The sequence below is a fragment of the Schistocerca nitens genome, chromosome 9 (genome assembly GCF_023898315.1).
Source record: "Schistocerca nitens isolate TAMUIC-IGC-003100 chromosome 9, iqSchNite1.1, whole genome shotgun sequence".
Classification (NCBI taxonomy): domain Eukaryota; kingdom Metazoa; phylum Arthropoda; class Insecta; order Orthoptera; family Acrididae; genus Schistocerca; species Schistocerca nitens.
In genome coordinates this window covers 28,554,179-28,698,357 of record NC_064622.1, presented here as the reverse complement: position 1 = coordinate 28,698,357, position 144,179 = coordinate 28,554,179, and positions in this window count along the sequence as shown.

The following is a 144,179-nucleotide window of genomic DNA, read 5'->3' as shown; positions in this document are numbered from 1 at the left end:
AACATTTAACAGCCTCGTTTGCATTGGCCAGAGGAGCCCTTGGGAGTACTGCCAGACGCAAATCTAACAAGCGTCAATGAATCTCTGGGGCCAGAATAATTGCAGTCTATGAATACGCTTCTGGTGAGTCCTGTAACCATGTAAGCAAATCGATTACGAGCTTGGTGATTCAGAGAGAATATTCGCTAAACACATTTTATTCAGGTTAAAATTATAAAAAACGCAGAGAATTATTAATGGTTCTTGGCGGTATGGATGTGAATAGGAATCAGTAATACCCCTACTGATATCTGAATATATTTGTCATCGTTAATTCGTTTGTACGCTTTATCAAACAGCTTCTCTCTGATGATTAAATTTTGAAACGCGTAGTGCTTAACAGAGAATTGTCTGACTAAGACCTTTCCATATTTCAAAGCTGTCCTAGAAATATTTATCTTAACTAGTGAATTTACTTGAAAAATAATTAAAAACGTACTCCTAACATAACTCTGGCTAAGACGGACCAGAAAAAGATTGCATTAATGATCTGATTTACACTGTACTTCTTTCTCTGAATTTTTCGGTCAATATCATGGATATACACATAGATTCCGTCCATTCCTCAAGCTAGCCCATCTAATGGGCTCTCTGTTCGTCCTTGAGGATGAGGAGCGGAGGCTCCTACGAGTCCTGAAGAAGCCAGCATCACAGTCGCATCGTTGACAGTTCACACCAAGTATTAGGTTGGCACATAAGCTTAAGTAAAATGTGTACCTCTGCACTACAGCTAGCTACTCAAGGAACCACATCCCTAACACTCATTCATCTCATAACTGATAGCTGCATAATACGAATGGAAAAAGGATGTACATCGTAAAATAAATAAATAAATACAATCCCGTCCATCTCTTCGCCAGAGGCTCTCGGTATGTGAACGAAATAAAAAGATGACCAGTATGTCACTTAAAAATGTAAACCCAGAGTTACTTTGAGGGTATTTAATGAGGCAGAACAATCAGTTCCGTTTCTGGATCTTACTGTGAAAGCATCAAAAGTTAATTTAGCTCATTACTGCTTTTCGTTCTTTGGGAATACTATATCAGAGTAGGGGGTACAGGCTGATAAAGAAAGAATGCGTGCTATTAATAAGTTTCCTTCATCGGAAAATATTAAAGGCGTAGCTAACTTCATCGGAACGGCAATATCTTCAGGAAATTCATACCTAACTAACAGTTAGTGGCACCCCTTAACGAGCTGCGGAGAAAGGGGAGAAATTTCGTTGGTCGGATTTTCAAGTAGCTACTTTTGAAGGATTGAAACATACGTTGATGAATGCTCCTGTTTTCGCTGAGACTGATTATAAAAAATAGTTGGTACATCAGACCGACGTGTCCATGATCAGGGTGGCGGTCATCCTTTCGCAAGGAGCGAATGGTGGACATGGGCCAGTAGCATATCCTTCCACAGCATTCTCGGAATTATAAACATGTTGTTCAGCGTATGAATTAGAAGCACGAGTGGCATTATTCACTATAGGAAAATTCCGTTTTCATCTGTAGCACAAAAGTTTTACGTTGGAAACTGGCAACACGGCACTGATTTTGGTGTCCTTTCACCTAATGAAAACTTGAAGAATTGTCTGATGAGCAGTACGTTTGTCTGCTTTCACATTTTAAATCAAGCACGGAAATATTACTGCTGATAGTCTGAGTTGTAATTTCGAGGAAGAATTCAAGGAGAATTAGGAAGAAGGAAATATGTGAAAGGTAATGGGAGCTGAAAAAGAAATAAGACTGAATAATATATTGCTGAATTTATCAGGGCTCTTTAAGGATCTGGGTTCATGCCGGGATACGGATAATGAGTTAAGATCTCTTTTTTTTAAAAAAAAAAAAAGGAAAAACAGAAAATAAAGAAGATGTAAATGGGTAGCTACTAAAACCTGACAATTATGTTACTACACACAATCATGGATTGATAATAGAAAAAAACTAGTTCTGCCTGCAGAATTATTGGCACCTGAATTTATGTTCTGTCATGAGTCTTTCATTGATGGGTATTTAGGCATATACAGGACTAGGATGAAAGTTAGGAAGTATTCACATGAAAAGGAATGGATGTAGGTATCGAAAGGTTAGTGCGATAGTGACAGGTTGGTAAAATGAGTTAAGCACGTAATGGTAAGCCACAACGTTGGTTGGTATCGAATAGGGGAATGTCTGCAATGGATAGATTCTTTATACTGCAGGGCTTCCCAACGTGTGGTCTGCGGACCCCTTAGGGTTCCGCCGGCTCTTTCTAGGGGGTCCGCGGCCACCCTTCACCAAATCGTGTAAAATAATGAGTAAAATTATTGAATAACAATGTGAAAATCAAATTCATCACTATTTTTTTGTGTGGAAAAGATGTGTACTTTTACATCAGGTCGTATTACCAAGCAGCCTTTGCGGTTCCTAAGTGAGAACGCATCACAGTTTAGTGTCAGCGAATGTGGCTTCTCGATCGATTGTTTCGCAACAATACGGGGGTCGTTTGTGCGCCGGTTCACGGCGGTAGATGAACTGAAACCTTTTACGCATGCGCGGAGGGAGCTTTGGCGACCAATCACAGCACTCGCTGGCACGTATGCGGCCCCAGGCATCAACAAATGTTTAACTTGCTTTGTCAATGCACTATCTATTTCATATGTCGATTTTCGACCTTCAAGTTGTTCTCATTCATCTCTAAACCAAAGACTATTGACACTTTGGGGGGGGGGGGCGGGGAGGGGGGAAGGGGGGTGTCATTGGGAACAGACTAAGGGTCTGCCATGGATTTTCGACTGAAGAAGGGGTCCACCAGCTGAAAAGGTTGGGAAGCCCTGCCTTATAGGATTTTAGGATCATATTCCTAGATCAAAGGATGGAAATAAGTGTTTGCTAGTGGTAGTTGATGGATGTTCGTCTGGTTAATTCCTCCTCAGAGGGATAACGGCAGATGTTAGTGTGATGGCCTTTAGAAACGTTTTTCTGAGCTTTGGGTTCTCCAAATCTGTTGTAAGTGATAACACATCCGCAAGCCTCTGAAATAAATTTAAAAGATTTTGTTTTAGTCACGTTATTAGGCGTTTAAAAGTAACACTATGTTATTCACTACCTTTCTTTGTGGAAAGGGTAAATCCTAATCTCCAAGCGGCTTTGGTTCTGTACCACCATAAGCATCATATTAGATGGGTTCAAATGGTTCAAATGGCTCTGAGCACTATGGGACTTAACTTCTGAGGTCATCAGTCCCCTAGAACTTAGAACTACTTAAACCTAACTAACCTAAGGACATCACACACATCCATGCCCGAGGCAGGATTCGAACCTGCGACCGTAGCGGTCGCGCGGTTCCAGACTGTAGCGCCTAGAACCGCTCGGCAACTCCGGCCGGCTCATTAGATGGGATCAGACCATTCCATGGCTAAGTAATGTGTTAGATACAGCTAATAACGAGAGTCCTAGACTTCCGCCTCTAAGTTAATGATTACTTGCATAACTAACTCACCGTTGTGGGGGATGAATGATTTACTCTCTGAGAAGGATGATGCCGACACAATCAAGGAAGATAGGCATGATGCAAAGGCCAACATATTAGCTGCACATCGTAGAGAGACAAAAAGGTATTACTAGCGGGAGGTGGCGCGCGGGCGTAAAGACCGGAGACCACCATTCTATCGAAAATTTCTGAGCAATTAGCAACGAAGCTAACAAGGTTACAAGTAAAATATTGCCCAGATTACTGGGTCCGTGTTACGTTACTGAAATGTTTATTTATTTATCGTGTGATGAGAGACAAACATAGAGAGCTATTTACAACAAATACACTCCTGGAAATTGAAATAAGAACACCGTGAATTCATTGTCCCAGGAAGGGGAAACTTTATTGATACATTCCTGGGGTCAGATACATCACATGATCACACTGACAGAACCACAGGCACATAGACACAGGCAACAGAGCATGCACAATGTAGGCACTAGTACAGTGTATATCCACCTTTCGCAGCAATGCAGGCTGCTATTCTCCCATGGAGACGATCGTAGAGATGCTGGATGTAGTCCTGTGGAACGGCTTGCCATGCCATTTCCACCTGGCGCCTCAGTTGGACCAGCGTTCGTGCCGGACGTGCAGACCGCGTGAGACGACGCTTCATCCAGTCCCAAACATGCTCAATGGGGGACAGATCCGGAGATCTTGCTGGCCAGGGTAGTTGACTTACACCTTCTAGAGCACGTTGGGTGGCACGGGATACATGCGGACGTGCATTGTCCTGTTGGAACAGCAAGTTCCCTTGCCGGTCTAGGAATGGTAGAACGATGGGTTCGATGACGGTTTGGATGTACCGTGCACTATTCACTGTCCCCTCGACGATCACCAGTGGTGTACGGCCAGTGTAGGAGATCGCTCCCCACACCATGATGCCGGGTGTTGGCCCTGTGTGCCTCGGTCGTATGCAGTCCTGATTGTGGCGCTCACCTGCACGGCGCCAAACACGCATACGACCATCATTGGCACCAAGGCAGAAGCGACTCTCATCGCTGAAGACGACACGTCTCCATTCGTCCCTCCATTCACGCCTGTCGCGACACCACTGGAGGCGGGATGCACGATGTTGGGGCGTGAGCGGAAGACGGCCTAACGGTGTGCGGGACCGTAGCCCAGCTTCATGGAGACGGTTGCGAATGGTCCTCGCCGATACCCCAGGAGCAACAGTGTCCCTAATTTGCTGGGAAGTGGCGGTGCGGTCCCCTACGGCACTGCGTAGGATCCTACGGTCTTGGCGTGCATCCGTGCGTCGCTGCGGTCCGGTCCCAGGTCGACGGGCACGTGCACCTTCCGCCGACCACTGGCGACAACATCGATGTACTGTGGAGACCTCACGCCCCACGTGTTGAGCAATTCGGCGGTACGTCCACCCGGCCTCCCGCATGCCCACTATACGCCCTCGCTCAAAGTCCGTCAACTGCACATACGGTCGCGGCATGCTACCAGTGTTAAAGACTGCGATGGAGCTCCGTATGCCACGGCAAACTGGCTGACACTGACGGCGGCGGTGCACAAATGCTGCGCAGCTAGCGCCATTCGACGGCCAACACCGCGGTTCCTGGTGTGTCCGCTGTGCCGTGCGTGTGATCATTGCTTATACAGCCCTCTCGCAGTGTCCGGAGCAAGTATGGTGGGTCTGACACACCGGTGTCAATGTGTTCTTTTTTCCATTTCCAGGAGTGTATATACATTCGTATACAAGTACACATTCTTTAGTTCGTAATTGGTTCACAGCTGTAATTCTAGACTGGAAAACCAGTCAGAATATTCCGGTGACGACTTTGAAGTTCTTCAACTGTCTCTTTGAATACTCTGAGGGATCATTCAAATGTTGTGTGCTATACTGTTTGCTGTTCTTCACCGTAGCCACATTCAGAGGAGGACGTCCAACTCCAATGCTGCCACAGAGCTAAATGGCTCAAATGGTTCAAATGGCTCTGAGCACTATGGGACTTAACATCTATGGTCCTCAGTCCCCTAGAACTGAGAAGTACTTAAACCTAACTAACCTAAGGACATCACACAACACCCAGTCATCACGAGGCAGAGAAAATCCCTGACCTCGCCGGGAATCGAACCCGGGAACCTGGGCGCGGGAAGCGAGAACGCTACCGCACGACCACATAGCTCCATACCTGCACCAATCAGTTCTGATCCCATTCAGTTTGTACCAGTGCTGCTGCGATACATGAAAAACTGCTGATCGCTTCCAGGTTGATTTTATTAGTTACTGCTGCCTCTTGGAAGATTGCTGATGCCACAGGGCGTGCATCATGTACAGGTGCTCGATCGTGTTGAGAGACGCAGTCACCATCCCCGAATTGCTCTTCAAGTAGGAAACAAGAAGGTGCTTCAAACACCAGTGTAGGCCTATGCGATTTCAGTCTTTCTTCTCGGGTTATCAGCCGAGTGGTGGCGTCGTCTTGTCGCAACGTTTCAATGAGTTGAAGTTACTGCCCTGGAGGTTGAGTGCAGTGCGCATTATAGGTTTCTACACTTCAGTCATTGGGTTTCAGGTAGTGGAATTACTGAATGAATGAGTAATTCTTGATTGGAATTTTTTTTGTGTACACATTCTGCAATGACTCTGATCTTCGTATTGGCGGGTAAAATTGTTACTGAGTACCGGCAGCCAGTGTGTGTTTGTCGAATGAATACACTCTGCAGTGAGAAGCACTGCTCGATTAAGCTGCGTGTCATTTGTTTCAGTGTGAGCACTGTCTCGATAGTTGGATCACGATTATTCTGCGACTTAGTATGATTGAGTTATAGCTGATAATCTAAGGACTGTTGCAGTAGCACACTAGATGGTTCCTGTTAAATCCTTGATTACATTGTATCAATTTTCATTCCCATTCTTCTGCAAGTTATTCTTATCAGAAACTTGGGTGTATGAGTAGTTAAGCTCTTGCAGTCTACGGAATTCTATGAATGGTATTTTTTCGAAAGTCTGGTGGTATGTCTCCAGACACATACACTCTACACACCAACTTGAATAGCCGTTTTTCTGCCACGTCCCCCAGTGGTTTTAAAAATTCCGATGGAATTTTATCATTCCCTTCGGTCTTACTTGATCTTAAGTCCCCCAAAGCTCTCCTCAATTCTGAGTCTTGTTACCGTGAGACACCGTTATACCAAGAGGAAAGGCGCGTCGATCTTTGAGCATGAGATATGATGACCTTAAGCCATTGACAACACACAACGGTCACGGTAGCACCTGATTCCAGAATAGCTGCAGTAGTTAAGATCTACGAACTATCCCCTCTTGACCAGGTCCCCAAAACTTAACTCGTAACGAGATCCCTTCAAAGCAAATTGTCATGACGATCGTCTATAAAGGCTTCGTACAACGAGAAGAAATGTTACAGTCTATGGAATAATAACAGATACGACCAAACTGTCTTGTCTCTTCTGCTTTATTTAACATAACTTCGTTCACAGTTTCATTTCGCATTCACCACTCATTCACCGAAACCCTTTGATGAACAGTTTTGGTTGCTTGACACCAACAGTCAATGATAATGATACAGCTTTTCTCCTTTTTATAAATTGAAGCCCGCTCTCCGGGATGTAACAAAAAAACCGGTCTCAATACCGCGTCCCTCGTGAGATGCGAATAGACTTATCCCGGAATTTACCGCCCTGTAGGTGTACTCAATTTAGTGACCACACTTCACTGTCCGCTATTTTACGTAACTGAATGTCCATTTTTTAGTCTGATTATACACTGTAGCTATTTAAAATTCGCCCCTATATTTTTCACAACGCACAATTAGCACTTCGTTACTTGTTTTCTTTTTTTTCTTTTTTCTAAGAGTAAACGGAAAAAAAAGACGCCGTATCATCGGCTTAGTCGATATAAAGCAAAACACCTTAATATGCCCAATTTTACCTCTTCTTATAGGATCGGCCACCTTACTCATTAATTTATTACATATTATTTCCAATAACGCTAAACAGGTATCGCCGTTATATTTTAATTGTATTCAAAAGCATGTTACTACTATTATGACCGACCAAATCGTAACAAATCGCGCGGCGTGCGTTTTTAACGATAACTTTACCCTATTCAAGTTCCGTTACAGCTGTCTTGACTCGTAATGTTACACCGTCCCCCAGACTGTGATGTCTTGAAGAGGGTTCCAGACAGAACAGGCTTTTTTTTGTGTACTGTGACAGGAGAGGGTATTTGTTTCGTCGAATACACTCACTCTCAGATTCACTCAACAAGTCAGTACATACATTCTACAATATTTAAGTTGAGTTAATGGGCCTAGACAAAATGCCCTTAACTAAATTCCACATTTGTTTATAGGTTGTCTTAGGAACACTCCGCACTAATCACTTCATTTTCACACCACATTTTTTTTTTTTTCTTGGATGAAGCCCTCAGTTCTTCAACCGACTGTGCAAGGCAGGGATCACAGCCGGGTTCGACGATTGGCATCCTAGGCCAAAACCCTTATCAGGCCACTTGTTTAACCAGAGAGGATTTGGTCCTTTTTTTTCCTCTTAATTCCACTTTTAAATCATCCATCCACGCTGTTCGGTGAGAGGATAAATCGTATTTCAGCGTTGTCATTGTTGTTGATACCAAGAAGGTATCTCATGGAAATCGTCGGTACATTCTTTAATTTTCTTTGTAAGTTAGTATAAGTACGTATTTATCCATTGGTGCTTTTATTTAGTCCACTGAGTGTAGTCTTGGTATCATTCAGTGTTTCTTTAATCTATATTTTGCTCATTATTGATAATACTTCTTCAGGTCTATGTGAGGGAACAAGCCTTTAATTACATCAGTATCACAATCTGCCAGGAGGTAGCTCCCTTCATGAGGTATTTTCATTATTTTATATGGACCTGTATATAAATATTGCCATTTCTTATTCAGTCTTTTCCTGGTTGATGCTTTTGGGTGATTTCTCAATAAAATTTCTTCCCCTACATCATATGTGACTACTTTCTTCACATTTTTATCAAAACGGGTTTTTCTCAATTGTGCTTGATGCTTCAGGTTTTCGTAGACCTTCTTCACCGTATCTTCTTTCTTGGTAATCTTTCGTTCTATCGCAGGTAATTTCTTCATCCATTCTGGCACAATACTTTCACCAAATACTATTTGGTTAGGTGAATAACCTGTCGATAAGTGTGGTAAGTCATTATACACTTTCTCAAATTCATAAATCCAATCGATCCATTTATAATGTTTGTGGTGTCACCGCTAGACACCACACTTGCTAGGTGGTAACTTAAATCGGCCGCGGTCCTGTAGTACATGTCGGACCCGCGTGTCGCCACTGTGTATTCGCAAACGTAGCGCCACCACAGGGCAGGTCACAAGACACGGACTTGACCTCGCTCCAGTTGTACGGACGACATAGCTTGCGACTAGACCTACCAAGTATTCCTCTCATTTGCCGAGAGACAGATTAAATAGCCTTCAGCTAGTCCATCGCTACTACCTAGCAAGGCGCCATGTGTATCATTGCTAATTGCTTACTACTATGCAAGAGATGTATTTCAACAAGAAGAACATCATTAAAAGTTAAGTAGATGACAATCTCTCTTCTTTTCTTTATAGTTTTTCATCCAGTCTCCTGTTTCAGAATTTACGCCCGTCTGCGTTAGTTTCGCGTGCACCTAGCCACTCATTGTGTCGAGACCTTAGGGAATCAACACAACAATATTTTGGCGCCGAGGAGTGGTGCCGCGCCCACGTTGCAGTCTTTGTGTTCTATTTGCTCTAATTTGCTTGTGTCATGGCTTCGCCGCATTCTCCAGATTTACTGTCCGAATTTTTTCGCTTGCAGAATCAGCAGACGCAGGCGTTATTGGAAGCCCTTGGACAGCTCGTCCAGGGTCAACGTGCGCTGCAAACCGATGCGGCGGCAGCCGCTTCATCGCTACCGCAGCCACACAACGCTGTCGCACCGCCATTTAGGCCCTTCGAGGCCACAACCGAAAGCTGGACTGAGTGGGCCGATCAGTTCAACTTCCACCTCACTGCTTATGGAATTCAAGGTAAAGAGCGGCAGCCGTTTTTGCTTTCTTGTGTCGGTGTGTCTACCTACCGTGTGATAGTGAAATTGTTTCCCCGACGCGACGTCGCAACTCTGTCCTACGAAGAAATTTTGTCTGCTTTAGATGCCTATTTCAAAGAAACAGTAAATGTAGTTGCCAAACGGTATACGTTTTTTCGTACAAAACGTACGGCCGGTCAGACTAACAGGGAGTGGGTAGCAACTTTGCAAGGACTTACTAGAGACTGCGCGTTTGCCTGTGAATGTGGCCTCCCATATTCAGATACTATGGTGCGTGATGCAATTGCACAGAACGTTTCTGATGTTCGCATAAGGGAACAGATTTTGAAGCTAGTTAATCCCTCCCTGCAACAAGTGATAGACATATTGGACAGGCAAGACACACTTGACTTTGCTCAGGAATCATTTGAAACTTCGCCAGCAGTGTGTCACGTTAATCGGCCCGCCCGGCCCGCTGCACGGGACGCTAAGCGGCCCTCGCGCCCGACTTCGCTGCGGCCGCCTAGCTTGCAACCACGTGCGCCGCGTAAGCAAGCAAATGCAGTGAAATCTTGCCCGCGGTGTGCAACTCGACATTCGCGTGAAAATTGCCCGTCACGCCAAGCTATTTGCTTTTACTGTCAAAAGAAGGGACATGTTCAAAGTGTTTGCCAGAAGAAGCTTAGATCAGACAATCACACAAATTCCAGGCCCTTTGCTTCGCGCCGGAATCGAACCCAGGACGATCAGGCTCGTGGACCTTCACCCATGGACATCCATGTAGTACATGCCCACCCGTCCAGTGACACTTTAGCTAACAGTGACTGTGTTCGTCCCACCCAAAGTGTGCGTCGACGTCGCCGGAAATCCAGTAAAGTTGCAAGTGCTTCTGGACCTGTATCAGTTCAAATTGCACGAGACAGTCGCTCTTGTCGTCAACAAGACAATAAACTTTTTGTGGACTTAGACTTTGCAGGAAAAGTGATCCCATTCCAGCTCGATACCGGAGCTGCAGTTTCATTGCTCAATCACGACACGTACAAACAACTGGGCGCCCCGCCATTGCGTGCCGCAAATGTTACGTTAACTAGTTACTCAGGACAGCATATACCTGTGTTAGGACAGTGCAGCCTTATTGCAACATACAAGGGACAGACAAAACTTGTGTCATTTTATGTTCTTCGTTCCTCTAGTGCAGTGAACTTGTTTGGTTTAGATTTGTTTCAATTGTTTAATATGTCTATAGTAAATCAGGTCCTATCAGTGAATCAGACTGTGCCTTCCGCCAGTGTTTCTAGTCTTTGTGAAGACTTTGCAGACATTTTTGCACCGGGCCTTGGTTGCGCTAAGAACTATGAAGCGCATTTGGAACTGAAAGACAACGCGCAACCGAAATTTTTCAGAGCGCGCAATGTTCCCCACGCATTGCGTGATGAGGTCGCAAGAACATTAGCCGAATTAGAATCTCAAGGTGTCATTGAACGTGTGCAGGCTTCTCTCTGGGCCTCACCCTTAGTCATTTTGCCAAAACCTTCCGGAAAACTGAGACTTTGCGTGGACTTCAAGGCAACTGTGAATCCACAACTTGTGACTGCTACTTTTCCTTTGCCCCGCCCGGAAGATCTTTTTGACAAACTGTGCCCGGGAAAATATTTTTCAAAATTGGACCTAGCAGATGCGTACTTGCAAATACCTGTGGACGAAGAATCCCAGCGCGTCTTAGTGGTCAACACGCATCTTGGCTTGTATCGCTTCAAAAGACTGCCATTCGGGTGTGCATCCGCCCCTGCTTTATTTCAGCAATATTTACAAACTATTTGTGCGTCGGTCCCTACTGCTGCGAACTATCTGGACGATATTGTAATCTCAGGAAAGACAGAAGCAGAACATTTGCAAAATCTCCGAACATTATTTCAGGTATTGCGTCAGAATGGTCTTCGCTTGAGGAAGGACAAATGTGTGTTTTTTGCTCGTGACTTACCGTACCTGGGCCATGTCCTTAACGCCCAAGGTATACATCCGAGTCCAGAGCACCTTCGTGCCATTCAGGACTTGCCGTCACCGCAGAACTTAAAACAGCTACAGAGTGTGCTGGGTAAGGTAAATTATTATTCAAAGTTTGTGCGCAATGCTTCTTCCATTTCAGCTCCGCTTCATCGCTTACGCCGTAAAGGTGTTCCGTTCGTCTGGACGACGGAATGCGAACGCGCCTTTCGCCAGTTGAAATCGGCGTTACTTTCCAATACTTGCCTTACGCCATTCGATCCCCGAAAACCCCTTTTGTTGATGGTTGATGCATCGGATTTCGGGATCGGTGCGGTGCTTGCGCACAAAGATGGCTCGCATGATCGCCCTATTGCCTTTGCGTCCAAATTGCTCTCATCTGCGCAAAGAAATTCTTCACAAATAGAGAAGGAAGCTTTGGCTCTTGTGTTTGGTGTAACAAAGTTTCACGATTTCTTGTATGGTCGTCACTTTACCATCATCACGGACCACAAACCTTTGACATCGCTTTTTCATCCGAACAAGCCTGTACCTCCACGTACAGCGCAGAAATTCATTCGCTGGTCACTTTTTCTCTCGCAGTACCGCTACGATATCTTGTATCGGTCCACTGCTAAGCACGGCAACGCTGATGCGTTGTCCCGTTTGCCTGTTGCTGAGGATAACGCCTTCGATTCTTCCGAACTTGCTTGCATGTTCATTGATTCGGAAACCGATGACGTGGTCGCATCGTTTCCGATTGATTTTCGTCGTGTAGCTACAGCCCCAGCTGCTGACCCTGTCCTTGCTCCCGTTTTGCGTTTTGTTGCTACGCAATGGCCCTTGTCAAAGTCACGGATCGAGGATCCTTTGGTTCGCCGTTTTTTTGCTCACAAGGAGAGACTTTTTGTACGACGTGGTGTGTTGTTGTTGCGTTCCGATAATGATCAATCCAGAGTCGTGGTCCCACGTTAGTTACAGTCCTCTGTCTTACGGCTTCTTCACCAAGGACATTGGGGTATAGTGCGCACGAAACAACTTGCTCGTCAGCACTGTACTTGGTTCGGAATCGATGCTGCGATTACGCATATGTGCTCCTCTTGTGTGGCGTGTGCCGAACAACAATCCGCACCGCCGCGGAAATTCTTTGCATGGCCGAAAGCCACTTCCCCTTGGCAACGCTTGCACATCGATTTTGCTGGTCCGTTCTGGAATGCTCGATGGTTGGTTGTGGTCGATGCTTTCAGTAATTTTCCTTTTGTTGTCCGGATGTCTTCCACGACGTCTTCTGCCACAATCCAAGCCTTGTCTGCTATCTTTTGCATTGAGGGTCTTCCGCAGACTATTGTTTCCGACAATGGCCCACAATTCATGTCCGCAGAATTTCAGTCATTCTGCCAGGCCAATGGTATTCAACATCTGACATCCGCGCCGTTTTCGCCTCAGTCAAACGGTGCCGCTGAACGATTGGTCCGGACTTTCAAGTCACAGATGTTGAAGTTGAAAGAGTCGCATTCTCGGGAGGACGCTTTGTTGCTCTTTTTGTCTTCATATCGCTCTCAGCCTCGCGATGGTCGCTCGCCGGCTGAGTTGCTTCATGGTCGTTCTCATCGAACTTTGATGTCTTTGCTGCATCCGCCACATCAGGTTCCTGTGCTGCGGCAGTCTCCTGCTTTTGCTCCTGGCGACGTTGTCTATTATCGCAACTATCGCGGTTCACAGCGTTGGCTCGCAGGGCGCATTCTTCGCTGCCTCGGCCGCGCGATGTATTTGGTTTTGGGGGCCTCTGGTGAGGTGCGTCGGCATCTCAATCAGCTGCGCCTCTGTCGTCGCCTGGGTTCTGCCGCTCCCCGTCTGCTTTCAGCGACGGAGCCGTCAGGTCAGCGCCCTGGGGACCCATCTACTGGCTCGCCTCATCCCCAGGTGTTACCGACGATGCCTTCCATTTTGCCTCATGGCGTCGCGCCGCCGCAGCCGCCGCCGGCGCCGCCCGCAGCGGACGCTTCGCTGCAACCGCATGGCGCCTCCCTGGGTCACGCGCCGCCGCTCGCTTCCCGTGACCAGCCGTCCTCCGCCATGGACTTCTTGCCCGCTCCGGACCAGATGTCGTCTTCGCCCGTCGGGTGCTCCGACCACATGGAGGTCGACCCTTCTGTCTCATTACGTGCGCATACACCTCATGTTGACGTGCACCCTGGACTAGGTTTGCAGGCGTTTCCTAGCTCCCCTCGGACCGAATGGCCGGGTGCGGGTGGCACAGCCTCGCCTGTTGTTAGGCTCCCCACCTCATCGCATACGTCAACATGGGGTCCTCCCCACGGCGGGCGGAAGCCTTATCTCACGACCGTTCGCCGTTTTGCGGGGGAGGAATGTGGTGTCACCGCTAGACACCACACTTGCTAGGTGGTAACTTAAATCGGCCGCGGTCCTGTAGTACATGTCGGACCCGCGTGTCGCCACTGTGTATTCGCAAACGTAGCGCCACCACAGGGCAGGTCACAAGACACGGACTTGACCTCGCTCCAGTTGTACGGACGACATAGCTTGCGACTAGACCTACCAAGTATTCCTCTCATTTGCCGAGAGACAGATTAAATAGCCTTCAGCTAGTCCATCGCTACTACCTAGCAAGGCGCCATGTGTATCATTGCTAATTGCTTACTACTATGCAAGAGATGTATTTCAACAAGAAGAACATCATTAAAAGTTAAGTAGATGACAATCTCTCTTCTTTTCTTTATAGTTTTTCATCCAGTCTCCTGTTTCAGAATTTACGCCCGTCTGCGTTAGTTTCGCGTGCACCTAGCCACTCATTGTGTCGAGACCTTAGGGAATCAACACAACAATGTTGTTTGGGTATATACGTCCGTAAAAATCGGTTCAACTCTCGGAAGATTCTTTCAACCGGATTTCCACAAGGGTAAAATCTTGAGATGTAAATGTGCTGGATTCCTTGTTCTTTCATAGTGTCTCTCCATACTTTACTTGTATAATAAGCAGCATTGTCTGTCAAGATCATTATAGGTTTGCCAAGCTCAGTTATATAGTTGTTGATAAATTTGCGTAACATGGGTCGAACGTGGAGATTTTTCAAAGGATATAATTTCACATATTTTGAAAAGAGATCATAGAAAGCCAATACATATTTGAACCGTCCACGTGTCATGGGACATGGCCCACAGACATCACATGACACCAACATTAAAGGTTGTTGTGGGATGATAGGATGTAATTCTATCTTCCGACAATAGTTTATGGGTTTCGCCTTCTGACATATTTTGCACTTCTTAATAATATTTGTAGCTATACGTCCCAAATTTGGATGATAGCAGTATTGGGCTATTTTGGCTGTACATTTAGCGGAACCAAAATGACCCCAATTCAAGTGAGTGCACCATACTAGTGATTCTAAATATTTATTTGGAACACAAAGTTTCCAAACATCTTCTTCATCCTTCCTCCGATACAATATTCCGGATTTTAATTGATACTGTTCTTGAGAGTGACTTAGCGTTTTGCTTTCAACAGCATGTCTAATGGCTTTCCACAACTTATCATCTTCTTGCAGTTGTGGAAGACTTCGAGATAGCTGTGAAATCTGCCTCTCACAATATTGCCTTGATAAATTCATGACTTTAAAGTCAATAGTCCGTTCTTCACACTCGTTGTCATTCTTTCTTTTCGGTAGTCTTGAAAGAGCATCAGCTATGATGTTGTCTTTCCCTCTGATGTATTTGAGCGTAATATCATATTCTTGCAGTAGCAAGGCCCACCGGGTTAAACGTGAATGGAACATCCTTCCTGTTAAAATAAAAGATAAAGCTTTGTGGTCGCAGAATACAATGATCTTCTTTCCATATACAAAATAGCGAAACTTCCTAAGGGACCAGACCACGGCCAGTACTTCCAATTCAGTAGTACAATATGCACGTTCACAGCTAGAGAGTGTTCTGCTGGCAAACCCAATTATTTTGATGGTACTGATATCTTCTGGATTGTCCATCTGGAAAAGAGTGGCACCCAATCCTGTTTCAGAAGCATCCGCAGCAATATAAAAATCTTGATCAAGTCTCGGATGATGTAGCAGTGGAGCAGTAGTCAAAGCATTTCGGATGTTATCAAAAGCTTGCGTGCATTCGGAATTCCACTCCCACATGACATTTTTTCTTAACAGCCGTAACAAACAGTCTTGGCTTCCTAACTGATCGGGTAAAAATCGTCGAAAAAGTGAAACTAAGCCGATAAATGACTTTAATTCCGTTCTATTCTTTGGATAAGCACATCTGTTAATCGCATCCATCTTTTTAGGATTTGGTTTTATCCCTTCAGGAGTGATTATATGTCCAAGAAATTTCAATTGGTTATGAGCAAACTTGGATTTTCTCAAATTTACAGTAACTCCGTATTCCCAAAATTTCGCAAAAACTCTTCTTAATAAGTCCAAATGTTCCTCCCAAGTTTCAGAAGCAATTAGCAAATCATCCACATATAAAGTAACTTCATTCAAAAGGTCTCTGCCCAGTACGGTATCAATGCCGATATGAAAACACCACCGCTTATTTTCAACCCAAATGGCATGACAGTAAACTGGTAACTTCGGCCCAGAAAAACGAATGCAATTCTTTCGATATTCTAGTTTGCCAATATGAACTACGCATATCCAAAGAAGTTAAGAAGCGGGCACCATAAAACTTTTGTACTAACTCTTCTAGGTTCTCCGGTCGCGTTTGTACAGGTATAATGATCTTATTGATCTCTCTGGCATCCAACACCAATCTGATGTCACCATTGGGTTTAATTACCGCCACAAGAGGGTTACAATATTCAGAATCTGAGGGCTCAATAATACCCCATTCTAACATTTTATTGATTTCCTTTCTGACTACTTCTTTCTTTGTCCATGGGATAGAATAGGAAGTACGACAAAAGGGTTTATGTGCATACGTCTTTATATGGCATTCAAAGTCTTTTATTATACCCGGACGTTTACTAAAAATCGACTGATATGCTTCCAACAAGTAGTACAGTTCATCCCTTTGGATAACAGATAAATATTCTGATTCTAACACCTTTTCCTGCAATGATATTTTATCCATCATTTCTTCAGAACATTCAATAAGGCATATATCATACACATTTTCATCATCAATACTGACATATTTTACCATTAGATTCATACACAATTGATTTGGAATTACTCGGCCCTTTCTCAGGGTGGTTGTCAAAACATTACCATTGGAATTAAATATACATTCACCTTTCTCTAAATTAATGATTGCACCGGTCTCACATAAAAAATCCAAACCCCAGATACATGGTACTGTCATTTTAGGAACAACCAGGAATGTACTTTCAATTTGAGCCTCCTGTATTGTAACGTCAACACGTACCTGTTTCATAACTTTTTGCATTTTTGCGCTGAACGCGCCAGACACGGTACATCCTGTGATAGGAAAAGTGGGCATTTTTACCCCTCGGCTTATCTGTTTTAAACAGTCCAACGTCATGACACTAATAGTTGCTCCAGTATCAATTAATATTTCAACATCAACATTATTTATACTTGTTGGAATTATTGCCTGTAAAATTTGTCCGCATTTATTAGAAACTTCAGGTTTTTCTTCAATTAACTCATTCCTTATATCCTGATCATTATTGTACCTTATACTCTCACTTCAAATTGATGCCTGCCTTCCTTCTCCTTTCCAGTCATCCTAGGAAGGCATTTGGTGACTGGTATTAGTTTAATCTATCTCGCTGAGTCATCGGTGGGGGTTCATGAACTTCCACAATCCGTACAGTATGATCCGAGTTACGGTATTCACCCCGTCGCACATTGGAGGCTCCTTCGCCCATTGGTATAACTCCTTGTGCTGGATGAGGACTCGAGGCATTTGTTCCATCCTGCCGATGAACATTATGCTTCGAATTATCTTCCCAAGGTCGAATGCAGTTGGGTTCATCACTTGGGTACCTGTTACTCTTATTAATATCACTACTATGCACATTCGCGTCACCATATCGAGGTTTACCTCTAGCACAGTAAGTATCTCTTCTATATTTATTATAATCATTGTTTTTATTGCAACCATAGGATGAAGATTGTCCACGCTCCTGTGATGCGGGTTTGACCTGGTTTTCGGTATTATTATTATCATACGTTAAATTATTATTATAATTACTCGTATTACTATGAGTGTGAGTCGACATTTGATTACTACTCATTTGTCTTGCGTCTTCCATAATCATATCTATAGAGTCAATCACCGACAAGAATTGTTCTACATCGTGGTCAGGAACATTTATTAACTTTTCACGTATATTTATGGGCAACCTTCCCTTCAAAATTCTGATCACTTCCTTGTGAGAAATTGGATCACTCCAATAACGTGTCTTATTTATGTACTTTTCAAAATATTGCCTTAAAGTACTCCTTTTACTGTTAAAATAGGTTGGTAAACCTCTTTTCTTAATTTCTCTTGTTTACTCGACGACCAGTATTTAGCCAAAAAAAATTGTTCAAACTCAGCGCAAGTATGGCAACTTTCACTTACTTCGGCGGCCCATAATGCGGCTTCTCCGGTAATTTTGGATACTATAAATTGAAGTCGGTCGTGTTCTGACCAGCTACGTGGAAATATTCTTTTGAAATTATTGATAAAGATTTTCGGATGCAGGTTGTTCTTTTCAGTGGAGAATGTTGGGAATTGTCTACTTTTAAAAATGCTGTTCTCCACCTTTAAAGAAGACAAATATCCTCGCTGACCAAAAGAATCATCATCTTTACCAACCGAATCATCAACTTCCCAATGCAAATTTGCACCACAATTGTACTTCGTATTATCACATGTTCGGTTGTTTTTCGACCTATTCTCCGAACGTTCGTCCTCTGTCAACAAATTTTGTGATGACTTTCGTTCTAACTCCGCCAATTTATGATTGGTTTCCTTTTGCCATTTAGGTAACTCATCAACTATTTTGTCTTTTATTTTCTGAAATTCGCTAGTGAAGAGCTTAATTAATTCATCATTTCTACTTAGGTGATCATTGATATTTTCATTTGGCTGGGATCCAATAGTAGTCTTAACCTTGTCTACAATTTCATTTCCTTTTATTTCTATCCATTCAGATAGATCTTCGTCAAGTCTTTTAGTTTGATCTACTAAATACTTGTCAATCCCCTTACGAGCATCGGACTCAAACTCGACTATTTGTTTAGAAAGCTCTTCTATCCGTGCGCTAGCACTGAAACAGCTGCTTTCACACTTAACCATCCTATTGGACAGGCCATCATAACTCTTCGAAACTACCTCATATTTCTTTTCTACGTCATGAAGTTTTCCCATTAAATTATTATATTGCCTTTCTAAGGTGTTAGAAAACTCTACATCTAGTTCTCCAAATTTCGCATTTAATTGAGTCTCCCAGTCCGTCTTTAATTCTTTCTTAGTATTTTCTAGTTTATAATCAAAGGTGTTCAGCTTGCTTTCCAAAGAATCCATTTTAACTTCTAATGAACCAAATTTGGCCTCAAATTTTTCATTTAACTTTTGATTGTCCTCTTTTAATTGCTTATTATCTTTTTCTAGTGAACCAAATCTTCCATTCATTACACCCATTTGAGTATTTATTGATACCAGCATATCAAATATTTTTTGATTAATATTTCCATTTTGAGGATCAACTTGCTGATCTACTTCCGAAACCTCAAGATCTTTATGTTCTCCCTCGCTGCTTACCTTACTTATCATTGTATTTGAATCTCCTAACGGCTCTAAATCAATAACTGTATTATTATCTGTACAAGTCTCCTGTCCCACATTGAGCTCATGGGATGCATCATCCCTATCCTCTTCACTTTCTCTCTCTACTCATTACTCTACTCAACTGCACATTATCATGTATTCTTTTCGTTCGTTTTGACATGATTATTCACTACCAAGACATACACTTATTTTCACTATGTATTTATATATATTTATCTACCGAAATCACAAGTCTCAACTTCCTTTTTTTTATAATTATACAGTTATTTTAATCATACCTGGTAGTATCGCTCACTTTCAGCGATTATTGAAGAATACCTCTTTCATTGGACAGACTCACTGGCTGCTAAAATATTTTCCAACTCTAGGGTTCGTGAATCCGGATGACACTCGACTCGATGCAGCAATCCTCCTCGATCGAGCCGCACGTTGTGGCGCCACTTCTACCGTATATTCCTTCGCCGTCGGCGTTGTCGTTATTACCGTGAGACACCGTTATACCAAGAGGAAAGGCGCGTCGATCTTTGAGCATGAGATATGATGACCTTAAGCCATTGACAACACACAACGGTCACGGTAGCACCTGATTCCAGAATAGCTGCAGTAGTTAAGATCTATGAACTATCCCCTCTTGACCAGGTCCCCAAAACTTAACTCGTAACGAGATCCCTTCAAAGCAAATTGTCATGACGATCGTCTATAAAGGCTTCGTACAACGAGAAGAAATGTTACAGTCTATGGAATAATAACAGATACGACCAAACTGTCTTGTCTCTTCTGCTTTATTTAACATAACTTCGTTCACAGTTTCATTTCGCATTCACCACTCATTCACCGAAACCCTTTGATGAACAGTTTTGGTTGCTTGACACCAACAGTCAATGATAATGATACAGCTTTTCTCCTTTTTATAAATTGAAGCCCGCTCTCCGGGATGTAACAAAAAAACCGGTCTCAATACCGCGTCCCTCGTGAGATGCGAATAGACTTATCCCGGAATTTACCGCCCTGTAGGTGTACTCAATTTAGTGACCACACTTCACTGTCCGCTATTTTACGTAACTGAATGTCCATTTTTTAGTCTGATTATACACTGTAGCTATTTAAAATTCGCCCCTATATTTTTCACAACGCACAATTAGCACTTCGTTACTTGTTTTCTTTTTTTTCTTTTTTCTAAGAGTAAACGGAAAAAAAAGACGCCGTATCATCGGCTTAGTCGATATAAAGCAAAACACCTTAATATGCCCAATTTTACCTCTTCTTATAGGATCGGCCACCTTACTCATTAATTTATTACATATTATTTCCAATAACGCTAAACAGGTATCGCCGTTATATTTTAATTGTATTCAAAAGCATGTTACTACTATTATGACCGACCAAATCGTCACAAATCGCGCGGCGTGCGTTTTTAACGATAACTTTACGCTATTCAAGTTCCGTTACAGCTGTCTTGACTCGTAATGTTACACCGTCCCCCAGTGGTTTTAAAAATTCCGATGGAATTTTATCATTCCCTTCTGTCTTACTTGATCTTAAGTCCCCCAAAGCTCTCCTCAATTCTGAGTCTTGGTTCCAGCTGCCACTTTCCTGTGTTGGATTTTCTTTCTCAGAGATTTATCCACGGTCACACCTACACTATATGATCAAAAGTATCAGGACAACTGGCTGAAAATGACTTACAAGTTCGTGGCGACCTAATTCGGTAATGCTGGAATTCAGTATGGTGTTGGCCCGTCCTTAGCCTTCATGACATATACCGCTCTCGCAGGCATTCGTCCAGTCAGGAACTAGAAGGTGTCTTGGGGAATGGCAGCCCATTGTTCACAGAGTGCTTCACTGAGAAGAGGTATCAATGTCGATCGGTTAGAGCTCGCACGAAGTCGGCATTCCAAAATCTTCAAAAGGTGTTCTACAGGGTTCAGGTCAGGACTCTGTGCCGGCCAGTCCATTACAGAGATGTTATTGTCATCTAACTACTCGGCCACAGGCCGTGCATCATGAACAGGTGCTCGATCGTGTTGAGAGGCGCAGTCGCCATTCCTCAATTTGCTCTTCAACAGTAGGAAGCAAGAAGGTGCTTCAAACATCAGTGTAGGCCTATTCGATTTCAGTCTTTCTCAGCGTATTCCATTGATGAATTCTTCTCGTGTTATCAGCCGAGTGGTGGAGTCGTCTTGCCACAACGTTTCAATGAGTTTCGTACCCATCATCTTCTGGTGAAGTCGACTTTGCCAGAAGATGATGAGTACGAAACTCATTTAAATTTTGCACCAAGACGACGCCACCACTCGGCTGATAACCCGAGAAGAATTATCATCAGTGTAAGCATGTGCTGAGATAGTGCCACGCAAAACAACAAGGGCTGCAAGCCGCTCCATAAAAAACACCACCACACCATAACACCACCTCCTCCAAATTTTACTGTTGGCACTACACACACTGGTAGATGACGTTCACCATACCGACACCCTGCCATCGGATCGCCACATTGTGTGCCGTCATTCGCCACTCGATACAACGTTTTACACTGTTCATACGTCCAATTTTTACGCTCCTTACACCAAGCGAGTCGTCGTTTTGCACTTACCAGCGTGATGTGTGGCTTATGAGCAGCCGCTCGACCATAAAATCCAAGTTTTCTCATTAGATTACGAACGAATGAAGGCGTAAGAGGTTGAACGTGTCATACGGAATGAAATGCGTCTCACGCCACAAGACATCCTCGAGGGTGGGAACGCGACATGGTGGCCAGGCCTCGGGTTGTAACTCCTGCCCACTTTGCCCCCACGGTTCCCTTTGATTAGTAATTAAAACGGTCTCGGTAGAGGGTTCGAAACCCGCCAGCGGTTAAATTTTGATTCATTATATCAGCATTGGCGGCCAAAGACTTCCGATATAAGAAGTCACCCTTATTCTACCAACGACCTTGTAAAAGGGGGCGGAGGAGCGGACAAAGGTTCAGGGCACTCTCTTGTCCTTGGGGTGGGAAATTGACCCTAAAGGCGGAAGAATCAGCAATGATGAATGGCGTAAGGATGCAGAAGGCAATTGAAACCACTGCACTAAAGCGTATAACGTGTATCCAAAGGACATGTGGCCTGAAATTGAAAATGTGTCATGATGATCTCTCCATTGGACAAAGATTCCGGAATAGTTACCCATTCGGATCTCCGAGATGGGAATGCCAAGGGGGAGGTGCCCATGAGAAAAAGGTTAAACTACCAGCGGAAGGATAACGTTCTCCAAGTCGTGGCATGGAATGTCAGAAGCTTGTACGTTGTAGGGAAGCTAGTAAATCTCAAAAGGGAAATGCAAAGGCTCAATCTAGATATACAGTAGGGGTCAGTGAAGTGAAATGCAAAGAAGAGAAGGACTTTTGGTCAGATGAGTATAGGGCAATATCAAAAGCAGTAGAAAATGGTACAACGAGCGTAGCATTCGTTATGAATAGAACGGTAGGGTAGAGAGGGTGTTAACGTGAACAATTCGGTGATAGGATTTTTTTTATCAGAATGGACAGCAAACCAACACAGACAATGATAGTTCAGGTGTACATGCCGATTGCAAGCTGAAGATGAAGAGATAGAGAATGTATATGAGGATATTGAAAGGGTAATACAGTACCTAAAGGGAAATGAAAATCCAGTGTTAGAATCAGAATTTAGGAGAGCTTTGGGGGACTTAAGATCAAATAAGACAAAAGGGAATGATAAAATTCCATCGGAATTTTTAAAACCACTGGGGGAAGGGGCAGAAAAACGACTATTGAAGTTGGTGTGTAGAGTGTATGTGTCTGGAGACATACCACCAGACTTTCGAAAAAATACCATTCATAGAATTCCGTAGACTGCAAGAGCTTAGCTACTCATACACCCAAGTTTCTGATCAGAATAATTTGCAGAAGAATGGGAATGAAAATTGAGAATGTGTTAAATGACGATCAGTTTGGCTTCAGGAAAAGCAAAGGCACCAGAGAGGTAAATCTGACGTTGCAGTTGATAGTAGAAGAAAGACAAAGAAAAATCAAGAGACGTTCACAGCATTTCTAAACCTAGAAAAGGCGTTCGGCAATGTAAAATGGAGTAAAACGTTCGAAATTCTGAAAAAAAAACATGAAAGCTATAGGGAGAGACAGGTAACATACAACATGTACCAGAGGGCACGGTAAGAGGGGAAAACCAAGAACGAAGTACTGGGATTAAAGAGGGTGTAAGACAGAGTCTTTCCCCCTGCTGTTCAACCTGTACATTGAAGAAGCAATGATGGAAATAAAAGAAACGTTCGGGAGTGGAATTAAAATTCAAAGTGAAAAGATACCCATAGTACGATTCGTTGATGACGTTGCTATCCTGAGTGAAAGTGAAGAAGAATTACAAGATCTACTGATTGGAATGAACAATAGAATGAAAACAGAATACGGATTGAGAGTAAATCGAAGGAAGACGAATGTAATGAGAGTTAGCAGAAATGAGAACAGCGAGAAACTTAACATCATGATTGATGGTCACGAAGAAGATGAAGTTAAGGAATTCTGCTGCGTAGGCAGTAAAATAACCAATGACGGACGGAGAAAGGAGGACATGAAAAGCAGACTAGCCTTGTCAAAAAGGACATTCCTCACCAAGAGAAGTCTACTAGTATCAGACATAGGCCTTAATACGAGAAGGAAATTTATGAGAATGTACAATTGGAGTACACCATTGTATGGTAGTGAAACGTGGACTCCGGGAAAACCGCAACAGGAGACAATCGTAGCTTTGGAAACGTTGGGCTAAAGACGAATGTTGAAAATTAGATGGAGTTATAAGGTAACGAATGGGAAGGTTCTGCACAGAATCGGAGGGGAAAGGAATATGTGGAAAACACTGACAAAAGAAAGGGACGACGTGATAGGACATGTGTTAAGGTATCAGGGAATGACTTTCAAAGTACTAGAAGGAACTGTAGAGGGCAAAAACTGTAAAGGAAGACTGAGACTGAAGTACCTCCAGCAAATAATTGAGGACCTAGGTTGCAAGTGCTACTGTGAGATGAAGGCGATGGCACAGGAGAGGAATTCGTGGCCGGTTGCATTAAACTTGTCAAGAGACTGATGGCTAAAAAAAAAAACGATGTAACAAACTTCATAGTGCTCTAAAATGGGAGTTAAAAAAAGAAATCCTGCCGTCTTCTCGTTCAGCGTACAAAAATCTATAAATCTTAGTTATTTTTTCGATACGTAAAAGTTTCCTTGCTGAAAAGTTTTATCAGTGGATGTAACATACACTTCGCGGTTGGTTATTTAGGTGGGCGAACTTTCCAGATGTCTTCTTAGTATCTTATATTGTTTCGGATTCCCCATTACGAGTGACCACAAACCGTGTTCTGTTTACGCTAAGTACTCGTAAGATGGAATTGTCTGATTCCTGTAGTTTACAAACAGGAAAGCGATAATTTGAACTGATATGTATTGCACCACTTCAGCAAAAGTTCAGTAGTAGAAGTGAAATGTGTAATGCATCACGTAAGTGTTTCTGAAGGTGTTAAAGAGCAATAAATAAAACGTAAAATTAGCGGTTACACCTTGTGATAATCTAGTTTAATGGTATCCGGTATAGAAACAAACATTACTCCTCATCCCCTATGTTAGTTTCGTTGCAGCTATGTCGGTAGAAAGTTCACCTGTTCAGTCATTGTTACTTGAAAATATAGTCGCCAACAAGGTGAGGCAAGAGGGGCTGTTACCGCCTCCTGGACTATCAGTGCGGAATTTTTATTCATGACGGATTTCTCACGAATATCTAGCAGTGATTGTCTGCGACTGTAGTAAATCACAGATTTAGCATTTCCAAGTGCAGTGGGAAGTTCTATGACTTCAGCAGCACAGGTGCACTGCAGATCCAGTTCCTGGGACCACAAAAAAATTTTGAAAATAATTATTTTGGCGAAGGCGGCAGAGAATCAGGTCCGTCACATATCATGTGACACAATCAGTATCTCGAGTGCTCGTAGTATGCCAGTGATGCAAATGTCAGGGAACTGCTCCTTATATATTACAACGAATCGTGTGCTAAGCAAGGAGCGCAAATGGGCGGAGTATAGCTACACCCAGTACATCATTCCACGAGCCTCGAATACGGGTTCATAACATGTAGCGAGCGTGGTGGTCACTGGTTAGCACACTGGACTTGCTTTCGGGAGGATGACAGTTCAAATCCACGTCCGGTCATCCTGATTTAGGTTTTCGTTTTTTTCCCTAAATCGCTTCACGCACATGGTGGGAAGATTCCTTTGAAAGAGCATGGCCAACTTCCTTCCCCATCCTTCCCTAACCCGATGGGACTGATAATTTCACTGTTTGGTCCCCTCGCGCAAATCAACCAACCAACCAACCATAACATGCAACATCAGATATCAACCTCTCCACGCCATCGTAGACTGACGGAAAGTGCGAAGGTAAGGGAAAGTGGTAACAATTAAGACACCATATAGAGGCGAATTCATCTGGCAACTCTGAATAATGCGGACAGATGACTGCATAGTTGGCTACAATGACCTTAAGTGCAGCTAAAATACATCCCATTTCAATAGATGGACTCACGGTGTCTGTTCACCTGTCTGCATGTCTGATTCCGAGCTAATGACAATGTCGCTAATAACTGGATAACTTTGTTGTCGAATCGTAATATGATGCCTGCTCCCTATGTGAAGACTTCGCCTTGTGACTGTGACCAGCTGGCTGTAGTAGGACTTCATCCCTGCCAGTTACCAATGTTGTTTGGTCACTTTCGTGACTGATAAAAGATGTGTATGAGCCTGGACCTGCTCTTGGTGAAGAGTGTAAATGGTCCGCCTGGTCGTAGATATTTTGCTAATTGCTGTAATCGCACTATTTCACTCCCATTTACGGAGCTTGTTAGCACTTGATGTTAGGTTGGCGCCATTACAATGCATTGTAGTAATCGCTGCTGCTTGGTGGATCGCTGCTGTCTCTTGATGCTGATGCTGGCTCTAAATCTGGTTGTCTAGGGTTCAAAATATGAGGTCCAGTGTTTTTCCATGTGCTTTTGATGATAAAGAACGAGCGAAACCAACACATATGTAAACATCAAATATTTATTACTTTGGTGGCCATATTAATTCCACTGTCCACCAAAGACCATAACACAACACAAAGTAGTACTTCCTTTACATGTTCTTTGCATTGTTTTTCCATCCCAAACAATAACACAGAAACACACTTCACCAAAGTGACATTCCGACTCCTCTGACTGCCTCCGACTGCCTGTATTTATAACATTGTCAAAGAACTACTAAAAAGAGATACGGTTTATAAGTCACATGTACATCTGTTATCATAATTTGTGCAGAAAAGTTATTAATTTGCATCGAGTGACATAATTTAACATGTTATTAAAATGACAGACAGATTTGTTGACTTGACAGAATAATTCTTTGTTACAAAAAGGTCGTTTTTTAGAAGTTTGTCAATTGACTTCTCTAATTTGCATAAATAAGTAAGTAACATGAATTATTAAGAATTACTTTGGTTTTCGTCTAAAATAGGATTGATTACGTGAATACTGAGTGAAAACGCTCCTAGTGAACAAATAGGTTTCACTGGGTGATTTTTATTTAAGGAGATCCAAAATACCTAAGTTGGCCACTATTTTTCGTACTTCATATTAATTATTTAACATGAACTTAGTGTTTTTACATGATGACATTTGCTGTATCAGTGATCAAGTGATATTAACTTTTGTGTGGGTCAGTTGTTCAGTATAATTTAATGGGTTGACTGTTTATGGAGACATGTTGTGCAATCATTGTTAACATACACAATAACTTTTCTATAATCATAAATACTCGTTAAACTGGTTGAATTTGGAAGGGATCACATACTTCATTAAAGTAAAGCCTTTAATATGTTCCGTTACAAGAGCCATACCAAATGATGGCTAACCACAATCTTCAACCTGTTGGGCGAGACACCAGTCTTCAACCTGAGGTTGATCTCTCACCTGTGGTCGAGTGGGAGGTCACCCCAGGGTGTAGCAGGCGGCAAAAGAATTCCCAGGGGACTGCATGTAAGGCCTCCTCTGTTAGTCTTACAAACAGGTTCCAGGTGCTGTCTGTGACTGATACTGTCACAGAGCCATATGATATCACGTCATGTTTCAGAGGAAGCCTCTCAGCCTACAAGATCCAGACAATCACAGAGGGTGGGATTATTGATTATTGAGCTCCAACGTTAGGCTCGTTATGGGACCCCTTAGGGACATGGCTACCAAGAAGGGGAAAAAAGCCAGTGTGCATTCCATGTGCACACAGGGCGAAGTCATTCCAGACGTGGAACAGGTCCTTCTGGATCCCACGAAGAGCAAATAATGCATCCAACTGCAGGTGGTGACTCACGTCGGTACCAATGATGTGTCTCACTTAGGATCAAAAGAGATTCTCTCTGGTTTCGAGCGGCTAACGGTAAAGGCTTGTAACGTCTACGCTCGGGCGTACGTTAACTCTTTAAAGCCTGTACTATGGTAAGTTGACGGGCTTCACCTTATAAGAAAGAATTTTAGTAAATATGTTGACCGCGTGTACCTGAATGGAGGCAAAATCAGACTGTTACCCACTCAGTAACAACAATGATACGTCAAGCAAGTCTAAAATGCAACTACACGTTAGGACGGGCAAGAAACATACACAGCAGATGCTACCAATTGTTAATAATACGGTCGCCAGCCTAATTAGGCATTAAGTGAGTTTCTTCCTTGTACAAGTGGATGTACGTACAAGCATAACAACACGTAGTAATACTGCATTATATGGTAAATTTTAGGACCAGAAAAATCTACTGAACTAAGATTTCCCTTTTCTGTACTAATTTGGACAAGCTATAAATACACAACATTACACTACAATGATTACTACAAACTGCGTTTTGTCTATTGATCCGACTGAAATCGGGCATAGGTTACCCTAGAAATAGCGCTTTTGAAACACACATACGATGTCAATTTTAATAAGGGTAAAACACTGATAAATTTAAGTTTTATATTGACTTTAACTTTGCAGGTCAAATCAGTTCAGTACAACTTCAGAATTTAAATGAATAGAAAAGAAAAGAGTGGAGGGGGGACCCTGAAACTGGTATGATCCCTGTGTTGAAGCTATTAACTATTGGAAGCATTAAGCACTCAAGATTTACAATATATGAGTTACTACTCTTTTTGTCTTGTTATGTCCTCATTTAACTACCATTATTTTTGTCTCAAATTAATTAAGCTTCATTACTAAACGAATTCCAAAATTATCTTCCAACTTTGTCAGACCTTTGTTCTTTGCTTATATTTTCATTAACAATAAAGCTCCTTAAACATCTTTCTAGCATAGATAGGTCTGCAAGTAATTCTTATTAATATAAACTTTAAATCTTCATTTCGGGACACTCGGATTGCACAACATGTGGAAAGGACCCTGTCTAGGTTAGTGATGAGGATAATTAATTGATAGGACAATTCTGGTAAAAGTTAAGTTGTTATTGAACAGTCAGAAACAAAATTAACACTGGTCCACACGAATACAATTCTAAAGATTCAACCTGTTCGTGTCGATGCGGCTGTTGTCGGGCGGCGAGATGGCGAGGCGCACAGCACACATACAATCACAGCCATGGCTCTTGGTGTATCGGCACTTTGCTTCTTCTTAGCGTCGCAATCCTTTTCAATTTAGTGCCTATAGAATATAGCCATGCTGTATAGTCGTCTAAACGGCACATCCGAGGCTGAATGAAAACACGTTTTCCAGGAGAGCCTCCTCGATCCAGAGCGTGTTTCTCAGACCGATGCCCAACTCCGACTACTACTGCTGAGCCCGTTATGCCGTGCCGCGCCCGTGTGCATTTTCCCGCGCTCGCCTGCCATCCACCTTTTACCGCTCCCCTACAGACAGGGTATTCACCAAAGGTTTTGCATTCCACATATCCTAATACATTGCCTACGTATGGACCAGGCGCACAATTACAATTTTAAACATGTTACAATAGATTCAACACGTGTTACACTTCAATTCTGTTATAGCATTGCTTGAAATTTGACATAAATATTAATATTCACAACGAAAGTTGCTTACAGTTTCTTTAACATAATGTCACGAAAAGAAAAAGAAATGAAATTAAAACGTTCCTTATACTAATTTATCGAAAATCAGAAGAAAAAATTATTATATGTACAGTTGTTGTTGTTACAGGCTGCGAGTCTTGCTTGCGAGGTGAAAGCAGAGCTCAACTTCTACAGTATAGTCGACAGGACCGATTGCGGACCTCTGGTAAAGAGAAAAGTGGTGGGACTCAATCAGAAGCTCAGACGGCTCTGCGACCGTGTCAGCTGCATGTTACTTGACTTACGCCAAAGGATGGTTGGGTTTCAGGTTCCGCTGAATAGGTCAGGAGTCCACTATACGTTGGTATGTAGGAGGCGGCTACACGGGTAGCAGGGGCTGTGTGGCGTGCACTGGGCAGTTTTTTAGGTTAGAGGGTCTCGGGAAAACACAAAAAGTGATTCAGTTACAAAGCGTTCAATCCCAACACAGGAAGAACATACATAGAAGAACCATCGGTATAACAGTTGTCAATTGTCGTAGCTGTGTTGGGAAAGTACCAGAGCTCCAAGCGCTACTAGAAAGCACTTATGTTCAAATAGTTATAAGCACTGAAAGCTGGCTAAAGCCGGAGATGATCTCAGCAGAAATTTTTGCGAAGAACAATATGGTGTTCCGAAAGGATAGGCTTAACACGGGTGGCGGTGGCGTGTTCGTGGCTGTTAGAAGTAGTCTATCTTGTCGCGAAATTGAAGTAGATAGTTCCTGTGAGTGTGTTTGGACAGAGGTCATTCTTGGCAACCGGAATATAATAATTGGATCCTTTTTACGATCTCCTAATTCAGATGATACAATTGCTGAAAGGTCCGACTCATACAATTATAGTTGGTGGTGACTTTAATTTAACCTCGATATTTTGGCCAAAATACGTGTTTCATTCTGAAGGTACGCTTAAGATATCATGTGTAATTGCGCTAAACGCATTCTCTAATAACTATTCCGTGCAGTTACTTCTTGAGTCCACGCGAATAGAAAACATTTGTGAAAACACACTCGATCTCTTTACAACAAATACTCCTGAGTTAATAACGAGCAACAAAACGGATACATGTATTAGTGAACGCACAGTTGTTGTTGCGAGACTGATTATTGTAACCCCCAAATGCTCCAAAAATATACGAAAACTATACCTCTTCAAAACAGCATATAAAAATTCACTTGACGCCTTCCTGAGACAGTCTCCACTCCTTCCAAATTAACAGTATAAGTGTAGATCAGATGTTAATTTAATTCAAAGAAATAGTATCGGTAGCAATTAAGAGATTTATACCAAATAAATTAAAAACCGACGGAGCTGATCCTCCTTTGCACACGAAACGGGTCGGAACACTGTTGAAGAAACAACTAAACAATCATGCCAAATTTAAACAGACGCAAAATCCCCAAGATTAGTGATCCTTTACAGAAGCTCGAAATTTAGCGCAGACTTATATGCGAGATGCTTATAATAGTTTCGACAACGAAACTTTGTCTCGAAATAGAAAATCCAAAGTGATTCTGGTTCAAATGGCTCTGAGAACTATGGGACTCAACTGCTGTCGTCATAAGTCCCCTAGAACATAGAACTACTTAAACCTAACTAACCTAAGGACAGCACACAACATCCAGCCATCACGAGGCAGAGAAAATCCCTGACCCCGCCGGGAATCGAACCCGGGAACCCGGGCGTGGGAAGCGAGAACGCTACCGCACGACCACGAGATGCGGGCAAAGTGATTCTGGTTAAGTATGCTAGCGGCAAGACACAGTCAATGCCTTTTCTGCGTGATACTATCGAAGACAGTGCTGTCAAAGCAGAGTTACCAATCATAGCCTTCCGAAATTCCTTCACAAAAGAAGACGAAGAAAAAATTCCAAAATTATAATCAAGAATAGCTGCCAACATGAGTAACGTAAAAGTAAATATCCTCGGAATAGTGAAGCAACATAAATCACTTAATAAAAGCAAGTCTTTTGGTCGAGACTGTACCGATTAGGTTCCTTTCAGAGTATGCTGATGCAATAGCTCCATATTTAATCATATACAACCGTTCGCTTGACGAAAGTTCCGTACCCAAAGACTGGAAAGTTGCTCAGGTAACACCAAGAATCAAGAAAGGTAGTGGGAGTAATCCACTAAATTACGGGCACATATCATTAAGGTCGATATGCAGTAGCATTTTGGAGCATATACTGTATTCGAACATTATGAATTTAAAAAATGGTTCAAATGGCTCTAAGCAATATGGGACTTCATCAGGTTACCCTCCATTCAGAGGCTGTTTCACACAGCGACCGTTATTTTGATTGGTAAATAATAGATTTCAGCTACCAGTCTCCCTTTGGAATTAAAAACAAATTCCAAAGGGCGACTGATACCTGAAATCTATTATTTACAAATATGAGACTTAACATCTGAGGCCGTCAGTCCCCGAGACTTAGAACTACTTAAACCTAACTAACCCGAGGACATCACACACGTCCATGCTCGAGGCAGGATTGGAAACTGCAACTGTAGCAGCAGCGCGGTTCCGGACTACAGCGCCTAGAACCGCTCGTCCACAGCGCTCGGCTCATTATGAATTACCTCGAAGTAAATGGTCTATTGACACACAGTCATCATGGATTTAGAAAAGACTTTTCTTGTGAAACACAACTAGCTCTTTACTTGCATGAAGTATCGAGTCCCATTGACAACTGATTTCAGATTGATTTTGTACTTCTAGATTACCAGATGGCTTTTGACACTGTACCACACAAGCCTCTTGTAGTGAAGTTGCTTTCTTATGGAATATCGTCTCAGTAATGTGACTGAATTCGTGATTTGCTGTCAGAGACGTCACAGTTCGTAGTAGTTGACGGAAAGTCATCGAGTAAAACAGAAGTGATTTCTAACGTTCCCCATGGTAGTGTTATAGGCACTTTTGCTGTTGTTTATCTATTTAAACGATTTGGGTGACAATGTCAGCAGCCGTCTTAGGGTGTTTGCAGATGATGCTGTCGTTTATCGATTAATATAGTCATCAGAAGATCAAAACGAATTGGAAAACGATTTAGAAAAGATATCTGTATGGTACCAAAAATGTCAATTTACCCTAAATAACGATAAGTATGAGGTCATCCACATGAGTGCTAAAAGTAATCTGTTAAACTTCGATTACATGATAAATCAGTTGTCGTAATGCTGTAAATTCAACTAAATAACTAGGAACTGCAGTTACGAAGAAATTAAACAGGAAGGAAATGATAGAAAATTTTGAGGGGAAGGCTAACCAAAGACTGCGTTTTATTGACAGGTAATTTCAAAATTAACCAGATCTAATAAGGAGGCTGCCTACACTATGCTTCTCCGTCCTCTTTTAGAATGCTGCTGCGCGGTGTGGGACTCTTAACAGATAGGACTGACAGAGTACATCGAAGAAGTTCAAACAAGGGAAGCACATTTTGTATTATCGTGAATTAGGGGCCATGTTGTCACTGAAAAGGAGCAGAATTTGGGGTGGACATCATTAAAACAAAGGCTTTTTTCGTTGCGGCGGAATCTTCTCATCAAATTCCACCTCCGAATGCGAAAATATTCTGTTGAGACCGACCTACGTAGGGAGAAACTATCACCATGATAAAATAAGAGAAATCAAAGCTCGTACGGTAAGATATAGGTGTTCTCGTTCTTTCCGTGCTCTATACGAGACTGGGATAATATAGAATTGTGAGGGTAGTTCGATAAACTCTCTTTCATGCGCTTAAATGTGATTTGCATGGTATCCATGTAGTTGTAGATGTAGATAGACTGCCACACAACGCATACTTGGTATTTCTTTGTGGTTGGATGCTGGCTTGCGTGTCATTCATCCTGTAACTGTGTAATGCTATTTTAGTTTCAGTTTTTTACAGATTTCTGTAAGCCTTCTGCTGCGTGAGCGGCGGCGTCTGATTATGTCTGCGCTGTGTATCTCATTTCGCTGTTTAACGCAGTTGACTGGAGACGCGCATCGTGAGGTGACCCGTTTAATTATTGAGAACGAGGTCGTGAATCGGACGGTGATATCTTGGATGTGGTGTACCAGTGTTTCTCTTCTCTATGTGGCCGCGTGTGTCAGTGTTGTGCGTCGGCTAGCGAAGCGGCGCGGCGGGGGAAGGCCAGTGTCCCAGACTCGAACAAAAGACTCCCGCTTGCCAGTCTTCCGCTGTCAGATCTTCATCCCAGCTCACAGGTGACTGCTGATGTGAGGCCGTCTCCTTCCCGTCCTCACGAGTCACCCGGGTACGTAAAAATCAGACTTCAAGTACCTTTTAACTTCTGTCTTCTGGCGGCGAGGCTGCTGCTTGCTATTCCATTACAGCGGCGGACTTGGTGCTTCTGTGTACGATGTAGTCTCTTCCTGCACCGACTGAACTGAACTGGAACTGTACTGAACCGAAACTGAACTAAAACTAGCGTCGGGCCCACTGCGTCTCGCGTATTTATTTGCTTCTATTCACTGGAGGTGAACGACTTCATGGTCATTGCCTCCTCTGTCACATTGAAGAGCTTCTCAAAGAATCTTCTTAACATCGGTCATTGGCTCATGGAATGTAGGCGAGGGCCTTTGCTCGCATGTGACAACTGAGAAACACGTGAGCCGGTCGGGCGATGCCCCGACGGCTGAATCGACAGCGTCCGCTTATGTGGGGAGGGCGATGGCTTCTCCTGAACGTGTTGTGCTGACTTGCAAGCGCCGGCCGTTGCCACTGCTGCTCTGCCCGCTGTTTGCCAGTGTGTAACTCTTCTAAACTAAACCAAGTTTTTCTTTTACTTTCTAATTTCTACATCACATTGATTTCACTAATTTATTTACATATCTTAAATACCACTCAACACTGTAGATGTAGGCCACCACTGTGGCTGTACGCTGTAGGTGGTGAAGCTGATATGATTCCTGAGATTCTGCCTTCATGAAACCCATCATGCGTAACATGCTGTTGGCAGACGCATAAGTGCACATCCGTCTGTAAGATCACTTAGGCTGGTTACACGAATCGCTGGTGAGCCAAGGTAGTGTCGCGCCAGTAGACTTTTATTCCGGCTACCTGCCCACCGCTGTGGAGTACTGACCTGCACAACCCCGCGTGCTTTGTCCACATTCCTTGTCACATTCAAGTGTGCGGTTCAGCATGCTGTTTGATTGATTTGATATACTGTAAAATTAGAAATAATAAATATGTTTCGGAACAGCGTTGTTCAAATAACGCCTGTGGGCCTGTTACAGCTACTTCCAGCAGTTCCCACACCCGCTCTCCTACACCTGTATTTTCACCAACTCACCTGTTCAGGCCTTACGCCCACAGAGAACCGTGATCCTAGTGGTGGGCACTACGATACTAAATATCTTGTGTTATTTCGGTTGGCATGCTTCAAAGCCGTGTGCTGTAGACGACTTTCATGTCATGTATTCGCGTCGAGTTGCTAACGACTTTTCTGTCTCAAGGACCCTTTGGTTGATATTTACGACTGTCTGAGTAGCTTTATCATTGCTCTGTCCCTCTAGCTACTGATGTTGCTATCTTGCTTGGTGCTCACAAAATGTTTGTGTGTGTGTATTCCTAAGGGACCAATCTGCTGAGGTGATCGGTCCCTCAACTTACACACTACTGCCAGCAGGAGTGGAAGTGCGGTTCTAGGCACTACAGTCTGGAGCCGAGCGACCGCTACGGCCGCAGGTTCGAATCCTGCCTCGGGCATGGATGTGTGTGATGTCCTTAGGTTAGTTACGTTTAAGTAGTTCTAAGTTCTAGATGACTGATGACCTCAGAAGTTAACTCCCATAGTGCTCAGAGCCATTTGAACATTTTACACACTACTGAAACTAACTTAAACTAACTTAAGATAATCACTCAACAGAGGAAAGTCCACTGGACCTGACGAGATACCAATTCGATTCTACAAAGAGTATGCCAAAGAACTTGCCCCCCTTCTAACAGCCGTGTACCGCAAGTCTCTAGAGGAACAGAAGGTTCCAAATGATTGGAAAAGAGCACAGGAAGTCCCAGTCTTAAGAACGGTCGTCGAGCAGATGCGCAAAACTATAGTCCTATATCTCTGATGTCGATATGTTGTAGAATTTTAGAACATGTTTCTTGCTCGCGTATTATGTCGCTTCTGGAAACCCAGCATCTGCTCTGCAGGAATCAACATGGATTCCGGAAACAGCGATCGTGTGAGACCCAACTCGCTTTATTTGTTCATGAGACCCAGAAAATATTAGATACAGGCTCCCTGGTAGATGCTATTTTCCTTGACTTCCGGAAGGCGTTCGATACAGTTCCGCACTGTCGCCTGATAAACAAGGTAAGATCCTACGGAATATCAGACCAGTTGTGTGGCTGGATTGAAGAGTTTTTAGCAAACAGAACTCAGCATGTTGCTCTCAATGGAGAGACGTCTACAGACGTTAAAGTAACCTCTGGCGCACCACAAGGGAATGTTATGGGACCATTGCTTTTCACAATATATATAGATGACCTAGTAGATAGTTTCGGAAGTTCCATGCGGATTTTCGCGGATGATGCTGTAGTATACAGAGAAGTTGCAGCATTAGAAAATTGTAGCGAAATGCAGGAAGATCTGCAGTGGATAGGCACTTGGTGCAGGGAGTGGCAACTGTCCCTTAACATAGACAAATGTAATGTATTGCGAATACATAGAAAGAAGGATCCTTTATTGTATGATTATATGATAGCGGAACAAACACTGGTAGCAGTTACTTCTGTAAAATATCTGGGAGTATGCGTGCGGAACGATTTGAAGTGGAATGACCATATAAAATTAATTGTTCGTAAGGCGGGTACCAGGTTGAGATTCATTGGGAGGGTCCTTAGAAAATGTAGTCCATCAACAAAGGAGGTGGCTTACAAAACACTCGTTCGTCTTATAGTTGAGTATTGCTCATCAGTGTGGGATCCGTACCAGATCGGGTTGACGGAGTAAATCCAAAGAAGAGCGGCGCGTTTCGTCACAGGGTTATATGGTAAGCGTGATAGCGTTACGGAGATGTTTAGCAAACTCAAGTGGCAGACTCTGCAACAGAGGCGCTCTGCATCGCGGTGTAGCTTGCTGTCCAGGTTTCGAGAGGGTGCGTTTCTGGATGAGGTATCGAATATACTGCTTCCCCCTACTTATACCTCTTGGGGAGATCACGAATGTAAAATTAGAGAGATTCGAGTGCGCACGGAGGCTTTCCGGCAGTCGTTCTTCCCGCGAACCATACGCGACTGGAAGAGGAAAGGGAGGTAATGACAGTGGCACGTAAAGTGCCCTCCGCCACACACCGTTGGGTGGCTTGCGGAGTATAAATGTAGATGTAGATGTAAGAACAACAAACAAACGTATGCCCGAGGGAGGAATCGAAGGGTCCGTGCAATCCCTGACATGAGGCCCCTATTCGTGTGGCCACTGCGCGCGGCTTTGTGTTCCCATTTTAATTCGTTAGGCTAGCGCAGCCACCGTGAACAGCACTCCTCGCTTTCTGCAGTAAATGTACTATCTTTTGAAGTACATCAGTTTTGTCTTTATATATTTTGATGGGCATATTAAAGCTACAACGTCGAGGAAGTGGGTGACATGATTGCTGGCTGACGCTGCATTAGCAAAATTATATGTTCTGAGTAGTCACCTTTTCCTCTTCCGTCATAGTGTGCATAGAAATCACGTATCTCATTATCTTACCGCTCATTTTCTATTTTACATGCGTTTGTATAAAGGTGTGCTAATTTCTCCATGCCTTTAGAGGTATCTGTTTGTAAAGACACGTCGTCCATTGAAAAACACTTGTAGGTATTATTTATGATCCTTTGAATCTACATCCTTCACAATACAATAAAATAATTTCAGTCAAAAAATTTTGTTTCTTACATCGTTATTTCTCACACTGTTTGTCAATCCGCGCTTCTGCTCTCTTAAACCTTGTTCACGAAACAACCACGTTGTAGCAATATATTCAATCAGGACAGAACTTGCAGAAACAGGTTTTAAATTTAAATAAAGTTATCAGCTAATTAACGTGAGAGTGACCTGTATCTTCAAAATACGACCTCTGCTACGAAGAAGTCTTTGAGATTTTGCCGTTAAATGAGTCATATTCAGTTGGTTAGGTTAATCAGCATTGCACGCATCATTCGTACAGGTATGTGTAGTGAACTCTGGAGAATTCTTCTCTCTCTGCTGTCGGACGTGAAATGACGAGCAGATGACTCGTGAGATTGCTCCACGTTGGGAGCCAACACTTAATTTATATCAATAATTAAATGAAATCGGACACAAAGGGCACATAGTTAAGGAGTGCCAAAAAGTATAGTGAACTCGAGAAAGTAAACGAAATCACAAAAAAATGGTACAAAAGTGAGGAGTTCATTTATGAATGTAAAAGACGGTTTACATGATCAAAACATGAAAGAAATATATTTTCGTGCTGTTTATATAAACCAAAACAAAGTTGTAAATCTCAGGGCCGATTTGACTGCGCGTAGACACGACTAAGTAATGTAGGCGAAGGAGGAGGGAACGAATGGTCTCACCATTATTCATTATCGTTCGTCGTATACTGCTGACGCTAGCAGGCGCTGCGTCGGTACAGCACGTCTCCTCGGAGCTGTGCTGCACTGTGCGTGTCGAATGCGCTCGTGAGCCATCGTGGCGTTGCGTCGTGTCCCAGGTACGATCTCTGCGTTGTCTGCCCGTTGTCGGTTGCGTGGCCGAAGCTGTGCTGTCACGGCGTCGGTAGGCGGATGTTCACGCTGGGTGGAAGAGCGCCGATGTCCTCTCGCTTCGGCGGTGTTTCCACGACTCCCCCTTTCTCTCTTTCCTCCATCTCCCAGCTCATCTCCTCTTCGAAATACTCTTCCTTTCGGCTTTGTCACTTTCGGACGAAATTTTCGATGCAACCCAATCATAGCTCGCCGTTTCATCGCCACCCCTCTCTGTGCTGGGTGGAAATTTTCTATCTGGCGTGGTCTGGCTTGTGGCTCGTGAATCGGCATCTTTCTCACGATTTCACATTCTTAAGATGTTTTACTGCAGTCCGAGGCTGTTGGGGGAGCGGCTACACAACGATTCTTGATAACCGCTCTCTCTGCGTGAACCCTGGACAGACTCATGTTTTGGCTCCATCTCAAAATCTGTTGGCGTCCGTCATATACAAGGAATGTCCTCACAGTTGAGAAAAACATCTTCTTAAGAATGCTGGCCTTTTTCTCACGCATCCCTTGGCCAATTCCCCTTGCTTTTTGTATGCTCCTCCCTGTTCCTGTGCGTTGCTGGAATTGTCGGCACATCCCTGCTTTCTAAGGCAAATAAAGTGACTGCCGCCAGGGCAGAAGAACTCACATTCTTTCGCACGTACATTCTTGGCGTTCCGTCGTAATGGCTGCAGGTGTCCATCAGCTCTCGGCACGCTTCTCGTTGTCAGGCGGGACCTTCGCAATGTCTCCCTCCTAGAGCGAGGCGAAGGCGTCCTTGCAGAATGACTGCACGCGGGGGCTTGCCCCAGGGTGTCCGGCTAGGCCGATCGCAGCGAGTTCGTGAAAGTGACCGTGATCGGAAGTATTAAAAACGATTAACTTCTCATGGTTGGAAATCGCAGTCATACAATATTTCTTAACGGACATCATAGTCGCCGTTGACTGTATGAAATAGTGGTGGGCAGGAAATCGCGTATCTGTTAGAAATCACAGTGACTGAGAAGTCACAGATATCACAGTAGCAACTTCATAGAATCTAACTGCGATTCCAGTCACAGTTAGCAGTCGCAAGTAGTATTTCACATTCAAAGACGTGAGCCATCTATTGGTCGAATTTAGCACTGCTTTCTGCGATTTCAGTGACAAGTCGCAACTAAGAGTCGCAAGTAGCAACTAGAAAGCGAGGTTAACAGTGCCATCTGTGGGTCAAAGTTCGTACTACGCCCATCTCTGCGATACACTATTGAGTCCAACTGCGATTTCCGTGACAAGTCGCATCTAAGAGTCGCAAGTAGCAACTAAGAAGCTCAGTTAGCACTGCCATCTGTTGAGCAAAGTTCATACTACGCTATTCGCTACCGAGTCAAACTGCGATTTCTGTGACAAATCGCAACTAAGAGTCGCAAGTAGCAACTAAAAAGCGTAGTTAACATACTTTTCCTAGTGCCATATGTTGACCGACGGACGTACTTCGTAATGAGAGCCTTGTGCCTCACGAGATCGACGTGCTATGTGTGCATATGAAGGGCTTATTTCAATAGTGGTACAAGTCCATTTTTGTTCATTTTGAGATACAGAGTCGTAAAGTTAAATGAGCGCTGAAAAATCTGCAGTTGAGATACCAGAAATATTCAAGCATATGGCTTCTTGCTAGAGATGAACCTTTATTTATGTTTGCTTGGATCATTAATTTCAGAAGCATTATAGACAGAAAAGTGGAGGTAATGGACTTGTACCACTATTGAAATAAGCCTTTCATATTATATGACGATATGCACATTCAGCATCAGTTATGGTTGGTCAAATACTGCTGTGACTCTGAATGTATTATATTAATAAGAAGCAACATTGCCTTTTTCTCCTGAAAATATCAAGTAACGTAACAAATGTGTTTATTTCTGCTTCCAATATGACAGTCTTGGTTAATACTCCACATGCCTACAGGACTTTGCAATGTTAACACAGCAGAACTCAGACATCTGTATAAGTGTAGTGAAATGAAAACAGTCATATGAATGCCACACTTTTGTTCCGACACAGTTCAAGACTCGGGAGAAAAGTTTTACACCTGGTGTTCCACATGGCAACTTCACATACAAGAACTTTTTGCCGACACTACTACCACCTACATAAGTAAGCTTTTCCTGTGTTACTTTCAAGTAATGCACTTAAGCTATTCCCGATTTAACTGGAAGATATGTACTTCCCACTTTCGCATCAAAAGTCTCAAAATGCATATTGTAGACTTCGGGATATGTTACAGGTCAGTGTCACACCAAGATTGTGGAGAAAGGGGGGGGGGGGGGTGCGGTATGTCACTCTCCAGCAAGTGTTTACCAATAAGTAAGTGGCGGAAAATTACGGGTATTGGACGACTTAACATGTGGAAAATGAGATTTTTATTATTCACTCACTGTATTTAACATTTATTATGCCTTTAAAATCGCACAACAACTTCAATAAAACACAGTTTAATCATTCACACACTCATTTCACAATTATTACACTTTTTAACTGCAAATCCTCTAAGAGCTGTCTTGAATCTTCACGAATCTCTCTCAACAGCCTTGATGTGGATAGATACGTACAGCAACCAGTAATCAGAGTCAGAACTGCGTCTGCAAAAACACAAGAATTATTAAACAATTTTTGCTGTCACTAATTACTAGCAACATAATCGACAGAGTAGATTGCGAATATTTGCTATAATGAATGTCACATTTGCAAGAACGATCTCACAGAAGTAATTAAGTCCATTGAAACGCTTAGAAACTAACCTCTCGTCTGACGAAAACGGTCTAAAGACGCAGTGGCAATTTCTTCAGATCTGCTGACAATGATATTTTGAGTTATCACTTTACTGAGTGACTGAAATGTAGTTCAGGTACCTGTGAACATAATAATATGTTAGAATTCATTTTCTAAACACGAACTATTACGGTACTGTACGGCTACTTACATATTAATTACACTATTAATATTTTCACAGTTGTTTCTTTAATACAAAATTAAAGCCAACGGAAGAAAAAACGTAAAACATACTTGCCAATGACAGGTTTGTTGCGATGCAATTTTCTGTGTTGACAGATGTAACTTTTTCATATGGTGGTAAGTCGCAAAAATCGAGGGAGTCACAGAAATCGCAGAAGTAGCAGAAGTCACAGAAATCGCAGAAGTAGCAGAAATGGCAGAAGTCACAGAAGTAGCAGAAGTCGCAGGAATCGCGGAAGTAGCAGAAATCGCAGAAATAGCAGTGGCGGAGGGATACACGACCTATGTTCCTTAACTGCGACTCTTAACTGCGACAAATCGCAGTTAAGAATAACAGATACTGAAAAGTAGTATTCACTGAAATCACTGATATCGGAAAATCGCAGTTTAGCCCATCACTAGTATGAAATATTTCTTATTACGATTGCAATATCGGCCTTAGGGCCAGTTTCAAGTAACACTGCTAAAGTTACATTCTGTCACATTATAAGAGTATCAGACGTGAGTACATGTCGTCGTCAAAATGCAACCTTTTGACTGCGAGATTCCCACTCATCGGATCTTGTGGGGCGTGGCGAAGAAAAATGGCTCTGAGCACTATGGGACTTAACATCTGAGGTCATCAGTCCCCTAGGCTTAGAACTGCTTAAACCTAACGAACCTAAGGACTCGAACCTGCGACCGCAGCAGCAGCGCGGATCCCGACGGAAGAGCCTAGAACCACTCGGCTACAGGAGCCGGCTCGGACGTATTCCAACTGATAGGCTGCACTAGATTAGGTGAATATTTTACTTGCAGTTTATACCCAAGAAAGGAAACAGGAGTAATCTGCTGAACGACAGACTCTTATCACTAACGTCGATTTTCAGTATAATTTTGGAACATGTACCATGTTCGAATCTTACGAGTTACCTCCAAGAAAACGGTTTAATGACGAACACCCAAGACGATGGTTCAAATGGCTCTGAGCACTATGGGACTCAACTGCTGAGGTCATTAGTCCCCTAGAACTTAGAACTAGTTAAACCTAACTAACCTAAGGACATCACAAACATCCATGCCCGAGGCAGGATTCGAACCTGCGACCGTAGCGGTCTTGCGGTTCCAGACTGCAGCGCCTTTAACCGCACGGCCACTTCGGCCGGCCACCCAAGACGGATTTACAAAATATCTTTCTTGTGAAACACGAACAGCTCTTTATTCTCACGTACTAATAAACGCTTTGGACAGAGGGTTATCAGATTGTTTTAAGATATCCAGAAGGCCTTTGACAACGTTCCTTAGGTGCGACTTCCAACCGAACTGCCTGCCTATGGAGTATCGTCTCAGGCGTGTGACTGGATTCGCGACTTTCTGTCAGAAAGGTCTTAGTTCGTAATAACTGATGGAAAGTCGTTGAGTAGAACGGAAGTAATATCTGGATCTCCAAAAGGAATTGTTACAGGCCCTCTGCTCCTCCTTATAGGCATAAACGATTTAGGAGACAATCTCAGCAGCCCACCTGATAGTTTGGATTGATTTACCTTCTTGTGAAATCATCATCTAATCAAAACCAACTGCAAAATGATGTTGATGTGATATATCTGTATGATACGAAAAGTGACAATTGACTCGAAACAATTACAAGTGTGGAATGAAGCACATATTAAATCGAATCCGCTAAATCAAGGTCACAGCATAAAACATACAAATCTAAAGGCTGAAAATTCAACTAAATACTTGCGGATTACAATTAAGAACAACTTAAATTGGGACTATCTGAGAGAAAGAGAGAGAGAGAGAGAGAGAGAGAGAGAGAGAGAGAGAGTGAGAGTGTGTGTGTTTTCAACATGTTTCAGTTACTTTTGACGGTTTCCTCATGACCTTCACTACGAAGGCCGGCACTAGCAATGGAAACTCCCCAACGCACCCAATGGATAGCCCGTAAAAAATTGAATGCAGATCAAACACGAAAATAGGAAGAAAGAGTACTGAACTGTAAAAAAGGAAGAAAATAGAAACAGTGAACGGTCGAAGTGCAACAACGAGCTAATTTGAGGAGCCACGGCGTCGTGGTTATTTGATCGCAGAGTTTGACCACAAAGAGGACATAACTATAGAAGTATCAATCCTGCCTCAGTTTCGCATTTTTTCACAAAATTATGAACTGTTCGTCAGGTCATTGACGTGCCTGTTCTCTGTCTGTTGTCTTGGAAACTGTCTTACTATACACTTGGTATACAATATCAGTCATGTGCTAAGAATACCTTAAAGTCGCAAGTAAGTGTGATAAACAGTGAGAGCAGGCGAGATGCCTCAATGATCTCTCACAGAAATGAAAACAACACATAAATAGATGTGAACTACGCTTGAACAAAGAAAGTCAAGAGCCAAAACTTCAGAAACTGAACGCAAGAGTCATGACATGTGGTACTTGTGTAGTACAACTGCCGGCCGCGGTGGTCTAGCGGTTCTAGGCGCTTAGTCCGGAACCGCGCGACCGCTACGGTCGCAGGTTCGAATCCTGCCTAGGGCATGGATGTGTGTGATGTCCTTAGGTTAGTTAGGTTTAAGTAGTTCTAAGTTCTAGGGGACTTATGGCCACAGATGTTGAGTCCCATAGTGCTAGTTGTAGTACAACTAGGAAGTACGTACCTCTTGAGCCTTATCGCCTTGTAGTCATTAGATCCCACTGTGAGGACGATAAAATCGCACGTCTCGGATAACAACCTGCTAGTGGTTCGGACCCACTGTAAGCAGTAGGTCTGATGCGAAATAAACGCGATGTCGGATGTTGCTCGGAATCAGCTTTCATTATAGACTTCTTCCCTACACCTCGCTGTCGCAAACGGACGTTACGCCAGACTCAAATTTGAATACAGTTATCAGTTCTAAGCAAAGAAGGGAAGGCAGAAAGGTGGAAGGAGTATATACAGGGTTTATACAAGGGCGATGTACTTGAGAACAGTATTATGGAAATGGAAGAGGATGTAGATGAAGGCGAAATGGGAGATAAGATACTGCGTGAAGAGTTTGACAGAGCACTGAAAGACCTGAGTAGAAACAAGGCCCCGGGAATAGAGAACATTCCATTAGAACTACTGATGGCCTTGGGAGAGCCAGTCATGACAAAACTCTACCATCTGGTGAGCAAGATGTATGAGACAGGCGAAATACCCTCAGACATGAAGAAGAATATAATAATTCCAATCCCAAAGAAAGCAGGTGTTGACAGATGTGAAAATTACCGAACTATCAGTTTAATAAGTCACAGCTGCAAAATACTAACGCGGATTCTTTACAGACGAATGGAAAAACTGGTAGAAGCGGACCTCGGGGAAGATCAGTTTGGATTCCGTAGAAATGTTGGAACACGTGAGGCAATACTAACCTTACGACATATCTTAGAAGAAAGATTAAGTAAAGGCAAACTTACGTTTCTAGCATTTGTAGACTTAGAGAAAGCTTTTGACAATGTTAAATGGAATACTCTCTTTCAAATTGTGAAGGTGGCAGGGGTAAAATACAGGGAGCGAAAGGCTATTTACAATTTGTACAGAAACCAGATGGCAGTAATAAGAGTCGAAGGGCATGAATGGGAAGCAGTGGTTGGGAAAGGAATGAGACAGGGTTGTAGCCTGTCCCCGATGTTATTCAATCTGTATATTGAGCAAGCAGTAAAGGAAACAAAAGAAAAATTCGGAGTAGGTATTAAAATTCATGGAGAAGAAGTAAAAACTTTGAGGTTCGCCGATGACATTGTAATTCGGTCAGAGACAGCAAAGGACTTGGAAGAGCAGTTGAACGGAATGAACAGTGTCTTGAAAGGAGGGTATAAGATGAACATCAACAAAAGCAAAACAAGGATAATGGAATGTAGTCAAATTAAATCGGGTGATGCCGAGGGAATTAGATTAGGAAATGAGACACTTAAAGTAGTAAAGGAGTTTTGCTATTTAGGGAGAAAAATAACTGATGATGGTCGAAGTAGAGAGGATATAAAATGTAGACTCGCAATGGCAAGGAAATCGTTTCTGAAGAATAGAAATTTGTTAACATCGAGTATAGATTTAAGTGTCTGGAAGTCGTTTCTGAAAGTATTTGTATGGAGTGTAGCCATGTATGGAACTGAAACATGGACGATAACTAGTTTGGACAAGAAGAGAATAGAAGCTTTCGAAATGTGGTGCTACAGAAGAATGCTGAAGATAAGGTGGGTAGATCACGTAACTAATGAGGAGGTATTGAATAGGATTGGGGAGAAGAGAAGTTTGTGGCACAACTTGACTAGAAGAAGGGATCGGTTGGTAGGACATATTTTGAGGCATCAAGGGATCACAAATTTAGCATTGGAGAGCAGCGTGGAGGGTAAAAAGCGTAGAGGGAGACCAAGAGATGAATACACTAAGCAGATTCAGAAGGATGTAGGTTGCAGTAGGTACTGGGAGATGAAGAAGCTTGCACAGGATAGAGTAGCATGGAGAGCTGCATCAAACCAGTCTCAGGACTGAAGACCACAACGACAACAACTAACAGGTACATAGATGACCAGACGGGTAGTTCATAATTTTGTGGAAAAACGATAATGGGGCCTAAGCGAGGTTTGAGCACGGAGCTCTCGCTGTGTATTCAAACACCGTGACCACATAATCACAACGCCACCGTTCTCCAAGCTATCTCGATGTCGCAGATCGTCAGCTTGCACCGTTCTCTGTTCCTATTTTACTTCTTTTTTTCTCGTTTTTTATGCTTGATCTGTATTCAGCTTCTGATGGGCTATACACCGGACCATCTGACAATTAAATTTGACGTAGAGGCGATGGGGTGTTTCCCTTGTGAGTAACCTTTCGTTTCACTGTTTACAAACTGCAGAAACATGATGGCGGACAGATGAACAGTTGAATGTTACCTGGGAGGGAGTTTTGAATCTTTGTGGAGTGTATCTGTCGTTGTGTGTATGTATTTTATAGGAGACAGCAAAAAACACATTGATGATCCTGAAAATCCAGGGAAAGAAGAATTGTGTTTTGCTCAAGAGGGGCGGGGGGCCCTCTTCGAGAACAAATCTCTTTGTAAACAAACACAGACAGAAGAACTTCAACTTCTAGATGATTATTTCAAAATATTTTTCTGGCGCACACCAATATAGGTAGGAACGATCATCATAATGAAATAAGAGAAGTCTGAGTTGACACGGAAAGATTTAAGTGTCCGTTTTTCCCGCGAGCTATTCGAGAGCGGAACAATTGATAAACTGCTTGAAGGTGCTTCGACGCACTCTCTGCAAGGCATTTAATTGTTCGCAGTAGAGTAATCAAGTAGATGTACATCTGGATTTTACTCTCGTGAAATACTTCTTCGTTATTCCGTTGCCCTATGAGAAATTCGGTTCATTACAGCGTATTCATTCACAATAGTCAGGCCGCAATATTATTTTTTTGTGGTTCAAAATTGTTACAAAGGGGAATATTTGCAGCTCATTAAAACCTGAGTGATTATGCACTTATAGGTTAAAGTTTAAATGTAGTGAACAATTTGACACTTTTCTCAGAGAATTTTGCCGTTTCTTAGATGCGGCACTGTTTTGCAGTCGGTGTGGATGCGAATCGTTGTAGAACAGTCTCGAAATAGTGCCGCCAATCTGTCCTCTTACATGCCCGTAGATGCCTTATCGAGCGGCAGAAAAATACCAATTCAGCCGATTTGGCATGATCGCACACTAACATGTGAAGTTGGGGAGAGAAGTATTGCCATGATTTCTGACCTGGGGAAATAGATCCTACCGGTTAATTCAAGAAAGGCTGTGGAGATTTCCAATGTCCCTACCCTCTTCAATTCTGAGGTGTCGTACACGATATCTTCATGCTGTACCTTTTTTCGCAGACGCCAACGCGTCTGAGCCTTTTCTGGCGTGTGATATCATGTACGACAGACGTCACACTTGCTCCGTTCACTTGTCCGTTCTTCTGCAGAACACAACGAGATGTTAGTACTGATTGCAAAATCCGAATTCTGCAACTGAAAAGCATGTCTCGACGAAATACTCGTTAAGACAAAGACATATCTTTTTCTTATTACAAGGGTATTAACGTGCTTTAATAAGCTGTATATATATTACTCAGTTAATGGATAGCTATAAACTATTGTTGTAACGAATTTATAGGCTTCAAACTTTTGAGTATCATTATATGACATCTCGGGACTCATTGGCAACTTTTTGTACGTCAGTGGAAGGAGCGTCATATTTTTTTAGCTTGATCATCAGGTCGGACTGTCACATTGAGAAGGACAAGTCAAAATGACGATCAGAAACCTGCAAAGGTCTTAGCTTTATACGGTGTGAGAACCGCAAATTGTTCCTTTGGTTCACTTCTTACAGGAATCGCTTTACATTACAAAACATAAAATTAAATTAGGACAAGTTAACTTAGTACGAACCCATGCAGTAATACCAGGAAAACCAAAAATGCTCTGGAGAATTTTTCTATGGTAATTTTGCTTAAGTTTTTCGAATTTTTGAATTGCAGTAGTTGGAAGTTTTGTTACCAAGTGTGTGTTTTGACATACCTTGAAATCTATATCAAATATTAAGAATATGCATGATGTATATGACATTTTACTTTTTATTTATTCAACAGCAAGAAGAGGCGAAGTTGAGTGAATAATTTCCAGCGTAAGTCCTGAGGTATCATGTATGATAACACCTATAAAATGTTCACTGATGTTGCACAGAAATTATTTGAAGTAACTGGATTTTAACTTGCATTAATACAAAGCAGTTTACATAGTAGAAGCCCACTTGCAAATTAAATATATGCTCTGGAACAAAGAGGTTATATACGAGAAGTCGCTTTAACATTACAGAACCGATGCAAAAAATATATGTACCAAAACTTATAATTCAAAATCTTAAACATGGTTGTGAAACAGCAACTGTATAATTCAGAATAGATTGAAAAATCTGCCAACCAGTTACAAATAAAGGTTTATTATCCCCTGACCCTGGTTTTGGTATTCGTAAAAATATCTTCTTCAGAAGTATGTGCTGTTAAAAGGCCAACACATCTGAAGAAGATATTTTTACGAATACCAAACCATTGTCAAGGGATAATAAACCTTTATTTGGAAGGATAGACAGCATTGGTCGTATATTTTTGTTTATTATCGCAAAATCGATTTTCAGTCACTTAGTGACCATCTTCAGTGCTGTAATATATAACTTAAATTAGTAAGCACTGGTGTCAATAAGTCATAGAGTCTATGTGATCGCCGTAAGCTTATTGACACCAGTGCTTACTAATTTAAGTTATATATTACAGCACTGAAGATGGTCACTAAGTGACCGAAAATCGATTTTGCGATAATAAACAAAAATATACGACCAATGCTGTCTATCCTTCCAAGTATACCCATTATCTGGTCGTAGTGCACAGGACACTATGGAGTCGCCAATCAATAAAACCTTTATTTGTAACTGGTTGGCCGACTTTTCACTCTAATCCAAAACATATATTGTTTATTTGTATTGATGCCAGTAAACATAAAAAACAAAACAAAAATGATTGAGAGTAATACAATATATTCATTAACATTGGGGGCAATGTTTTGTAAGCAAACAAAGTGTTATGGGTAGTATCAAATTTGACTAACAGGTTTTAAAGTATATTACCTATTTCTGAACTCCGAAGAGTATTAATCTGGCATTTTGGTTTTTTTTCCAACATTTTTACAGTCGTTCTGACAGTTTTATATTTCAGATACTGGACTTTCAAGAGTGAGCCAATCATCGGCGGAACATTGTCCCCCTTTATTGCATAATTCATTGGACATCCTGGATGTAAACATATGTGGCTGCAATTGCAGATCGTTAAATAAAACATGTGATACCCTTATTCCCATTAACGGTATAAAAATATATAGTCGAAATTATCATCAATTGTTAGAGATACAAAAAGTTTTCAGAATATTCTGTAAAATTTAGTTCTTCTCGAGCAATACGGCTTCAGTTTCATCAAATTAGTTACACCAAAAATGGCAGTTTAGAGTCTTGTACACGCTTGGAAAATTTCCTGCAGACGCCCATACTCGAGAGTTTGGCGCCTATATGAGCGTGTGTGTGTGTGTGTTTGGCGATGTTGATGATACTGCCCTGACACGGGCAATGCGCTGTTTACAGTAGCCAAGTAGAACGCACAGGGCGTGCGGGCGCAGAGTGGCTCGCGAGCGGAGCTAATTACTGGAGGCCGCTGGGCGTGGTCTACCACGCCCAGATGAAGCCGGCGAGTGGCGATGTGCCGGTGTTAACGGCTATTTGGGCTTAGCGCCGCTAAAGCATCAAGTTGCGGGCCGGCCAAGTTGCGGGAGCGTCCCGTTAGCCGTGATTAGGGCCCGGCCGGGACGCGACCGAGCGCGCTGCGCGGATACGGCCGGGCTTAGAGCCACTGTGCGACGACGACAAAGGCCGCAGAGGAAGGCGGGCCGCACCGCCTTTGTCACGGAACCGTCTCAACAGACTCCCGTGGCGGTGCATCAGTCCTCGATAAGACTGAGCGGCAAATCCGTTTTGCTTGTCCAAGCAACGGGACAACAACTGTCTTATAGTTTAATTACGCTACTCGCCATTAAAATCGCTACACCACGAAGATGACGTGCTACATACACGAAATTTAACCGACAGGAAGAAGATGCTGTGATTTGCAAATGATTAGCTTTCCAGAGCATTCACACAAGGTTGGTGCCGGTGGCGACACCTACAACGTCCTGACGTGAGGAAAGTTTCCAGCCGATTTCTCATACAGAAATAGCAGTTGACCAGCGTTGCCTGGTGAAACGTTTTTGTGATGCCTCGCGTAAGGAAGAGAAATGCGTTCCATCACGTTTCTGACTTTGATAAAGGTCGGATTGTAGCCTATCGTGATTGCTGTTTATCTATCGTATCGCGACATTGATGCTCGCGTTGGTCGAGACCCAAAGACTGTTAGCAAAATATGGAATCGGTGGGTTCAGGAGGGTAATACGAAGCGCCGTGCTTGATCGAAACGTCCTCGTATCACTAGCAGTCGAGATGTCAGGAATCTTATCCGCATGGATATAACGGATCGTGCAGCCGTGTCTCGATCCCTGAGTCAATGGATGGGGACGTTTCCAAGACAACAACCATCTGCGCGAACAGATCGACGACGTTTGCAGCAGCATTCATTCGATCCCTGCGAAATCCAACATTTCAGCAGGATAATGCACGACCGCATGTTGCAGGTCCTGTACGGGCCTTTCTGGATACAGAAAACGTTCGACTGCTGCCCTGGCCAGCACATTCTCCAGATCTCTCACCAATTGAAAACGTCTGGTCAATGGTGGCTGAGCAACTGGCTCGTCACAATACACCAGTCACTACTCTTGATGAACTGTGGTATCGTGTTGAAGCTGCATGGGCGGCTGTACCTGTACACACCATCCAAGCTCTGTTTGACTCAATTCCCAGGCGTATCAAGACCGTTATTACGGCCAGAGGTGGTTGTTCTGGGTACTGATTTCTCAGGATCTATGCACCAAAATTGTGTGGAAATGTAATCACATTTCAGCTGTAGTATAATATATTTGTCCAACGAATACCAGTTTATCATCTGCATTTCTTCTTGGTGCTGCCATTTTAATGGTCAGTACTATATAACTTGAAAAACTGCAGCGCGTGTATTTTAGAATTTTAACTTTGATGGGAGATCATTGAAATCAGTGGTCCTTAAGCCAACTGTATTTGAGAGCTGTGTGGGCCATATTTTCATTGGGTGGTCCTATGGAGATGATAAAGGAGTTCTTACATCACGTTAACTCCAATCATAAAAGCATTTAATTTACTATTGAAAAAGAAATGGTTGTCAGAAATTTGTGGACTTTCTGTTTGGACAGAACAACAGACACTCTATCTAGGATTCAGTTCTTCGTAGGCTCATGCATTATAATCGCCCGTCGCAGACGACGAGTGTGGTTAAAACGTCTGCATACAGAGTTTAGTGTCTTGCTGCCCAATCACATTAATGCGATGGCCATCAAAAGACCGAACAGACACAGTTTGCGGTTGGGTACCCATGCGAGACGTGTAGGAAGAGAGTCAGCGAGGTTCTGGAAGGTACCGACAGAAGTGTGGAACCGTGCCAGCTCCAGTCACGTGTCCAGCTGGGCTAAGTTTCAGGGCTGAGGATCCATGACGCGATCAGTCCGATTGACATGGTCCTTAATTTTCCCGATTAGGTTTCAGTACGGGGACGTTGGTGGCCAGGGGAGTACGGAAAACTCATTCTGGTTCTCTTCCAACCACTCATGTGCAATACGACCTGTGTCACACTTTCCATTCTCCTTGCGAGGTAAGCAAAATGTATCTAGGGATGGACACACTGTAGTAGGACACTTGTGTTGACCCATTTTGCTTTCCTGAATGAGAAAATCACCCAGAGAATGCCACTAAAATATTCCCTCAGACCGTAACACCCCCTCCTCCGGGCTGGACCCTTCCCCGAGGCCGGTCCTTGTGGCCGAGTGGTTCTAGGCGCTTCAGTCCTGAACGGCGCTGCTGCTACCGTCACAGGTTCGAATCCTGCCTCGGGCATGGGTGTGTGTGATGTCGTTAGGTTTAATTAGTTATAAGTCTATGGGACTGATGACCTCAGATGTTAAGTCCCATAGTGCTTAGAGCCATTTGAACCATTTAGCCTTCCCCGAGTATTGTCGCAGGGAGTAATGCTTTCAGACGTTTGACGCTGTACATGTCAACGTTCATCTGTCACCTGAGATGGTCACCGGTCACCATCCAGTGGTCATCCATTTGCGATACTGTGGTGCAAATTGTAACCTTCGACGCAGATGAACAGCTGTCAGCGTAGATGCATGACCCACGCAACTGCTGCGGAGGTCCATATGCGGCGACGTCCGCTGAAAGGGCGTTCAGGGGACTGTGTTGGTAGGCCCTTGGTTCGTCTGGGCGCAATCATATACACAGCCTCGTTCACCACTCTCATCTAAGACCCACGGTGCAACACAGTTGTCTCGGCGCCTGTTATGGATAGCGCCGTTTTGCCTTGGGTGGTATATTTAACTACGGTGGCATGCAAACAGTGCAGACACTTAGCCGTTTTCGAAATACTTCCATCCCTGGCCCTTAGGTCAATGATCGTATCCTTTTGGGCTTCGACAAACCTCTCCGTTTCCGCTCGACATCAACAACTGCAGTTTCCCCCGTCGTGCTGACTCGCTTTGTGCTCCCGGCACTTCTACTGCTGCCACCCATCGTCCGTCAATGGTTACTGCTCTTTGATGTCGAACATACGTACTGGTCACATTAATGTCACCAGTTCGCATAATTTGCCAGATGAGCTGGCTCATTCAGTGTTCCGAGAAAACGACCATTCAGCGAACGTTGCTGCATATGGGCCTCCACACGGTACAGTTAAAGCCAAATACACTACAGGCCATTGAAATTGCTACACCAAGAAGAAATGCAGATGATAACCGGGTATTCATTGGACAAATATATTATGCTACAGCTGAAATGTGATTACATTTCGCCGCAATTTTGATGCATAGATCCTGAGAAATCAGTACCGAGAACAACCACCTCTGGCCGTAATAACGTCCTTCATACTCCTGGGCACTGAGTCAAACACAGCTTGGATGGACTGTACAGGTACAGCAGCCCATGCAGCTTCAGCACGATAGCACGGTTCATCAAGAGTAGTGACTGGCGTATTGTGACGAGCCAGTTGCTCGGCCACCATTGACCAGACGATTTCAGTTGGCGAGAGCTCCGGAGAATGTACTGTCCAGGGCAGCAGTCAAACATTTTCTGCATCCAGAAAGGCCCGTACAGGACCTGCAACATGCGGTCGTGCATTATCCTGCTGAAATTTGGGGTTTCACAAGCATCGAATGAACGGTAGAGCCACGGATCGTAACACATCTGAAATGTAACGTCCACTGTTCAAAGCGCCGTCAATACGAACAAGAAGTGACCGAGAAGTATAACCTATGGCACCCCATAACACCTCGCCGGGTGATACACCAGTATGGCGATGACGAATACACGCTTCCAATGTGGGTTCACAGCGATGTCGTCAAACACGGATGCGACCATCATGATGCTGTAAACAGAACCTGGATACATCCGAAAAAATGACGTTTTGCAATTCGTGCACCCAGGTTCGTCGTTGAGTACACCATCGCAGGTGCTCTTGTCTGTGATGCAGCGCCAAGGGTAATCGCAGCCACGGTCTCCGAGCTGATAGTCCATGCTGCTGCAAACGTCGTCAAACTGTTCGTGCAGATGGTTGTTGTCTTGTAAACGTCCCTGTCTGTTGACTCAGGGATCGAGACGTGGCTGCACGGTCCGTTACAGCCGTGTGAATAAGATGCCTGTCATCTCGACTGCTAGTGATACGAGGCCGTTTGGATCCAGCACGTTTCGTATTACCCTCCTGAACCCACCGATTCCATATCCTGCTAACAGTCATTGGATCTCGACCTACGCGAGCAGCAATGTCGCGATACGATAAACCGCAACCGCTATAGGCTACAATCCGACCTTTATCAAAGTCGGAAACGTGATGGTACGCATTTCTCCTCCTTACACGAGGCATCACAACAACGTTTCACCTAGCAACACCGGTCAACTGCTGTTTGTGTATGAGAAATCTGTTGGAAACTTTCCTCATGGCAGCACGTTGTAGGTGTCGCCACTGGCGCCAACCTTGTGCGAATGCTCTGAAAAGCTAATCATTTGCATATCACAGCATCTTCATCCTGTCGATTAAACTACGCGTCTGTAGCACGTCATCTTCGTGGTGGAGCAATTTTAATGGCCAGTAGTGTACTACAAACTGAAAACGAGGAGAGCACGACGGAAAAAATGCTTAGCTTGTCTTGCCTTTGTTTCCAACAAACGAATTTTGGGTTGTATGGAATAGTCGGGCAACGTGCAATACTGCGGATTTCTCATCCGTCGAGTTTTTCTCCAAAACAGGAGACGCACAGCCTGCTCCCTCGTGATGCTCTGTAGTGTGAATCCAGTTGTCTCCAGATATCGGTGAATTAAAGAGCAGAAAATTTATGCTCGTAAATTGACAAATTTTCCGCAGGTATGTTTCAAAAACATGCAAAAATTTCAGAAAATGAGATCTACCGATTGATACTACGCAGTAAACTAGGGAGATTTTTAGCTATGGATACAGGTGGTTCTCTTGTTATGTTGTGAAGCCCAAGGTGGGATGTCGGGTAATATACAAGAGTTGGTATTCCATGAAATCCAGATCCACTGCACAGTTGCTGAGAACGTACATTACGTTTGTCACAATGCAGTTTAGAAGAGTGTACAACTGGCCACCTGTAGTACATACAGAAATAATTGTCTCAGAACATTATAGGAACTTAATAAAAGTTACTGTTTTGTTTTCGAACCAAATTATTTTTTCTTTCGCTAATAAGTAATCCTTTTAATATTTTAAATAAAGAGCAATATCCTGATTGTATTTTGTGTCTCTAAATATGTTTTTCTCCCAACTTTACTGGACTGTCTACATTTTTACAAACCTATTCCATATAACCCTCTAAGTGGAACTTCCTTAAAACTTCTTATCGTGGGCAGTTTTTATATTAGTTTAAGAGATGTATGAATATTCATTTCCAAATAGTTGAAGCCTGTGACAAAGTGTGTGTTGGGAGCTAAGAAAAGGTTCAGTTTGGAGATACAACTACAAAAATAAATGGCGTTCCATAATACCCTATCTACTTCTTGCTAGATAGCAAAATAATCAGGAAATTTCAGTTTACAGTCGTTTTCCACCCACAATCTAGGTTTTGGACCGTTGGGATCAATGAAGGATGCTTTGTTCTGGTGGAAGGCTGGACACTATCAAATACCTTACCAGAGTATTATGGCGTACCGTGGAAAATGCAGAAATGAATAACAACTGTGCACTCTCCTTTTGCAACTAAACAAGTTCGCTATTTCTGAACACTGTATTTCTTTGGAACATTTAACGTAGAAAAATAATAACTTCGCCCATAGCAAAGCATCTTCATGGGGCTCCTTTATTGAAGAACCGTTCGAAAATAGCTTGGCGGAAAATCTGATGAACGCTGATAGTGAATACCAGTTAACAGCACATGGTATCCCGTAGTTTCCTCTACTTGTTGGTAATGAAGACGACACTTTATGCTGACGGCTGTGGCGACAAGCAACCCTGAGCACAGCGGCGGCGTGTTCGGTGTGTTGCCGCTACCGTAAGAGGTGATAAACTGTACCACAGGCGAAGCCTTCGTCCGGCATCTTGGCTCGCCTGAGGATGACTAACAAATACCGAACCGAAATATCGTGAAGTGAAGCAAGCGACGACCGGTCAAAAATCTTAAACTTCATCCGAAGTCTTTACATGTTTTACATCAAATAGCTTCAAGAAATAACCCTTACAAACGAATGAAAAATTCGGAAACATGCGACAAATATAAAATCTATATATTTTATACAGGGTGAACCAGAAATCTAGCGTGAAAATTTCGGAGGCTGTTGAAGGATATTTTTGTACTACGGACTTATAGTGACCACTGTCTCGTTATACAGTAATTTGCATTACTACATCATGTTTGATTTGCACCCCCTACCTTCGCATTGTATTTCAGTGAAAATATCTACACAGGGCTGGAAACCTTAACGATTTGCCTGACTGAAAACAAACGTTCTGTTCACTCACACTACATGCTATTGACAACAATAAAGCTCTCTTCATGCGTCAGCTTAAGGCTTGCACTCAGTACTGTTCCGTGTCAGATTTGGTTTTCCTACCACTGTTAGTTTTACGTGAACGGTGATAGGCTGCAGTACCATGTATACGTTTCCAAGTATGTGGCCTGAAATGACCATATGGAGAGCGATAACGATGTATATAATTTTAATTTAATTGTCTTGATCTCACAGCTGATATTCAAATATCTGTGAGTCCAAGACAACTGTGTACAAATTTTGCATAGATTTATTGATGAAGAGATAACAGATAGTGAAATTTTAGTGCAATAATTTAAAAGACTGCACTAAGGTTCAGATACTTGGCTGTGGGTGGGATAGCTGACAAAATGCATAAACAACAGCATCATTCATAGTTCAAGAACTATGGTACAAATTTATTTGATAAAAGTGTTCCCAATACGTGAAACAATTTCCACTTTTAATTACGAAAAAAATCGAAGTAATCAGTTTACTGAGACAGTCAAAATAACACAATGAATCATTACAAATCGTATCCTAGTTAATCGATTATTTTACTTTACAGTAATTCAGCCAGGCTGACGTATCTTTATGTCAATGTCATTATTTTATTGCAAAACTGTGGAGTTAATTGATTTAACAAATACCCAAATTTTCGCCAAAAACTTGGAATTTAATGACTTCCTAAAAAATTAACTATAACAAAGACGTTGAGAAGAAGATCAGTAAACATCAAGATATCGGCAAGACAATCGAAAGATCTCCAGGAAGAAACACAAATGAAATTTTATAAGGTTATGGCTGTACCTGCTGTTGTATACAGTTCGGAATCTAGGACAGTAACAAAAAAAGAAAAATCACGTATACAGGAAGCAGAGATGAAATTCATGAGATACGCAAGAGGCTGTAATAAAATGCATAAAATAAGGCATGAAACAATAATACCAGATTTTAAAATCTTTTCAATTAATGCTAAGATAGGGAAGAACAGAACGAAATGGAACGATAATGTCGATAGAAAGAGAGAAAACAGATTGTCCAAAAAGATAATGTGTTATCGAGCGCCGTCCGCTGGTGGCCGAGCGGTTCTCGGCGCTTCAGTCTGGAACCGCGCGACCGCTACGGTCGCAGGTTCGAATCCTGCCTCGGGCATCGATGTGTGTGATGTCCTTAGGTTAGTTAGGTTTAAGTAATTCTAAGTTCTAGAGGACTGGTGACCTGAGATGTTAAGTCCCATAGTGCTCAGAGCCATTTGAACCTTTTTTTTTTGTTATCGGGCGACTGTAAAGAGGGAACTATGTAGTTCTCGTAAGAGCTCGACTGATGGATGGATTATAGAGACCGAAACAAGTAACTACAGCCCTTAATCATTGCAAGGAGATGATGACGGTGAAAATCTTAAACGTTGGAATTAAATAATTTGGTAAAAGAATTATTCAGGCATGAAACACCATAAGGGTGGAATACAGTCATGCTGTGCTTAAATCATTTGCTTACATTATAGCAAACTCAGTTCGAAACAATAATAACTTTGCCGCCAGGACGGACGCCGACAAAACGTCTCTAGGTACAACGGCCGGAGCCGTCCGACAAAGCAAGCGAACAGTCACCCGGTCAGACAGGGCACTACAGAAATCTGTAAAAAACTGAAACAAAAATACCATTACACAGTTACTGGGTGAATAACACGCAAGCCAGTAACCAACCACAAAGAAACGCCAAGTATGTGCTATGTGGCAGTACATCTACATCTCCGTCAATACTCTGCAAATCACATTGAAGTGCGTGGCAGATGGTTCATCGAACTACCTTCGCAATTCTCTATTATTCCAATCCCATATAGCGCGCGGACAGAACGAACTCCTACATCTTTCCGTACGAGCTCTGATTTCCGTTACTTTATCGTGGTGATCGTTTCTCCCTATGTAGGTCGGTGTCAATAGAATGTTTTGGCATTCGGAGAACAAAGTTGGTGATTGAAATTTCGTGAGAAGATTCCGTCGCAAAGAAAAACGCCTTTCTTTTAATGATGTCCAGCCCTAATCCTGTATCATTTCTGTGACACTCTCTCCCATATTTCGCGATAATACAAAACGTGCTGCCCTTCCTTGAACTTTTTTGATGTACTCCGTCAGTCCTACCTGGTAAGGATCCCACACCGCGCAGCAGTATTCTAAAAGAGGACGGACAAGCGTTGTGTAGGCAGTCTCCTTAATAGATCTGTTACATTTTTTAAGTGTCCTGCCAATAAAACGCAGTCTTTGGTTAGCCTTCCCCACAACATTTTCTATGTGTTCTTTCTACTTAAGTTTTTCGTAATTGTAATAACTGGGTATTTAGTTGAATTTACGGCTCTTAGATTAGAGTAATTTATCGTGTAGCCGAAGTTTAACCAATTCCTTTTACCACTCATGTTGATGACCTCACACTTTTCGTTATTTAGGGTCAACTGCTACTTTTCGCACCATTCAGATATATTTTATAAATCGTTTTGCAATTTGTTTTGATCTTCTGATGACTTTATTAGTCGATAAACGACAGCGTCATCAGCAAACAACGGAAGACGGCTGGTCAGATTGTCTCCCAAATCATTTATATAGGTAAGGAACAGCAAAGGGCCTATAAAACTACCTTGTAAAACGCCAAAAGTCACTTCTGTTTTACTCGATGACTTTCCGTCGGACTGTGACCTCTCTGACAGGAAATCACAAATCCAGTCACATAACTGGGACGATATTCCATAAGCATGCAATTTCACTACAAGCCGCTTGTGTGATACAGTGTCAAAAGCCTTCTGGAAATCCATAAATACGGAATCGATCTGAAATCCCTTGTCAATAGCACTCAACACTTATGTTGTATGTGATTGTTAAGTATGGAGCTAATGCATCAGCACACTCCGAAAGGAACCTAATTGGTATACAGTTTGGATCATAAGACTTGCTTCTATTAAGTCATTTAAGTTGCTTCACTACTCCGAGGATATTTACTTCTTCGTTACTGATGTTGGCAGCTGTTCTCGATTTGAGGGCCATAGACACCGGTTCACAGGTAGATGCCGTGTTTCTTGACTTCCGCAAATCGTTCGATACAGTTCCCCACAGTCGTTTAATGAACAAAGTAGGAGCATATGGACTATCAGACCAATTGTGTGATTGGATTGAGGAATTCCTAGATTACAGAACGCTGCATGTCATTCTCAATGGAGAGAAGTCTTCCGAAGTAAGAGTGATTTCAGGTGTGCCGCAGGGGAGTGTCATAGGACCGTTGCTATTCACAATATACATAAATGAACTTGGTGGATGACATCTGAAGTTCACTGAAGCTTTTTGCAGATGATGCTGTGGTGTATCTAGAGGTTGTAACAATGGAAAATAGTGCTGAAATGCAGGAGCATCTGCAGCGAATTGACGCATGGTGCAGGGAATGGCAATTGAATCTCAATGTAGACAAGTGTAATGTGCTGCGAATACATAGAAAGATAGATCCCTTATCATTTAGCTACAAAATAGCGGGTCAGCAACTGGAAGCAGTTAATTCCATAAATTATCTGGGAGTACGCATTAGGAGTGATTTAAAATGGAATGATCATATAAAGTTGATCGTCGGTAAAGCAGATGCCAGACTGAGATTCATTGGAAGAATCCTAAGGAAATGCAATCCGAAAACAATGGAAGTAGGTTACAGTACGGTTGTTCCCCCACTGCTTGAATACTGCTCAGCAGTGTGGGATCCGTACCAGATAGGGTTGATAGAAGAGATAGAGAAGATCCAACGGAGAGCAGCGCGCTTCGTTACAGGATCATTTAGTAATCGCGAAAGCGTTACGGAGATGATAGATAAACTCCAGTGGAAGACTGCAGGAGAGACGCTCAGTAGCTCGGTACGGGCTTCTGTTAAAGTTTCGAGAACATACCTTCACTGAAGAGTCAAGCAGTATATTGCTCCCTCCTACGTATATCTCGCGAAGAGACCATGAGGATAAAATCAGAGAGATTAGAACCCACACAGATGAATACCGACAATCCTTCTTTCCACGAACAATACGAGACTGGAATAGAAGGGAGAACCGATAGAGGTACTCAGGGTACCTTCCGCCACACACCGTCAGGTGGCTTGCGGAGTATGGATGTAGATGTAGATGTAGAACACTTCATGTGAAGAAAGAGCTAGATGTGTTTTAAAGGAACGATGTTTTCTAAACCCATATTGCTGTGTGTCAATAGACAGTTTCCTTCGTGGTAATTCATAATGTTTGAACACAAGATATGTTCCAAAATCCGGTTGGCTATCGACGTGTAATTTAGTGAATTACTCCTACTACCGTCCTTGAATATTGGTGTGACCTGTGCAACTTTCCAGTCTTTGGGTACGGATCTTTCGGCGAGCGAACGGTTGTATGTGATTGTTAGGTATGGAGCTAATGCATCAGCACACTCCGAAAGGAACCTAATTGGTATACAGTCTGGACCATAAGACTTGCTTCTATTAAGTCATTTAAGTTGCTTCACTACTCCGAGGATATTTACTTCTACGTTACTCATGTTGGCAGCTGTTCTCGATTTGAATACTGGAATATTTACTTCGTCTTCATTTGTGAAGGCACTTCGGAAGGCTGTGTTTAACAACTCTGCTTTGTCGGTCTGCCTTCGATAGTGTCTCCATTGATATCGGTCAGAGAAGGCACTGATTGTTTCTTTCCGCTAACACACTTCACATATGACCAGAATCTCTTTGTATTTTCTGCCAGGTTTGGAGACAAAGTTTCGTTGTGGAAAGAGACCAGGCTCGACAGCAAAAAGGGCTGATAAAACAGTGGTTTTGCTTAGCACATCTCGATAGCAAATGCGTAGAATTTATACCAAAAATTGAAAAAAATGGGTTACATTTAATTCCTTAAGTAAAACTCATATTATTTTATGACCTGCAAGGCTATCGTGAGCTTACATAGCCTCTTTAAACATTTCACAATCAACGCCAAGATTATAATTACAGCCTGGGAGAAATTTTAGGAAGCCGTTTCTACCAAGGGAAATAGGTTAGAGTAATCAGGCCAGCAAACTAATGGCTGTTATAGCAAAAGAAATAGCAGAAAGCAGGAAGTGTAACTCCTGATCATGCTTGCAATTAAAGTGCCAGTGCACTTACTCCCACGAACTCACGAAGTAACAAGCGTACCGAGAGCTTAAACACTATGGTTATTTAAAGCAGCTTATACAATTAGCCACACAGGAAGTTCCTAAGGCATTTTACGACATTCAAATGGTTCAAATGGCTCTGAGCACTATGGGACATAACATCTGTGGTCATCAGTCCCCTAGAACTTAGAACTACTTAAACCTACCTAACCTAAGGACATCACACACATCCATGCCCGAGGCAGGATTCTAACCTACGACCGTAGCAGTCGCGCGGTTCCGGACTGCGCGCCTAGAACCGCTAGACCACCGCGGCCGGCTTACGACATTCGAAAGTATCAAGGACAGTTCACTATAAAACGCACTATAAAACGCAACCGCGGCCCTTATAGCTGTACCATCCAAAATAATAAGGAATAGTATTTTAAGCTCACGAACACACTCAAGAATTTGTCGTTTTCTTTGTATTTTTTTTTTCTGGGGAGCATCGGGAAACGAATCCAACTTGCTGATACAGCCGAAGTATAAATAAAAGTTCAAAACACCTTCTGATGATTTCTGGTGGCACGTTTTGTGGTGCAGGAATTAACGACCACAACAACTCAAGAAGTAAATCTGTAGCACTGCAGGAAAGTTCAGACAGCAGTTCCACTACAAGGCACCGAAAGACCAGAACGTAAGACTGAGGCTAAAACTGCTCACCAAACGCGTAATAACAGGAACTGATCGCTCGCCAGCGGTGGGGACAGAAACAAACTGGACGTGCAGGCGGTCTCTCAGATGCCTATTTCCCAGGACAGAGGCTGCCAGAGACACTTCAGTGACCGACTTGCCGTTTGCATTCATCCTACACCGGCCAGCCGAAACCTCTCCAGCCCCAACTGGAATACAGTTCTCCGAAACCGCAGCCATACCAGTGTCTCGTAGGTATCACTTCCTCCTCACACCGCGGTTACTGTCAGCCCTTGCTGTCCGACGCACTCTCGTCAACTACCACACGCCGGCGCTCTCCCCGCTGCCGATTCGGACTTCGGCGAATACGCACGCACGACCACGTCTTCGAGAGGTCGAAGTGAGCCGCACGCCTCACATAGACACGGTGTGTGTGGGTGCACTGAACATAGTGGAACAGCTTAACACCGACGCTATTCAGAGCTGTTCATACAGCGACACCATTCTTGTCACAGTACTTTTACATCTGTACAATGGCGCCTACGCATGGCGTTTCTGCGTCTCTTGTGTTGTGCTTTTCCATGATTGCATATTACTGGCCTTCCACTGTTGTACTTTCACAGAAACAATGGTAATCGAATCGATAAACCGAACAAATTATTACGTTATTACTCTGTCACTTAGCATTGGATACCACTTGCCGCTTATACCAATATATGCCTAAACCTTTGACACTTCGTCGGTGGAGATCGGTTTCTGTACGCACATACAATGACAACGTAGGAACATGTTTGAAGTTATTGTTTGTGTACATAGTTTTCATGAACATAAAGACATTCAAAATTGTGTCTTTTAAAGCTTAGCTTTGTTAAACTAACAGAGAAAGTAACTACTCAATTGTCAAGTACAACCTAAAAGTATCATTTAAGATCAACATTACAAAATGTAATGACTTCATAAATACATTTACACATTTGATATTTTATAATACTCAATACGGCGACGGCCTTGCCACAGTGGATACGCCGGTTTCCGCGAGATCACCCAAGTTAAGCGCTGTCGGGCGTGGTCGGCACTTGGAGGGGTGACCATCCGGGCCGCAATGCGTAGTTGACGTTTTTCGCGGTGCACTCAGCCTTGTCATGCCAATTGCGGAGCTACTCGACCGAATAGTAGCGGCTTCGGTCAAGAATTACGTCATAACGCCCGGGAGAGCGGTGTGCTGACCCCCACGCCCCTCCTATCCGCATACTCCTCTGTGGGTGACACGGCGGTCGGATGGTCCGGGTAGGCCACTCGTGGCCTAAAGACGGAGTGCTTTATCGTACTTAATAGGAACAAAGTAATTAACGATTCTAAGTTTTTCGCACAATGATTTGTTGCTTTGTTTGTTATAGTTTACACACTCCGATAAAAAATGCAAGACGATATCTACAACTATACAGTAATCTCTGTTAGGAGAGGCTATTAGCGTTATTTTTTTCCGATTTATTGGTATCCATGTCGCTTGTCTTATCCTACTATTGATAGGAGCTTTCTTGCGCTTAATAACGTAATTCAGAAAACTTGAGTTGTGTGTGTTTGGGAGGGGAAGATGGGCTGCTGGATAGCCTATGAAGTTCCTTTGAGGTTGTTGCACTTCTTCAGGTTGTCTTCAAGTACCTGTAGCAATAAGAGCCCCTTGTTGCCTCACCATAGAATCTGAAACTTAATTGAGTGTTCTTCTTTTTCCTCTACTTTTCCCGTTTCCTTTACAGGTTCAGCATTCTTCTATGCTAGTGGCAGTTAATGGCCGGATACCATTCCCGAGGCGAACACTCCTCCCCGGGACAGAATCTGTGTACTTCATCTGTGTGTTTTTCAAAATTTTTGCGTAGCGTGTATCTGGGGCGAGATACGGGTACCAGCGTGGTATTCAGCTAGCTGGATGTGGGAAACCACCTAAAAACCTCTTCCAAGCTGGGCAGCTCAACAGTCATCGTCGTTAATCAATAGATCCGGAGCAGGTGCGCTCAACCCTGTCCGAGAAGCTTTAAAACGCTTTGCTGAACGGATGTGTCATACGAGTAACTAATTGTCTCTGTGTTATCTTCTGTCCACTGTGGGCTATGCAAGCTCCATCTTCGTCACTGTTGAATGCCAATATCATTGTGGTATTTTTATTAGGCACAAGTGTCATGTTATTCACCGCAGCCTAATACTAGCGGACGAATTTGTATAGAATTAAGCGCGGGTGCCAGTTGAACAGTAAACAATCTTGTCTAGCCTTTCTCTCCTTATCCGAAAGTAACTGTGGCATATAATAGTCAAACTGCACCGTAACATCCAAAGTGTGTCGGTAAAGCAGTTCAGAAGTCTTTTTTCCTCAATCGTTCATTTTTAGAAGTTCGTCTAACATCCTGTCTTGGATCTCTATTACAGTCACCTTACTGCCTTCATCTTCCTTATGTAAAACTGATCAATAATCTTAGTTCCGTTGAAAGAGTGCCCTGTCGTGTGCATGTGGTAGTCATATATATCAAGCCGTAATGAGTGTTTTAGCTCGTATCTTGTTAAAAGACATCTCCTTTCCAATACAATTCCCATCTCCTTCCCGATACACTTCCCATCTATAAACGAATATTTTATCTTATGTAACTCTGATTTGATTTATTCTTTCTCATGTCTACATAGTGACGTACTCTAAAGCTTGAAACTGTCGTTGACAATAATTTTGTCTTATTCTTGATACCTCAAAAGATATATATGACAGTGACGACTATGGTGTTGTAAGCAAAACTGCATCATCCTCATCAAAAACAGTCACTTTCCATCCACAATCACAACGCCTTCTCCACTTATTTCACATGCTCGTATGACCTTCAAATTTAAGCATTCAGTTACATAGTGGCTAACTTCTGGTGTAGTTTGTAGGCCTAATGAAATATCGTCGTCCTTTCGTTCGATTACTGGAGGGAGAAGAAAAAAAAATCGTCTAAAAGTTTTCACTTGTTTAAACTCAGTGACCTGCCAGTTAGTCTTCTACATCAAGGTAGTTACAGCATTGTCCCATGTATATTTCCTTTTCCGTGTAATTATCTTGCTGTCCTTTCTGGGCATTATAAATACACATCTTTCAGTTTTGACTTATTTGATCGTATTGTTTTGGTGATTCCGCGACTTTCTAAACAACGTTAGTTTTGGGACGAAGAACAGGCCGATCCATCATTGGAGCGCATTTTCATGCGGAAAGGAAGTTCCTTGACGGTTACTGGATGGAGAGCGGAAAACGTGAAAATGTGAGGGCGCAAGATTGGTTGAACAAGGTGGGTGCAGAATGACTTTCCAACCCAATTCCATATGGTGATTTTTGTCGGTCTAGCAGAATGCGTAGAGTAGCATCACACCCTTCCCGGTCGTTCATTCTTGGATTGCGTCTGCGAGCCATCTCAGATGCTAAGATTGTTACACCTCGGCGTAGCAATATGTAGCACACCACACCGTCGCTGTTCCACCATACGCATAACATCATCTTTTGTGGATGCGTGCATTTCCTTGTATGGGGAGTTGCTGCTTTGTTTGGGCTCAACCGTTCCCTGTTGTTGTGGTCTTCAGTCCTGAGGCTGGTTTGATGCAGCTCTCCATGCTACTCTATCCTGTGCTAGCTTCTTCATCTCCCAGTACCTACTGCAACCTACATCATTCTGAATCTGCTTAGTGTATTGATCTCTTGGTCTCAATCTACGATTTTTACCCTCCACGCTGCCCTCCAATGCTAAATTTGTAATCCCTTGATGACTAAAAACATGTCCTACCAACCGATCCCTTCTTCTAGTCAAGTTGTGCCACAAACTTCTCCCCAATCCTATTCAATAGTTACGTGATCTACCGACCTTATCTTCAGCATTCTTCTGTAGCACCACATTTCGAAAGCTTCTATTCCCTTCTTGTCCAAACTATTTATCGTCCATGTTTCACTTCCATACATGGCTACACTCCATACAAATACTTTCAGAAACGACTTCCTGACACTTAAATCTATACTCGATGTTAACAAATTTCTATTCTTCAGAAACGATTTCCTTGCCATTGCCAGTCTACATTTTATATCATCTCTACTTCCACCATCATTAGTTATTGTACTCCCTAAATAGCAAAACTCCTTTACTACTTTAAGTGTCTCATTTCCTAATCTAATTCCCTCAGCATCCCCCGATTTAATTTGACTACATTCCATTATCCTCGTTTTGCTTCTGTTGATGTTCATCTTATATCCTCCTTTCAAGACACTGTCCATTCCGTTCTTCTGCTCTTCCACGTCCTTTGCTGTCTCTGACAGAATTACAATGTCATCGGCGAACCTCAAAGTTTTTATTTCTTCTCCATGAATTTTAATACCTACACCGAATTTTACTTTTGTTTCCTTTACTGCTTGCTCAATATACAGATTGAATAACATCGGGGAGAGGATACAACCCTGTCTTACTCCCTTCCAAACCACTGCTTCCCTTTCATGTCCCTCGACTCTTATAACTGCCATCTGGTTTCTGTACAAATTGTAAATAGCCTTTCGCTCCCTGTATTTTACCCCTGCCACCTTTAGAATTTGAAATAGAGTATTCCAGTCAACATTGTCAAAAGCTTTCTCTAAGTCTACAAATGCTAGAAACGTAGGTTTGCCTTTTCTTAATCTTTCTTCTAAGATAAGTCGTACGGTTAGTATTGCCTCACGTGTTCCAACATTTCAACGGAATCCAAACTGATCTTCCCCGATGTCCGCTTCTACCAGTTTTTCCATTCGTCTGTAAAGAATTCGCGTTAGTATTTTGCAGCTGTGACTTATTAAACTGCTGGTTCGGTAATTTTCACATCTGTCAACACCTGCTTTCTTTGGTATTGGAATTATTATATTCTTCTTGAAGTCTGTGGATATTTCGCCTGTCTCATACATCTTGCTCACCAGATGGTACAGTTTTGTCATGACTGGCTCTCCCAAGGCCATCAGTAGTTCTAATGGAATGTTGTCTACTCCCGGGGCCTTGTTTCGACTCAGGTCTTTCAGTGCTCTGTCAAACTCTTCACGCAGTATCTTATCTCCCATTTCATCTTCATCTACATCCTCTTCCATTTCCATAATATTGTCCTCAAGTACATCGCCCTTGTATAAACCCTCTATATACTCCTTCCACCTTTCTGCCTTCCCTTCTTTGCTTAGAACTGGGTTGCCATCTGAGCTCTTGATGTTCATACATGTGGTTCTCTTCTCTCCAAAGGTTTCTTTAATTTTCCTGTAGGCAGTATCTATCTTACCCCTAGTGAGACAAGCCTCTACATCCTTACATTTGTTCTCTAGCCATCCCTGCTTAGCCATTTTGCACTTCCTGTCGATCTCATTTTTGAGACGTTTGTATTCCTTCTTGCCTGCTTCATTTACTGCATTTTTATATTTTCTCCTTTCATCTATTAAATTCAATATTTCTTCTGTTACCCAAGGATTTCTATTAGCCCTCGTCTTTTTACCTACTTGATCCTCTGCTGCCTGCACTACTTCATCCCTCAGAGCCACCCATTCTTCCTCTACTGTATTTCTTTCCCCCATTCCTGTCAATTGTTCCCTTATGCTCTCCCTGAAACTCTCTACAACCTCTGGTTCTTTCAGTTTATCCAGGTCCCATCTCCTTAAATTCCCACCTTTTTGCAGTTTCTTCAGTTTCAATCTGCAGTTAATAACCAATAGATTGTGGTCAGAGTCCACATCTGCCTTTGGAAATGTGTTACAATTTAAAACCTGGTTCCTAAATCTCTGTCTTACCATTATATAATCTATCTGATACCTTTTAGTATCTCCAGGATTCTTCCAGGTATACAACCTTCTTTTATGATTCTTGAACCAAGTGTTAGCTATGATTAAGTTATGCTCTGTGCAAAATTCTACAAGGCGGCTTCCTCTTTCATTTCTTCCCCCCAATCCATATTCACCTACTATGTTTCCTTCTCTCCCTTTTCCTACTGACGAATTCCAGTCACCCAAGACTATTAAATTTTCGTCTCCCTTCACTACCTGAATAAGTTCTTTTATCTGGTCATACATTTCATCAATTTCTTCATCGTCTGCAGAGCTAGTTGGCATATAAACTTGTACTGCTGTAGTAGGCATGGGCTTTGAGTCTATCTTGGCCACAATAATGCGTTCACTATGCTGTTTGTAGTAGCTAACCCGCACTCCTATTTTTTTATTCATTATTAAACCTACTCCTACATTACCCCTATTTGATTTTGTATCAACCGTTCCCTACTCTTTAGAAATTTGTGGTATAATCTTATGGGACCAAACTGCTGAGGTCATCGGCCCCTAAGCTTATGCACTAATTAATCTAACTTAAACTAACTTACCTAAGGACAACACACACACCCTTGCCCGAGGGAGGACTCAGACTTCCGATGGGGAGGAGCCACATGGACCGTGACAAGACATCAGAGGCCGCGCGGCTACCCCGCGGCGCTCTCTTCCTTATGTCAGCACGAGAACACCAGTAACAATAGAGGATAGGAATGTTCTACGCTGACCACGAGCCAAGCGATGACGAGCAAACAGAGATGCACATACGTCCACCCTCTGATTTTTGTGATTTTGGCTTAGAAAATGTGGTACTCATAGACCCGATTTTCGAACCTACCCCATTTCATGCAAATGTCGTACTATGAATGATGTCGTACTTTAATGACGACAGTTTATTACATTTACCAGTTCTCAAGTACAATGAAGTGAATCATTGTGGAATAACGTGTTTAAACGATCTTCATCAAGCCCCGAAGGCCTCCTGTACGTCACTTCTGTGAAAACGATATCCTTAAAACGAGAAAACCATTTCCTTGTCGTGCTGTGATCGGTGCCATTATCCCCACACACGGCGCAAATGTTTCCGACTGCCTCCACTACTGCACCCCGCTACTGAACTCAAACAGAAGGACATGTCAGAAAAATTCCGATTTCTCCACATGCCACCTTATTTTCTGGCGCCCACAGTTCTACACACTATCTGCAGATGACAAAATGAAAATATGTAAACTCAAATAGCAACAGTGACCGGCAAATAAAAGATAATAATCGATAAATAAACCCTTAGCAACCGGAATACCAACGTAGAAAGAAAAAAGCCCAGGAACTGGTGCTCCAACTTAATATAACATCTCTCTGTCCTGGACTACAAGAACACGTACTCACTGAAAACGGAGTCTCAAACAAATGGTAACCTATTTCCTAAACAGCATTAAAATTTACAGGAAATCTTGCTTACAGCATAGCGTTGAATGCACTGGATTGAGACTTGGATGTCCACCTAATTCTAATCTAACTTGCGTGGAAGATTAAGGACCGCCGGCCGAAGTGGCCGTGCGGTTAAAGGCGCTGCAGTCTGGAACCGCAAGACCGCTACGGTCGCAGGTTCGAATCCTGCCTCGGGCATGGATGTTTGTGATGTCCTTAGGTTAGTTAGGTTTAACTAGTTCTAAGTTCTAGGGGACTAATGACCTCAGCAGTTGAGTCCCATAGTGCTCAGAGCCATTTGAACCATTAAGGACCGTACATCGGCAAAGCCTGAGTGTATTTACGAGGCTATTCGCTTTCATTAAGGCAAGTTCTGTGCCGTGTCCTATGTCTAACTCAGAAAATAAGATATTAAACAGTTCAAAAGACTGTATCAAATGTCATGACACAAAATTATTAAGGCTTTCGTCGCCACTTGTTGACAAACTGCCTATTGGCTTCTGTCTCGCGTTCTTCGGCCGACGTTCATCTGATGATTTTACTGACGTTTCGCCAGCACGAGTGGCTGGCATTGTCGAAGCTTCCCTCTGCATTGCCGGTGGTGAACTGGAGCCGAGCTCGCGGCCGCAGACTATATGTACCTGGCGTGTCAACGTCCGAGGGCTTCCCTGCGCTCATTTCCGGTGCGGTTCTCCTCTTGCTACCTGCAACGGACGTTCGCCGCAGTACGGGAAGCCAGGATCCGTTTACCTTATGGTTTTGCTCCTTCTTGTTAAAGCTATTCGCGTGTTTTTGTATTTCTACAGCTTCTCTGAACAAGCGGGTGTGATAGTGCTTCTCTACAGCCAGAATTTCCGTGTCGGCGAATTTTATTACGTGCTCGGTCTCACTCACGCCAGACATCGGCTTTATGGATTACCTAAGATCCATAAGAAAAATGTTCCACTAACACTGATTGTTAGCGCTTGTAACACCTCCGTTGTGTTTCGACCCGATCTGATCGAATAGCAGCCCAATAATTATTATTAATGTGACCGTGTACCTAATGGGGCTGGCAATCGGAATTGACTGCTACGGAAGTTGTTACTTTCCAGTTCGTCCTGTTTAATACTGTGATAATGAAATGTCTGGTAACAAGAAAAACACCAACACAGTTTCACTAATTACGAACCTACATTCGTCTCAAAAACACAAAAAAAAAGAGACAGCCACTGCCTTCGTCATACATATCTAATTACGGCTAATCTCAGCACAGGCTTCCTCATTTTCCATCATCGTCACACGCTAAGCCATCACTGCATCCAACACTGCAATACAAGGTGATGCCGGCGCGGTAGACGCGAAACCAAATATCGGCCCTAGAAATGTCACTGATCACTTTCGTAATAATACTTCTTCACCTTCCCGGTATTATTCTAGTACAAAGGGGTCTAACCACGGCGATGGCGACTCCCTTCTCCCGTTAAAAGCCTTGTATTTCAACAAACACCTCCACACACCTCTACCCGCAACATGGCACTCGCTCAACTCCACACTCGCTCTCGCAACACGACACAATCGATTGTTTGCCCTATCGACCTGTGCCGAGTGCAAATTTATAGTAAGGGCCAACGGACCCCTTACACGCTCCTGGCTCACCGACGTATAAACTGGCAAAACACTGGCCTCTCTGCTCCAGCAGCACGTGGGGAAGACCGACGCATACATAAAGGACTCAGAACATTTCATTCAGAAACTGAAGAAACAGAAACTTGCACCAAACGACATCCTGGTCAGCTTTGATGCTGTTTCTTTGTTTACGAAAGTGCCACTCAGTGACGCTCTGGAGCACATCGGTTCTATTTTCCCGCAAGACATCACGAAGCTCTTCCATGCATGTCTCACCACGAGCTATTTCACGTGGAATGGCGATTTCTGCGAACAGCTGGAAGGCGTCGCCATGGGTAGTCCTGTTAGCTCCGCAGTGGCTAACTTCTTCATGGAACATTTTGAGGCGCACGCACTGGACTTGGTGACCTGCAAAGCTAAGGTGTGGTACAGATACGTCAATGACACCTTCGTTGTGTGGAGCCATCGTGAAGAACAACTCGGTGACTTCCTAAGACACTAGAACAGCCTCCATGCCAACATAAAATTTACCATGGAAGTAGAAAAGGACAAAAAAACTGCCATTTCTAGATGTGCTGGTCACAAGGGATGGCGAAAACCTGTGACACGGCGTGTATCGAAAACCAACACACACGGATCGATACCTGCACAAATTATGAAACTACCTCCCGATTTAGAAAAGAGGCATGATTAATACGCTCGTAACGCGAGAAGAACGAGTACGTGAGCTGCAGCACCTCAACCGCGAAATACAACACCTTGAAAGTGTTCGTAGGAGCAATGGGTACATCACAAGTTATATTAGAAGTGTAACAGAGCCAAACACTCGGCGAAGTAAGAAATCAGAAAAAGAAATATCGGTTACGGCCTTTCTGCCATACATTCCCAGAGTGACGGACAGAATCGGCGTAAAGACGATTATCAAGCCGACAAGGAAGATCAAAGAGTGTCTTAGATCGGCCAAGGAGAAAAGGGTCCCACTTGCAATGTCGGAAATATACCGCATACCATGCACATGCGGAAAAGTTTATGTCGGAATGACTGGACGATCAATCAACACCTGGCCGGCCATAGTGGCCGTGCGGTTCTAGGCGCTACAGTCTGGAACCGAGCATCCGCTACGGTCGCAGGTTCGAATCCTGCCTCGGGCATGGATGTGTGTGATGTCCTTAGGTTAGTTAGGTTCAATTAGTTCTAAGTTCTAGGCGACTGATGACCTAAGAAGTTAAGTCGCATAGTGCTCAGAGCCAATCAACACCAGGATCGAAGAACATAAGCGACATTGCTGTTTGGGTTAGGTGGAGAAATCGGCCGTCGCAGAGCACGCACTGAGTGAGGCCGACCACGTAATAAAATTCGCCGACACGAAAGTTATGGCTGTAGTAGAGAAGCACTGTCACATGTATGTTGACAGTCTTACGGATCTATCTTGACCACGTTATCGGCAGGTAGTACATCTAACAGGTCCCGCTGGACCACGTGGTGACTGCTGCATACGGTGTGGACTGGATTCCTTCTCATGCACGATAATGCCAGGGTCCAAATGGCGGTGTCACGAGGTATGTCTTGCAGAGCCTGGACATTGAAGTAATGGAATGACCAGCGGTGAGTTCCGACCACACTCCATCGTGCGTGTGTGGAACACATTTGACTGACGTGTTTGTGGTCGTCCTGTTCCACCACTGACTCTCCAAGAGCTCTCATCGGACCTCGTTGAATAATTGGAACGTATACCATACGGTGACCTCCTCAGTCTTACACGGAGTATGCGACTTAGGTGTCACGCGGTGTTAAACGCTCACTGAACGCGTACACGCTACTGAAGCCCTCAAACTCCAATGAAAAGCGCCAAGAATGACGGGATGAATGGTTGTTTCCACTTTGTTTTAGACATCTGTCGGGTATCTCAGGTCTTGTTATGTAAATGGATGTAATGAATTTTTTCTTTCTTTATGGCCAGCAGGATTATGGATGTGAGATTACTAGAAGGATGCACCATCATTGCCACTTATAATAACTAATATTTAATCACGACAGAATGGTTCGACGTTTATCGCCATTGTAAGACCTGCTAATTTAATTTTGATGACAACGTGTATCATTGTGAATGCATTTATTTTAAACTGACTATATTGCACTCGCATCTAGAATGATGTGACACCAATATTACGTCGTTTGTGAACTTTATTCTAACTGTCACTGGTTTGATAAGACGGTAAACGTCGTAAATATACTGAAAATAATACGTTAACTTTGGTTTGACAATGGTTTAACAGTTACAACTCTTACGACATTATATGTTTACAAAGATTATGCATATGAACAGCGATATTGTTTTAATAACTCTATTTTGTCACGATTGTTGAATATGCTACTTCCTATTTATCCAATTTCGTGTTCTTAAAGTTGGATAAGTATTTTAGGTATTATTTGTATCTAAATTCTGTATGCTTATTTAATATTTCTTGTGAGTATTTTCTCGTACGTATACAGATTTAAAATTTTTCAACAATGTTCATTGAAAAACCTCTTGCTATTCTCTGCAGAACGTGGAGTGTTTTTCCGATTGTATCAGAAGTGTGGTTTTGTTTTTTCAAATGTAGAAAGCAGCCCGACTGATTGTTCTCACTGTCTCTATATGTGTTCATTAACTTCATGTTAAAATTTCTACCTGTTTTCCAATGCAAAAGCTATTACAACTGCCACATGTAATTATATATATGCCTGGGTTATCATATTCAAAGGTTCTAGTCGCAGCGAAACGTAATTTCATTGAAAGGTTGTTATTGGCTCTAAAGGTTAGATGAATATTTGAGGCTTTGAAAAGTGCATTAATTTTGTTTGTGATTATACCAGCTGGTATGTATTTTAGCTTTTGGTTTGGTGATGTTTCTCAAGTTAGTCTTATCACGAATGTGGTGTGTTCTGCTTCTGAGTTTTACGCTTTTAGTGTAACTTATGGTTATGTTGTGGTCATAGTCATTTCTATAGGCTAGATAAAAAGTCTGTTACATTATTTTGAACTGATGATTTTTCTGAAGGTAGGTTATGTTACCTATTAGTCATAGAATAGAAAAATGTTAGTTTATGTGACATTCAGTGACAGGAATCGGCGTTTATAATGCTGTCGGAAGTGGCATTCTTTTACATCTACCAAATGTGAGGCGATTATTATTGTTGCCGGTTGTGAGTTTATCACCCTCATTGCACCGTTTTGCTCTGTCAGCATATAGATAATACTCAATTTTGGTGTTTGCGTGCAGTATAATGTTATCCTCTGGGAGGGTTTTTACAGATTTAACCGTGAAATGCCTAAGAGATTTTGCTTATCGGACTTGAAATTAAAGTTACGTAAGACACAGAAAGTGTCAGATCCAATTTAGATAAAGTTTTAACTAATCACATTTACTCAAATGAAAAGGAATATGGTCGCCAACCTAATTAGACATAACTAAGTGTAACATTTCTTTTAAGGGAAAAGTAAATAGTTTTGGTGGAAAAACACCACCTATACACCTTTCTTACGAAAGTACAATAAACCCTATCTCAAGTAGAAAAATGTTATAGTGTATAAAAGCAGTTATTGTAAAACATTCAAGTTTTCACAAACACAAATAACACTTTAACACTCATCAACTGTAAATACTTTGCCAAGCCTTAGTTATTTCATCATCACAGCAATTGCAATTCATTAATAAACTAGAAATGGACATGGACCTAGTCTTATTTCATTAGATACTTTGTACACAGTACAAATTAATTAAAATTCACTTGCATTAAGATTCACACATTCCATAGTAAACAATGTTGTAACTGGTTTTGTGAATAAGGGCAATCATAGTAGCTTTACCTTCAGTAATAAAAACAATAAGTAGGGGGCTTCCAATCTGACATTACATTTTTTATCACACAATGTGCACCAAACTCAACATAAAGTTCAAAAGCAGTCAGTATATTCAATAATCAAGTAACTTTATGCATTTTGAACAACTTACAATGGGGGCCCTCATTCTTGATTGCTATTATAAAGCAAGCTGGACACACTTTTCTGAAGCAAATTAAAATCAGTAAAATTTGGTAACACTCTTTCTTAAATTTGACTCAAATTCTATGCTTTTTCAACAGTTAATGTAGCAAATATTTTTACCAGGTTCTGTATTTCAAATCTACCTTTGAGAACATTTACTTTAATTAGCCTCAACCTGACTTGTTAACTGTTTGTCGTCAGCACAATCATTTACTTTTATAGCCATAATTGAAGCAAGTAATCTTTAAAACCACAAAACTTCAAACTGAAGCAATTCAATTACTAGGGACGCTTTCATAAAAGCAACACTTACTTCCGCCTCAACTTCAACAAAATCCGCAGTAACTTTAGGCTACTTTTTGCACTCAATTTCAAGCAAAAGTAGTCAAATATTTGTTTTTGATTATCAGTTCAGGGCACTCGGAAATCATTGTTCTAAAGCAGAGGATCCAAAGATGTATTATGATAGGAAACAATTTAATGTAGGTACACGAATTTACCAAGAATTACCTTATATTTGCACATACTTAATGTGCTGATCCAACACTTTACAAAAGTTAGACCTCTCCTCTCTGCTTAAGTGAATGCGCAATGTTGGTGGCGTGGCGACGATCATCTGCTATTATGGAATTTTCCAGCAACAGAGCAATGTATTAGAGCCATTCATGCACCTGAGGCTTTCCATAATATCTCGCAGCACTGAAAGCCTCACTCAGCCCCTGCACAATGAAACTTCCAATTACCAGGTGCCGACTCTACGGTTTCTAGTCTCCGACTGACTATTGTTCCACATTTTCCCTTGCACCAATCACATTTTGCGTGCACTAACTCATTTCCGTGGCAGAGGGGAAGTACACCAAGTTTTAACTCAATGTAAACCAAAAGCCTTAAGTGTGGATCAATGTGTACATAGCTACGTATTCATATCTCTTGCAAAATCCTTCCATATTTACAAATTAGCAACTCAACAAAAAAAATACATATATTAAGCCATCCTCCTCCAAATGAGGCAAAGTGTTTAAACAGTGAAGAGAAAACAATTTATAGATCCTTCAACATCTTTCCAGCATATCAAAGATTACATATCAAAGAAAACATACTTTATACAAAGCTTAATTAATAAAAAAAAGCATTTGGTATCTTAACTATGGTGTTACAAGTTCTAGATAGTTAGTAGTGCTCTCTTTCTCCATTTCCACCGTGAAATTAATTTTAGGCTGTACTTGGTTGAGTTTTTTGGTGCATAACTTCGATATCTGTGCGGCTGCTATATAACAACACTAGTGTACCATCCACATACCTAAAGTAGTATACAATTTGGTTGAGAATAGGCCAGTTTGAGGTAAAAAATTTCCATCACTTAATTTTGGAAAATATCGGCTTAGTGACTGCTACAGTATTACCTGTGGCTACTTCATCTTCTTGGGTGTAAATTGAGTTTATAAATTCAAAATAATTTTGTGATAGTTCTATTGCTAGGCTATTCTTAATTTCGTCTGTTACAGTCATGGATATTTTCCTATGTTCTAATTGGCTATACTTCATAATTTTTGTAGTTTTCTGTACTGGTATATTTCTTTTATTTTTACCATATACAGTTTTTTGCTTATCAAATATGATGCGTTATTTATGCAGTTAATTATGAGACAAATCGGATCCATTGGTTTATGAATCTTTGGTTGTATATTTAGATTCATTACTATATAAGTCCTTTCCTCATTTCCAATGAGAATGGTATTACAATTTTTAATGTTTTTTAGTTACATATCTATAGGTAAGTTGTGATGCTTTTATGTCGTATTGTTAGATTAAAATAGTGATATGACTTTTCTATATGGTCGTTTCTGTTTAGCATAACCATGCTGCTGCATTTATCGTTTTTAAAGATATTGTATATCATCAGTTTAATAGCGATGTATGGTTTATATTGTTCAGAGTCGTATGTTCTGATTTGGGTTGGTATTTGAATGTATTCTGTTTGCATAGTCCCTTATCTACAATTGCTGTTATGTTAACTGTAATTCCATTCAGTTTGCTATATGAAAAATTCGCTACCTCTATTGCACCTTTAATAGTGGTTATTAAGTGCTTTACAGAATTTTTCTGTAATTTTTTCGCTATGTTGTGATTTAGAGTTTTGTAAGGAGATTTATTTCGTTGTCTGCAAATTCTATAGTTGCGAAATTTCTGAACATGGTTAAAACTGGAAATGGGATCCATATTCATGTCTAAGTTGTGGCATGTAATCCTTAATTTGTGATAGTTTTGTGAATTTCTCGTTATGGGTATATCGAATACGTCTGCATGTGTACCATACATATTTGTGTACAAAATGTGCAATATAATCTAAAGTGAAAGGTGTTTCACTGTTACTTAACTTCAGATCTGCTACATAAAGTTTTCTTTCATTGTTTCATTTAGATGTAGTTAGTCCTGTAATTCTTGTCTCATCCAAAATCTTGCTTCATAGCTTTTGATTTTAGGAACAAGATCTGTTCTTGCTGTCAGTTTTATGTCAACGTATTAAGGATGATATTATATCGAAGACAACGAATACCATATTTCATGCCTTTAATTACCTACGCAACTTCACTATTAAGCGAATAAAACGTAGAATATTGACATTTATTCATAAGACGACATCGTCAAAATTTTTCTTCTTTAGGGCCAGCTGCATAATATGGCAGATAATGACATTATTATTAGAAAGATGCACCACAATAGCTACTTACAATAATTAATCTTTATTCATGACAGATTGTTTCGGCATTTATCACCATTGTCAAGTACCGAGAATACAGTTTTGATGAGAACATCTATTGAGAACGTCTATAAATGTAAATGTCACGTGCATTATAGTGACTATATTTCAGTCATGTACAGAATGTTGTGACATCCTTATAGCGTCACAATGTTTTCCACCTTAGTGCTTATGTTAGCGTGACAGGTACCTGTTTCATTCGCACTGTTAGAGTAGACACTGTTGCGCTAGTTTGTATATTTTGTCATCTTCGTACAGATCTCATCAATTTTGTATATTTTAGTAGTGCTCTCATCTATTTTGTCTCCTGCAGTGGCCAAAAGATTCAATCTGTTCAATATTTCCGTTAAAGGATCCATATTAGACCTAGAAGTAACTATTGGCTGATCTGCAGACTCTTCAGCAGCTGGCTGAACATCCGATTGCTGCAGACTCTGAACTTGTAAAATCCAGCCAGCCATGAGTCCTTACCATAACAAAATAACAATAAACGAAACATTTTACAGTACACAAAAATTAAATATTATACACATACAACACAAAGCACTGTAATATATCTGCAAATCATTGACAACTAGGAAAAACATACAATACATATCGTGTTCTTGTTAAAGAGTTTATCTGTTAGAAGTCTGGTACAGGAGTCTATGGTCAAAGACAATTCGCTAATCTTATGTGTATCTACAATTATTGGGTCTAGAAATACGTTTGAGATGGACCAGGCTGCTCAGTTTCCACCAGCACACCCAGCTCCACAGCAAGCGTGAAGTAAAATCTACAAAACAGAGATTAGACGCTGTTTAAGATGTGAGATACACAAATATCCCCGAAAAGTTCTTCTGACATTCCCGTACAGCGACGCCACTTTTTATATAGTTGCAGAAAAAGTAAAGGGAGAGGGGATTCAATTGCGGTTTCCTTCAATGAATATTAAATGTGAACTGTTAAAATTGGAATAAATATTACTTGATGTTGAGTTAAATGTTAATGTGCTTCACAAGGGACATTTTTCCCTTTATTATGAGTGCCATTAAATTGAGCTAAGCTTTCAGGACTGTTCAGCTATACCTATCTTTATTAAGTTTAATAGTATGGTATTGGTTGGTAGCGTTACGAAGCTATCGTAACGGTATGAAGCTATAGCCTCTGCACTCGGCACCACTGCTGTTACATGCCGCTCTCCAACTCTCACATTAGACATGCGTAGCAACCTACACTTGCCCCACACTATGGGACGTCTAAATGTAGTGGTCTCAGTTTCTGGGTTAAGAAAAAATTAGTAAGTTACAGTTCCAACGCAAAGATGGCACAAAAATGGTTTAAATGGCTCTGAGCACTATGGGACTCAACATCTGAGATCATCAGTCCCATAGACTTAGAACTACTTAAACCTGACTAACCTAAGGCGAGGGCACACATCTATGGCCGAGGCAGGATTCCAATCTGCGACCATATCAGCAGCTCGGTTACGGACTGAAGCGGATAGAACCGCTCGGCCACAGCGGCCGGCAAAGACGGCATACTGCGACGGAGCCTGACGGCGTGCAGGCTCGAACAAACACTCATAAAACCGCAGAGATGAATGTTTAATCGAGCGTATATGTAGACTTCAAGCACAAATTTCCTTAGTTTTTAAAATGATGAAATTTCTTATTTTTGAATAAATATTTATTTTGTACAGTAGTTTTTCTTTAACGAAACCACCACTTTTATTTTTCAGTTCGCAAGATACGAGTATTACGCATCAGCTTTCAAATTAGCTGAATTCTCTAATTCTGTGATGTCTGCCTTGTAACAATACACTAATTACATCCGCTTCGACAATACGACCTTTCATTCCAATATCTCAAGCCATAAAAGATTAATATTAATCCAGTGTTGTCAGCAAAGAGTAGCATCGCACACACAGAGTTTATTCTCGCAGTCACCTTATTTCGCTGCCGCAAGTACATTAATTCTCAAGCAAAAGTAGAGCAGAGTTCATTAAATTACCGCGTACACCGTAAAACGCTCTCAACACAGTCGATACCAACAGTTCATCTCTAAATTAGAGCACTTTTCATGTCTTAAATCGATTTGCGTCATTAGAAGTAGTTTGACAGTACCATTCTCACGACATTATTATCTGTGGTATTACGTATGTTATGTTTTGCTATGTACTGAACTTGTGACAGATAAAGAAATAATATGACAACATTCCCAGTACTCAGTCTAATACATATGGTTCCCTGACGCGGCAGAATATTGAGCTTCTTAGGAATCGCCCATAATTCGTATCGTCTCTGATACACTACTATAACAAGATATGTTGCGCCACAAACATCAAAGCAACGGTAAGTATACCGGTCAAAACCGTATATCAGCTAGACTTATTTTGAGCAGGCTGATGAAACAGCAACGTTTTTTGTAATTATACACGGTGTTCACTAACTATTGCCACCTAGAATAACTCCGAAACTATGATAGTAGCTGAAAAGTTTGGGGGGCAAATATTGCATGGGACAACGGGGGCCATAATATGACGCTGGTTTTTTTTCTGCTAGGTGGTGTCGCGTCAGAGATATGATGGTCGACTTCGCTTTTTAAGTGGGATGCCATAGTTTGGTACTTATTTTCTGATAGCGGCTATCGAGACGAAGCCGGCCGCGGTGGTCTCGCGGTTCTAGGAGCTCAGTCCGGAACCGCGCGACTGCTACGGTCGCAGGTTCGAATCCTGCCTCGGGCATGGATGTGTGTGATGTCCTTAGGTTAGTTAGGTTTAAGTAGTTCTAAGTTATAGGGGACTGATGACCACAGATGTTAAATCCCATAGTGCTCAGAGCCATTTGAACCATTTTTTTTTATCGAGACGAATCCAATGATGTGTAACAGTAAGGTCTTTGAAGATCAACGAAAGTCAAAACGGCGGCATGAACGCCCATTTACAGAAGGTGTACCAAGCGATGACCATTGGTATCAACGCAGTACTGCAGTCCTCTTATCACGGATTGACTGATATTCCTTAACACTTCGGCACTTATGGAAGCACATGCTCTGATAATTGTTGTTTGTTGTTGTTGTTGTGGTCTTCAGTCCTGAGACTGGTTTGATGCAGCTCTCCATGCTACTCTATCCTGTGCAAGCTTCTTCATCTCCCAGTAATTACTGCAACCTACATCCTTCTGAATCTGCTTAGTGTATTGATCTCTTTGCCTCCCTCTACGATTTTTACCCTCCACGCTGCCGTCCAATGCTAAATCTGTGATCCATTGATGCCTCAGAACATGTCCTACCAACCGATCCCTTCTTCTAGTCAAGTTGTGCCACAAACTCCTCTTCTCCCCAATTCTATTCAATACCTCCTCAGTAGTTATGTGATCTACCCATCTAATCTTCAGCATTCTTCTGTAGCACTAAATTTCGAAAGCTTCTATTCTCTTTTTGTCTAAACTATTTATCGTCCACGTTTTACTTCCATAAATGGCTACACTCCATACAAATACTTTCAGAAAAGACTTCCTAACACTTAAATCTATACTCGATGTTAACAAATTTCTCTTCTTCAGAAACGCTTTCCTTGCCATTAACTGTCTACATTTTATATCCTCTCTACTTCGACCATCATCAGTTATTTTGCTCCCCAAATAGCAAAACTCCTTTACTACTTTAAGCCTCTCATTTCCTCATGCAATTCCCTCAGAATCATCCGACTTAATTCGACTGCATTCCATTATCCTCGTTTTGCTTTTGCTGATGTTCATCTTATATCCTCCTTTCAAGACACTGTCCATTCCGTTCAACTGCTCTTCCAGGTCCTTTGCTGTCTCTGACAGAATTACAATGTCATCGGCAAACCTCAAAGTTTTTATTTCTTCTCCATGGATTTTAATTCCTACTCCGAATTTCTCTTTTGTTTCCTTATTGCTTATTCAATATACAGATCGAATAATATCGGGGATAGGCTACAACCCTGTCTCACTCCCTTCCCAGCCACTGCTCCCTTTCATGCCCCTCGACTCTTATAACTGCCATCTGATTTCTGTACAAATCGTAAATAGCCTCCCGCTCCCTGTATTTTACTCCTGCCACCTTCAGAATTTGAAAGAGAGTATTCCAACGTCCCTGTCCTACACCCTTTTTAATCCGAGTGCTTCGTTCTTGGTCATACACTCTTATTATTCCTTCTTGTTTCTTGTACGTATGGTTTCTTACCCGTCTCACACTATAGGATCACCCGATTTAATTCGAATACATTCCTTTATCCTCATTTTATATCCTCCTTTCAAGACACTGTCTATTCCGTTCAACTGCTCTTCCAGGTTGTAGGGAAGCAGCATACTCACGGCTTATAAAATTCACATCAGTCTTTCCATTGTGTGCCAGCCTAGTCCGCTCTAACTAGCTCCGATGTCATAAATATTGCGCAACACTTTAAAATAAAGTAAATACCCTGAAACGTTTCTAGCATGTCAGGAGCAATACTAAATCAATATGTGTTGAATATCAGTTCAATAACTTTAACCATTTTCGAAATTTGGACTTTTTCTGTAAAAATCATTGGCGCAACAGAAAAGAGATAGAAACTTAAAAATTTATATTTAGATTCCATTTGCGTAATAATGTAGTAGAAATAGTATTCTGGATCTCACAAATTAAAATTTTAGTTGAAATTCATGATTTTCTGGTTTTTTTCATAGAAATTAAGGAAGCAAGATAGATTAAGTAGGCAAATAAATAAAGGTAGGATGTTTAAATTTAAGTAGAAGGGTGATCCGCTATAATCATAAAAACGTGAGAAGTTACAACAGAATAACTATAAAACTATAGCTTTAGCGTATCTCCAAAGAGCACGTTCAGAGCTCGTCTACTGCATGTAGTGTAATTAAATTAATTATCTCACCCAAAATATTTGACTTAGCCACACCAGACTTTTATTATGATTACTTACCTGTGTGCTGATTGCACAATTAAATTGAAAGCTTCATCAGCCATCAGCAAAAGAAGCAATGATTTATTCGTTAACTTAAAGTGGTGCATTACTAGCCCAGCGGCTAGTCGGGAGAGCAGATTTGATCAGGCGTTCCCTTAGCCGTCCGCACCGCAGCTTTATATGTAAGAACGCAGCCGGCCGAAGTGGCCGTGCGGTTAAAGGCGCTGCAGTCTGGAACCGCAAGACCGCTACGGTCGCAGGTTCGAATCCTGCCTCGGGCATGGATGTTTGTGATGTCCTTAGGTTAGTTAGGTTTAACTAGTTCTAAGTTCTAGGGGACTAATGACCTCAGCAGTTGAGTCTCATAGTGCTCAGAGCCATTTGAATTTTGTAAGAACGCTGTGCGAGAGAAAAAAAGGCCCCATTTCTCTCCAGACGCTGATTAGCGCACCATCTGTGCCGGGAGTCGCGTCACTTCCGTATCGTTGATATAAACAGTCTCGGATTCAATAATAAGTTACTGGGGATACACGTAACCATGAAATCGTTTTCGAGTGAAGTGTTAATTTTTGGATGACGTTAATGATCTATCTTTAGTTTGCGTAAGTCGTATTTTTATGTGTCGCCGCAGGACCGACATTCTACCATTATTAGCATGGCGTTTGATGAACATTATCATCAAATTATGGCGAGCATTCACTTAAACATTTAATTTGAACAGTTATAATTGCATCAGCGCATTAGACTCTGAACTGCTCTGGTTGTTGGATTTTGTGGATTCTGTTTGGTCTGTGGCTTTCAGAATATAGTGAACATTTTAGAGAGAATGGTTTTTGATTATGAATCCCAGACAATCTCCTAATTCCTCAGAACTATAAGATGTAGCTATAAATTTCTTTCTCAGATGAAGTGGGCACTAGGAATTCTGATTACAGCCTTCACGTTTTGCTTATCACTTTCTGGTTGCCAATATTGTAGTTAGAGAGCCAGTGTTGAGAACGGCAAACAGCATAAATACAAAACATTTATTCTATTATTCCCCCCGCCGCCCCACAAGATCCTTTGCTGTCTCTGACAGAATTACAATGTCTTCGGCAAACCTCAAAGTTTTTATTTCTTCTCCATGGATTTTAATACCTGCTCCGAATTTTTCTTTTGTTTCCTTTACTGCTTGCTCAATACACAGATTGAGTAACATCAAGCAGAGGCTACAACCCTGTCTCACTCCCTTCCCAACCACTGCTTCCCTTTCAGGCCCCCCGACTCTTATAACTGCCATCTGGTTTCTGTACAAATTGCAAATAGCCTTTTGCTCCCTGTATTTCACACCTGCCACCTTCAGAATTTGAAAGAGGATATTCCATTCAACATTGTCAAAAGCTTTCTCTAAGCCTACAAAGGCTAGAAACGTAGGTTTGCCTTAACTGAATCTTCCTTCTAAGATAAGTCGTAAGGTCAGTACTGCCTCATGTGTTCCAATATTTCTATGGAATCCAAACTTATCTTCCCCTAGGTCGGCTTCTACCAGTTTTTCCATTCGTCTGTAAAGAATTCGAGTTAGTATTTTGCAGCTGTGACTTATTAAACTGATAGTTCGGCAATTTTCACATCTCTCAACCTCTGCTTTCTTTGTGATTTTAATTATTATATTCTTCTTGAAGTCTGAGGGTATCTCACCTGTCTCGTACATCTTGCTCACCAGATGTCACTTGTTCCCTTATACTCTCCCTGAAACTCTATACAGCCTCTGGTTTACTCAGTTTATCCAGGTCTCATCTCCTTAAATTCCCACCTTTTTGCAGTTTCTTCAGTTTTAATCTACAGTTCATAACCAATAGATTGTGGTCAGAATCCACATCTGCCCCTGGAAATGTCTTACAATTTAAAACCTGGTTCCTAAATCTCTGTCTTACCATTATATAATCTATCTGATAACTTCTAGAATCACCATGATTTTTGAACCAAGTGTTAGCTATGATTAAGTTATGCTCTGTACAAAATTCTACCAGACGGCTTCCTCCTTGCTTTCTTACCCCCAAGCCATATTCACCTACTATGTTTCATTCTCTCTCTTTTCCTTCTCTCGAATTCCAATCACCCATGACTAATAAATTTTCGTGCAAGAAATATTAGTTCTGTTATTGGAAGAAATGCCTATTGGCTTCTGTCTCGGGTTCTTCGGCCGACGTTCATCTAATGATTTTTCTGACGTTTCGCCAGCACGAGTGGCTGGCATTGTCAAAGCTTCACCCTCCATTGCCGGTGGTGAACTGGAGCCGAGCTCGCGGGCGCAGGCTATATGTACCTGGCGCGCCAACGTCCGAGGGCTTCTCCGCGGTCATTTCCGGTGCGGTTCTCCTCTTGCTACCTGCGACGGTCGTTCGCTGCAGTACGGGAAGCCAGGATCCGTTGACCTTAAGGCTTTCCTCTTTCTTGTTCAAACTGTTCGCGTGTTTTTGGATTTCTACAGCTTCTCTGAACAAGCGCGTGTGATAGTGCTTCTCTACAGCCAGAACTTCCGTGTCGGCGAATTTTATTACATGGTCGGTCTCATTCAGTGCGTGCTCTGCCACGGCCGATTGCTCCACCTGCCCCAACCTGCAATGTCGCTTATGCTCTTTGATCCTGGTGTTAATGGATCGTCCAGTCATTCCGACATAAACTTTTCCGCATGTGCATGGTATGCGGTATATTCCCGACATTGCAAGTGGGTCCCTTTTCTCCTTCGCCGATCTAAGACACTCTTTGATCTTCCTTGTCGGTTTGAAAATCGTCTTTACGCCATGTTTGCGCAATATACGGCCGATTCTGTCCGTCACTCTGGGAATGTATGGCAGAAAGGCCGTACCCAACAATTCTTTTTCCGGTTCCTTACTTCGCCGAGGGTTGGGCTCTGTTACACTTCTAATATAATTTGTGGAGTAACCATTGCTCCTCAGGACAGTTTCCAGGTGTTGCATTTCTCGTTTGAGGTGTTGCGGCTCACATATTCGTCCTGCTCTCGTTACGAGCGTACTGATCATGCCTCTTTTCTGGCTCGGGTGGTGGTTTGACAGTTTGTGCAGGTATCGGTCCGTGTGAGTCGGTTTTCGATACACGCTGTGTCCCAGATCTTCGCCGTCCCTTGTGACCAGAACATCTAGAAATGGCAGTTTCTTGTCCTTTTCTACTTCCATGGTAAATGTTATGTTGGCATGGAGGCTGTTCAAGTGTCTTAGGAAGTCACTGAGCTGTTCTTCACCATGGCTCCACACCACGAAAGTATCATCGACGTACCTGTACCACACCTTAGGTTTGTACGTCGCCGAGTCCAGTGCCTGTGCTTCGAATTGTTCCATGAAGAAGTTGGCCACCACTGGACTGAGAGGACTACCCATGGCGACGCCTTCCAGCTGTTCGTAGAAATCGCCATTCCACGTGAAATAGCTCGTGGTGAGACATGCATGGAAGAGCTTTCTGATGTCTAGCGGAAAAATGGAACCGATGTGCTCCAGAGCGTCACTGAGTGGCACTTTCGTAAATAACGAAACAACATCAAAGCTGACCAGGATGTCGTTTGGTGCAAGTTTCAGTTTCTTCAGCTTCTCAATGAAATGTCCTGAGTCCTTAATGTATGTGTCGGTCTTCCCCACGTGTGGCTGGAGCAGAGAGGCCAAGTGTTTTGCCAATTTATATGTCGGTGATCCAGGAGCGCTAACGATCGGTCTCAGTGGAACGTTGTTCTTATGGATCTTGGGTAATCCATACAGCCGAGGTGGTAGGGCTTCTGTGTTGCGCAGGTTTCTCTGTATGTCCGCCGGCAGAGAAGACGCCTTGATTAATCGATTCGTATTCCGTGTGATACGTTGCGTCGGATCTGCGCTTAGTTTTCGGTACGTCGTCGGATCTAATAGGTCTCGGATCTTTTGCTCATAATCTTCGGTCTTCATTACGACGGTCGCATTCCCCTTATCGGCAGGCAGTACCAATATATTCTTGTCGGCGTTGAGATTCTTAATGGCTTGTACCTCTTCTTTCTTCAGGTTGCAAGCTGGTGGTTTTGCTCGGCGCAGTATCCTGGCTGTTTCCGTGCGTATTTCCTCTGCCCTTTCACAAGGAAGGGTACGAATGGCTGCTTCGGTGTTGGCAATGATGTCCTCCATAGGTATAGTTCTCGGGATGATAGCGAAATTCCCTCCTTTTTGAAGAACAGACACTTCCTCTTCGGTCAATTGTCGTTCAGTGAGGTTGACCACTGTGTGTGACATGTCGGGAGTCGCCTTGTCGGTGTGCTTCCGGCATCTTTCAAACTTTTTCTTCTGTCGATCGGTGCAGCGCTCTAGTTCGTTCTGCATGCTCCTGTGAGTGATGCTGTCAATCTTGTCCCAGTCGTCTCGATGCATTCTGCTACTTAGTTGATAGAAAAGGTCCAGAAGTTCCTGATCCGTTCTTGCCAAGTCTCTCCGTGTTGTATGAATTCGCTCACGAAGAAAAGCTCGTTCCATTCTGTCGTAGATACGATGTGCTTGGGCGGTGGTGAATAGGCGCTTACATCTCAAGAACTTCGGTGTAGCACATTCATCTCGGCAACGTGACAGAAAGGCGAGAGAGGACATCAGTCGCGCTTTCTTCTTCCGTCGTTGGTCAAGGCGTCGGTACAATCTGCAAATCTCCTCCCCGTAGAGGCGTAATACAAAATTGTTGAGGCTTTCGTGGCCACTTGTTGACAAACTGCCTATTGGCTTCTGTCTCGGGTTCTTCGGCCGACGTTCATCTAATGATTTTTCTGACGTTTCGCCAGCACGAGTGGCTGGCATTGTCAAAGCTTCACCCTCCATTGCCGGTGGTGAACTGGAGCCGAGCTCGCGGGCGCAGGCTATATGTACCTGGCGCGCCAACGTCCGAGGGCTTCTCCGCGGTCATTTCCGGTGCGGTTCTCCTCTTGCTACCTGCGACGGTCGTTCGCTGCAGTACGGGAAGCCAGGATCCGTTGACCTTAAGGCTTTCCTCTTTCTTGTTCAAACTGTTCGCGTGTTTTTGGATTTCTACAGCTTCTCTGAACAAGCGCGTGTGATAGTGCTTCTCTACAGCCAGAACTTCCGTGTCGGCGAATTTTATTACATGGTCGGTCTCATTCAGTGCGTGCTCTGCCACGGCCGATTTCTCCACCTGCCCCAACCTGCAATGTCGCTTATGCTCTTTGATCCTGGTGTTAATGGATCGTCCAGTCATTCCGACATAAACTTTTCCGCATGTGCATGGTATGCGGTATATTCCCGACATTGCAAGTGGGTCCCTTTTCTCCTTCGCCGATCTAAGACACTCTTTGATCTTCCTTGTCGGTTTGAAAATCGTCTTTACGCCATGTTTGCGCAATATACGGCCGATTCTGTCCGTCACTCTGGGAATGTATGGCAGAAAGGCCGTACCCGACAATTCTTTTTCCGGTTCCTTACTTCGCCGAGGGTTGGGCTCTGTTACACTTCTAATATAATTTGTGGAGTAACCATTGCTCCTCAGGACAGTTTCCAGGTGTTGCATTTCTCGTTTGAGGTGTTGCGGCTCACATATTCGTCCTGCTCTCGTTACGAGCGTACTGATCATGCCTCTTTTCTGGCTCGGGTGGTGGTTTGACAGTTTGTGCAGGTATCGGTCCGTGTGAGTCGGTTTTCGATACACGCTGTGTCCCAGATCTTCGCCGTCCCTTGTGACCAGAACATCTAGAAATGGCAGTTTCTTGTCCTTTTCTACTTCCATGGTAAATGTTATGTTGGCATGGAGGCTGTTCAAGTGTCTTAGGAAGTCACTGAGCTGTTCTTCACCATGGCTCCACACCACGAAAGTATCATCGACGTACCTGTACCACACCTTAGGTTTGTAAGTCGCCGAGTCCAGTGCCTGTGCTTCGAATTGTTCCATGAAGAAGTTGGCCACCACTGGACTGAGAGGACTACCCATGGCGACGCCTTCCAGCTGTTCGTAGAAATCGCCATTCCACGTGAAATAGCTCGTGGTGAGACATGCATGGAAGAGCTTTCTGATGTCTAGCGGAAAAATGGAACCGATGTGCTCCAGAGCGTCACTGAGTGGCACTTTCGTAAATAACGAAACAACATCAAAGCTGACCAGGATGTCGTTTGGTGCAAGTTTCAGTTTCTTCAGCTTCTCAATGAAATGTCCTGAGTCCTTAATGTATGTGTCGGTCTTCCCCACGTGTGGCTGGAGCAGAGAGGCCAAGTGTTTTGCCAATTTATATGTCGGTGATCCAGGAGCGCTAACGATCGGTCTCAGTGGAACGTTGTTCTTATGGATCTTGGGTAATCCATACAGCCGAGGTGGTAGGGCTTCTGTGTTGCGCAGGTTTCTCTGTATGTCCGCCGGCAGAGAAGACGCCTTGATTAATCGATTCGTATTCCGTGTGATACGTTGCGTCGGATCTGCGCTTAGTTTTCGGTACGTCGTCGGATCTAATAGGTCTCGGATCTTTTGCTCATAATCTTCGGTCTTCATTACGACGGTCGCATTCCCCTTATCGGCAGGCAGTACCAATATATTCTTGTCGGCGTTGAGATTCTTAATGGCTTGTACCTCTTCTTTCTTCAGGTTGCAAGCTGGTGGTTTTGCTCGGCGCAGTATCCTGGCTGTTTCCGTGCGTATTTCCTCTGCCCTTTCACAAGGAAGGGTACGAATGGCTGCTTCGGTGTTGGCAATGATGTCCTCCATAGGTATAGTTCTCGGGATGATAGCGAAATTCCCTCCTTTTTGAAGAACAGACACTTCCTCTTCGGTCAATTGTCGTTCAGTGAGGTTGACCACTGTGTGTGACATGTCGGGAGTCGCCTTGTCGGTGTGCTTCCGGCATCTTTCAAACTTTTTCTTCTGTCGATCGGTGCAGCGCTCTAGTTCGTTCTGCATGCTCCTGTGAGTGATGCTGTCAATCTTGTCCCAGTCGTCTCGATGCATTCTGCTACTTAGTTGATAGAAAAGGTCCAGAAGTTCCTGATCCGTTCTTGCCAAGTCTCTCCGTGTTGTATGAATTCGCTCACGAAGAAAAGCTCGTTCCATTCTGTCGTAGATACGATGTGCTTGGGCGGTGGTGAATAGGCGCTTACATCTCAAGAACTTCGGTGTAGCACATTCATCTCGGCAACGTGACAGAAAGGCGAGAGAGGACATCAGTCGCGCTTTCTTCTTCCGTCGTTGGTCAAGGCGTCGGTACAATCTGCAAATCTCCTCCCCGTAGAGGCGTAATACAAAATTGTTGAGGCTTTCGTGGCCACTTGTTGACAAACTGCCTATTGGCTTCTGTCTCGGGTTCTTCGGCCGACGTTCATCTAATGATTTTTCTGACGTTTCGCCAGCACGAGTGGCTGGCATTGTCAAAGCTTCACCCTCCATTGCCGGTGGTGAACTGGAGCCGAGCTCGCGGGCGCAGGCTATATGTACCTGGCGCGCCAACGTCCGAGGGCTTCTCCGCGGTCATTTCCGGTGCGGTTCTCCTCTTGCTACCTGCGACGGTCGTTCGCTGCAGTACGGGAAGCCAGGATCCGTTGACCTTAAGGCTTTCCTCTTTCTTGTTCAAACTGTTCGCGTGTTTTTGGATTTCTACAGCTTCTCTGAACAAGCGCGTGTGATAGTGCTTCTCTACAGCCAGAACTTCCGTGTCGGCGAATTTTATTACATGGTCGGTCTCATTCAGTGCGTGTGTGAGCCGCAACACCTCAAACGAGAAATGCAACACCTGGAAACTGTCCTGAGGAGCAATGGTTACTCCACAAATTATATTAGAAGTGTAACAGAGCCCAACCCTCGGCGAAGTAAGGAACCGGAAAAAGAATTGTCGGGTACGGCCTTTCTGCCATACATTCCCAGAGTGACGGACAGAATCGGCCGTATATTGCGCAAACATGGCGTAAAGACGATTTTCAAACCGACAAGGAAGATCAAAGAGTGTCTTAGATCGGCGAAGGAGAAAAGGGACCCACTTGCAATGTCGGGAATATACCGCATACCATGCACATGCGGAAAAGTTTATGTCGGAATGACTGGACGATCCATTAACACCAGGATCAAAGAGCATAAGCGACATTGCAGGTTGGGGCAGGTGGAGCAATCGGCCGTGGCAGAGCACGCACTGAATGAGACCGACCATGTAATAAAATTCGCCGACACGGAAGTTCTGGCTGTAGAGAAGCACTATCACACGCGCTTGTTCAGAGAAGCTGTAGAAATCCAAAAACACGCGAACAGTTTGAACAAGAAAGAGGAAAGCCTTAAGGTCAACGGATCCTGGCTTCCCGTACTGCAGCGAACGACCGTCGCAGGTAGCAAGAGGAGAACCGCACCGGAAATGACCGCGGAGAAGCCCTCGGACGTTGGCGCGCCAGGTACATATAGCCTGCGCCCGCGAGCTCGGCTCCAGTTCACCACCGGCAATGGAGGGTGAAGCTTTGACAATGCCAGCCACTCGTGCTGGCGAAACGTCAGAAAAATCATTAGATGAACGTCGGCCGAAGAACCCGAGACAGAAGCCAATAGGCAGTTTGTCAACAAGTGGCCACGAAAGCCTCAACAATTTTGTATTACGCCTCTACGGGGAGGAGATTTGCAGATTGTACCGACGCCTTGACCAACGACGGAAGAAGAAAGCGCGACTGATGTCCTCTCTCGCCTTTCTGTCACGTTGCCGAGATGAATGTGCTACACCGAAGTTCTTGAGATGTAAGCGCCTATTCACCACCGCCCAAGCACATCGTATCTACGACAGAATGGAACGAGCTTTTCTTCGTGAGCGAATTCATACAACACGGAGAGACTTGGCAAGAACGGATCAGGAACTTCTGGACCTTTTCTATCAACTAAGTAGCAGAATGCATCGAGACGACTGGGACAAGATTGACAGCATCACTCACAGGAGCATGCAGAACGAACTAGAGCGCTGCACCGATCGACAGAAGAAAAAGTTTGAAAGATGCCGGAAGCACACCGACAAGGCGACTCCCGACATGTCACACACAGTGGTCAACCTCACTGAACGACAATTGACCGAAGAGGAAGTGTCTGTTCTTCAAAAAGGAGGGAATTTCGCTATCATCCCGAGAACTATACCTATGGAGGACATCATTGCCAACACCGAAGCAGCCATTCGTACCCTTCCTTGTGAAAGGGCAGAGGAAATACGCACGGAAACAGCCAGGATACTGCGCCGAGCAAAACCACCAGCTTGCAACCTGAAGAAAGAAGAGGTACAAGCCATTAAGAATCTCAACGCCGACACGAGTATATTGGTACTGCCTGCCGATAAGGGGAATGCGACCGTCGTAATGAAGACCGAAGATTATGAGCAAAAGATCCGAGACCTATTAGATCCGACGACGTACCGAAAACTAAGCGCAGATCCGACGCAACGTATCACACGGAATACGAATCGATTAATCAAGGCGTCTTCTCTGCCGGCGGACATACAGAGAAACCTGCGCAACACAGAAGCCCTACCACCTCGGCTGTATGGATTACCCAAGATCCATAAGAACAACGTTCCACTGAGACCGATCGTTAGCGCTCCTGGATCACCGACATATAAATTGGCAAAACACTTGGCCTCTCTGCTCCAGCCACACGTGGGGAAGACCGACACATACATTAAGGACTCAGGACATTTCATTGAGAAGCTGAAGAAACTGAAACTTGCACCAAACGACATCCTGGTCAGCTTTGATGTTGTTTCGTTATTTACGAAAGTGCCACTCAGTGACGCTCTGGAGCACATCGGTTCCATTTTTCCGCTAGACATCAGAAAGCTCTTCCATGCATGTCTCACCACGAGCTATTTCACGTGGAATGGCGATTTCTACGAACAGCTGGAAGGCGTCGCCATGGGTAGTCCTCTCAGTCCAGTGGTGGCCAACTTCTTCATGGAACAATTCGAAGCACAGGCACTGGACTCGGCGACTTACAAACCTAAGGTGTGGTACAGGTACGTCGATGATACTTTCGTGGTGTGGAGCCATGGTGAAGAACAGCTCAGTGACTTCCTAAGACACTTGAACAGCCTCCATGCCAACATAACATTTACCATGGAAGTAGAAAAGGACAAGAAACTGCCATTTCTAGATGTTCTGGTCACAAGGGACGGCGAAGATCTGGGACACAGCGTGTATCGAAAACCGACTCACACGGACCGATACCTGCACAAACTGTCAAACCACCACCCGAGCCAGAAAAGAGGCATGATCAGTACGCTCGTAACGAGAGCAGGACGAATATGTGAGCCGCAACACCTCAAACGAGAAATGCAACACCTGGAAACTGTCCTGAGGAGCAATGGTTACTCCACAAATTATATTAGAAGTGTAACAGAGCCCAACCCTCGGCGAAGTAAGGAACCGGAAAAAGAATTGTCGGGTACGGCCTTTCTGCCATACATTCCCAGAGTGACGGACAGAATCGGCCGTATATTGCGCAAACATGGCGTAAAGACGATTTTCAAACCGACAAGGAAGATCAAAGAGTGTCTTAGATCGGCGAAGGAGAAAAGGGACCCACTTGCAATGTCGGGAATATACCGCATACCATGCACATGCGGAAAAGTTTATGTCGGAATGACTGGACGATCCATTAACACCAGGATCAAAGAGCATAAGCGACATTGCAGGTTGGGGCAGGTGGAGAAATCGGCCGTGGCAGAGCACGCACTGAATGAGACCGACCATGTAATAAAATTCGCCGACACGGAAGTTCTGGCTGTAGAGAAGCACTATCACACGCGCTTGTTCAGAGAAGCTGTAGAAATCCAAAAACACGCGAACAGTTTGAACAAGAAAGAGGAAAGCCTTAAGGTCAACGGATCCTGGCTTCCCGTACTGCAGCGAACGACCGTCGCAGGTAGCAAGAGGAGAACCGCACCGGAAATGACCGCGGAGAAGCCCTCGGACGTTGGCGCGCCAGGTACATATAGCCTGCGCCCGCGAGCTCGGCTCCAGTTCACCACCGGCAATGGAGGGTGAAGCTTTGACAATGCCAGCCACTCGTGCTGGCGAAACGTCAGAAAAATCATTAGATGAACGTCGGCCGAAGAACCCGAGACAGAAGCCAATAGGCAGTTTGTCAACAAGTGGCCACGAAAGCCTCAACAATTTTGTATTACGCCTCTACGGGGAGGAGATTTGCAGATTGTACCGACGCCTTGACCAACGACGGAAGAAGAAAGCGCGACTGATGTCCTCTCTCGCCTTTCTGTCACGTTGCCGAGATGAATGTGCTACACCGAAGTTCTTGAGATGTAAGCGCCTATTCACCACCGCCCAAGCACATCGTATCTACGACAGAATGGAACGAGCTTTTCTTCGTGAGCGAATTCATACAACACGGAGAGACTTGGCAAGAACGGATCAGGAACTTCTGGACCTTTTCTATCAACTAAGTAGCAGAATGCATCGAGACGACTGGGACAAGATTGACAGCATCACTCACAGGAGCATGCAGAACGAACTAGAGCGCTGCACCGATCGACAGAAGAAAAAGTTTGAAAGATGCCGGAAGCACACCGACAAGGCGACTCCCGACATGTCACACACAGTGGTCAACCTCACTGAACGACAATTGACCGAAGAGGAAGTGTCTGTTCTTCAAAAAGGAGGGAATTTCGCTATCATCCCGAGAACTATACCTATGGAGGACATCATTGCCAACACCGAAGCAGCCATTCGTACCCTTCCTTGTGAAAGGGCAGAGGAAATACGCACGGAAACAGCCAGGATACTGCGCCGAGCAAAACCACCAGCTTGCAACCTGAAGAAAGAAGAGGTACAAGCCATTAAGAATCTCAACGCCGACACGAGTATATTGGTACTGCCTGCCGATAAGGGGAATGCGACCGTCGTAATGAAGACCGAAGATTATGAGCAAAAGATCCGAGACCTATTAGATCCGACGACGTACCGAAAACTAAGCGCAGATCCGACGCAACGTATCACACGGAATACGAATCGATTAATCAAGGCGTCTTCTCTGCCGGCGGACATACAGAGAAACCTGCGCAACACAGAAGCCCTACCACCTCGGCTGTATGGATTACCCAAGATCCATAAGAACAACGTTCCACTGAGACCGATCGTTAGCGCTCCTGGATCACCGACATATAAATTGGCAAAACACTTGGCCTCTCTGCTCCAGCCACACGTGGGGAAGACCGACACATACATTAAGGACTCAGGACATTTCATTGAGAAGCTGAAGAAACTGAAACTTGCACCAAACGACATCCTGGTCAGCTTTGATGTTGTTTCGTTATTTACGAAAGTGCCACTCAGTGACGCTCTGGAGCACATCGGTTCCATTTTTCCGCTAGACATCAGAAAGCTCTTCCATGCATGTCTCACCACGAGCTATTTCACGTGGAATGGCGATTTCTACGAACAGCTGGAAGGCGTCGCCATGGGTAGTCCTCTCAGTCCAGTGGTGGCCAACTTCTTCATGGAACAATTCGAAGCACAGGCACTGGACTCGGCGACTTACAAACCTAAGGTGTGGTACAGGTACGTCGATGATACTTTCGTGGTGTGGTGCCATGGTGAAGAACAGCTCAGTGACTTCCTAAGACACTTGAACAGCCTCCATGCCAACATAACATTTACCATGGAAGTAGAAAAGGACAAGAAACTGCCATTTCTAGATGTTCTGGTCACAAGGGACGGCGAAGATCTGGGACACAGCGTGTATCGAAAACCGACTCACACGGACCGATACCTGCACAAACTGTCAAACCACCACCCGAGCCAGAAAAGAGGCATGATCAGTACGCTCGTAACGAGAGCAGGACGAATATGTGAGCCGCAACACCTCAAACGAGAAATGCAACACCTGGAAACTGTCCTGAGGAGCAATGGTTACTCCACAAATTATATTAGAAGTGTAACAGAGCCCAACCCTCGGCGAAGTAAGGAACCGGAAAAAGAATTGTCGGGTACGGCCTTTCTGCCATACATTCCCAGAGTGACGGACAGAATCGGCCGTATATTGCGCAAACATGGCGTAAAGACGATTTTCAAACCGACAAGGAAGATCAAAGAGTGTCTTAGATCGGCGAAGGAGAAAAGGGACCCACTTGCAATGTCGGGAATATACCGCATACCATGCACATGCGGAAAAGTTTATGTCGGAATGACTGGACGATCCATTAACACCAGGATCAAAGAGCATAAGCGACATTGCAGGTTGGGGCAGGTGGAGAAATCGGCCGTGGCAGAGCACGCACTGAATGAGACCGACCATGTAATAAAATTCGCCGACACGGAAGTTCTGGCTGTAGAGAAGCACTATCACACGCGCTTGTTCAGAGAAGCTGTAGAAATCCAAAAACACGCGAACAGTTTGAACAAGAAAGAGGAAAGCCTTAAGGTCAACGGATCCTGGCTTCCCGTACTGCAGCGAACGACCGTCGCAGGTAGCAAGAGGAGAACCGCACCGGAAATGACCGCGGAGAAGCCCTCGGACGTTGGCGCGCCAGGTACATATAGCCTGCGCCCGCGAGCTTGGCTCCAGTTCACCACCGGCAATGGAGGGTGAAGCTTTGACAATGCCAGCCACTCGTGCTGGCGAAACGTCAGAAAAATCATTAGATGAACGTCGGCCGAAGAACCCGAGACAGAAGCCAATAGGCAGTTTGTCAACAAGTGGCCACGAAAGCCTCAACAATTTTGTATTGGAAGAAATACCTTCAGGAGCAGGGGACAGAATGTGGTATCAACACGAGGGAAGTCCAGCATATTTTTACCTGATGGCTAGAAATGAGTTGCAGAGACAATTCCCAAATTGTTGGATTGGACGTGGAGGAGATGTGTCGTGGACGGCTCGTTGGCATGACTTGACGCCTCTAGATTTTTTCTCGTGAGATTTGTAAAATATTTCGTTTATAAAGACATACCAACTACACCTGAAGGTATGCGAGAGAGAATTGTCAGAGTATGTGCTTCAGTAAGTGCCGATGTGATAAGGAATGCCACTCAATCCATGATAAGAAGATTGCAGCATTGCATTAATACCAATGATCATCACTTCGAACACCTTCGGTAAATGGGCGTTCATGCCACTTTTGTGACCTTCTTTGTCCCCTTCAAAGACCTTACAGTTACTCATCATTTGATCTGTCTCGATAGGTTAATAAGTACCAAAGTATAGCATTCCATAAAACAAAGAAAGAAAACATAGTTGATCTTCATATCTCTGACGCGACTCCACCTAGCAACAAAAAACCAACGTCATATTATGGCCCACGTTGTTCCACCCAACTTCTGTTCCACAAACTTTTTAGTTCCTATCATACTTTCGCAGTTATTCTTGGTGGCAGTAGTTAGTGACCCACCCTGTATACTACTACTCGCTCGTCGAAAGATCCGTACGTAAATGTTGGAAAGTTACACAGGTCACACCAATGCGGAAGAAAGGAAATAAAAATAATTTGATGTATTATACACCCAAGTTATTGCAAACTATGTTAGTAGGATATTGGAACGCTATAAGATTATTAAATAGATCGAAGGAAACGACACACAGAATCATAACTAGAACGAATGCAAAAAACGTCGTTCTGAAATACAAGTGTCTCTTCATTCACACGAATTAGTCAGCATTATGGTTGGATGAGCTCTAGACGAACCCACGTTTCTAAATTGTTAGAAGGATTCTGACAATGTTTCTAACAACCAGCTTGTAATCGTAATGCTGGCGTATGGAGTATCGTCTCAGCTATTCGACTGGAGTCGGTACTTCCGCCAGTAATGACAGTCCGTAGTAACTGGTGACAAGTCATCTGCTGATAGCTGTGTCCTACATGGCGCTCCTCCGGAAGTGTTAGAAACCCTCTGCTGTTCTTAATTTGTATACACAATTTGTGAGTGAATCTGAGCAGCTCTGTTATGTTGTTAGCAGGTAATGCTGGTGTTAACTTTCCAGGAAAGCCAGCAGAAGATCAGAACACATTATAAAATACTTTATGCAATAAATCAAAATAGATTTCAAACAGCAAAAAGTGTAATGTCCTCCACATGAGTACTAAAAAGAAAATGTGTTAAATTTCGCTTACACGTTATGTAAAACAAATGTGAAGATCGTCTGTTCAATCCAGCACATAGGGATTACAACTACCTAAGTTGGACCTTTCAAATGGGAAATTCTGTGGAGAAGGTGAACCAAAGGCAGCGTTATATTGGCAGAACACTTAGAAGATGAAAAAAAAATGCACAGGAGAGACCGTCTACACAACGCTCGTCAGCCCTCTTCTGAAATATTGCTGCATGGGATGAGGTTCTTAGCAGACAGGATTGGCAGACTATATCGAAAAATTATCGTGAAAGACAACTCATTTTGTGTCATCCTGATATGGTAGAAATATCACTGGTACGATAATCGAGTTAGAGGGCATTGTTTAGTAGCGCCGAGATCTTTTTATGAAATCTCCTCCGTATGCCAAAATATTCTTTTGACCCTTAACCTCAAGTGAAGACCTGACCATCGTAATAAAAAGAAATAAAGGCTCGCAGATAAACATTTACGTGTTAATTTATCCCAAGTCAGTCGAGGACATAAATGTGAATTGCTTTGTAATGATGTACATGTTTATATAGACGCAGATGTATTTTTTGTTATAGGAAAGACCTTTGACGTCCATTAGTTTATACGATGAGGGTGTGAAATTCCTTCTATAGTGGCAGGGCCACAGTTATAGCCCTCTCACGGAAGATACTTTCAACGTCAGAGCCACCATATTGTGCCGTTTAATAGCAGTAATTAGCACTTTAATGACACAGTTGCAGGCTTTCCGAGAACATCGATTATGATGAACGAAATTAAATAACCAACTCTCTCCCCATTCACTTCACGCTGAGTTGACCAAATAGTTCGTGTGGCTCCAGCAACGGCGTCGGACATTTCATACCACAGCAAGTACCATGTCCATTACGCCTTTGAGCTCGTTCGAACGCTAGTACATTTGTTATAATGGACGGGTTGAACAGCGTATACGTAGTAACTCATTCCAAGTGAGACACATTTCTTTGCGCAGTGAAGAGTAAAAGTGTCAAGATAGCTAACCCCAGGCATAAACTAGTGAAATTAAAACTGGCCACAATAACAGTGGATATTTTAGCCAACAAAAATATCATACGCAGTAACGCAACGTAATTACATGGGGCGGGTCGCAGATGTAGCTTTATGGTTTTAATATCTCTGAGCCCCTGCGTCACGCTTTATGTACATAGTATCATATGATTACGCCGCTACACCCGTATTGTTCCTGGCTGACCGCCAAGGATGTGAGTTTGCACAGCTATATAGTCACACGTTTGCGAACGGACACATACAGTCCCACTGACATACGCACATGTAGCGAACTCTTTCTCACGCATAAACACTGGCTCATTCATTCAATAATATCCACATTCACATCAGAGTTGCTTCTTATCGTTATAGACATTGAGACTGAATAAACAAAATCCCACGGTATAACCGAAGCTTGGTTCTCGCAGACATAATTTTGGTATGTGCACACGTAAATAAAGAAATGCAGCTGAAGTATCAAAAAAAAAAAAAAAAGCTCCGTCTTTAGGCCACAAGTGGCCCTTCCGGGACCGTCCGGCCGCCGTGTCATCTTCCGAGGAGGATGCGGATAAGGAGGGGCGTGTGGTCAGCACACCGCACTCCCGACCGTTAGGACGGTATTCTTTGACCGAAGCCGCTACTAATCGGTCGAGTAGCTCCTCAATTGGCATCACGAGGCTGAGTGCACCCCGAAAAATGGCAACAGCACATGGCGGCAGGATGGTGACCCATCCAAGCGCCGGCCACGCCCGACAGCGCTTAACTTCGGTGATCTCACGGGAACCGGTGTAGCCACTGCGGCAAGGCCGTTGAAGTATCAAAGGATATTGATAAAAGAGGTTATATCACATCGATGGTTAGTTTCTGCGGTGCTGACAGGAGTGACACAGTAAAAATTATCTAACAACATTTTGATGCAGGTTTCACAAAAAGTGCTGACAGAACCGAATGAAATCTGCGTAGAGTTTCCCCTCAAAATTCCGTACTTAAGTAAATTCAGATAAAGATTTTTTCATTTGTTTAGTTCCGTTTATATTTTCTGCCTAAGTTAAATGGAGTATCAATAATTTACAAACGTACTCCGTACTAAAGGTACTCCGAATACAGACTTTGGGATTATCTATTTGATACACAATTGAATTAGTGCGTCTTGTTCGGCACACGCCATTATGTTCATGTTTGCTAAGAAGCGGAGGTCCTTCTAGCTTTTTTGATTACGTATGATCACAACTCTCTATAATCCTTCACTCCCTTGTAAAGTCTGACACAAAGCAGATACACATTTCGACTGGTCCTATCAAAGTTCCCTCTAGTTCCTTCAGTATCTTCACATAATAACAATGATTACTTTTTTTTTTGAGTCATCAATCTTCTGACTGGACTGATGCGAACCGCCACGAATTCCTCTCCTGTGCCAACATCTTCATCTCAGGGTGGCACTTGCAACCTACGTCCTCAGTTATTTGCTAGATGTATTCCAGTCTCTGTCTTCCTCTACAGTTTTTGCCCTCTACAGCTTCCTCCACTACCATGGAAGTCATTCCCTCATGTCTTAACTGATGTCCCATCATCCCGTCCCTTCTCCTCATCAGTGTTTTCCTCATATTTCTTTCCTCTACGATTCTGTGCGGAACCTCCTCATTCCTTACTTCAGCAGTCCACCTAATTTTCAGCACTCGTCTGTAGCACCACATCCCAAACACTTTGATTCGCTTCTGTTCTCGTTTCCACACATTCCATGTTTCATTACCATACAAGGCTGTGCATTCTCAGAACTTTCTTCCTCAAAATTAACGCCTGTGTTTCATACTAGTAGACTTCTCTTGGCCAGGAATGCCCTTTTTGCCAGTGCTAGTCAGCTTTCGATGTCCTCCTTGCGCCGTCCGTCATTGTTTATTTTGCTGCCATGTAATAGAATTCCTTAACTTATTCTAATTCCTGACCATAAATCTGACGTTTTCTAGCTGTTCTCATTTCTGCTTGTAACCAACACCAACCACCTTAAATGGCAATCGATGCTAACGGTAAACCTCTGCGAGGAATTTTTGAGAAGTTGTGACTGTGCGATAACCTGTTGTTGTTGTTGTGGTCTTCAGTCCTGAGACTGGTTTGATGCAGCTCTCCATTCTACTCTATCCTGTGCAAGCCTTTTCATCTCCCAGTACCTACTGCAACCTACATCTTTCTGAATCTGCTTAGTGTATTGATCTCTTGGTCTCCCTCTACGATTTTTACCCTCCACGCTGCCCTCCAGGGCTAAATTTGTGATCCCTTGATGCCTCAGAATATGTCCTACCAACCGATCCCTTCTTCTTGTCAAGTTGTGCCACAAACTCCTCTTCTCCCCAATCCTATTCGATACTTCCTCATTAGTTATGTGATCTACCCATCTAATCTTCAGCATTCTTCTGTAGCACCACATTTCGAAAGCTTCATTTCTCTTCTTGTCCAAACTATTTATCGTCCATGTTTCACTTCCATACATGGCTACACTCCATACAAATACTTTCAGAAATGACTCCCTGACACTTAGATCTATACTCGATGTTAACAAATTTCTCTTCTTCAGAAACGCTTTCCTTGCCATTGCCAGTCTACATTTTATATCCTCTCTACTTCGACCATCATCAGTTATTTTGCTCCCCAAATAGCAAAACGCCTTTACTACTTTAAGTGTCTCATTTCCTAATCTAATTCCCTCAGCATCAGCCGACTTAATTAGACTACATTCCATTATCCTTGTTTTGCTTTTGTTGATGTTCATCTTATATCCTTCTTTCAAGACACTGTCCATTCCATTCAACTGCTCTTCCAAGTCCTTTGCTGTCTCTGACAGAATTACAATGTCATCGGCGAACCTCAAAGTTTTTATTTCTTCTCCATGAATTTTAATACGTACTCCGAATTTTTCTTTTGTTTCCTTTACTGCTTGCTCAATATACAGATTGAACAACATCTGGGAGAGGCTACAACCCTGTCTTACTCCCTTCCCAACCACTGCTTCCCTTTCATGTCCCTCGACTAATGAAAACAAAACAATAAACTGGTGTTTGTTTCCTTAATACTCAGGAAGAGTATAACCAACAGTAAACAAGAGGTTGAGGAACAGACGTTCTCCCAAAACAAAAGCAAATTGTAATATTTCATACTGATATCGGTCGCCAGCCTAATTAGGTGTGCTTGTGTGAAGCTATATAATAAAGCAAAAGCCAGTGCTAAGACTAACTTAACCTTCCTTGACACACACATACTAAACTCTTTCTTTATATCCGTTCACACTACATCACAGTAACCCAACATAGCAGATAAATGTACTACTGACTTGGAAGTCAGACTACCAAATGGCCGTGAGATAGCTAACAGTAACATATACCTCTTAACAAAACGTACCTTAAATGAAATAGAGGCAGCTGCTTATAAAACCAATCACCAACACACATGAAACTAGTAACAATACTAAATATGGAAGAGCATAAAATGATTCTGACTTAATTCAGGGCGTTATAACGATATGTTTACGTAATATGTATACATAAACATACAGTTATAAATATCCCCGTTCGTAGTCGCTAATTATAACAATATGTTTACTTTTGTGCTGTAACATATAGCTATAATCAGCGGTGGAAATATATTTGCGAACGCCGACCGTGTGCGGCTGTTTCTTGTTGGATCGTCTCATCAGTCGGAAGTTGCATTGCAGAGGAGAGTACATGCCTATTCAAAATATAATTATTTTTGGATAGCTCAACATGAATTTCCTAAGGGGCCGTAGTTTATCATGCATTTACCAGTAGAATATGGCACGGAGAAAATATTTCGCCGCATGCAACTTCCGTCCTATTTCGACGAAAGAACTCGTGACTGTGAACTCTCTATTTGGCAGAAACATAAAGAAAATTAAATAACTTCATGAAGTTGTGAGACATAGATTCTATACTAAATAAATAGTCAATACACCAGTTCCATTTAACTCTGAATTTATGGCAATTAATAGATGAATTTACACTGCAATGACGGATATAACATGGATGCCGTTTTGACTGGAATTTCTCTTTTCGTAATGAAAATAATTCCTTTGACGTTTTCACATATACGTCGCACAATAAATCTACTGCTATGCACTATTGCACTTTTAGTATCGCGCTTTTACTTTACACTAAGATAATATTATTTTTAACAATAATAATACGGCGGTAATACATGCACGTCCAACACAAGTTACAAGAGACAAGAGAAAATGAGAAACTGTTCATCGAGAATATCTCGTACATCAAAAGAATGTGTAAAAGTGTTCTTCTTCTGTCCGTTTTTCGCGCTGCGGTTTTTAATGTCAGTAAATCACTGCATCTCTGACGGCGCTTCGACAATAAACACGTTACGTCACAGGTCGTTCACCTTTTACATTCTCGCAACATTATTTGCTAACTGTAGCTGTTGCCGAGCGACTGCTCCATTGTTGAATGATTTAAAATGATAAGGCAATCACATAATGTTACAGGGTCTATTAATATCATGCTCTATAACATAGTAGCTTAGTACAGGGTGTCTATGGCTGTGCATTAACCAACTTGCAAAAGAATAGCTAACACAGTACATATTTTTTTCTTACACTCTGTGCAAAGCAATTAAATTGAATGCGAATCTAACGACACTGCCTCTAAAGGAGCCTTGCTTCATTAACTGACTAGTCTGGTACATGAGGGCCCTTAAACTTTCATGGTTTGAAGAACCATGCTTATTAACCAAATTACGCAAGGACCAATGAGAAATGGTAAGTATTCCCATTAATAATTAAGTAAAGCACAACGAACTATAACTCTTTGAATAACAAATGTGCTTTAATAAGCAGACTTACAACCTACTGAAAATATATTTAGTTGTGCAAATGCCAACACAAAATTAAAGTTCAAACACTTTCTCATAAAATTAACACTGATAAAACGTTGTAATTCCGATCACAGTGCATAAATGTAATAGTTAATAGCTTTTTATCACTTCAGATCAACTTTACTATAGGTAGCTTTTTAAGCAGGCAAATTATATAAGGAAATGACTGCAGATTGATTTAAAAATGCACTGGAAGTGGAGTACTTCTCAAACTATAAAACGTAACTTTATACACTATAACCCCACACATAAGTATGGAATCACAGCTATTTTTACAACTGCCGAATAAGCCTTTCCATAATAAATTAGGACACTCGGAATTAAATGTACTAAGATAGGATTCTTGTCCAAATTTGTTATTTCGGATAATCACGGGTGTTAGAGTTTTTAGCAACACCCAAATTATTATTAAAATCAAACACGTTACACAAAATCCTGATCCACTTTCAGAGTGCCAAATGTAAACAGTTTAGTGGAAGGCTGGTGGTACTGGAGGCGTAATTAGCAGTTGCTGTTAATACGGCGGTGATGCAGTCATGGCTTCCCCACGTCTTTTACATTCAACGCTCATTCCTGTAATTACTTAATACCACAAGCACAGTTTAAATAACATCGTTCAAAAGTTCACGTAACTGAAACATGTATACATAGTCAAAGAATTTCCATGACAGATAAAACACTGTACATAATCAGCACTACAAACTGACATAGAACTATCGATAAGATACAAAATAGATCAAAAATAGGTGTTAGATGCTACTTCTCATTAGTTTCGTCTTTGTTCGATTTACTTTCGGTCCATATTCTGAACACATTAGGCTGTTCATTTCATTCAGCAGATCATGTAATTCTTCTAAACTTTCACTCAGGTTAGCAACGTCATCAGCGAATCGTATCATTGAATCCTTTCACCTTGAATTTTAATCTCACTCCTGAAGCTTTCTTTTATCTCCAATATTGCATCTTAGATGTACAGATTGAACCGTAGGAGCGAAACCTACAGCCCTGTCTTACATCCTTTTGAATCAGAGCACTTTATTCTTGGTCGTCCACTCGTATTATTCCCTCTTGGCTCTTGTTCATATTCTGTATTACCCGTCTCTCCCCTTCAACTTACTCTTACCTTTCTCAGAATTTTGAACATCTTGCATCATTTTACTTTGTCAAACGCTTTTCCTGGTCGACAAATTCAATGAATGTGTCTTGATTTTTCTTTATTCTTGCTTCCATTATCAACCGCAACGTCAGAACTGCCTTTTTGGTGTCTTTACCTTTCCTAAAGCCAAAATGATCGCCACCTAACACATCCTCAGCTTTCATCTCCATTCTTTTGTATATTATTCTTGTGGCTACTCGGATTCATGACTGTTAAGCCGACGGTACGATAATTCTCGAGCTTTTCAGCTCTCGCAGACTTCGGAACCGTGTGGATGATATTTTTCCAAAAGTCAGATGGTTTGTCTTAAGACTCACACATTCCACACACAAACGTGAATAGTCGCTTTGTTTCCACTTCCCCCCAATGATGTCAGAAATTCTCATGGAATGTTATCAATCCCTTCTGCCTTATTTGATCTTAAGTCCTCCAAAGCTCTTTTAAACTCTAATTCTAATGCTGGATCCCCTTTTTCTAAATCGACTCTTGTGTGCTCTGCTATGACATCAGACAAATCTTCAACCTCACAGCTGTGATGAGTGTACTCTTTCCACCTATCCGCTCTTTCCTCTGCATTTAATAGCGGAATTCCCGTTCCACCCATAATGTTACCACCCCTGCTTTCAATTTCACCTAAGATTGTTTTGACTTTCCTGTATGCTGAGTGTGTCACCCGGACAATCATTTATTTTTTGGTTTCTTTACATTTATCATGCAGCCTATTCGACTTAGCTTCCTTGTACTTCCTGTTTGTCTTATTCTTCAGTGACTTGTATTTCTGTGTTCCTCAATCTCCCAGTTTTTGTACTTCCTTCTTTCATCGATCAACTGAAGTATTTCTTCTGTTACCCATGGTTCCATCGGTTTCCTCTTTGTATCTACGTATTTCTTTCCTACTTGTTTGATTGCCCTTTTTAGAGATGTCCATTCCTTTTCTGGTGTACTGCCTACTGAACTATTCCTTATTGCCGTATCTACAGCCATAGAGAATTTCAAGCGTATCTCGTCATTCCATAGTGCCTGTGTATTCCACTTCTTTGCGTATAAATTTTTCCCGACAAATACGAGTATATTGAACTTGAGCCTACTCTTCATTACTACTACATTGTCTGATAATTTAGTGCACCTTAAATCTGTGTTACCTTTCAGTGGAGGCATCAGAATACGCACATTCTTTACGTAGACAGGTAGTTATCTAAAGATGTACTTTAATGCACCGTTGGAACATTCCACTACGTCTTACTCGAACGATATTTTTACTCACCGGCTACTTATTTGAGCGATGTTACCTCAGCTGGTTGTCGTCAGCTAATTTGGCACATGACTTTCGCCTTGTGTGCTTGCATTCTACCCAGCTGGAGATTTTAAAGCTTTAGGTGGCGTACAGGAGAATGACAAGTGTGCTTCTAAGTTCGAAGCTTGAGGAACGAATTCAAGTCGTACGAAATAATTCGAATTTCGTGAACTAGAAGAGGTGGTCACAACATAACATAAGGCTCGAAAGACAAAACCCTACAAGTGGAAGACACCTGTTAACTGTGGGAGATATTTGACTAATAATATAACAGAAAGCTGATGTGCAGGAGCCAATTCAAATCTAGTCACATTTGCATTGATGCTAATGTTCATAGCGACCATAGACTTGTTGCGACAGAGTGCGGTATTGAATTTACAAAACACAAACTGAAATACACAGATAAATATACAATGTAAAAACTGGAGGATGCAAAGGATGTGCAGTAATTCAAGCATTCAACAATAAAAACAGACAGGAAAGAAAGCAGTAGGGAGCTATCAAGTGAAATACAGGAAACGCAGCCACTGACGTATTACGAATAAGGAAACCAGAACCTACAAACCCTTCAATAACCCTAGAAGTATTGCAACTCAATGAAAAAAGAATAGAAGGAATGAATGAGGATTAGGGCTTAGCACCTCGTTGACGACAAGGCTATTAGAGAAAAGTGCACGTTAAGATTGTCTCAAGATCGTGGAAGGAAATCGGCCGCATTCTTTCAAAGGAATCATACCGGCATTTTTCTGGAGAGTTTTAAGGAAATCACGGGAAACCTAATTCAGGATGGCCAGACTCGGATTTGAGCCGAATGCGAGTTGATTGTGGACAAATGAACAAATTAAAGGAAAAAAAACTGTGATCAGTACAAAATAATCAAAAAGAAGACAACACTGTGTCTTTTAGAGACAGAAAAATGTCTGGAAAAAATTGTCATTAAAAAAAGAAAAATATTTTTAAATAAGGTAAATAGGTGATACCTGGTCTAGGACAGCAATGGCGGCCGAGGACTTCCGACGTAAGAAGTATCCTAATTTTGTCCATGGCCTTGTCGAAGAGGGGGAGGAGCAGGCAGAGGATCAGGGCACTCTCTTGCCCTTGGAGTGGGAAATTACACCTAAAAGACAGAAGAATGAGTAACGATCAACTGCATGAGGATGCATAAGGCAATGGGACCGCTGCGTAAAAGGCACACAATGTGTATCCACAGGGACACGTGGACTGTAAATGAAAATATGTCTTGATCCCTCCTTTGGCAAAAGATACCGCACTAGTCCCCCATTCGGATCTCTGGGAGAGAACTGCCAAAGGGCAGGTGACCATGAGAAAAAGACTGAACAACCAACGAAAGGATCAGTACGTAAATGGAGATGAGTATCTAATAGTTATGGGGCAGTGGAATGCAGTTCCTGGGAAGAGAGTAGTGAGTGGGTTAGGGGAGAATGTGCGCTTCGCACTAGGAATGAAAGAAGAGAAAGACTAATTGAGTTCTACAATAAATTTCAGATGCTAATTGTGAATTCTCTGTCAAGAATCACAGTAGGAGGAGGTACACTTGTAACAGGCCGGCAGATACAGGCAGATTTCAGCTAGATTACACCACGGTCAGACAGAGGTTCTGAAACGAGATATTGAATTGCAAGGCTTACACAGGGCAGACGTAGGTCCTGATCACAATTTAGCAGCGACGAAGAGCAGACTGAAGATTAAGAGACTAGTCAGGAAGAACCAATGCGCAAAGACGGGGCATACGGTGGTGCCAAGGAATGAAAAGGTACAGTTGAAGTTCTCTGAGGCTATAGGAACTGCAATAATGAATGGCTAAATAGGTAGTTCAGTTGGCGTTCAGTTGGAGTTGCCATAAAAAGGGCATTCACAGGCATTTGAGAGAAAAACGTAAGTACAAACAAGGTAGCCGAGAAGAAAACTACAAAAGAAAAATTTATTGATCGACGAAAGAAGACTTCAGGAAAAAAGAAATACACTCTCTTTGGATTGAAATAGATAGGAAGTGCAGGAAAGCTAAGGGGAAATGGTTATATCAGTAATGTGAAGAAATCTAAACAGATATTACTGTCAGAAGGAGTGACTCAACAAATAATACAGTCATGGCGACCTTCAGTGAACTTAAAAGCAAGGGCTGTAACCTTAAGAGTGCGATAGGAATCCCACTGTTGAATGTAGAGGAGAGAGCGGATAGGTGGAAAGAGTGAAATGAAAGCTACTATGATTGAAAGACTTTCTTGATGACGTGGAAGAAGATGGAAAAGGTGCTGATAGGGAAGAGATATGGATTCAGTATTAGAATCAGAATTTACAAGAGCTTTGCAGGACTTAACATCAAATAAGGCAGGAGGGATTGATGACATTCCATCGGAGTTTCTACAATATGTGGGGTAAGTGGCCATAAAACTATTTTTCAGTTCGTGTGTAAAACGCATGAGACTTGATATACCATCAGATTTTCGCAAAAAAATAAAAAAAAGTCATCCACACAGTTCCGAAGATCGCACGAGCCAATAAGGGTGAAAATTATCGACCAGTCATTTTAACAGCTAATGCATTCAAGTTTCTGACAAGAATAATATACAGAGTAACGGAAAATAAAACTGAGGATTTATTAGACAACGATCTGTTTGGCTTTAGGAAAGGTAAGATCGCCAGGGAGGCAGTTCTGACGATGTGCTTGATAATGGAAGCAAGACTGAAAAAAAAATCAAGTTCATAGGATTTGTCGACTTGGAGAAAGCGTTTCACAGTGTAAAATGGAGCAAGACGTTCCAAATTCAGAGAAAATAGGAGTAAGCTACAAGGAAATCCGCGTAATATAGAGATGCAGTAAAACCAAGAGAGAAGAATAAGAGTGGGAGGTCAAGAATGAAGTGCACGGATTAAGAAGGATGCAAGATAGGAATATAGTCTTCCGAGCCTGCTTTTCATTCTATACATTGAAGAAGTAATGGCGGAAATAAATGGAAGATTCGAGAGTAGAATTAAAATTCAAGATGAAAGGATATCAGTACTAAGTTTCCTTATGACATTTTCAGTGGAAGTGAAGAAGTCTTACAGGATCTATTGAGCTGAACGAACAGAGAGACTATGTGTGCAGAAAATGGATTGAGGGTATATCGAAGAAAGACGAAAGTAATGAGATGAAGCGGAAGTGACGACTCCGAGAAACTTAGCATCATAATTTGTGATCACAAAGTGGATGAAATTTAGAAATTCTCTCACCTAGGCCACAACATAATCCATGACGGACGGAGTAAAATTGGAAATTTGTAGTAATGACTATGGCATTGTACTGCTGAGGTCGTCGGTCCCTATGCTTACACCTTAATTAAAGTAACTTACACTAAGGACAATAAACACACCCAGGCCCGAGCGTGGACTCGAACCTCCGACTGGGAGAGCCGCACGCACACGGAGTAGGGAAGACATACAAAGCAGACAATCTCCGACAAAAAGGGGATTCCTGGCTAAGTCAAAAGAAGTCGAACATAGGTCTTAGTTTGAGGAAGAAATTCCTGAAAATGTCAATTTGGAGCACAGTATTGTATGGCAGTGTGACATGGACTGTGAGAAAATCCGAACAAAAGAGAATAAAAGTGTTTGAGATATGCTACAGAATATTTTTGGATATTAGGTAGGTACAAGGTAAGGAATGAGGAGGTTATCGGTAGAGTGGGCGGGGAAAGGAATATTTGGAAAACTCTGACAAGTTTAAGAGGCAGAGTTATAGGACACAAGACATGAGGGAGTAATTTCCACGGTATTGGTGGGAGCTATAGAGGGTAAAAACTGTAGAGGAGGACAAGGATTTGGATACTTGGATACACCAAGCAATAATTAAGATGTTGGAAGTGCTACTCAAATGGAAGGAGTGTATTGAAACTCTGTACGTTGGTGCTCAATTCGAAAATATAAGTATATTGCAGATGGAAAACTAATTAATTAAAACAAAAAGGGATCAGCAACAACAAAAGAAAAGTCTTCCCTTGCACCAGATAAGTCAAAAACAATTAAAGCCACAGGTATAGACAAGTTGCCGGCAGAGCTCTTACAAAGCAGTATCGTCAACATCCAAAGTAAACTGTTTGCTGTGGTATCTAAATGTTATGAACGGCGTATTCCACCACCTGACTGCACAAAAAGTAGTACTATTGCATTATCTCAAAAGGCAAACACATGCATTAAGAACGGTACTGTCCGTAGCTAGGAGGATTAAGAAGAAAATAGACTAGAACTTAGCAAGGATCAATTTGGATTGAGATCGGGGAAACGAAAGATCGAAGCCATAATATCACTAACAAAAAATTTAGAAAGAATTTTAAAACTAAACAGGAAAACATACATATAACTTACTTTTGTAGCAAAGTACTTTGATATGGTAAACTGATAATTATTATTTAAACAAATTCGCAAAGTAGAACTTGACGGAAAGGACATGAGACTAACTTAGAATACGTAGAGATGTTGAAGTACTAAAAATGATGTTGATGCTGGCAATGAAGGAATAATTCAGAAGGGAAATAAGTCAGGGGCACCCTCTTTGCTTTTAAATATGTTCATCGTAGAGGCAATAACAACAATGAAAGAAAGACGACTGGAATCATAATTAATGGTGTACTTATTCACTCTATCAGCTCAAGGAGCAGCATGGGTTTCGAAAAAGACGATCGTGTGAAACCCAACTCGCGCTATTCGTTCACGAGACTCAGAGAGCCATAGACACGGGTTCCCAGATAGATGCCGTGTTTCTTGACTTCCGCAAAGCGTTCGATACAGTTCCCCACAGTCGTTTAATGAACAAAGTAAGAGCATATGGACTATCAGACCAATTGTATGATTGGATTGAAGAGTTCCTAATTAACAGAACGTAGCATGTCATTCTCAATTGAGAGAATTCTTCCGAAGTAAGAGTAATTTCAGCTGTGCCGCATGGGAATGTCGTAGGACCGTTTCTATTCACAATATACATAAATGACCTTGTGGATAACATCGGAAGTTCACTGAGGCTTTTTGTGGATGATTCTGTGGTATATCGAGAGGTTGTAACAATGGAAAATTGTACTGAAATGCAGGAGGATCTGCAACGAATTGACGCATGGTGCAGGGAATGGCAATTGAATCTCAATGTAGACAAGTGTAATGTGCTGCGAATACATAGAAAGAAAGATCCTATATCATTTACCTACAATATAGCAGGTCAGCAACAGGAAGCAGTTAATTCCTTAAATTATCTGGGAGTAGGCATTAGGAGTGATTTAAAATGGAATGATCATGTAAAGTTGATCGTCGATAAAGCAGATGCCAGACTGAGATTCATTGGAAGAATCCTAAGGAAATGCAATCCGAAAACAAAGGAAGTAGATTATAGTACAGGTGTTCGCCCACTGCTTGAATATTGCTCACCAGTGTGGGATCCGTACCAGATAGGGTTGATAGAAGAGCTAGAGAAGATCCAACGGAGAGCAGCGCGCTTCGTTACCGGATCATTTAGTATTCGCGAAAATGTTACGGAGATGATAGACTAACTCCAGTGGAAGACTTTGCAGGAGAGACGCTCAGTAGCTCGGTACGGGTTTTTGCTGAAGTTTCGAGATCATACCTTCAGCGCCGGCCGCGGTGGTCTCGTGGTTCTAGGCGCGCAGTCCGGAGCCGCGCGACTGCTACGGTCGCAGGTTCGAATCCTGCCTCGGGCATGGATGTGTGTGATGTCCTTAGGTTAGTTAGGTTTAAGTAGTTCTAAGTTCTAGGGGACTGATGACCACAGATGTTAAGTCCCATAGTGCTCAGAGCCATTTGAACCATTTGAACCATACCTTCAGCGAGGAGTCAAGCAGTATATTGCTCCCTCCTACGTATATCTCGCCAAGAGACCACGAGGATAAAATAAGAGAGATTAGAGCCTACACAGAGGCATACAGACGTTCTTTCTTTCCGGGAACAATACGAGCCTGGCATAGAAGGGGGAACCGACAGAGGTACTCAAAGTACCCTCCGCCACACACCGTCAGGCGGCTTGCGGAGTATGGATGTAGATGTAGATGTAGAAGGAGAGTAATGAGTAGAGAGAAGAAATGAGGTGGAGGTAAGACAGAGATAAGAATAGGGAGTGAGCGTTTCGAAGAAGTAACAGAATTTCACTATCTCGGTAGAATTGTGGACAAAACAACAGCTGTCTGAAGGAAATAAGAAAAAAATGGCCAAGAGCGCCTTGCAAAATCAGAAGAAACTTGTGCTGTGTAAGCACATCAGTTAATGCGACAAGAAAAGTTTGGTAAAGGCATTTCAAGGGAGTGTTCTGCTACACAGATGTGAAACCTAAGAATTAGCAAAGTAGGAGAAAGTTGACCGAGACCATTCGGAAATATTATTCTGGAGGAGAATTCTAGAACTAGCTGGACTGACAGAAAAACGAATTATATAGCTCTGCAAGAAACTGGATGAAAGAATGAGCTACTGAAAATTATAAGCTAACGTACAGCAAAACTCATTGGAAACTTATCTAGATCGTACTCCGCAAGCCATCTAATGGTGTGTGGCTTAGGGCACTTTCTGTGCCGCTGACTGAGCTCTCCAATCCTGTTGCACTCGCGAACAGCGAGTGGGAAGAACGATGGTCGGTTAACCACCTCCGCATCACGTATCAAGTGCACAGTGGCATTCTTTCCCGCCTAGCCTGCTACTTCCCTGAGGGGATCCTTCACGTACCTAACACTGAGGGCTCCCATGACAAGAATACCTACCCTCTGCACGTGCCCGGGCTGGAAGGAAAATCGGTGGGCGGACATTTGCCACGCCGGACATTTGCCACGCCGGACATCTGCCACGATTTTACCTGCTCCGAAGGGTCGGGTCCCTTGTCTCCCCCTCCTACTCCTCACCCGCCGCCCGACGCATGGAACTGCATTTAATAACTTCACTTTAGTGGCACTGTCATCAGTAACTTTACCGTCACTGTCGCGCAGTAAAGGTACTTACTGAGCCTTTCCGCTGGTTTACTTAACATAGGACCAGAACCTCTTTGGATTTTCCGCCACATTTCTATAGAGAGTTTCGTTGTGGAATCTATTAAATGCATCTCGCATTGAAATCCGCACCAAATTTCGAGCCTCAGTAAAACTTTGTCTCAATTATACGTGCCTTTTTCGGTGCTCCTGGTGCAGCTTTCTGTCGTGTTTTGTGTACCAGGGGGGATCAGTTCCGTCTCTTATTAATTTATTTGGTATGAATCTCTCGAGTGCTGTTGATACTATTTCTTTGAACTTAAAGCCACATATGGTCTTCACTTACATTGTTTGGGAGGATTGGAGACCGTCTCTTAGAAAGCCGTCAACCGAATTCTTAGCTGTTTTTATAAACAGATATATTTCGCATTTAGTTTGGTGAATTTCTTTGTTACAGAATTGAGCCTCGCTACGACTGTGTGTTCACTAATCCCTGTATCCGCCGTTCAGGATTATTTGTGGCTAAGAAGTCAAGTGTGTTTTCTTAACCATTTACTATTTGAATGGCCTCGTGAACTAATTGTTCAAAATAATTTTAAAAAAAGCATTTACAAGAATTACGGAAGTTGTTTTCTATCTAAAATAGGGTCTGAAAATGTATTTTTGTCAACATACGGAAGGCAGATTGAAGACACTGCCAACTATAATTATATGATTTGGGTACCTATTAGTGATGAGACTCAAGTTTTCTTTGAACTGTTCAGAAACTGTTTCATCTGAGACCGGGGGTCGGTAAAAGGAGCCAGTTATTTATTTATTCCGATTGTCGAATACAACCTCTGCCCATACATACTAAGTCACAGGAACTATCTGCTTCAATGTCGCTTGTGAGCTGGAACACCTATTACATTATTTTTCCTTAAGTTGTGCTTCTTGTTTCTGTTGTGCAGGTCATTACAGTTACGGCTTTTCCCTCCAAAACCTAGGGTGGTTTCCCTGCGACCCTATAAATACCAGAGCTAAACAATGTAGAACAACAACGCACGTTACAAGCATAGCATTCTGTATTACTTCATTTCCTTATTTCTAACATTTTAAAATTGTACGTCGACTTCAGATGACATGTCAATAATAGATGTTCTTACCTCTATTTAGTGAACGTATTTTCAGTCATGTTTTCAATATTGTCAAAACAATGGTTCAAATGGCTCTGAGCACTATGGGACTCAACATCTGTGGTCATAAGTCCCCTAGAACTTAGAACTAATTAAACCTAACTAACCTAAGGACATCACACACATCCATGCCCGAGGCAGGATTCGAACCTGCGACCGTAGCGGTCACGCGGTTCCAGACTGAAGCGCCTTTAACCGCACGGCCACACCGGCCGGCTGAATATTGTCCCGCTACACCTTATTAAGTAATGTTTCGCCGCAAGGGATATCGGATTTTAGAGAATAAATTAATATGGAGTAAGTCGTTCTTCTCTTCAAACATTCACATACCCATTTCTTCTTTCCTTATTGTCTTTTGGGGGTTCAGTTGTAGTAATTAAAGTAGGCACAAATGCAGTGATCAAAAAGAAATGATTAGCGTACCTTCGCATTCTCTTTACATCTTTCCTTTCTTGTTGCTCCCTTGGCGATGGACTGTGAAACGAAGCTATCGAACAGACAGAGGGATCTATATTTATACTTGTCAGAACTAATTACATACTGACATAATTGTCGGTATTGCTTTCGTTTCCCAAAAGTTATAAATATTTCGATCTCGGAAAAGAAACTCCGTATTTCACCAAGATGTCGAAGAAGAAGGTCCCTTACGTACTGGTTGTATCGAGTAAGACGTGGAAACGGCTGACTGAAAGCGGACAGTAGAAGTACGAGGAAGGGCGTCCCTTACCTGAAGGATCGCTGCTCAAGATACCTGCCTCAGGGGCAAGTGTGGCAAAGGTCCGACGTGGCAAGTGTCCGGCATTCAGAAAAATCGGCTGCCGGCCCACAGTAGAGGCACTGGGTGCTGTCGCAGAGATATCGTCAACACTGGATAGCACCTCCTACCTGTCGCTAACGCATACGGAGCCAGCTGCGCGATGTTCTCCACCTTTCGCCTGCCGCCCAGTGACACGCGAACCCACCACTGTCTGCCACCCACTCTCGAGTGATGCAGCCACACCCGTGTCACCAGGGTAGTCCAACGGCACCAACGGTGTCGCTGGTCTCGTCATTAGCGCTCCAATGTCGCCGTAAATTTGAGCATTAGCCAGAAGCATGTCGAAGTTGCCAATGCAGTTTCCAGCTCTTTACGGACAGCAGCCATTTCTCCTTGTGTCCGCACACGACAAGCACAGTCTCTAGCAGTATCATAGTGTGAAAGGAATAGATACAAGATCTCAAAAGGCGGTACTGAGTTTGGAATGTACGCAAGATATAACGAGGAGAATAAAGAAACGCTGAAAAATGCTCTGCAGATTTCGCGCTATGTCCTGTGGTGGCAAGCTCTAAAGCAGAAATAAATTTATCAACTGAAATGGATGTATCTACAGTTACGTGTTACTCGAAATTTTGTGTACCCGAAAGCTGCTGCACGAGATAAGTATGCAAAATAGAATGGAATCATTAATACTATAGGCTTTGGACCAACACGTGATTTAAGCTTAGTGGCGTGACGTGGAGCTTCTGGCGTCGGGAAAATAGGAGCCGTCTTACACATGGATAGGCACCAAGATTTACGGAATACAAACACTTAGAGTATTTGCTAACCTCTAAGCTACACAGTAGAGTATAGAGGTATAGCTCATTCTTTTGAGAAGAAAGTGAAGAAAAGAAGCAGAAGCTAATTACTACTAGAGAACTGCTACTGCTGTTTGCTGCCGTGTCCACTCGGCTCGGCAACTTATTCATTAGGCATGATGTTCCTTGACAAAACATTTTCCAATTCCTTGCCGTAGCGAAGAAATCGAGGGGACGACAGAGAACATTCTCTTTAGGTAAAAGACGACCAGTGTGATGCGATGTGGTTCACACATGCAAATGGACAGTGCTTTAGAGAGGAAGTTTTCGCTTAGGAGACAAGGCTTAGAATTCGAAAGCAACAGTAATGACACTTTTTCCCACCATGATGGAATCTACGATGGTTATTCGGAAAGTAAAGAACGATGGGTCGCGAAATGCAAATTACAGTGAAAATCTGATGACGATTTGCACAGATGCGTTGGTCACTGTGTTTAGTACTCTCATCGATCGTATCATGCCACTCTTTTGAGTTCTGAGCTCACAGTGAGAATGTAAAGATGGCTAGAAATTAGCGTCTCCCGCCAAGTATGAGGGCCTGGCGAAAGATTTCGCCTGAAGCTATGCAATACACATAACTTAACTGTCATGCAATTCGTTCTACACGACTTCTCGGCCGCACTCTGCAGGTACAATGAAGATGCTCCTGCAGCGTTTTCGATGGAAAGTGTTTGATTACCCACAATACAACCAGTAATTGGCTACCCCTGAGGTTCATCTGAGCTCAAATGAACCGCAGGCTATGAAGACAGTATTTCGAAACAGACAACGAGCTGCAGTCCAGAGTAGAAAATTGTCGTAAAGCACTGGCGACTGACTTCTATAACGAGGGAATTGAAAAGTTGGTACAGCGCTACGACAGATGTCTATGTCTGGGCGATGACTGTAGAGAAGTAACTAGAAGGTAACCGTTGCAAATAAAACAGTTTTGGTTTTTATTGTGGTTCCCCTTTCGCAACGTATCGTGACTTACTTTCCGAATAGCCCTCGTGTACGAATTCCAGCTGCTAATCGTTGTTTATACTACGGCGTCTAGAGATTTATGTGACGACTGTCAATCAGTAGCACCATTCCGCGACATTGGTGAAGTTTCAGCCTGAATGATACATGATGCAGATGTGGAAGTTATACACTGCACGCGTGAGTTAATTGCAGTGCTGACGACCCGTTGTGTGGTACTGATGAACAGATGTATCTGACTGATATTTGCTGTGGTCACGGCAAACGGTAACGAAGCTTTATTGTCAGATGTGTATCGGGAAGCGAAATCAATGGGGAGGTATTTCAGACGATTCCTGTCACGTACGGGTTGTAAGCTTGCCATCGCTCAGTTACCGCTGGCATGATGTTCGCTATCAGACGCTGCATGACGACATTTTGACGAGACTGAATGAGATCGATAACTTCCCCACATGGCTATTTATGTGGCCATCTGCCTAGTGCATTTCCTAGCGGGTGTTATAAGAACATTGAACGTAATCCGCACGTTATTCAGCTGGGTGTCACTGTGTTCCTGGGCTTAATGTCTGATATGTCAGTCTGTAATTATGATTAACGTTTAATGTTTTGAAACCATTTATTGTAACTAAAGGCTTATATAGCATCACAACCGATACATTACACTACTGTGTCACATGATTATCACCAGACAAACCGTACTAGATTGCTAACATTGGATTTAGGATAGTTTTAAACTCAGCACCAAAGCAGGAGGGCAGGGTTTGAAATTTTTCCAACGCCTCCGCCCATTCTTCGCTTTTGTGACAAGAACATCATACCTTTCGTCATTTACATAGCCTCCTTTTGTGTTCCTAAGCAATGTATTAACTGCCTTTTTCTTCTTAAACATTAGCTATAGTTATTTTAAGGTTAACATCATCTTATAAAGTAACAATAGCCTCAAAGGGCATAGACTTGGCCAAACTCGCGTGACTGACTGACGTAAATGGTTAATTACTTATACAGATTCATGCACAATCGGTATTGAATGTTTGTAGAGGTTGTAGAGGGGTCTAAGGAGATGAAGTTTTGATAAGTAACACATGTCTGAAAACATGTCATTTGAATATAAAATAAGTTTCAAGGTCCAGTAACAAAAATAGCATCGAGAAACTGGTTCATCCACAGCTGGTAGCGTTGGCTGTAGTTCTCAACAAATGCGCCTCACTCACGAATTTGTAGTGGCTGTTCTGCCTCACGCAGAGGTGAACCAAGTTGAGCACTCCTATCATTTGCCACGCCATACGCTGCTGCAGACCACACAAGTCAGAGCTCTTTGCTGTGCTGTGGTTTCTGTCACGGAAGTTCGAGTCCTGCCTCGGGCATTGGTGTATGTCTTGTCCTTAGTGTAAGTTCGTTTAGGTTAGATTAAGTAGTGCGTAAGCTTAGGGACCGATGGATGACCTCAGCATTTTGGTCCCATAAGACCTTACCACAAATTCCCAAATATGTCAGAAACTGTGCAACTGAAATTCAATTAACTTTTTATAAAAAGGAATTAGGAGGCCTAAAACTGTATGTTAAAGAAATTATGAAATTCTGTACTGTCAGCAGGGCTATAATGCGTGACGTCGAAGTATGAGTGTCACAGTTCCAACACACAAAACTGACAGATAAAAAATGGTCCATAAAAGTACAGACCAAACTTTGCAAGAACAACTGTCCACAGTAAACCTGTTAAAATGCCTTGAATCGTACCTAAGCAAACTGTCTAATTTGAATTACGAACTTAAATAATATACTCTCGAATGTAACACTGCATTGGAAGAGGAAGAATGTCTGCACGATAAAAGAAATTTGAACTAAACATCATCTGAACTGACCCTGATGACAGTTTCGAATTGCAATTCTCAATTTTGAATGGTCTCACTGGGTTCTAACAGACTAACTTGTGGCAACGGAAACTCGGTACTGCTCGAAAGTGATGAATATGGAAACGCAGTGCACAAGAAAACTACCCAATGAAAAGTGCAATGCAAGGAAATGCAACTATACTTAGCACGTCATGGTTTACTTTGAATGACTGCGTTCCTCCATGTTCAATGCGGCGACACACGATCACAAAACAAATTTTCGTCAGGAGACAGTGTAAGTTTTGTTGTTGTGGTCTTCAGTCCTGAGACTGGTTTGATGCAGCTCTCCATGCTACTCTATACCGTGCAAGCTTCTTCATCTCCCAGTACCTACTGCAGCCTACATCCTTCTGAATCTGCTTAGTGTATTCATCTCTTGGTCTCCCTCTACGATTTCTACCCTCCACGCTGCCCTCCAATACTAAACTGGTGATCCCTCGATGTCTCAGAACATGTCCTACCAACCGATCCCTTCTTCTAGTCAAGTTGTGCCACAAGCTCCTCTCCTCCCCAATTCTATTCAGTACCTCCTCATTAGTTATGTGATCTACCCATCTAATCTTCAGCATTCTTCTGTAGCACCACATTTCGAAAGCTTCTATTCTCTTCTTGTTTAAACTATTTATCGTCCACGTTTCACTTCCATACATGGCTACACTCCATACAAATACTTTCAGAAACGACTTCCTAACATTTAAATCTATACACGATGTTAACAATTTTTTTTCTTCAGAAACGCTTTCCTTGCCATTGCCAGTCTACATTATATATCCTCTCTACTTCGACCATCATCAGTTGTTTTGCTCCCCAAATAGGAAAACTCCTTCACTACGTTAAGTGTCCCATTTCCAAATCCAATACCCTCAGCATCACCCGACTTAATTCGACTACATTCCATTATCCTCGTTTTGCTTTTGTTGATGTTCATCTTATACCCTCCTTTCAAGACACTGTAAGTGTAAGACAGTGTAAGTAACTGAACTTATTCGTAGATGTGGAAGAGAATAGCATTCAAACACGGTATTATGAAACTTTGATACCTTGATAACTAGATCGATCTTTAAAAAATTCATTTCATATAAAAAATAAATCTCTGCCATGTTACTAAAACTGTGAAGGAGTGGCGCATTTATGTCTCTGAGTGCACACCATGTGAGCAGCTAACTTTGCTTAATCTCGTCTCGACAGTCAAACTAACTGACCGGGACGAACGAAGAAAAATCACGCTCTACCGCATTGATAAATGACGTGCGGAGAAGCAATGCAGCGACATTACCTGAGTATCTTCACACTTTTCTAATCAATCTTCACACTGTCATAATTCCAGAAAGCATCCAAAAAGCAACATCCTCTGCGATTGGATCTCCGTGTTGTTCTAGTTATTTCCAAATTGCTCACAAGAGGAATCAACACCTCACTTTCTGACTTACTTTCTCAATCAATGCGCCTCTGGATGTGACAATGCTACTGACCGTCAAAGATCACATTGCTTGTACCTAGAAACTCCTTGGTGTAACTTATCGACTACTGAAGACTTCTGTTTGAAAAATATCGAGTTTAAAGATATAAATACGACAAATCGAACAAAATGTGACCAAACATCACATTCAGAGATCTCACACCACTTTCCCTGAAAACCATAATTAAGCTAGAAACCTCACAACAGATTTTCATTGCTCCAATTACATCTACAAGGTATAATTCATACATGCAGATAGCGATGAGCTACATGAATCTGTTCTCAGGATTATAGTTTCAATTTCATCTGGGATTAGCTTACGATAAACGCCACTTTAATTATTCCGTTGCGCTAAGATAAAGTTCCTTATAACTACGAAATCCAGAACCCTGTTAGTTATATTACGTTTTTCACATAAAGGGGAATATTTCAGGACAATTGAAACCGAGGTAACAGTTTCCTATGAGCTCACAGATTAATGTATAATGTGGTGACCGTCTTTCATAATGACTTGTACAATATTTATAGCTACGATCCGAAATACTTTTGTCCGTCAAAATAAATTTTTGAGATTGTCTAATTGCATTCTAGCTACTAACGTTCTCAGTCGCCTTTGTTTAGTATGCAAATGCAGACATGAAGTACAAGTAAAAGAGAATGGTACATTCCAAACGCCTACCGAAAATCTAATCACCACTATGTCTTAACTTGTGGTCAAAATTAATTTTATCCACTTGCTTTATCAAGAAATCCGCTTGCAAAATGAGCTGATATTCAACCGTTGTGACATAAACACAGTCTGCTCGTAATTAATATCTGGAATTCCAGATTTTGAGAATGTATTTTGGTTGTTTGCTTGTACTTACTACTTTATGTCCAATAAAATCCTAGTCGCAGAAAAGACTGTAGTCTCCCAGCAGCTAGAACTGTTCTACAGATAACAGAATCAGCCCATTTCCGCTCTCAAAATTTGTACCAAGATGTAGGCTATCTTTTTCCATCTCGGCTGCATGTAAGAACATCTCTTCTGTAACAGTCTCGTCTACTAGCAATTCTTTTCTGTTCTCATTACTTTCACATTTGTTAGTAGTCATTATCGGTTCGGATCTCGTTGATCTCGAAACAGTTTAACTGTTCTCGTTCAAGGGATGCATACCACCATGGGGGTCCTATTTCTGGTGATGTGATTTCCCAGTCTGTTATCACGACTGTGTCCGTACTCTCTTCGGAAGTTTTGTCAGTAATCTTGATGTGGCTCACGATTATCGTGGCCGTGATTCGCTCATATGTTAGGCTCGCATCGGTTTCTAAATTGCAAAAAATTAATATTATTCCAGCAGTCATCACACTTCAGTTAAAGTTCTTTGCGTTAGAGGTGACCGTTACTTCATTCTTGATGAGTATGTCCTTCATCAATTGCGGTCTTGTAACAGATATATTCGTTTCATGTATCCGTTCACTGACTAATATATTTTTCGCGAACCGTGCCCGGAAAGTTTTGCAACATTTTTCAATAAATTTTTGTTTCTAGATAAATGATTTATTAATTACAATCACAGTAACATTCAGTAAAAGCCTTTCAATAGCGTCTTCCTTTTCTGTGTGGATGGCTAGTGTTAATAATGAAAACTAATAGCCCAATGACATTTCTGCGACCGTTATTAAGAAATGCTGTTTCAAACTGACAACACCTTGCTTATTCTTCACTGGCTATGCTCTCCCACCATATACAGTCCTTACTGCATGAACCACACACAAAAATTAATCTTTTCTCATCGTCCCAGTTGCCTTATTGTACAGTGAAATGCTGAAGCTTTCGAAAAATGTTAAAGTACAGTTCGGTAAGTCGAATAACTGAGAATGTGGTACTGTAGCTACTTTTGGATAAAAAACCTTTACAACATAACCTGATTTCAATGGATAGTAAGATAGGAAATATTCTGGACTACGAAGAAATTAATAATTTAGTAATGGAGGGAAATGTGGGCAGGATAAAAATTGTCGAGGGAAATCAGGATTTGACTATTTTATTTATTTATTTGTTGCTATTTACTGATGAGCTGTAGTGTAGGAGCAAAGACAGGTCGAATTCATCTCTATTTACCATTGTTCTTTGCATTCCCTATTACAGGCGAGGAGCGGTGATAGAGGGTATCTGGTTGATAAAGTTCTTTCTGATGAGGCAACAATGTCCAGAAGTGTACCGTTCGGATGTAAAATAATATAGGCTCACTATGACATCTCTCACATCTGTCGTTGTAACCAAGTACCTACAAGGCTCCACTCAACCACGAGCATACCTGGCCAGCTGGAAATTTAATTTGAAAATAAGAAAGCGTTATCTCTGGTGAAGACAGTTTATTCCATTTCTGATTCAAATGTAGCGACAGTGCAACGAATGTCTTTTGAGAACGTAATTCTTACGAGAACACAGTTGGACAAAGTTAAGAGGAACGAAAAATAATTTCGTAAGGATCCCAAACTGTGTCACTAATGAATACATATTGTCCAGAAAACGAATATGTTTCACATAGAAGCCACCTCCAGTGCAACATGTGTAGTGGCGGACTAATCATGCTGGAGACTCGGGGTGGATAAACTAAATCAGGCCTCCAGTCTGCTTAAAGACTGATGTATTTGTTTTAACATTTTGTAAATAGTCAGTAACGTAAATGTAATGGCTGACAGAAAACATCAAGACTTTATTATATGTGTGCACTACACTGTGGTAATTGTAGCATACACAGTCGGAAAAACAAATTCGACACCCTCAAGGACTGTGTTCAGTTGCACCACTGTCGTATAATATGCGTATTCTGAGGGGCTGTACTGTTAGTGATTCGTTTGTCACGGTCCTCACCGATCAGATGGAACTCAGGTGGACGGTCTGTGGATCTTCTGGTTTGACTCTCCAGGTAATAACTGAGCTGGGTATAGAGGTGAAGAGAGTTTGCAACATTCATTCTAGAGTATTACCCTGTCCCTTCGACGAGTACATAAGCCTGTTGAACAGTTTCAGCAATTTGAACGGAGGCGAATTGTGAGCGTGCGGCAAGCTAGATGGTCGGATTGCTGCACTTATTGGGCACAATGTACCTGTGGTGCTTCTCTGCTTTCAATAGCCGTCTGTGGAACATTTTCACAACTGTAGAATAGATTCTGGATGTCCTCGAGGTACAGACGCATAGTACGAGCAGTGATGGGTGGCTGAACATCATGCAGGGACGAAATCTAGTCAGGCGTTGCTCCTGACGTGTCATCAGAGACCACAGCATGTGAGTGATAGATTTATGGGTGTATGTGTAACTCTGGTGAGCAGCCATTTCCAGACTGCGTTCACGATAAGCAAGTCCCATCCTTGGCTAAATGATATTGGATGCCATCAATTACAGCTCGCAGTCACATATGGTGTTTCTGCAGGCTAAAGTAGCTAGTGCGTGCTACGTTGCGTCCCACTACTCTTGCCATTTCCTTAAGACTCATATGTACCTCAGGCATAGGTGATCTATTAATCTGATGGAATTGAATGTTCCTTTGCACTACGACGGAGGTACAGGCAGGAATCCTTCATTACGTACCAAGCTGGGATGCTTTTCCAAGACTTGACAGCGTCGGTAATACCGACGAACTATGGAGAGGAAAATGGGATGAAAGCGTGTTAGGGAGGGTATTGAAGGGGGTAGTTCGCGAAGCCATACTGCTACGTTGTTGTAATGGTTAGCACATCTTCCTACTAATCAGGAGATGTGGCTTCGTCTCGCGGCCATCACAAATATTTTAATTCATTTCTTCATCTTCGATCATTATCAAACCAGACGAAGTTGTTATGCGTTGATACTGTATGAAATGTATTACATTTAAGTGGGGTAACGGGTATACACTGAAGAGCCAAAGGAACTGGTACACTTGCCTCATAGCGCGTAGGTCCCCCTAGAGCACGCAGAAGTGCCACAGCACGATGTGTCGTGGACTCGGGTAATGTCTTAAATAGTGCTGGAGGGAACTGACACCACGAATCCTGCTGGGCTGTCCATAAATCCGTAAGAATACGAGGGATGGAGTTCTCTTTTGAACAGCTCGTTGCCACGCATCCCAGATGTTCCCAATAATGTTCATGTCTTGGGAGTTTAGTGCCCGGCGAAAGTGTTTAAACTTAGAAGAGTGTTCCTGGAGCCACACTGTAGCAATTCTGGACGTGTGGAGTGTCGCATTGTCCTGCTGGAATTGCCCAAGTCCGTCGGAATGCACAATGGACATGAATGGATGCAGATGATCAGACAGGATGCTTACGTACGTGTCACCTGCCAGAGTCGTATCTAGACGTATCAAAGGTCCCATATCACTCAAACCGCACAAGCCCCACACCATTATAGAGCCTCCACAAGCTTGAACACTGTCCCGTTGACATGCAGGATTCATAGATTCATGAGGTTGTCTCCATCTCCATACACATTCATCCTTCATCCTCTCGTTAGAATTTGAAACGAGACTCGTTTGACTAGACAACATGTTTCCAGTCATCAACAGTCCAACGACGGTGTTGACGGGCCCAGGATACCCGTAAAGTTTTGTGTCGTGCAGTCATCACGTGTACACGAGTGGGCCTTTGGCTCCTAAAGGCCATATGGATGATGTTTCGTTGAATGGTTCGCACGCTGACACTTGTTGATGACCCAGCATTGATATCTACATCTACATATACATACATACTCCACAACCCACCATACGGTGTATGGCGGAGGGTTCCTCGTACCACAACTAGCATCTTCTCTGCCTGTTCCACTCCCAAACAGAACGAGTGGAAAATGACTGCCCATATGCCTCTGTACGAGCCCTAATCTCTCTTATCTTATCTTTATGGTCTTTCCGAGAAATATAAGTTGGCGGCAGTAAAATTGTACTGCAGTCTCCCTCAAATGTGGGTTCTGTCAGTTTCCTCAGTAGCGATTCACGAAAAGACCGCCTATCCTCCAGAGACTCCCACCCGAGTTCCTGAAGCATTTCCGTAACACTCGCGTGATGATCAAACCTACCAGTAACAAATCTAGCAGCCAGCCTCTTAATTGCTTCTATGTCCTCCCTCAATCCGACCTGATAGGGATCCTAAACGCTCGAGCAGTACTCGAGAATAGGTCGTATTGGTGTTTTATAAGCGGTCTCCTTTACAGATGCACCACATCTTCCCAAAGTTCTACCAATGAACCGAAGACGACTATCCGCCTTCCCCTCAACTGCTATTACATGCTTGTCCCACTGCATATCGCTCTCCAGTGTTACGCCCAAATATTTAATCGGCGTGGCTGTGTCAAGCGCTACACTACTAATGGAGTATTCAAACATTACGGGATTCTTTTTCCTATTCATCTGCATTAATTTACATTTGTCTATATTTAGAGTTAGCTGCCATTCTTTACACCAATCACAAATCCTATCCAAGTCATCTTGCATCCTCCTACAGTCACTCAACGACGGCACCTTCACGTACACCACACCATCATCAGCAACTAGCCGCATATTGCTATCCACCCTGTCCAAAAGATCATTTATGTAGATAGAAAACAACAGCGGACCTAGCACACTTCCCTGGGGCATTCCAGATGATACCCTCGCCTCCGATGAACACTCACCATCGAGGACAACGCACTGGGTTCTGCTACTTAAGTCTTCGAGCCACTCACATATTTGGGAACCAATCTCATATGATCGTACCTTAGTTAGGAGTCTGCAGAGGGGCACCGAGTCAAACGCTTTCCGGAAGTCAAGGAATATGGCATCCGTCTGATACCCTTCATCCATGGTTCGCAAGACATCATGTGAAAAAGGGGCGAGTTGCGTTTCGCAGGAGCGATGCTTTCTAAAGCCGTGCTGATGCATGGACAGCAACTTCTCTGTCTCAAGGAAATTTATTATATTCGAACTGAGAATATGTTCGAGAATCCTGCAACAAACCGATCGTAAGGATATTGGCTTGCAGCAGCTTGTGGAAGGGTTGCACTTCTGTCACGTTGAACGATCCTCTTCAGTCGTCGTTGGTCCAGGTCCTGCTGGATCTTTTTCGGGCGGCAGCATTGTCGGAGATTTGATATTTTACCGGCTTCCTGTTATTCAAACTGCACTCGCGAAACGGTCGCACGGGTAATTCCCCACTTCATCGCTACCTCTGAGATGCTGTGTCCCATCGTTAGTGCGATGGCTCTAACACCACGTTGACGCTCACTTAAATCTTGATAGCCTGTTATTGTAGCAGCAGTAGCCGATCTAAGAACTGCACCAGACACTTGTTTTCTTATACAGGCTTTACCGACTGCAGCGCCGTATCCTGCCTGTTTACATATTTCTGTATTTGGATACGCATGGCTATACCAGTTTATTTGGCGCTTCAGAATAAACGGATTACCTTGTATCAGGCCACTGAAAATACTAAAGGTTTTTTTCAAAAAAAAAAAAAAAAACGTTAGAAGCATCGTGTGTCATAGTCACTGACAACAATGAAGGTATATATTAGAACTAGTTTGACCACTTGTCCGCGGGAAGCAATGTTGCTCAGGGTAAAAAATGTCCGGTGGTCACTTACCCTGCCAGGGCCACTTTACCCAACGTTTCCTACTCATATTATTTAAGGGGAGGAAATGCAATTATATAATCTACATACAAGCCCGGATGACTAAAGTGGCAATTAGATATTGATTTGCACATCTTTTAACGGAACTGCAAACTCGAACAAAAGATTTGTATTTTCTGCATTAATACGACTCCAAAGGAGCTATGGGTCTCTCATAAATAAATTGCACGTTCTAAAAGCAGAACTACGCTAATGCAGGACAAACAAGCACTGATCTCACCATTATCCAGAATGACGCTTCACTGTGCCATTTTCTCTATCACCAGACAAAGATCTTCGTAGAAGGCCTTCCCTCAGGAGAGAAGCAGCATCTCGTCTGTTACATATTGCTCTTACTTACTAAAATATTCCGGGCTGTAATTTTTTGGTCACATGAACTGCGGTTGAAACCCAATGTTTTTCCCTAACATTTCACAGTTCTTAGTACTGACGTTCTGTGTGCTGTGAAGACGTCCATTTGCCATTTCCGCCTTAGAACACTATCCTGTTGTCTCAGCTTGACCTTATTGCTGCTGGTCGTCGACCGGTCTGTTACCTGTTCGGACGTACAAAAGGCGTCGGGGGAGCACTCTGTCGTTTTCCGCAGCCACAGACTCCAGAGGTGGCTTTGCTTTACTCATAGTCAAAAGAAGGGTTAAATGGACAAATCGGGTATGAAATTGACCAACATGGGATCTATTTTTGCAATATAGGCTTTATTTGCTAGAAAAAAATGAGAATACTAAGAACAAATTAATTAGTGTGATTATTCTGTTTCTCCCGGCGTATTTGTTGATCGAACAGTCCACAGGTATACTGCCGGTTCACAGTGTCCAACGGGCACAATATTTCGGCGATCAGACATGTCGCCATCGTCAGGTGCGCTGACGAACTGAGCTCCTGAGGGCGGGCGGCCGATTTAAATCCCCTCCACCCCGCGCGCCGGCGGTCGCGAAGACGTGGGCGTCGGAATCTGTCGTAGCGTCTATGTGCTTCCTATGTCTGCCATGGTCGCCAGTTCGTACTTCTTGCTGAGAGTCTTCTCAATCACATTTAATGCCGGGTCCCAAGCCTTGCTGAGATTGTAGCTGAAATCTCGGTTGATAAGATCTTCCCTGGTGCGAATTTCGATAGCCTCCCTTATAACACTGTTCCAATATTTAGAGGTCTGAGCCACGATCTTGGTACGCTCATAATCCATCTCGGACAAACAGTGATCTGCTGCCGCCGACTCATTTGGATATTTCAGTCGAGTGTGCCTTTGATGTTCTCAGCAACGATCTTCGATGGTGCGTACTGTTTGTCTGATATCAGTCTTCCCACACCCACAGGGAATTTGGTATATGTCGGCCTTCCTCAAACCGAGGTCATCTTTCACACTTCCCAGTAATGCCCGTGTTTTATTGGGCGGGCAAACGATGGGTTTAATCGGTGTTTCTTTAATATACGGCAGATTATCCCCGATAGTGCGCCTTTGTACGGAATAAAGGCAGTGGCTACCTCTTCCTCCGTGACTCCATCCGTCTCCACAGGTTGTGCTGTAGTGGTGGGACGGAAAGCGCGTCTAATCTGCCATTCTGAGAGCCCGTTTTTTGGGAACACGGTTTTGAGGTGTTCCAATTTCTGGGGCAGATTCTCTGCGTCTGAGATGCTGCGCGTCCTGTGTACTATGGAGACCGAAGCAGATGGAAGATTACCATTCCTGGACGTCATGGTCAACAGGAGAGCTGTTGGTACCCTGAGCCACAGTGTGTACAGCAAGAAAACGCACACTGACCTGTACCTGCATGCCGACAGCTGCCACCACCCTTCTCAGAGGAATGGAGTACTAAAAATACTAGTACACAGTGTTATAAGGGAGCCTATCGAAATTCGCACCAGGGAAGATCTTATCAACCGAGATTTCGGCTACAATCTCAGCAAGGCTTGGGACCCGGCAATGAATGTGATTAAGAAGACCCTCAGCAAGAAGCACGAGCTGGCGACCAGGGCGGACGTAGCAAGCACATCGACGCTACGACAGCTTCCGACGCCCACGTCTTCGCGACCGCCGGCGCGCGGGGAGAGGGGATGTAAATCGCCGCCCGCCCTCAGGAGCTCAGTTCGTCAGCGCACCTGACGATGGCGACGTGTCTGATCGCCGAAATATTGTGCCCGTTGGACACTATGAACCGGCAGTATACCTGTGGACTGTTCGAGCAAATTAATTAGTGATTTACGGAAAAACCTATGTCCACATTTTCATAGCTATGGAAGAGTGAGAAACCGACAAACATAGTATCAAACTGACCAGCGGGAGGTAATGAAGGTAATCAAGAAAAAAATTATTAGTGATCGAAGAGAAAATTGAAACACATCATGAACATTTGCTGCTCGATTGATGTGTCAAATCGTTCATCTCTTCAGTGCCTACTTATTTTAACACAAAAGTTACATTTATCTGATATTTAACTGTCAAAAAGGCTTCGTTCGAATGAATAAGTAAATGTAGAACACTTCGAGGACAGAAGACACCAGGAAGTAAATCAGTTGTCAAAGAGTTCATCTGCGTAAGGCGTAGGTGTATTGCGTACAAAAAGATGCATTGGGTAGCTATCTGACTTTTAAAGGGCTTCCTTTGAATCAGTGACTACTTTTCGGACATTTGGAAAACACATAACGCTAGGAAGACAACCAAGGTGTACAAAAGTTCATCTTTTAACGGCCTGTCTACTTTGCGACAAAAAGTTCCATTGGTGTGTTATTTAATTGTCAAAATGTTTGCTTTGAATCAAGTAATAAGTTCAGGACATTTCTAGAGCGGAACACACTATAAAGGCAAATGAGGTGACAATAATTTTCTGAACAAAACTTGAAATTAAAGAAAGATCTTAGAAATTCCATCAGATGTTTTGTGAAATGACTTGTTCAGAGGAATGAAACTAAATAGGTTGGAGAAACATTGGACGCGATTTTGAATGACGCTTTAAATCAAGTACTGCATATGAAGTGCGTAAAACATTTTGTAATCAGTTTTAATTCTTATTGTTGGACAAGTGATTTCTTATAATATCTGCCAGACTTCTTTTTCTATTTTTTGTTTTTTTTGTTTTTGGTTCCTATCACAGTGTAGACATGTAACACGTGTTGCGCCAGATCTATACAAACAGAGTGAAGTTCTCTTAGAATAGTGTGTTAAGAAATTCATAATGCATGTAGTGTTTCTCCCACCACCGCCAACACACGTCAATTGAAATGTTTTTTAACATAGTATAACAGAGCCCAGTCACATCACAGACATAAGTGAAACCAAAATATTTTAAATATCAAATCTGCCTTTGTGCCTTCAACTGAGCTTTCCATCAATCTGCACGTGATGCGGCTAACGGTTTCAATACCGTTGAAACAGGGCTCGTTAGAGGCGTGTATACAATACACTCACACAAAATTTCAGCTAACTACACGACTCATTTGCCACATTCTCTTTTATCTAAATTTCTTCTTAATGTTACACTCACCTGCGTCTCGTCATAGAGCTCATGCCCCTTTTTAGTGCATTCCCGTCGAAAATTCTAAGAACTGTCGACATTTTCTATCAAACTCCTTGCTTCAATTTCATCCTTGATTTTTATTGGATTCCTGTTCTCAGAATCTCAATTAGTGTTCCATGGACATATATATACTGCTCATTTCTGTCTTCTGAACATTAACAGACTGTAACTTGCATACCTTGCATTCATATTGGTTCACCTTTCGGCTTCAATCTTCCACAACCAAACCAGAAGAGATGTAATGTTAGAATTCCTCTGTTAACTTCAGTTCGAAAGACACCATCTTGGAGAGTTTCTATTGAGCAACAGAGGAAAAATATGCCTCCACTCAGTTTAGAGTTAGTTAAGGAGAGAATACGGTGGAATTCATGTAGCCATGGACCTTCATTTGCTCTGTACACCACGTGGTAACAGATATCGTAAAATCCATTGATATTCATTCCAGAATCTCTAGTTACATCGTGTGCAGTCTCATGTGGCTACTATGACAGCATTAGCTCATTGAGGAGGATTTTCATTAAGGTCTGACTCTCCAAAAGATAGAGTACATCTTCATTCATTTTGAACCATGGTCAGCTGTTGCTGTAGCAAATTGGCTATTTATTTTAGTATCCTGCAGTGACATTAATACTATACCACTAGTGAGTGTGGTCGTACCGTTGTTGACTATAACCTCACACAAAACATAGAGAACAGCCACTAAATCAGTACGGACCACGCTTGGAACTAAGTCCGCATGCTATCTGCGTATGAGATCTGCTGGACAACATGTGCAACATAAGAACAAACTCCAGTACGGTACTCGAACTTGGCTCATGGACTATACTTGCATTGTTGTTGTCAACGCTTGGTTACAAACTTCCTTTCGAAGTGAATAGAAATTCGGTGCTCCATCGAGTGACAATCACTTTCAGTCTTGTAAATTATTATTGTTTTTGGTGCTTTTACAATAAATTGCGGCTGTGAGCCAACAATAACGAGACGTGCATAGTCTTCTACTTCACAACGTGAATTTTCAGTCAAATTTACATAGTAGGGAATTGTTGTTATTGTTGTGGTCTTCAGTCCTGAGACTGGTTTGATGCAGCTCTCCATACTACTCTATCCTGTGCAAGCTTCTTCATCTCCCAGTACCTACTGCAACCTACATCCTTCTGAATCTGCTTAGTGTATTCATCTCTTGGTCTCCCTCTACGATTTTTACCCTCCACGCTGCCCTCCAATGCTAAATTTGTGATCCCTTGATGCCTCAAAACATGTCCTACTAACCGATCCCTTCTTCTAGTCAAATTGTGTCACAAACTTCTCTTCTCCCCAATCCTGTTCAATACCTCCTCCTTAGTTACGTGATCTACCCACCTTATCTTCAGCAATCTTCTGTAGCACCACATTTCGAAAGCTTCTGTTCTCTTCTTCTCCAAACTAGTTATCGTCCATGTTTCACTTCGATACATGGCTACACTCCATACAACTACTTTCAGAAACGACTTCCTGACACTTAAATCTATACTCGATGTTAACAAATTTCTCTTCTTCAGGAACGCTTTCCTTGCCATTGCCAGTCTACATTTTATATCATCTCTACTTCGACCATCATCAGTTATTTTACTCCCTAAATAGCGAAACTCCTTTACTACTTTAAGTGTCTCATTTCCTAATCTAATTCCCGCAGCATCACCCGATTTAATTTGACTACATTCCATTATCCTCGTTTTGCTTTTGTTGATGTTCATCTTATATTCTCCTTTCAAGACACTGTCCATTCCGTTCAATTGCTCTTCCAAGCCCTTTGCTGTCTCTGACAGAATTACAATGTCATCGGCGAACCTCAAAGTTTTTACTTCTTCTCCATGAATTTTAATACCTACTCCGAATTTTTCTTTTGTTTCCTTTACTCCTTGCTCAATATACAGATTGAATAACATCGGGGAGAGGCTACAACCCTGTCTCATTCCTTTCCCAACCACTGCTTCCCTTTCATGCCCCTCGACTCTTATAACTGCCATCTGGTTTCTGTACAAATTGTAAATAGCCTTTCGCTCCCTGTATTTTACCCCTGCCACCTTCAGAATTTGAAAGAGAGTATTCCAGTTATCATTGTCAAAAGCTTTCTCTCAGTCTACAAATGCTAGAAACGTACGTTTGCCTTTTCTTAATCTTTCTTCTAAGATAAGTCGTAAGGTTAGTATTGCCTCACGTGTTCCAACATTTCTACGGAATCCAGACTGATCTTCCCCGAGGTCCGCTTCTACCAGTTTTTCCATTCGTCTGTAAAGAATTCGCGTTAGTATTTTGCAGCCGTGACTTATTAAACTGATAGTTCGGTAATTTTCACATCTGTCAATACCTGCTTTCTTTGGGATTGGAATTATTATATTCTTCTTGAAGTCTGAGAGTATTTCGCCTGTCTCATACATCTTGCTCACCAGATGGTAGAGTTTGGTCATGACTGGCTCCCCCAAGGCCATCAGTAGTTCTAATGGAATGATGTCTACTCCCGGGGCCTTGTTTCGACTCAGGTCTTTCAGTGCTCTGTCAAACTCATCACGCAGTATCTTATCTCCCATTTCGTCTTCATCTACATCCTCTTCCATTTCCATAATATTGTCCTCAAGTACATCGCCCTTGTATAAACCCTCTATATACTCCTTCCACCTTTCTGCCTTCCGTTCTTTGCTTAGAACTGGGTAGCCATCTGAGCTCTTGATATTCATACAAGTGGTTCTCTTCTCTCCAAAGGTCTCTTTAATTTTCCTGTAGGCAGTATCTATCTTACCCCTAGTGAGACAAGCCTCTACATTCTTACATTTGTCCTCTAGCCATCCCTGCTTAGCCATTTTGCACTTCCTGTCAATCTCATTTTTGAGACGTTTGTATTCCTTTTTGCCTGCTTCATTTACTGCATTTTTATATTTTCTCCTTTCATCAATTAAATTCAATATTTCTTCTGTTACCCAAGGATTTCTATTAGCCCTCGTCTTCTTACCTACTTGATCGTCTGCTGCCTTCACTACTTCATCCCTCAGAGCTACCCATTCTTCTTCTACTGTATTTCTTTCCCCCATTCCTGTCAATTGTTCCCTTACGCTCCCCCTGAAACTCTCTACAACCTCTGGTTCTTTCAGTTTATCCAGGTCCCATCTCCTTAAATTCCCACCTTTTTGCAGTTTCTTCAGTTTCAATCTGCAGTTCATAACCAATAGATTGTGGTCAGAATCCACATCTGCCCCTGGAAATGTCTTACAATTTAAAACCTGGTTCCTAAATCTCTGTCTTACCATTATATAATCTATCTGATACCTTTTAGTATCTCCAGGATTCTTCCAGGTATACAACCTTCTTTTATGATTCTTGAACCAAGTGTTAGCTATGATTAAGTTATGCTCTGTGCAAAATTCTACAAGGCGGTTTCCTCTTTCATTTCTTCCCCCCAATCCATATTCACCTACTGTGTTTCCTTCTCTCCCTTTTCCTACTGACGAATACCAGTCACCCATGACTATTAAATTTTCGCCTCCCTTCACTACCTGAATAATTTCTTTTATCTCGTCATACATTTCATCAATTTCTTCATCATCTGCAGAGCTAGTTGGCATATAAACTTGTACTACTGTAGTAGGCATGGGCTTTGTGTCTATCTTGGCCACAATAATGCGTTCACTATGCTGTTTGTAGTAGCTAACCCGCACTCCTATTTTTTTATTCATTATTAAACCTATTCCTGCATTACCCCTATTTGATTTTGTATTTATAACCCTGTAATCACCTGACCAAAAGTCTTGTTCCTCCTGCCACCGAACTTCACTAATTCCCACTATATCTAACTTTAACCTATCCATTTCCCTTTTTAAATTTTCTAACCTACCTGCCCGATTAAGGGATCTGACATTCCACGCTCCGATCCGTACAACGCCAGTTTTCTTTCTCCTGATAACGACATCCTCTTGAGTAGTCCCCGCCCGGAGATCCGAATGGGCGACTATTTTACCTCAGGAATATTTTACCCAAGTTGACGCCATCATCATTTAATCATACAGTAAAGCTGCATGTTCTCGGGAAAATTTACGGCTGTAGTTTCCCCTTGCTTTCAGCCGTTCGCAGTACCAGCACAGCAAGGCCGTTTTGGTTAATGTTACAAGGCCAGATCAGTCAATCATCCAGACTGTTGCCCCTGCAACTACTGAAAAGGCTGCTGCCCCTCTTCAGGAACCACATGTTCGTCTGGCCTCTCAACAGATACCCCTCCGTTGTGGTTGCACCTACGGTACGGCCATCTGTATCGCTGAGGCACGCAAGCCTCCCCACCAACGGCAAGGTCCATGGTTCATGGGAGGGATATATGGCAAATATATGTGGATTATGACGTAACTGTTTTTGCTCCGCTGACCAAAGTATTATTAGGACACTCATAACGAAAATATTTCTGTTTCCACTGGATAACAAGGCTGGCGTCGTGTAAAATCTTCTGATGACCAGCTGCACACACTTTCAATGTAACACTGAGGCCATGGGTATTTGATCGAAACGGTGCGTTCAGTCCTCTCATTTTGACCTAGTTCCTCTCCAGTTTCGCTGCTGTTGCAGTACTGACGAAAGCTCAATAAAATGAGTTTCATTACCTCGGGTCACATAGTGCAAGTGGAAGGAAGGTGAGGAGGGGAGTTCTAAGATATTTGACCCCATAGACCACACATCGACAGGTACGAACTTTTGGTGCAGTGTACTTCAGGAGACAAGGCACAAATTTATGGCTGTATCAGCAAAAGCACTGTGATTTCTGGGTAAAAATTGTTTCACTTTTCGGCATTGTCCTGTTTCATGGAGTTGCATTCTGTGTAACGTCTGTCCATTTGTTAGATTCCTATCCTTATGGTAGCTTCTGAAATCTTTCCAAACAGTCCATCGACATATTAAATAACATCCATTGGTCTCTAAGGCACTGATTTTCTGGCACCAATTTCCTTCGGAGTGACAATCAGTGAAAGTCATAGAGCATCTCTTCTAGTGGACAGTACACACGTTTTCAGAATACAGAACTCAAATAATTCAGTTCTTACGTTTCCAAAGAACCATTGATGTCTAATGTGTATCTTTTGTTGTAATTGGCACTTGTGTTTCATCCAAGAGCCATCTCACGTACTCTGTTAATCAGATGGGTCAGAAAGGTTTGAATAGTATTTCTTAGTTATCGTTGCGCTCTCTCCAAACTAATTGATGAGACGAATGTATATATTCAAGAAAACGTCTGTAAACATTTCTGTCAGATGAAAGTGACGTCACTATTTACCGTTTGTCATAACGTATGTAGGAAAACAGTGGGTAATCTTGTAGCAGATGGGAGCAACTTCGCCTCTTTCGGTACAGAGTCTTCGGTTTCCGCCCGCTCTCTGCTTGCGGTTTAGCTTCTAGAGTGACATGGTGGACACATGTCTCATTCCCTGTAACGAAACGTCGTACATACCTAGCGGTTTTCTTTTCAGAGTGGGATATATGTTTCATTGTTTGCAAAACCATCACGTAAGTACGGCATAGTAATCTTTTTTGTCATGTACCCATGGTGCCAGATATTTCGAAAACATTTAGTCAAAGATAAACCAGTACCATTTCCAGTATCCCAAAATCTGTACACTAGTGGTGTAGTTTGAGACCGTACTTTGTTGAGATTATGCTTAAGAGAAATACGGTCATGCTGAGCTATGCTCTCAAGTTATTAACTGTTAAAAATGAAGAAGGAGTCTCTTTATCAGGCGAATACATATTGGACAAAACTCTGATGGCGATTAATTGTCCAAAGCAAAGTTTAACAAGTTCCCATTAATTTACGTCTATGGTCACAAATGTTTCGTTAACAGATTACCGGTTTCGGTCTTTAATGATCATCATCAGATCTGCAGAAAAAATTGGAAAAACATAAATACACTCGCAAACTGTATACAGCTTAAGAACAATACATAGACCATAATGAAAAGTAGTACTGACAAAATTTACATTTCTGCGCTTTAAATATGAAGAGGTATACCTGTTTCAAAAAAACAAAGTCCTAAAGCACTGCAGCCATAGTGGTATCGTCAAATGTTAAATGCGGAATCAGCACCAGCATCGTCAAATACTTATAAATAACATCAAGTGCACGAGTCATGTTGTCAGCAGTACTACTGTCTAAAACAAGCTGCCGTACAGTCGCTAATGTCGGCATACACTAGTTTCCAATAATTAATTGAAACAGCGAAAATAAAGGGGGATACAAAAGTTGGAGCCTCTAATAAGCTTATAACGTATAAAAGGCACTACACTAATAAAAAGCAGTCAAAAGAAGAACACGACAAAAGTAATATTGTTAAAATGAAAAAAACGTTCAAATGTGTGAGAAATCTTATGGGACTTAACTGCTAAAGTCATCAGTCCCTAAGCTTACACACTACTTAACCTAAGGACAAACACATACACCCATGCCCTAGGGAGGACTCGAACCTCCTCCGGGACCAGCCGCACAGTCCATGACTGCAGCGCCCTAGACCGCTCGGCTAATCCCGCGCGGCTGTTAAAAAGAGGAAGAGTTAAAAAACAGTGGTTGACATGTGCTCTAGTGCCAATATCCTAGACAATGACATAAATAGTGTGTGTTTAAATTTGTGTGAAATCTTATGGGACTTAGCTGCTGAGGTCATCAGTCCCTAAGCTTACACACTATTTAACCTAAATTATCCTAAGGACAAACACACACATCCATGCCCTAGGGAGGACTCGGACCTCCGCTGGGACCAGCCGCACAGTCCATGACTGCAGCGGCCTAGACCGCTTGGCTAATCCCGCGCGGCCGACATAAATATTAAACACCGTTCATAGTGTACCGGGTAATATTTAACAACCATAAAACTAATCGCTAAAGGGGCTACAAATGAAAGAAAGCATAGTGCTGCACATAATCAGCGCCCTCTGTTAGCGCTCACGCCAGAATTCCGCACAGGCGGGAAGTGGTTGGAGGAACGTGACCGGCAGAGGGCCCCTCGTAGCCTCCAACCACTTCCCGCCTGTGCGGAATTCTGGCGTGAGCGCTAACAGAGGGCGCTGATTATGTGCAGCACTATGCTTTCTTTCATTTGTAGCCCCTTTAGCGATTAGTTTTATGGTTGTTAAATATTACCCGGTACACTATGAACGGTGTTTAATATTTATGTCATTATCTAGAGAATATTGGCACTAGAGCACAAGTCAACCACTGTTTTTTAGCTCTTCCTCTTTTTATCAATGTTACTTTTGTCGTTTTCTTCTTTTTATTGCATTTTATTAGTGTAGTGATTTTTATACGTTATAAGCTTATTAGAGGTATCAACTCTTGTATCCCCCTTTATTTTCGCTGTTTCAATTAATTATTGAAAATTAGTGTATGCCGACATTAACGACATCTGGTGGCTACTGTACGGCAGCTTGATTTAAACAGTAGTACTACTGACAACATGACTCCTGCATGTGATGTTATTTATACGTAATTGACGATGCTGGTGCTGATTAGGCATTTAACATTTGACGATGCCACTATGGCTGCAGTGCATTAGGACTCTGATTTTATGAAACAGGTATGCCTCTTCGTATTTAAAGCGCACAAATGAAAATTTTCTCCGTACTACTTTTCATTATGGTCTATGTATTGTTCTTAAGCTGTATATGGTTTGCGAATGTATTTATGTTTTCCCACTTTTGCTGCAGAACTGATGATGGTCATTAAAGACCGAAACCGGTACTCTGTTAACAAAAAGTTTGTGACCATAGACGTAAATTAAAGGAAACTTATTACTTATACGGGTCACTGTTTTCTCGCGACGATGTCGCAGCTTGTGAAACAAAGTTTAACTTTGATAAAATGGAATACCATTACATCTGATTAAACGAAACATACATAATACTGCCACATTAAACAACCTCGTGAACAATATTATATCCTGGACGTAGTCTACTCTTGACTTGTAGGGCGGTTATAATTAAACTTTCGGTACATGTGAGGGCCTACATGGAAAACGAGTAACAACAGCACAGTTAAACAATGTGGGAACATTTGTAAGAACATGTAGCAGGGAAATAACGAATAAACCACCGAAAGAAACTCAGTTTACTCTCTCAACATGAGAAGGGAACGTTTGTTAATAGCGTGCCGCGCTTACGTTACAGGTTACATGCGTTGCTCCACGTGACAGCCGTCTGCATCTACAACAGCCTAAAGGTGCCATTTCGCAATTGCTCGTTGCAGTCTTAGAATGGTGTACCATGGAATGTTCGACTGTCGCGTCACTGTTCGTGTACTGCTTTAAGATCGCACATTACGTCCAGCAGTCCCAGCCACTGCAACAGAAACTTCAACAAATTTTGGTGCAACTGGCCGTCGGCCCTCCCCAGGAGCATTTTCAAATCGGCAGTTAATTCGAACATCCGAATCATGTTCTGCAAACCCTGGGCGGAAAGAGGATGTCTCAGTTTTCTTTTAATGCGTCGACTCTCGCAAAGAGCAGTAGTACTGTAGCTGTTTTCTTTTCTTTTTCTTTTTTCTATGGATAAAACAGCTTTACGAATAGACCCCCGCTCACCTCGATCAGGCCATGTTAATTGCAGCTGTAATATACACTGATGCTTGTATTTCAGCACTACGTTGCCCCACCAGTACATCTACATCTACATCTACGTGATTACTCTGCTATTCACAATAAAGTGCCTGGCAGAGGGTTCAATAAACCACGTTCAAGCTGTCTTTCTACCGTTTCACTCTCGAACGGCACGGGGGAAAAACGTGCACTTAAATTTTTCTGTGCGAGCCCTGATTTCTCTTATTTTATCGAGATGATCATTTCTCCCTCTGTAGGTGGGTGCCAACAGAATGGTTTCGCTATCGGAGGAGAAAACTGATGATTGAAATCTCATGGGAAGAACCCGTCGCAACGAAAAACGCCTTAGTTTTAATGATTGCCACTCCAATTAAAGTATCATGTCTGTGACACAATCTCACCTATTTCGCGTTAATGCAAAACGAGCTGCCCTTCTTTGTACTTTCTCGATGTCATCCGTCAGTCCCACCTGATGCGGATCCCACACCGCACAGCAATACTCTAGAATAGGGCGGACAAGCGTGGTGTAATCAGTCTCTTTAGTAGACCTGCTGCACCTTCTAAGTGTTCTGCCAATGAATCGTAGTCTTTGGTTTGCTCTAGAAACAATATTACCTATGTGATCGCTCCAATTTAGTTTATTTCTAATTGTAATCCCTAAGTATTTGGTTGAATTTACAGCCTTCAGATTTGTCTGACTTATCGCGTAATCGAAATTTAGCTGATTTTAGTGCTCATGTAAATAACTTTACACTTTTCCTTATTCAGGGTCAATTGCCACATATCGCATCATACAGATACCTTATCTAAATCATTTTTCAAGTCGTTTTGATCATATGATGACTTCACAAGACGGTGAATGAAAGCATCATCTGCAAACAAGCTAAGACGGCTACTCGGGTTGTCTCCTATGTCGTTAATATAGATCAGGAACAATAGAGGGCCTATAACACTTCCTTGGGGAACGCCGGATATTACTTCTGTTTTGCTCGATGACTTTCCGTCTATTACTACGAACTGTGACCTTTCTGACAGGAAATCATGAATCCAGTCGCACAACTGAGGCGATACTCCGTAGGGAAGCAGTTTTATTGGAAGACGCTTGTGAAGACCGGTATCGAAAGCCTTATGGAAATCTAAAGATATGGAATCTATTTGACATCCCCTGTCGATAGCACTTATTACTTCATGAGTATAAAGAGCTAGTGGCGTTTCACAAAAACGATATTTCCTTAATCCGTGCTGACTATAGGTCAATAAATCGTTTTCTTCGAGGTACTTCATAATGTTCGAATACACTATATGTTCCAAAACCCTACTGCAAATCGACGTTACTGATATAGGCCTGTATTTCAGCGGATTACTCCTACTTCCCTTTTTGGGTATTGGTGTGACTTGAGCAATTTTCCAGCCTTTAGGTACGGATCTTTCTGTGAGCGAGTGGTTGTATACAATTGCTAAACATGGAGCTATTTTATCTGCATACTCTGAGAGGAACCTGACTGGTATACAATCTGGACCGGATGCCTTGCCTTTATTAAGTGATTTAAGCTGATCCGTTACTCCGAGGATATCTACTTCTACGTTTCTCATCTTGGCAGTTGTTCTTGATTGGAATTCAGCAACATTTACTTGGACCTCTTTGGTGAAGGAGTTTCGGAAATCCGTGTTTAATAACTCTGCTTTAGTGGCACTGTCATCAGTGACTTCACCGTTTTTATCGCGCAGTGAAGGTACTGATTGCGTCTTGCCACTGGTGTGCTTTATGTATGACCAGAATATCTTTGGGTTTTCTGCCCGATTTCGAGACTGAATTTCGTTGTAGAAATTATTAAAAGCATCTCGCATTGAAGTACGCGATATACCTCGAACACAGTCTCAAAGTTGGGTACCCATATGGCAAACAGTTTTGCGCCCACATTGACGCAAGGAGCGAAAGTTTAATTGTAAATATCCTGTACATCATTATGCAATGTGTACCAACATCCTTGTTCCATCATCAATTGACTCTCCCCAGGTGTGTGATAGACTGCCGCGGGCGACTCTATTCCGGTAACAGAACAGCTATTCTTTTCTTAGGCTGGCGTGATGTGTCCTTCCTTTGTCAACCTCTTCACCTCAAGAGTAGCACTCGCCCCCAACGTTCTCAGATGCTGGATATATTGCTTTCTGGATCCACCCCACTCTCTGTCTTTCATTACAGTTTTAACCCGCCATGTCTCCAATTAATATAATGGAAGTTATTCCCTGACGCTTTTGCACATGTTCTGTAGTCCTACCCGTTCTACGAGCCAGTGTTTGCTTTATAATCCCTTTCTCGCCGACCTTTCCATTTCTTATCAGTCCACGTCGTCTTCAGCATCCTTCTGCAACAATCCACCTCAAATTCTTCGAGTTTCTTCTTTCCTGGGTTTCTCATAGTATGCGATTCACTACCATACAATTTTATGTTTCGAACGTACATGTGTTTATCGCTAGTATAGATTCGTTAATTAGTAATGTACTTCTGGGATGTGTCAGCCAGCTTCTAACGACCTTCTTTGTTCTCCATCACGGTTAATTTTGTTTCTAGTGTAATAGCTTCGTCTGGTACCAGATTCACAGTTCTGCTGTTAGTTAAATAGCTAATCTCATTTCTGCTACTCCACGTTACTTTTATTTTCCTATAGTATAGGCCCCACTCTCAAACTGGATTCTGTGCTCAGTTAACTATTCCAGCTCCTATAGTTCTTTCCCACTTTCGCTGATGACAACAATGTAATAAGTTAATCTTATCATTAACAGCCTTTCGCCCTAAACTTTTATCCCATTCAAGAAGGTTACCTCCCTAACACGCTTTTTTTTTCATCTGGATGTCCTTTGGACTCCTACACTTACTGCTTCTTGCCGCCTCTGGTACAAATTGTTCATATATCTCGTCATTTCGAATATGTTATACGTATTTTTCGGAGATTTTCGATTTCCGTGCCACATTTTACATCGCCGAACGCTTTTTCAGAATCAGCATACCTTAGAAAACTATATTTTTCGTAAATCTTCCCTTCATTATCCCAGATAAACGTCAGATATGTCTCGCTCGGAGCTCTACCTTTCCTAGGCTCTAAGTAACTATGATCTAAGAATTCCTCAATTTTCTTTTCAATTCTTCTGTACATTATTGTTCTCAAAAAATTGGATGTTTGTGCTGTTCAGCTGATTATACAATTCTTTGCATATAGGCTAACGTTTCGACGAAATCCCTATCTACTGTTTCCAGACTCATAGATACTACGTACTAACTAGAAAACTCGTTCGAATGTCACTTCTCCCAATGAAATATAAATTCCAATGGTTCGTTAGCTATCCCTATACCCATGCTTAATACTAGGTATTACAGCGCTCCGCCAAACTCTGAATCTTCTATCTCTTCTTAATCGACATCAATTCGTTCCTTCTATTTCTCCAGGAAGCAGCTCCTTCCCCGAGGAGACATCTTCCACATACTCTTTTACTCTGTTGTTTTTGCGTCTAACATCGGAATTCCTCATGCGTTCTTAATGCTGACACCTCTGAACACTTTGAGTTTTCGGTAAGTAATATCATTCTTTCCGACGATCATTTCTTCTTCGAATCCGTCAGATTTTTCTTGTAGTCATTTTGCGTTATTTTCCTTGTACTTCCTTTTCCACTCATTCCCAAGTGACTTTCATTGCTGTGTTACTTTTGTTTTCCTCATTTCTTGGTATTAATTTCTTTCGTCGATCAGTGTAATTAGGTCTTCTATTATCGAAAGTCTCTTCACATTTTCCGTCCTCATAGTTACGTTTGTTTGTAATAGTACTATGACTGCTCATTTTAGAGATGTGTATCCATTTCACTCGTACTTCCTGTTATTATAATTCATTAGTACAGTACTCGCAAACTCCGAGAACTTGAAACTCACATTACCATTCCACAATAGTATAGTACCTCACTTCCACACACACTTCCACTTCTTTACCATTCGCTTGAGCTCCGAACTACTCATCATTACTACTAAATTCTGATATGAGCCTGTACCTACTCATGCCTACGCCATACAAATCAGTATCTGATTTCAGAATTTCTGAGTGGCCATAACGCAATACAGGTGGTATTTTCAATTCTCTCCAGGCCGGTTTCAGTTATATTCGAACAACATCTCTAGCGATTTCTGAACAGTGTTTTTGTATTACCAACTGATATTTACTGTAGAAAAGAAGCTACCTTTCTCCTTCCTCATTCCTACTGCAGACAACATATACTCCTGCAACTATACCCTTTATTCCTCTTTCTGCGCTTCATGTTCTGCTTATGACGTCAGTGTGTATACCTTAAAGACCTTCTCATATTGGAGTTTAGAGGTCCGTTCCTGTGCTTCCAGAAACATAATAATGGATTAAGGATGGGTCCATCTTTTTGCAAGTACACATATTGTTGTTCTGTTTTATTACTCAAACATCTTTCACCACAGTAGTGGCATCCACATTGGGATTTTTATTATTGTCCTGAAATATATACATACAGGTTATTTTTAGGTAAAACGATGTGATACATCAAAGTTTGTTGTCTTTTATATTGCATGTGCACTTTGCATTTTATTATACATTGTGTGTGTCTTGTGGCTGCTAATCAGAATCAGCCACAGGTCTAAATTAGTACACCATGTCATCTGCAAACATGAGGGATGTTATAAAATCGTGATAATTGAATTTTTTGTTAATTATGAGATCTTCAAAATGTATGTTCCAATAAAATTCTTGGCGTGTGCCCATTTTGGCCTTATCACAATAGCCACAGTGCACACACAGTGTAAAATAAAAGGTAGATAAAGCGAATACACAATTTAAATGATAACAAAACCTGATGTATCATGTTACTTAACCTAAAAAATAACCTCTATATATGTATTTCGGGAAATTAATTTAAAAAGACACTGAGGATGACAGAACTGTGGCGAAGAAGATTTGGGTGATAAAACTAAACACTAATTGATGTACTTGCTAAAAGGTGGACCCATCCTTAATACATTAACTACTGTAACTGCCGTTGGCTTGCTGTGAATCTGATGAGAATAATCCTGCACTGTTCCCATTACAACAGTCTTCGCCATATCTTCCGACTTAACGAATTCTACTCTTTTATACAATTTTCTTTGACCACAGTTGTTACGCTACATTCATCTTCTTGTTACTACGGTACATTCTTATGTGTTTTAAGTACATTCAGACTATCATAATTATTTTCATTAATACCAAGGCCTCTGGCTTTCGCTTTGTATCTAAACTTTCAGAATAATTTCATACCGTTTACCGATAAGGAAATGCCATCTACTCTCTAAAGCCTTCACAAGTAGACCTCACTTTCTAAAATCATCAACGCGCTGATTTGTTCAGTGGAATTGCAATGTCATCGGTTGTTTGTTCTGCATTATTTTTTTAATTCTAACTAGATCTCAACGATATCCTGAACGTCGTTTTTGTTTTGTCTCTAGTATATCTACATTTAAATCGAATCCAGTTATTGGACTAAAATTACAATTGACCTCTTGCAGTTCACTATTAGTAATATGTAAAATAGTGATCAGTGGTGCATTTGTACAATTCCTCGTACACTCTCACACTTACATCTCATTTCACTCACATGGAGCCACGTAGCCTTTAATTTACCTGTAGCATTTATTAGACAGTGAAGATAGTGGTAAAAAAGAAATTGCTCCCGTCTCAAGTGAGTTCGTGAGTGACTTTTCTTT